The 121896-nt window shown below is 43.0% G+C and overlaps 1 pseudogene; it reads right to left on the reverse strand.

The window, feature by feature from the left end:
* Positions 1 to 33729: 33729 nt before the first annotated feature.
* On the reverse strand, positions 33730 to 104236 carry LOC132901033 (NLR family CARD domain-containing protein 3-like; annotated as a pseudogene).
* Positions 104237 to 121896: the final 17660 nt, after the last annotated feature.

A 121896-nucleotide genomic window follows, 5' to 3' on the forward strand; every position in this document is an offset into this window, starting at 1 on the left:
TGATCCACTGATTCGAAATAATGTAAACAGGGCCTTAGCGATTTTAACAAAAGGTCTGCAAACATGCTTTTTTTTTTCTCAAGACCACATTTACACCGTAATGTAATCATATGAAAAATACCATTACAGACTGGTGGAGCAGCGTGCCGAAAATAATATGTATAATCCAAGGTGTGTTTTTTTTTTCATACGTCGCTGACTCTTTTGCCAGTAGCACATCACTTGTGCAGGTCTGGGGTTACCCTGCAATTTTCAGGTTGTTCTATTATTATTAGGCTACCGCATAAAAGCGGTCACATTGTGTGCTCAATACCTGTATACAGCGCTGAAATAAACGGTTTGCAATGAATAAGAAGTGTTTTGAGTTAACAGCATATTTTTAACACTAGAAGGCCCAAAGTGCAGACTTTAGTCTGCAATGAAATCCCCCCCAAATTTGTGAATAAGTCATTGTTGTGTGAAGAAGCCTAATTATTGTGTTACCTGAGAAATAGCCTCTTTGTTTCTAACCCTAACCAGACTTCACAATGTCACAACCAAGGCAACCAAGAAGGATCAGTTCTAACCCTAACCCCAAATCCTGGATCTAACCCCAACCTGAGCTCACCCCTAACCCAACCCCTAGCCTTAGCCCCTTGCCCAAAACCTAGCCTCAAATAATAATGGAATAATAACCCAAATATAACATGGGAGTACTGACCAGGCACTTGTGGAGTATTGAGGATGGGGCTTGGGAAGGACAGTGCACAACACGGCCTTGGCCTAGGCCAGGACGTGGATCTTTCCGGAAACCCTAACCCAAGTATGTGATTGAGCAGGACAGTTCAGACACAGAGGCCACATCAGATGAGGAGGAAGACACAATGCACATCAACCCCCCTTGTAATAAAAAAACAAAAAAGTTGCAGATGTGGGCATAACACCTGGATCCACAGAGAAGGCGAAAGATGGCACTGTGTGGTTCCACCACAAAGTTGGAGACTTTTCTGCTCATGAAACTCCACAGACAGCATTCAATGGATCTGGAGGGCCAACAGAGTTTGCAACACGCAAAATCACGAGTCGCCTTCAAAGCTTCCAGTATAGAGGGCTACCGCGTGACGTCACCGTACCGCGAGATTTTGTTAGGGCGCCATATTGGAAGACCTCAAGTACATACATACGTACATACTCACAATATAAAACAAACTACGAGCGAGAGTTTTTACTACTTATCTGTTTTTATTTATATATCTTTGAATTATTTGGACATGGGGGAAAACTACATTTAAAATCCAAAGAGGGATGGAGGGAGGAAAATTAAAACAAAAGAAAGAAATGAAATATATAACATAAATGTGATAAAATTAAGGATGTTTTTATTCAGTAAACATTTAAAAAATGTTCTACAACACTCTAGCCTAGTGACTTACCAGTAACAAAATGGTCTGAACATATTCTGTACTGTTGTAGATTTGAAGTATTCAGATCAGCTCTGCATAAAGCAGCTAAATACTCTCTCTGTCTCCTGGCAGAAAGCTCCTTGGTTTGCTCCCCTTGTGTCTCAATCACAGCTGGTATTCTGTAGAAAGACTTCTTTTCACCTTTCCCATCAGCTTTGTTAGAACACCCTAACACAGCACAAAAGTTTACCATTGTAGGTTGTTTGATGAACCAAGTGCATGAAATTCTAACGAAAACACCCTAGTCATTAGACACACTAAATGTGTCAGTAGCTGGCTGTAATAAATGCAGCCAAGGGACAAAACCATCAATCAGAGTCAGTTTCTCAACATATTGCTTCCTTTTAGCAGGCTTCAGGGTTTTGAAATAATCTGCCATGTCCACAGATCATGCACAGGCTTATCCATTATATCCACAGTTTTTTGCCAAGTCTCACACAGGTTTCTTTCAAGTCTATTGGGCCAATAAATCATAAATAAAGCCACTCCACTTTATTCTCGTGGGTTCACATACCACTGCCGTTATTTCCCCCTAATCACGAGTTTGTTGGTCTTCCAATATGGCGCAGAGTTTGTTTACTTCCGGTTTCGGGTGACGTCAGTGCAAGGGGTCTATTTGTTGGATATCAGCATGCTGTTGGCCATCAGAGACTGCACAGTCCAGGAGGGCCGTAGAACAAATCCCAGCTGGCAGATGAGTGTCTTCGAGCTGATGGCGTTCCTCGCAATCCTTTTTCGAAGGGCTGCCAAGGGCTACATTGGTGCCATGTGACTCATGTGGGCCAATAGACTCGGCAACCCAGATATCAAAGCCATAATGCCCCATAACCGCTTTCTTGAAATAAAGCGGTACCTTCGCTTCAACAACAAGGACACCCGCAAGGAGCGCATACAAACGGACAAATTTGCAGCAATTTCAGACATCTGGCAGGAGTTTGTTCAGAATTGTGTGTCGTCCTACAGTCCAGGGCAACATGTTACCATACATGAGCAGTTATTTCCTTCAAAGGTTCGTTGTCCCTTTCTGCAGTACATCGCATCCAACCCTGACAAGTTTTGAATCAAGTTTTGGATTGCAGCAGATCTGGACACAAAATACATGTGTAATGCCATCCCTTACTTGGGAAAAGATCCCACTTGTCCAACGGGAGAGAGGCTATCAGAGAATGTTGTCTTGAAATTGATGGAACCATTTACCGTATGGACCAGGGAAGGACTGTAACTATGGATAATTTCTTCACCTCTCTGTCTTTGGCTAACAGGCTTCTTCAACGAAAAACAACTCTGCTTGGCTCAACTCTTTTTTTTATTTAACTTTTATTTCATTTTATTATTTTATTTCTACTATTGGGCAATTCCATATAAATGTCAACCTCACCATGCAAAAATAAAGCAACATGTAATACATCAAAACCACTCCCAGAGATATCACCTAGGCCTGTATTTTACAGATGTGAATAAGTTGAACCAATTTGTAACCAACCTAATATGTCACTGTCAGTCTTTCTTTCTTATAATGTAAAACCCAAGCTAAAATCAACTTTGATCGTGTACAATTCTATATTATTCCCACAAGCCACAGAAATGTATGCTAAAATCCACAAAACAGCAAAACAATAGCCATCCTAAATATTATTTAAGAACTTTGATAGTTTTAGCTGATATTTAGAGAGTTTTTCAAAGGGTTATGGTGGTTAAATTGCTGATTTTCTAAACATATGCCATGTCTATTTCAGACGCGTCACATCCATAACGGAATTTCGTCACATCCATAACGCTGACTTTTCCTTCCGAAACTCTGCATGAAATACAAAATATTTTAAACAAAGATTTTTTTAATATTCACCTTGGACCCCTCTATCAAATGGATATCTCCATTTCGACATTAGGTTTACAATTTCACAGAGTTTGATAAAAATGTACAGTCACCCAAGAAAAGTGATACTTTTTCTGTCACATCCATAACGCACCTTTTATTGGCATTTTCTGGCATGCCCTAGATGTACTATGGGAATTGTTCTTGTTCTATCACTTCTCCAGTATGGTACAGCCTTAAAATATGCAACACCTGTTTAAATACTGGGAGACAATAAAACATGCACTGGGTCATTTGTTGCCATTTTGAGTTCAAGTGTCATGTCCATAACGCTGGAATTGCTCTATTGTTTAATTCTTATTTTTATTCCCCATTTATTTTATGTAATTTTATTTTCTATTGCTTACTGTTTTGCTTTTACTTCTGTAAAGCACATTGAACTGCCACTGTGTATGAAATGTGCTATATAAATAAACTTGCCTTGCCTTGGCACCATCAACAAAAATCGTCAGGCACTACCAGCAACTGCAAAGGAAACCTCGGGACGCCAGTTGTACTCCACACAGGTGTCCACATCTGGAAGTGCCTTGCTGATGGTGTTTGCAACAAAAAAAAAGAAATCTGTTTGTCTTCTGAGCACCATGCATCAGAAAGTGGAAATTGTGGACACCCAAAAACCAAAACCAAACACTGTTGTTGATTACAACCATTTCAAATGCAGCGTTGATATCATGGACCAGAAATTACGCAACTACTCGGTGCATGCAGGAACACGGAGATGGCCCATGGCTGTGTTTTACAACCTGCTTGACATGGCTGTCACAAATGCACATGTCTTGTACACAGCATGTACAGGATCCAAAGAAAGTCGCCAATTGTTCATGCTGGAGCTTGCAGAGGAACTTCAAAACAGGCTTTTGCAGAAAAAGGTATAAGGGGAAGAACACAAACAGCAGTGTGAGATGAAAGTTTCTCAGAAGAAAAAGACACAGTGCTAGGTGCGCATAACCTGCAATAATAACAGAAGCACTGAACTTTGTGTACGCTTCCACAAATACACCTGTGGCAAATGTACTGTAGGAAAGAGTCACCATGGGAATGTGGAAACTACTAGATGGGACAACTGTATGCTACATTTCTGTGCTTTGTATAGCCTCCATATGTAGTGAGCCTGCTTTTCTTAGTGTGAAATAAATGTTTATTTTCTTCCTGAAGTTATACTGTCTGTAGTTTTTCCAAGCTGAAATTGTGTTTTTGGGGCACTAATTCCAGTCCTCTGACATTCAGTGCGTTTACATGCACATAGAGAGAATCGAATTTCTGCCGTTGCTCGACTGAAATCGAAGTTCAAAATGCCATGTATACACCTTAATTCGGCTGAAATTGAACCGAACTTGATTTCTCGGAATCGAGCTACACGACCTAGATTATGCGATTTCTGCTGAGCTACTTAGTGCATGTAAACCCTAATGAGCTACGTATTCGATCTACTTACTTCAGCACTGCCCCTTCCGGAAGTGACGAGTGACGAGACCACAAGGGAAACACAACAGCCTCGGTCGGCATGACAACGAAAAGAATCTTTTCTTTTTGTGGCATTGTTTGCACTGTTAAAATTGAGCTCACTTACTGTATCACCAAATACATCTGTACAGCTGTTGCATAGCTGTGAATTGTGTACATAAACAAGTCATTGTATTTGTGTGTGTGTATATATATATATATATATATATATATATATGTCCAACATCTGAAGAATGTCAATAAAAACAAAACAATTGAACTTTTTGTGTGTTTATTAAGACATAAGTTAAATTGTAAGCAAAAAAAAAATATTTTTTGTAAGCAAAAAATGGACTTTAGAAAAATATTATTGTGCAAAATAAGTTGTCTTACAAAACAGTGGTCTGCGCCGGACAGTTTGTAGCCATACAGTCTGTTAGAGCAAGCCGAACAGCTTGAGCAAGGAACTGCCAGTGTTGCCAGATTGGGGGTTTTAAGTGCATTTTAGCGGATTTGAACATGTTTTGGGCTGGAAAACGTCAGCAGTATCTGGCAACACTAGGCTCTTCTTCATGACGACAACCAGAAGTGTACCAACACGATGGGGCGTGTAGCGCCACGTGTGGCTCGGGTGCACAATGCACCTTGCACAATAGCCCGATTTCACTTGTGCATGTAGGATTGGATTTCTCTGGCACCCCTGCTGGGACCCTTTGCTCGATTACCGACAGCAGCTCGATTTGGACTAGTTTTGCCCAAAATGCCAGTCTTACTTCAATATCTTGCTTCTATGCAAGATTATGCAGAGATGTTCTGAAGAGACAGAGTTTCACAGAACTTGTGGAGGCTTCCGTGAAAGCGCAGAGAATTTCTTGGTCCTAACTTCAGCGTTCGTGAGGAAAAGTCTCTGATCAAACAATGTGCACAGCGATCAAATCAGAAGGAATCCGGTCGCTTCTAACTTTAATTAACTGCTTTGGGCTGCAGTCATAACGTTACTTATAATGAACACATAAAAAAACGGTTGTAACTCAATCTGAGTGAAATAGCGCGATTTAAATAGTTTTACCGTGGCCAGTGGTAAACTAAAACGCGCTGTCTCTTTTTCTTGCAAGAAAGACGTCTCTATCTCGGATGTTCTGATGAGCAGATGTCTCTTTGTGTCTGTGTGATGAGTTCACGCAGCGCCAAAAGAGGAAGACGGAAGTGTGGTTGAGTCACTTATGGGCTCATGGAGGAAGTGACGTAGGTGATCCCGCCCAGGCGTAACGTAGGTCATCGCGGAAGTTGGTTGATGGGATCTGTAGTTCTTAGGCGGGACTGTGGCGCTGTACCTACATGTGTAATAGTTGGTGAGGTCACAAAGGACCCCAGGGTAACTTCTAAGCAACTGAAGGCCTCTCTCACATTGGCGAATGTTAATGTTCATGAGTCCACCATCAGGAGAACACTGAACAACAATGGTGTGCATGGCAGGGTTGCAAGGAGAAAGCCACTGCTCTCCAAAAAGAACATTGCTACTCATCTGCAGTTTGCTAAAGATCACGTGGACAAGCCAGAAGGCTATTGGAAAAACGTTTTGTGGACGGATGAGACCAAAATAGAACTTTTTGGTTTAAATGAGAAGCATTATGTTTGGAGAAAGGAAAACACTGCATTCCAGCATAAGAACCTTATCCCATCTGTGAAACATGGTGGTGGTAGTATCATGGTTTGGGCCCGTTTTGCTACATCTGGGCCAGGACGGCTTGCCATCATTGATGGAACAATGAATTCTGAATTATACCAGCGAATTCTAAAGGAAAATGTCAAGACATCTGTCCATGAACTGAATCTCAAGAGCACACAAGTCGTTCTACCAAAGAATGGTTAAAGAAGAATAAAGTTAATGTTTTGGAATGGCCAAGTCAAAGTCCTGACCTTAATCCAATGGAAATGTTGTGGAAGGACCTGAAGCGAGCAGTTCATGTGAGGAAACCCACCAACATCCCAGAGTTGAAGCTGTTCTGTACGGAGGAATGGGCTAAAATTCTTCCAAGCCGGTGTGCAGGACTGATCAACAGTTACCGCAAACGTTTAGTTGCAGTTATTGCTGCACAAGGGGGTCACACCAGATACTGAAAGCAAAGGTTCACATACTTTTGCCACTCACAGATATGTAATACTGGATCATTTTCCTCAATAAATAAATGACCAAGTATAATATTTTTGTCTCATTTGTTTAACTGGGTTCTCTTTATCTACTTTTAGGACTTGTGTGAAAATCTGATGATGTTTTAGGTCATATTTATGCAGAAATATAGAAAATTCTAAAGGGTTCACAAACTTTTAAGCACCACTGTAATGTATGTATATATGAGTGTTTAGTCTACGTCTAGTTCTTATCTAGAGTGTTTATACTGTTTATATTGTTTGTTTTTTCAATGATTCTATTTTTATTTATTGCATTGCCTGTTTGCACCGTGGGTCAGAGAGGACTGAAATTTCATCTGTGCTGTATGTCAAGCATGTATAGCATATTTGACAAAGTTGACTTGACTTGTTTTCACGCGTTTTTTGGATCCACTCCTCCTCCTAGGGCTTTTGAGATAGAGACACCGTTCCAACGCTGAAACGTAGTGCCCGATCTAGAATGGTGTGCTTGTTCAAATGGTTGCGCTACCCCTTGTCGTTCGTCCGGTATTCCCATTTTTTGGTAAAATTCCGTGCCATTGAAATGAATGGGAGTGATGACGCCATAAGGAGCTCCCCCACTCTAGACGTTTAGAGCACGCGCAGCAGAAAAAAAAAATTTAAAACTGCGCTTTTACAGCCAAAATCCATGTTTTAAACCCTGTAAAACCTCTGAATTAAATTGAAAAACTTATAAAAGGGTGGAGAGGAGATTTCACTGCGCGAAGCGTCTCCCTTCAAAATGCTGTGAAAGAGTGTGACGGGCTGAGCCGCGACGCTGACAGAGCGCGCGCAGGCAGCCATTTGCTGGCATTTTTAAATCACTGCTGTCCTGTCACTACATTCTTCATCTGTATAATCTTTGTCTAGTTTCAAAAAGTAAAATAATCCACACTGGCTGTTAAAAACTTCATTTATTGGTTCAAACTTTTGTTACTACAACTCCGGTAGCAATTCACTCACCAGGCATTCAAAACGTTCTTCGGTGTCTCCGATGGACTGTTCCACTACGGGGGAAAATAGAGGGGTGTCCCAGGTTCTTTGTGGAGCAGCCCATTGTGACCATTCTGACGGGGGTGTTTTAGGGGTAATGACTTAAAAGCCATTTGGATGGTTCAATAAGGTATTTTTGTGTATGTCAGTTATTGTATGTATTTTATAGAATGTGACTTCAATTGCTTTTTTTTTCGTTTCCGGTTGAGAGTACGTCGTGCGCATTCTGGCTGCCGCTTCTCACCAGAGCTTTTTTAATTTTATTTTCTTTCTTTTTCAATTTTAATTTTTTTTCTGTGTGTTTGTGTAGTTTGATGTTTGTTTGAGTGTTTTGTCCACCGGTGGTGGTGTAGCTCCGGACCCAGTTTTGGGCGTTGGTTTCCCTCCAGGCCTTGGTTCGCTGTGGGTGATGCCTGCGCTCCCAGCTGTGGACCGCAGTGAGCTCATTGCTCATTTAACATCGTGGTTGTCCAGTGCTCTGTGCTTTAACGCTTGGCGTGATGTTCTGAGCGATGTTGCTCGGTGGTGTCGCGGCGGCTGTGCAGGCGGTTTGGGACACACCAGCGCTCTGCGTGGCTGAGTTTCTCTGCTCGCTTTGTGGATCCACGGCGTGGTGTCTGAGCGGTGTGGCTGACGGCGTCACGGCGGCGGTGCTGGAGATGTGGGACTCGTTTTCATGTGCCTTTTGGTGGGACTGTGGCTGCTACACCAAGGGAATTGCATCCTGACCCCTACTTGGTGGACTTTTTACTTTTTATTATTTATTCATTTATTTATTATTTTTATTTTTTTCCTTTATTTTATTTATTTTTTTCTTTGTTTATAATTGTAAAGCATCCTTGGGTTTCTTGAAAGGCACTATATAAATTCAACTTATTATTATTATTATTATTATTATTATTATTATTTGAGCAAGCACACTCCAGCAGTTTCTGCAGAGGAAATGCAATCTAGTTTTTTTTCTGCTCACATTCGAGTTAGCTCCTTCATGAAAGTGTCTGATTTTCTTCCAGGTGAATCCACTTCCTTATTCATCTCATCCTGGGCAAAATATATACATCTTTTTTTCCTCCATCATCCACCTCGAGGTTTACTTTAAACAAAACCCCGCTGTGTCATGAGGCATTGATTCAGTTACAGGTTGCCAGGTCTGTATAAAGCACCCACAACCAACACACTCAATTTTAAACTCAGTCATGACGCAGAGTAGTTTTTTTTTTTTTTAAACCGAGAGGTGGATGATATAACAACAAAAGATATCTTCTCAAACACCGTACTGTTCAAAAGTCTTGGCACCCTATTGTTTTCTTCATACAAACTTTGTGATAGATTTCTATTTTATGATTTCTACATTTTTGAGTAATGAACCTACAGAGTTCTACACAAACACACTGAACTTTACAACAGCTGCATGCATGTGAAATGGAAATAAATCGACTAAGGCAGGAAAAACTATTTTGGATAAAATTGTTATTGTCTCTTAGAAATAAAAGTAACCAATAATCAAACTTAATAATAAACTTAACCAAACTTCAATTCAATGTCTCATTCTCATCTCATTATCTCTAGCCGCTTTATCCTTCTACAGGGTCGCAGGCAAGCTGGAGCCTATCCCAGCTGACTACGGGCGAAAGGCGGGGTACACCCTGGACAAGTCGCCAGGTCATCACAGGGCTGACACATAGACACAGACAACCATTCACACTCACACCTACGGTCAAATTTAGAGTCACCAGTTAACCTAACCTGCATGTCTTTGGACTGTGGGGGAAACCGGAGCACCCGGAGGAAACCCACGCGGACACGGGGAGAACATGCAAACTCCGCACAGAAAGGCCCTCGCCGGCCCCGGGGCTCGAACCCAGGACCTTCTTGCTGTGAGGCGACAGCGCTAACCACTACACCACCGTGCCGCCTCAATTCAATGTGTGAGCATCATTTTATGTTTCAATTCACAACTATTCTATGGTTTTCCTTAAAAAAAAGGAAACTCTCAAAATTGGAGGGTGTGATATCAGGGGGCCAGTAGAAATTAACCCCCTGTTGCCCCCCAGTGTGTTTAACAGTTAATGTCGAGCCCTGCATCAGTATCTAAAATCAATACACTATAACACTAGCATACATTTGTACAGTATAGTACTGACTAACAGCACAGCTATTGTGACAGGAGCATTAAGCTTTATCTCACTCAAATATGATGAAACATGAGCAGCGTCCATGTTAGATTCCATGTTCCATACAGTGCGGCTCTGCTGATATTTGCAATGCTCACTGGTGAAAGTACATTTAATATTAACATCACAACTCGGGGTGCACACCGGTGTCGGCCCAACATTTATATCGCTCTCATTATTATTTTAAATACCGGTATCGATCAACCACTTCACAATCGATGTAACCCTAATAACACCACATATTTTCCACAGAAAAATGTTAAAACTGAGATTTGTTGACATTTTTCAAACATTTACATCCTCAAAATTAAAACAATAATAATAAACATTAATATCTCCCTCACATTTTGTACTATTAACTGTGACTATATCAGTGCATTAATATTCCTGCTTCAAGCCACCTCAGAAATCAGAACCTTTGTCTCTGGGCCAAACTCCGTTCCATGCGGGTCGGACAGAACCACACACACAATTAGCATCATATTGCTAGTTTACTGAGAGAGATGGAGAAGGAAAACGGCACTTTCCAAACTCCAGGTCACCTCGACACACCTCAGTTATCTGCTGTTTTGAGTCGTTAGCTTGTAAATACTTTTTTTTTTTCTCTTTACTTTCCTTTTAAATCCTTTAACTTTCTCTGCTCCGGTCGCCACAAGCTCGTCTCTCTGTCTCTCACACACATCTGACCACACAGGGGCCTCAGGACCTGCCAATCATCTTCAATTAAGGCGGGACCTGACCAACTCTGCGCTCTGATTGGCTGATCATCTCTCTGTTGGTTCAGATGAGAAAACAGTAAAACTATATGGCTGATCATCTCTCTTATTGTTCAACACAGAAAACACTAACATTATATTAATACATCATTCACATTTTTAACCCTTTATTGTCACTGGGTTACACAGTAATTTACAGTGATTGGCATAAATACTGTGATCAGATCAGGAAAAAAAACATCAATGTGGAATGAAATGTAATGATTTTCCTCCTCAGGATATTTGATGCTGAACCTAAAACCTCTGCTTCAGTCTCACTATTAGAGAATGTGTCTTACTGAGGATCAGGTCATGTGACTCTCAGAGAGATGATCTTACTCCAGTATCTCCAGTTTACAGTGAGGATTCTCCAGTACAGCAGAGAGATGCTTCACTCCTGAGTCTCTGAGTTTGAGTTGCAGTTTGAGGAGAATCCTGAGGGAAAGTGTTACAGGTAAACCTCACACACGTGTCATGAAAAGAAAATGGGAATGGTTGTGTTTTACCATCACCTGCTTTGTTTGAAAGAGCAAAGAGACGACATTATTGAAAAAAGCACCAACTAAACACGGCCAAAGCCACAGAGAGACACAAACACACCCTCACATCTATTTATCTGGCAACTTTTATACCTCATGCAAGAAGAAACGCATCTCAGTTATAAGTTGGATTTTGTAACTTTCCAGATAGTTCGGGGGCTGCATTATAGAAAAGACATTTTAAGCTCCAAGTTCAATACAGAATCCACAAACATCCCACAACTAATCTAAAATTACTCAATAAATCAATTGTAATATCCATTACCGAGAAAACACCAGCACACACAGCTCTTTGGTGTAAACTGGTCACTGTTTTGTAACAGCTACCTATAGAAATGGGGAGGGAAAAAAAACCCACAATCCAAAGGTACATAATTTTAAAAGAAAATAAACTTTATGAACACATTTTATTTGACAAGCTTCCATCAACATTAAGACAGTACAGAGAACACGTTCAGTTTCTTCTTATGACTGGCTGGTACAAACTGTTTGTACCACCTCATTGGTGGATCTGACGTTAGCTCCTTTGAGCAGTAAAGCTCCTGAAGAAGCGACTGACAAATCAAATGTTCACTCATAATGGTGCCAAGAAGTCCTCTGCATGCTTCACACCGTGTCCCATGGGAAGGCTAAGAGCAAGAACATGCCGCCCTCTTCCTGCTGCCAAAAGAGAAACGAGGAAATGGAGAGACGCAGGAGCTGAGCATTTGGGTTCGAGCATCGTTAATGTCAGAGAGGCAGACAGCTCTCTGGATCACAGAGATCCAAAGCTCGACTCATTGTGGGACAGAAGAAGATGAATAACACTATGTTGAGTTTGAAGAGAAGAGATCTTTTGGAGATGGAAAGACACCAACCTTTGGCTGAATGGTTTCCTTTTCAAATGGACAACAGTGTGATTTATCCAGAGCTTGGGATGTCTGTTGAGAAATTAGAAAAAAAAAAGACATCTACAAAAAGCCATGTGGACCAACAAGGGGTAGCCTGAGAAACAGAGAAGAACCAAGGGTTATGCTGGAGGTCAGAAATCCAAAATTTGACTTCCTCAACAAGTGTGTGGCTGAGAGCATGACAAAGAAAAAGTGAAGCTCTCTTCAGATAATGTAAACAAAAAGAGAAACAAAGGTCCAGCTTTTGAGAGAAAGATGACAGACCTTGGCTGTACTGTTTCATGCCAGCGTTGTGTTTCCAGAACTTGAGTGAAAAGAAAAAAAATAATGCACAAAAATCCATCTGGACTAACAGTAATGGGCTAAAGAGAGGATTAAGATTCATTAAACTGGATGAATCCAGGACTGTAGGGGCAATTTCCAAAAACGAAGTTCAAAATAAGGAGTCTTGTGTCTGACGCGTGTTCCAGGATCCAAAAAAGAAATCTTCCACTTCAATAACATTTTGCAGTTTTATTTTAACAAACTAAAGATATGAATTCCATTTACGTACAATTCAAAAGGTTCCAAATAAATTCTGACTTGTGCATACGCACGTCTAAACTATACAGAACAGGACATTTCACAACAGGACATGACACGGTCAGAAAACCGTGAGACTCCAGGCTTCTCAGGCCGTGTCAATCCACTACTGAATCAGCAAACGCCTCCCGCCACAACTGCACCTAAGTGCTTAAAGTGGCAGTGCCCAATTCTTCATCATTAAAGTGCAATTACACTAAATCCAAGTTTTTTAACCATGTACATTACTTATGAAATTTACTAATACTAAATCTCATCTCATCTCATTATCTGTAGCCGCTTTATCCTGTTCTACAGGGTCGCAGGCAAGCTGGAGCCTATCCCAGCTGACTACGGGCGAAAGGCGGGGTACACCCTGGACAAGTCGCCAGGTCATCACAGGGCTGACACATAGACACAGACAACCATTCACACTCACATTCACACCTACGGTCAATTTAGAGTCACCAGTTAACCTAACCTGCATGTCTTTGGACTGTGGGGGAAACCGGAGCACCCGGAGGAAACCCACGCGGACACGGGGAGAACATACAAACTCCGCACAGAAAGGCCCTCGCCGGCCATGGGGCTCGAACCCGGACCTTCTTGCTGTGAGGCGACAGCGCTAACCACTACACCACCGTGCCGCCCAATACTAAATCTTAAATTATGAATTATGCAAATCAAGAATCTAAATGAAATTTAACTTATTGTGTAAAATAGACATCTGGCGCCTACATTACCGGCCCCTAATTGTTCTAATAACAAAATACCTAGAACAATTACCATATTTCTCTTAACTAAGTATAGCATGAACAATATCCATGTTAAGAAATATCCTCAATTTCTCACACATGGAAAAAGATACTATTAATAAGCACACTAAATGTCCATTGCTTTCTCAATCAACCTTTCAAAGGATAAAGTCCATCATCAGTCCACCTCCAAAGAAGAATGAAGAGAAAGAAAGAGACAGAGAGGAGAGAGAAAGAAAGAAAGACAGAGAGAGTCAGAGGTTGCCAGCACATGACTCATCGTAGGGGCTCAGTCTTTACCACTGGCCCAGTCAGATTCCACAAGCAGACAAATATCTTTGTTATGGGTCTGTCCAAGACATTAGTTTTTGCCTTTATCCAAACTCTGCGGACAAGACCCTTCTTGTCTGGAACTGCTTTGATGAGCTTGCCCATAATCCAAGAATTTCTTGGTGCACAGTCATCCACTAGAAGCACAACATCACCTTCTGCTAAGTTTCTGGATGCTGTGGCCCAGCGCTGGTGCTCCTGGAGTTGAGGTAGGTACTCTTTAGTCCATCTCTTCCAGAATAAGTTGGACACATATTGCACCTGTTTCCATCTGCGCCATGAGTAGAGGTCGTCCTGGTCAAACAATCCTGGAGGCAACGATGGTGTTGTTTTCAGCAACAGCAGATGATTAGGTGTCAGAGCCTCCAAATCATTCGGGTCACTGGATGCCTTAGTGATTGGTCGGCTGTTGATGATTGACTCTGCCTCACACAAGACTGTATGAAGACCTTCCTCATCAAGAATTTGCTCTCTTGCAGTGGAATTTAGCACCTTTCTGATTGATCTTATCAGCCTCTCCCACGCTCCACCATGATGCAAAGCAGTGGGAGGGTTGAATGACCACTTGATTCCATTCTGGTGGAACAGATGCTGAAACTGTGAGGTGTTCCAGTCAGCAATGGCTGCCTTCAGCTCACGATTGGCAGCAACAAAATTTGTCCCGTTATCCGAGCGAATCTCCTTTACTTGTCCTCTCCGTGCTATGAAGTGCCGGATTGCGTTTATGCATGAATCTGTGTCTAATGACGAGGCCAGCTCGATGTGCACTGCACAAATGGCTAAACAAGTGAATATAACTCCGTATCTTTTCAAAAAAGTTCTTCCACGCTTCACCTCAAATGGTCCGAAATAATCCACACCAACTTGGGTGAAGGGTGGATCATCTGGCATCACTCGCTCTTGTGGAAGATCAGCCATTAGTTGTTTTCCAACCTTTCCATGCAAGCAGCGACACGTCACACACTTTGTAATGACCTTTCTGATGGCCTTGTTGGCGCTTGGAATCCAAAACTTCTGGCACAATTCAGAGAGCATGTGACTGCGCTCTCCGTGCCCAGTTTCTTTATGTATCTGTTGGAGGACTAAATCGGCTATGTGAAAGTCTCTTGACAAGATGACAGGCTGCTTGCTATTTTTTGGCATAGCTGCCCGACTCGGTCTCCCACCAATCTTCAGTCTGCACAATTCTTGCAGGATAGTCTTTGCTGGCAAGACTACAGGTGACAAGATGCCTAATGGATCATAGACTGAACCAATGACTGAAAGAAGACCTCTTCTTGTGAATGGGCGATCTCTCATGGTGATCTTGAATTTGAACATGTCTGACTCAACACACCAGTTGAGACCGAGAGCCCTCTCCAGAGGAAGTTCGTCATGATCCAGGTCTAAGGTTTTCATTTCTGTAGCCAGTTCAGACTTTGGGATTGAGTCAAGTATTTTACATCGGTTGCTCACCCATTTGTTGAGGTGGAAGCCACCATTGGCACAGATTTTCATAAGATCCTGACACATTGATATGGCTGCCTCCTCTGTAGCGACAGACTTGAGGCAGTCATCAACGTAAAAGTTCTGTAGGACAGTCTGAACCACTTCAGCTCTGAACTGCCCACTCTGATCTTCAGCACACTTCCTCAAAGCGAAACTGGTGCAACTAGGTGAGGATGTAGCCCCAAACAAGTGCACGGTCATCTTGTGCTCAGTCAAAGCTTGATTGCAGTCACCGCCCATCCACCAGAGGAACCTGAGTAAGTCAGAGTCTTCATCAGGCACCTTTACCTGGTGGAACATTGCTTCCATGTCCGCCATGATCGCAACAGGCTCTTGTCTGAATTGGATCACTACGCCAATCAGACTGCTGGTCAAGTCTGGACCCTGGAGAAGTTGATCGTTCAGGGATGTGCCCTGAAAGGTTGCTGCACAGTCGAACACAACTCTTAATTTCTGCTTGACAGGGTGGTATACAGCGTGGTGCAGTATATACCACATTTTCCCTTCCTTGTGTGTCAATTTATCATTCGACAATTGCACTGCGTAGCCCTTGTTAATCAGGTCTTCCATAAAGTCTGTATACTCCTGTCTGAAGCAGTCATTCCTGAGAAATTTCCGCTTTAAGTTGTGTGCTCATTGCTCAGCGATTGGGCGATTGTTTGGCATGTTGACCAATCTGTTCATAGGGAGTAATGCCCGTCAATCAGTTTTGCAGATTCCATGACCATGTCCATGAACTGCTGGTCCTCTCTAGACATTTCCACCTCATCATGTTTTCCTCCTTCTGGAAAATCCACCTTGAACTGTTGTAGTCACAGGTTCTCTAAACTGCTCACTGATATGCAGTTTGCCATTGTCTTTATTGGCTTTCTCTGGTCTGCAGGTTTCCCTCAAAGGTCCATTCACAGTCCAGCCTAGCTTAGTTCTTACAGCGTACGGCCCATTACCAACACTGCTCACCACCTCCCACGGCTCCATAGCTCTAGGTATATTTGCTCCGATAAGCAAGCCGATGTCAGCATCAATTTGAGGTAGGTGTATTTCTTTAAAGCAGGTCCACCTTTCAAGATCTTTCTGCTGTGGTATGTTTTCCTTTCCAACAGGTATTGACCTTTGCATGAAGACATCTGGAAGATCAATGAATTCCTTGCCAGACAAACTACTGACCTCCAGGCCTGACACCACATAAGTACTGGCAGGTTTCTCTTCATTCATGGTTCTCAGTAGTATGTTGGTCTTTCTTCCAGTGAGCTTCAATTCATCCATCAATGCCTCCGTACAGAACGTGGCAGAGCTTCCTGGGTCCAGGAAGGCATATGTCCACACCGCCACACTTCCCCTCTTGGCTTTAACCTGAACAGGAACAATTGCAAGTGTGCAGTCATCCTCCCCGGCCCCAGTCAGCTCACAACCTTGAGACTCTGCAGCAATAAAGGCACTGAAGATTGTTTGAGTTTCATTGCTCTTAGTCTTCTTCTCTGTTTTAGCAGCAGGGTCCTTTTTGTTAATATGCAGCAGTGTAGGACGAGTTAGAGAACACACCTGACAGCTGACCTTTCACTTGCAGAATTTGCTCATGTGACCTTGCTTTAAGCAGCCAAAACAAAGTCCTTTGCTCTTTAAGAAGTCTATCTTCTCATCATGTGGCTTGATTTTAAGCTTACTACACAAGTCTATGGTGTGCTCAGCATCACAGAAGAGACACATCCGTGTTGCTGTCTTCACAGAATTTGTGTTTTCCTTTGGCTTTGTGTCCATCTCCTGATTGTCCAACTGTTTGGCACTTGTAGTGAATGACTTCTTGATTATGCCTTTTTTCTGCTCCTTGTTATTGTTTTGCTTAGTTGTAGATGTTTTAGCAGTTGTGTTATCCTTTATGTCACTGAAGACTGGATAAAATGCAATTTTGGCTTGTTTATTAATAAACTCCATCAAATCCTTAAACTTGACTCTCCTGTCACATTGCTCCTGCACACCACACAACGTTTCTCCACCTTTCACATAGCTTGTATGGGAGCTTTGTTACAATGGCTTTCAAGTTTGCAACATTATCAAGCTCCACCATGTAACTCACTTCAGCCATCAGGGTTTTTTCTAGAAAAATTTAGTATGAGGGTGCTCACCATGGCGAGGGAGCGAAGCGACGGGGGGGGGGGGATGGTGCCGGTTATCCGTCCCCCCCACCCCCCGCCGTGCGAAGCCTTTGAAAAATTGAGGCTACAATGGGACATTCTGAGGCTATCTGAGAGGGAAATTGTAACAAATTGTCTGTCAACATTGAAAAAGAAAGAAGTAATCATCTTCTGCCCCAGACAGTCTTTGGCTTTCTTCCGTTTCGTGCCACAGGATGACATCTTTAAATGCCCAAGTGTCAACCAAAACAACTCGCGAACTACTTCTGTCAAAAGCTCCCGCGCCGGTGGGTGAAAGGTCATTCAGTCTCGAGAAATCTCGCTCTACAAGTCAGCTGACCTTGTATGTAACCCATGTCAAATCTCGCGAGAGCAGCTACGACAAGTAAACAACTAAACAACATGGCGCCTCAGTCTGGAAAACGCCAATTCGGATTGTTTTTGCACCGTCTGGCGGTGTATCTACTATGATTGGAATATTTTTGGAGTAATTATAACGTATTTGATGATCAGACACATTGTCACGCGGTGTTGCTGGGATGTTTTCATGGAGAAAAGATCGTTTTGAGAAAGATTGCATGTTGTGCAGTAGCATATAAGTGCATGGCCTAAGTGTGACTTGGGGTTCAATCGGCATTTCGGTAAGGGGGCGCACGCCGAGAGTAAGAGGGCGCAGCGCCCCTGTTCCCCGGTTTAGACGAAAGCCTGGCCATGGTGTTACAGCAAGCTGTCAGAAAGAGTGAGAATGCATTCAGAGCTTCTGCATCCTCTGGCTTGATAGGTGTCCAGTTCAAGACTTTGTTCATGTAGGCTACAGCAATTTTGTAATCATTTCCGAAATGCTCTTTAAGTAGCTGTCTGGCCTTGTGGTAGCCGTCTTCTGACTGCATATGGAGGCAGCTCTTTATCAGCTCCTTAGGCTGTCCACTAGTGAACTGCTCTAAAAAATAGAGACGGTCCTTAGGGTTTTCAGTGCGGGATTCTACCCCATGCTCAAAGGCTCTTACAAATCTATTGTAATCAAGAGGATCACTGCTGAAGGTAGGGATGTCTAAAGGTGGCAAAGTCATCATTTTCTGTTGTTTCACCATCAACTCTGTTATAGTATTCTGACGAGTCATAACACTGCAAAGTGTTTCAACTGCATGGTTGTCTGCTACAAAATTCGCTGTAGACTGCTGTGTGCCAGTAGGCTGAGGTTTAAGAGGCACGAATTTACCATGCCCATTTTCAGTGCTGGTCACTGGATTTCGACTTACAGGTAATGGAATAAATCCAGACTCAATCGTCATTGCATGTGCACGGCTCACTTGTGACGAGCGCTCATTTTCAAAATTTTCTAAAACTCTTAATTTTGCATCAGAAGCAGCAATAGCAGTTTGTAGATCTAATTCTTCCCTTTTTGCTTTTAATTCCGCTTCCTGACGTTCCAAGTTTTGTTTTTGTTTAAGAGCTGCTGCCTGAGCAAGCAATGTGGCTCTCTCCATTTCTGTTTTAAAGCACGCTGAGGAAGCATTGGACGCTTTGCTCCCAGTAACCGACCCATGTTTACTGCTCGTAGTGCTTAATGCAACTGATATGCTGTCAGAGGGATGGAGGTTTGCGTCACAGAATCTAGTTTGTTCTGCGCGCTCCTCAGCTGCTTTAATCCACAATTCCACATGTTGAATAAATCCACGCATATGACTTGCATTTGGCTCATACCAATAACTTTGGTGCTTCTGAAATTCTTTCACATCTGTAATGAGATGCATGAACATCCCCAATAATGCGTGCCCCTGAATATATTAGGGAGTGACGTAGTTCCGGTTATGCGAGTTGAACAAGTCATGCTACCTGAAGACACGAGTGAGCTGGCTCTGTAATGCAACCTGTTTAGTTTTAATAAAAACCCACGACTGAGAACACAGCTACGTGTGTATATCGTGACATAGTGTCAGAAGTCACGGACCGAACGCCAAAGGAACGAAGATGGCCAAGTTTGGACCACCAGAACAGTTTAACTTTACCCAGCTAGCGGAATGGCCAGTGTGGAGGCACTGATTCGACAGGTTTCGAGCGGCTTCCAAGCTCAACAAAGAGATCAGTGAGGTACAAGTTAACTCTCTTCTGTATTCGATGGGGAAAGAAGCAGAGCCGATTTATGAATCGTTTGCGTATACTGAGGACGACGAAAGTGACAACCCAGAACTTGACTACGAGATAGTTATAGCAAAGTTTGATGAGCACTTCGTACCTAAGCGCAACATAATTCATGACCGAGCATGCTTCCACACGCGTGTACAGAAGGCAGGAGAAACTGTGGAATCTTTTGTGAGGAGCCTTTATGAGTTAGCCCAATATTGTGAATTCGGCATAACAAAGGATGAACAGATAAGAGACTGACTCGTCATTGGCATCCTAGATAACGAGGTCTCGCAAAAGTTGCAGCTAGAGGCGGATCTCACGCTGAAGAAAGCTATCCAGCTAGCTCGACAGAGTGAACAGATCAGGAAGCAGAGCGAGGAGAGTGCTCAGTGAATGCTGTGGGGCAAAGAGAACAGCCAGGCTGGAAGCGCGGCAAGGGCAGGCGGCAGCGAGATGGACAAAACGGTCCAAAACGAGACGAGTCCAGTAAACAAAATGGATGTTCATGGTGCGGCAGAACACATGAGAAAAGAGCGTTGCCCTGCACGTGACAAGAAATGCCGATGATGCGGTAAGCTTGGACACTTTGAACTTTTGTGCAAAACCAAAATGACTAAACAGTTAATGGCAGTGACACATGAAATGGATGATGATGATGATCAAGCTTTCTTCATTGGAGCAGTGACAAATCAGGCCCATACAGTAGTTGACCAGCCAGATTTCAATTATGATTGCCGTGTCACACTTCCCATTAACAATAGTCTAGTTGACTTTAAAATTGACACGGGGGCAGACATTACTGTAATGACTGAGAAAACATACAACAAACTCCCACACAAGCCCCAATTAGCCAAGACTACAGTCAGTGCCACAAGCCCAGGAGGGGAAGTGGAGTGCATAGGCAGATTCCTGGCCACTAGCCTGCACAAGGGCCAAAAGTATGCCTTCTGGATAACAGTAATTAAAGGACAGTTCACACAGAACCTACTGGGGGGAGGAGTGGCCAAAAGAATGGGCCTAGTGAAAAGACTCAATGCAGTCAGCACTGTGGCGGACAGCAACATATTTGGGGAAATAGGGCTCTTACAGTGCGATCCAGTTAAAATTGAACTGAAACCTGATGCTGAGCCCTACGCCACCACAACACCCCGCCGAGTGCCGTTTCCCCTCCTGCCCAAGGTCGAAGCAGAGCTGGAGCGCATGTTAGTGCTAGGCATCATCGAGCATGTCACGGTGCCCACTGACTGGTGTGCACCCATGGTGCCAGCAGAGAAGAAGAACAAGGATCAGGTCAGAGTGTGCGTCGATCTCAAGCGTCTTAACAAGGCCGTCAAGCGGGAAAGATATGTACTGCCGACACTGGAGGACATCGCTCCCAAGTTAGCTGGAGCCAAGGTATTCTCCACGTTAGATGCCTCCAGTGGCTTCTGGCAAATTCCCCTGGACTCCGAGAGCCAAAAACTGACCACCTTCATCACACCCATGGGTAGGTTCTGCTACAGGTGGCTCCCATTCGGGATCTCTTCAGCCCCTGAAATCTTCCAAAGACTGATGACTGACCTGCTCAGGGGCCACGACGGAGTCATGGTCATGATGGACGACATACTCGTCTATGGTGCGGACGAGGAGGAGCACAACAGGCGGCTGAATGCAGTCTTCCAGACCATCAGGTGGTCTGGACTGAAATTGAACAAAGCAAAGTGTCATTTCAACAAGTCAGAGATCGACTACTTCGGACACATAATCAGCGTGGAGGGCATGAAACCAGACAAAAGTAAGGTGAGCGCAATCACTGAGATGCCCAGCCCAAACAATGTGGGAGAGCTGCGTCAAGTCCTGGGCATGATCAACTACCTGGGGAGGTTCCTGCCAGGCCTCTCAACTGTGCTACACCCAGTAACTGACCTGCTCAAGAAGGACAGTGTGGGGGCATGGGGTGACCACCAAGAGAGAGCGCTGCAGAAAGCCAAAGACATGCTCTCATCAGCCCCAGCACTGGCCTACTACGACTCCAGCCATCGCACTGTCGTCAGCGCGGATGCCAGCAGCTACGGCCTGGGTGCCACACTACTTCAGGAGCACAGCGGTGAGTTGAGACCAGTTGCTTTCTGCTCACGCACACTTAGTCAGAGAAACGTTACTCCCAAATAGAAAAGGAGTGCTTGGCAGCGGTGTGGTCGTGGGAACGATTTGTACGCTATGTACAGGGGCTAGACAGTTTTTGTCTCCAAACAGACCACAAGCCGCTAGTCCCACTGATTAATGCGTGTGACCTGGACAAAGCGCCGGTGCGGTGCCAGAGACTATTAATGCGCCTTATGCGGTTCAATGTGACAGCTGTCCATGTTCCAGGAAAACAGCTGATCGTGGCAGACGCACTGTCCAGGAGCCCCCTGACTCATGAGAAAGAGTCAGAGACAGAGCATCACGTCAAGGCATACGTCGGCGCAGTGGTGACAAACAAGCCCATGTCATCAGAGAAGTTGGAGGAGATAAGAGGAGCAACGCAGATGGATCCAGACCTTCAGGCGGTCATCTCCAGTGTGCGAAACAGCTGGCGTAAGACTCACAACTTTCCCTCCTTCTCTGCATTCTATTCTGCCAGGCATCATCTCTCTGAAGTGAAGGGACTAGTTCTGTATGATGACAGAATTGTGATTCCAAAACAGCTGAGAGCAGACATTCTGAAAAGAATCCATGCAGGTCACCAAGGACTGACAAAGTGCCGTGAGAGAGCCAGAATGTCCGTCTGGTGGCCTGGCATTGGTGGCGACATCAAAACATCTGTGATGCAGTGCAAGTTCTGCATAGAGCACAAGCCCAAGCAGAGGCGTGAGCCTCTCATCACAACGGCCCTACCAGAGGGGCCTTGGCAGAGGATCGCTGCTGACTTATGCGAGCTGGAAGGGAAACAGTATCTGATAGTAGTGGACTACTATTCCAGGTACATCAAAATGGCACACTTACCTTCTACATCAAGCCAGCAGGTCATCACACGCCTCAAAGGCATCTTCAGCAGATGGGGTGTACCTCTTGAACTAGTCAGCGATAACGGTCTGCAGTTCACGTCAGCAGAATTCACTGACTTTAGCAAAGAGTACAGGTTCACACACACAACCTCGAGCCCCCACTACCCCCAGGCCAACGGGGCGGCCGAGAGAGCAGTCCAGACTGCTAAAAGATTGCTGAAGCAGCCGGACCCGTACCTTGCCCTGATGAGTTACCTGGCAACACCCATCGCTGCAACAGGGGCCAGTCCGGCTCAACTGATGATGGGATGTCAGATTCGTACCACAGTCCCCACATTGGAGCAAAACTTGCAAATGACTCCAATAAGCCCTGAACAAGTCAGAATAAATGACTCTAAAGCCAAGAAATCATACGAGTACTTCTACAACCGCCAACACTCCACCCACCGTCTCCCAGAGCTGCCGGTAGGTCAGGCAGTGCGCGTCAAGCTGGACACAGAAAAGGGGTGGAAGACTCCTGCGCAGGTGGTGGGAAAAGCGGAACAACCCCGATCCTACATGGTCAAGATGGACAACGGCACAGTGTTGCGGCGCAACAGGAGACACCTCCAGGCTGTTCCTGAGACCACCGGGCCTGCAGATCCACAGCTACAGCCCGAGACCAGCCCAACACGTCCCGTCAGCAGTCCACCTCCTGTGATGATCACCAGGGGCCACGGAGCATCATTGGGGCCCTCTGAACCAAAGACTACACAGAGAACACCGGCATGGCCTACTCTGTCTGGTGGCACAGCCAGACTGACCTCCAGGGGCTGTGAAATCAGACCACCTCTCAGATTCAGACTCAATGATTGATTTATGTTTACTGCTTTATTGCTTATGTTTATTCTTTATTCAGGTTCAACTACTGATTTACAGTAAAATGATTTAGTTGGGGAAGAGAGGAGGAAAGAAAAAAAAGAGAAAAAAGTTTGTCTGCAGTTAACGTTCTAAATGCACTTAAGGGGAATGTTACATGTGAATGTGTTACAAATGCTACAGTACAGTAGTATGAATGGTTTCTGGAAAAAAAGAAAAGGAGCAAGAAAAGAAAATGCTTTTGGGAAAACCAGATTTTGTTTTGAATAGGACCTAGTTTACTTTATCCTGAATCTACAATTGGAGTAAATATTGTTTGTTTGAATGTATGTTTCAAGATGCTCAGAATGAAGTGAGTACTGGTAAATGTTATTTTTAGTTTATTGTCTCAAAAGGGGGAGATGTAATGAGATGCACGAACGTCCCCAATAATGCGTGCCTCTGAATGTATTGGGGAGTGACGTAGTTCCGGTTATGTGAGTTGAACAAGTCATGCTACCTGAAGACACGAGTGAGCTGGCTCTGTAATGCAACCTGTTTAGTTTTAATAAAAACCCACGACTGAGAACACAGCTACGTGTATATATTGTGACATCCATTAATTGTTCTAAACTATCATTTAGCTTGCACAATTCTCCAAATGAATCTTGATAATCCAAACGCAATTTCTGTTTGTGTTCACGTTAGCATCGTCTTCCATTAGCCTTTCAATCTGATTAGCTTGACTAGTTAGATGGCGTAGCTTTGGCTTTCTAGATTGAGTTAACCTGTGCAGCCTTTCTTCAATAGCCTTCTCTGTCATTTTAGATTCTCTTTTTCCACAAGCTAATTGTCCAGTAACTTCGTCCATTATGGCAAACTTGCAAAATTAGCAAAACTAGTTGCAGCTTACCAGAACTTTCTTTCCTCCACACGTGGCTAGTTACCTTCCATCCACCGTGCACGGCTAAACTTCAGTTCCTTGCTAACATTATCCAAGCAGTCCACGGTGTCCTTTCCAATATTCCTTTTCCACACGACGCAGGGAGGTTTTCTGACTAACGATGTAGGGGCAATTTCCAAAAACAAAGTTCAAAATAAGGAGTCTTGTGTCTGACGTGTGTTCCAGGATCCAAAAAAGAAATCTTCCACTTGAATAACGTTTTGCAGTTTTATTTTAACAAACTAAAGATATGAATTCCATTTACGTACAATTCAAAAGGTTCCAAATAAATTCTGACTTGTGCATACACACGTCTAAACTATACAGAACAGGACATTTCACAACAGGACACGACACGGTCAGAAAACCGTGAGACTCCAGGCTTCTCAGGCCGTGTTAATCCACTACTGAATCAGCAAACACCTCCCGCCGCAACTGCACCTAAGTGCTTAAAGTGGCAGTGCCTAATTCATCATCATTAAAGTGCAATTACACTAAATCCAAGTTTTATAACCATGTACATCTCATCTCATTATCTCTAGCTGCTTTATCCTTCTACAGGGTTGCAGGCGAGCTGGATCCTATCCCAGCTGACTACGGGCGAAAGGCGGGGTACACCCTGGACAAGTCGCCAGGTCATCACAGGGCTGACACATAGACACAGACAACCATTCACACTCACATTCACACCTACGGTCAAACCATGTACATTACTTATGCAATTTACTAATACTAAATCTTAAATTATGAATTATGCAAATCAAGAATCTAAATGAAATTTAACTTATTTTATATTCTAATGTGTAAAATAGACATCTGGCACCTACATGGACAATAAAAATAAAGCCAATTTCAGTTGATTTAAAGAGAATGATGGTGACTAACATTTATTTGGATGTTTGGTTTCATATGCAAAAGGACCTCAGTGTTCGCCATACAGAGTTTGGGATGTCCACAAAAAAACAACAACAACAAGACAAACAAAAAAGCCATGAGTGGTCTAATAAGAGAAAATGAAAGAGAGAAGTTGTTGAGAATGACGTCTCCAAAGCCCGACTGCACTTGCACAATCAAGCCAGTTAAAAACAATTAATTATCAAAAGTTCCTGTTTTGATAAAGATTTGAAAACAAATCTAAAAAGAGAACTCTTCTGTGCTCTGGTATGATATGATGCTATTACCAGTGATGTACTGTATTAAAGTCATGAGAAGAATTTTTCTTTTTTTTTTTGCATGGTTGCAAATTTAAAAAAAAATATTATTTTCAAGGCTGCCCCTAAAAAAAGCTCAAAACAAAAGTCCGATTGGCCATTTTTAATGGTTTCTATTCAGTTCAATGAAGAGAAATGTCCAGTGCATGCTTTACAGTCAGAGTGACTGCAGTAAAGATTAAGATGTGATTGTCGTTGTACTTCTGTATTTGTTGCAGATCAGCAGCAGTGTGGCCTGGAAACATAAAACCCCATTCCAAATAGAAAAATATTTTTTTTTAAATCCAGCATATTTTCCAGACTACATGTTGCGGTGTTTTTCACCTTGTTGTTGCTACAGTACATTATCATATTTGCATCAGGCTTATGCTGAGTCTTATTGTGATGATTTTTCTAAACAAATACAGAAACTGAAATCACACATTTCAACAATCATGCTTAAACAATAGCAGCTGTCCTGGTGGAGACAAATCAGCAACTTTTAGTCAAATGGGAATCTCCATGCTCAACATGTTAGTTTTTTTTCTTTTTTCTGTAAACTTATAGTCTTGAAAATACAGCAAACAGATAAGACCCTTAAAATTCATCATCAATCCAATGGATTATGGTTATTTCTCTCTCTCTATCCATTTATCTTCCTTCAGAGGCGGCCATGCTGATTTGTTTCCACTGGGAGGCACTGTGTTAGATGGCTATTGTCTTTCACCTTTCATTTCTCCACTCATTTGTCCAAAATCAGGCGTCAAAAAAGGTATTAAGACTCACTCCCCCTTCTGAGCATGTTTTACTAAAAGATTAATGAATGTGAGCGTTAGTGGTTAGTGCATGTGGACGTGAAGCTCAGCTCTCGGATCCTCAACTTTATCAAAGGCTCTTAAAGCTCATTTTGTTTTGCAGTTAATTTCTCCTTTAAAAACCAGGTGATTCCCAGTGAAATAAAGAAAACAAAACACTTTTTTTTTGCAAGGGAGGCTGGCCAAGTTGTTTAAATGAATATTAAACTTGTTTTATATTTAACAGAAATTGAATAGTAATGTTGCAAGTATATTTTATTTTAATACTGTAATAAAGAAAATAATAAAAAAAAAATACCCTATTATACAGTGCAGTACATCACAGACTGGTTTATGGAAAATTGCCACAATTTTTGTTTTCTTGTTTTGAGAAAAAAATAACTTAAAAAAGCAGTGTGTGAGATATTCTTTGTCTGTTATTTTTTTTCTTTCTTCATGGATTGAAACCTTGTTGTGCTGAATGATTTCAGTCGAGCCACATTATTGAACAGATCTAACTGGAGAGGTCAGACCAAGAGCTATTCTAATGACTCCACCCACCCAATCCTACAACCACACACAGTAGAACATCTGGTGACTGGGCCACAAACATAACCTGGTAGGGTTCAGGATCACCACCTGCAGAATGGAGGGTGGGTGTCAGGGCCAATGCCAGTCCTGCAGCAGACTTGTGTTGGGCTGATGGACTACACCCTTTAAATGGAAGCTGGATTGGGGAACATGAGATGGAAAGATAAGGAGATTGATATATTTGGTCTTACGTCCACACACGGTTAGGGCTCTTGTACCAAACCTCTTGATTAGGAGTCGTCTCTCCTACAACAAAGGAAATAAGCCTCAGGTGGATGTGGAGCTCCTCACCACGGGCGCAGATAGAGGGTGGGACGGGTGGGATTCATCCCACCCAGATTTAAGTTCACCTCGTTTGGTCCCCCCCACTTGTAGTGTTGCCACCTTTCCTGGTTTTTCCTGATTGTCCTGGATTTTCATGGTCTGTCCCGGAAAAAAAGAAAAAAAAAATCCGGGACACTGAATGTCCCGTTTTTTTGTACATGATGGGCAAAATGTGTATTTCAACTTGCGAGCCAGCTGAGAACCAGTTTACTTTTCCATAGCTCGCCATGCTAAGCGGAGCCACATCATTACGTCGCTGAATACGTCATTACGTCGCTGTATACGTCAGTTACGGCGCTACGTTTACATAAACCTTGGCGCGAATATCAAAGCAAAAACAACACGGAAGAAGCAGCAGCAACAACAACAATAATAATGGATGACTTCGCGTTTGTACAGCTGCTGCTTCTCGTCGCTTAAAAATGGCGATCTTTCGCGGTCTTGTTATTGTTGTTGGTCTTAACAACTCCGCCCCCCCACTGACATAAGCGGTTCTTTCCTCTGGCCCAGCAGAGAGTTGGTGCTAGCTTGGAACCAGTTTTTCTGGCCCCAGAGCCAGTTCTTTGTCAGTGGAAACAGAAAACCCGGTTCCAAACTAAGCACTGGCCCTGAACCAGCCCTGGAACTGCTTTGGTGGAAAAGGGGCAATGGAGGATGCTTGGACTGATAAAAGAAACAGACTGTCTGTTGCAATGGTGAAGGCTGAGCTTCAAGTCAGGCTAAACTTTCAGTTGTCCTGTACTGAGTTCAAGACATTCATTGAAAATCAGCCAGGACTCATAGCAGCAGCAAAGAAAAACACCAAATATAAATGGAAGATTAGGTAAGGTTTTGGTGAATTAAATGAAAGTGTAGTACATACTCCTGTATGTACTGTATGTGCCCAGTTATATCAGTTACATGTCCTCCTATGTATTTGTTTAGCCAAGAGCAGCAGAGGCACAGGCAAGCACAAGCAAAGCACACACCACACTCTAAGCAATCAGGTAAGCTGTTTGACACTACACCTTACATTGATACATTCAGGTATACAATGAAAAATTAGATTATTTATTTTTATTCCACATAAGCAAACAGAACTTAATTATGTATTCCCCTTTTTCCTGTGCCCACTACTGCCCCCAGGTGTCCACAACCAAAAACTGTTGGAAATAAACCAAAATAATGAAGACCTGCTATATTATGGAAAGCAATTAACTAAACAAATAACTAGCAAAAGCGTCATTTTTACTAATTAGAGCAATACAATTTCAGTGTAGAAGGGCGATTTTTGTCTTGGGTTAGATGTGCGAAGGGCGCCGTTGCTTACAAGCAAAAAGGTCGATTGGATGGTCGAAATGTCCAGGATTTTTGTCAGACACAGGTGGCAACCCTACTTATAGGGAGGAAAAAAACATCTATGCTGTCTTTCTTTGCATAAGGCAAACCTCACGGAAAAATCAAAAGACTAATTACCATTCGGTTTATTGAGGTGCACAGCAGTACATACATAGTTGCAACAACTCACATAAAACAAAACAAAGACTGATATTCGGTTGGTTGAGCTGCGCAGACTGCACAGGTTGCGAGCTCGAGCTTGGTTGCTATGGTTACCCACAACAAGTTTGACAGGCATATCGGGGACAGCTCCTAGTTCAGGACCCCAACACGGCATGATGAAGGGTGCCAAACCGAAAAGGCAGAAAACGATTGCATCGTTTTTTCAAAAAACAACGACTGTAAGTAAACTGTGCCTTACTTTATCATATCACCTTGCAATTTTTTGATAGTCTGTTCAAAGTAATGTCGTAGTGAAAGTAAAATCGTACGGAGTAGAGATGCCTTTCTGGTAGCCTCCTTCTTTCAGTGGTAGCCTGTAGATACAGTGCTCAGAAGGCAGTTTTAATGTTTAATCTGGCGTTCCCTGCCATAATTTCAGCGAGCATATTGTTTCATAAGGAAACTTTGCGAAGAGTTGTTGCTGAGTTGTTAGCTGAGTAATGTCGCCGCCCTGAGGGCATCAGAGTATATTCCTCACACAACACATGTTGGGGTGGGGGTGGGGTTGGTTTGCTGGCAGCTTTGTCCCCCCCAGTTCAAAAAACGTATCTGCACCCCTGCTCCTCACTACTCTCAGGCTGGGGCCTTAAAGTTGGAGTTTTTCCCAGTGGACAAGAGGGCTTCCTCCATATGGTTTCGATGCTCAGGAAAGAAACCTCTGACTGTTTTTTGTGCTTCTGCACCCAATCGCAGTTAGAAGTATTTAACGTTTGAGAGAGTAAAGGTTTGTCGCTTTTGGAAGAGTAAAATTTGACAGGTCTCAGTCAAAGGCCATCATAAATCAAATCAGTGTTGACAGGTTAATGATAATCGGATCCCACTGAAAATCTAAATGTGTTTTTAAACACAGATGTAAAAAATGTGTAAAGAACGTCACATTTTGTTACAACTTTATTTTTTCCCAAGGAATTGTTTCAATTAGCCATATGGGCGGCACGGTGGTGTAGTGGTTAGCATGGTCGACTCACAGCAAGAAGGTTCCAGGTTTGAACCCAGGGGCCGGCGAGGGCCTTTCTGTGTGGAGTTGGCATGTTCTCCCCATGTCTGCGTGGGTTTCCTCCGGGTGCTCCGGTTTCCCCCAAAGACATGCAGTTAGGTTGATGTGGGGCGGCCTTGGGCTGAGGTGCCCTTGAGCAAGGTACTGAACCCCTGACTGCTCCCCGGGCGCTCTGGTGTGGCTGCCCACTGCTCTGAGTGTGTGTGTGTGTGTTCACTGCTTCAGATGGGTTAAATGCAGAGGATGAATTTTACTGTGCTTGAAGTGTGCATGTGACGAATAAAGGTTTCTTCTTCTGCTTACACACACACACACCCCAATGGAATTTAAAATGTATGGCGTTGTGAATGAGGGGCTTCATGAACATTATTATTAGTTGATTGGCTGATAAGTGGTGGGTCTCTGATCCACTGTGTACACGTCTCTGCAAAATCACCAAAATGTTCTTCATTCTCCAATGTGAGAGAAAACTGTCCAGGAAATGCTGCTGTGAGTCGAGCACATTTCATTCAAAAATATCTTCACTGGAGTCGGTATCAGATGAAGATTCTTCTTCAGACACTAAACATGAACAAAAACAAAAGTTTTTTTTTTTTTTTTAATGAACCTGACAGGTTGAACATGAACATTAAACACCAAAGTAAAAAGGACAAAGTTTAAAAAATCCCCAGTAACTCACTGAATATGAACCTGTTTAAAATCAATAGCTCTTTATAGAAATAGGACCAGGTTACAGAAACTTTCTTCAATAAATAAACAGCATCAATGTTTATGACTCTAAATATTTGTGTATATATTTTTGTAAATGTTTCACTGAAACACGAACAAATCACCTCAAGTTCTGTAGATTAAGACTGAAGAGTTTCTTCGTTCCTGAGGCTCTGAGTTTATTCCCAGTCAGATCCAGTTCTCTCAGGTGTGAGGGGTTTGATCTCAGAGCTGAAGTCAGAGCAGCACAGCCTTCATCTGAGATTTCACAATAACTCAACCTGCAGAGAGACAATGACACACTGTTCACTCTCTCAGTTTAAATAATTTGCATGGATTACTGCACTTTTATATCTGGAATATACTGTGGAGTTTAAATTGCTTATTGTTATTATGTTTACAGCATTTAGCCGACGCCCTTATCCAGAGCGACTTATAGAAGTGTGTGTGGGCGTCACTACATGCAAATCAGTTGTGCCAGGAACACACTTCACACATTACGGGTGATCAACTTAAACACAAACTTACAAAGAAAATCAGCCTTTCTGTCAGAAATATTTAACTCAGTTTGTTTACACAAATATTTACACAAAATTTTATGAAAAGATTGATAAATGAGGCCCTGTGTGTGTGTGTGTGTGTGTGTGTGTGTGTGTGTAATCAAATTTAAAAGAACAATCAGGGCTGAGTTTCCAAAAATCATTGGGAAGTTGAGATCATTGTAACTGGGAGAGAGAGAGTTCAAAGTGATGCTCACTCTACCATTAAACAATGATGTTTGTGTTTTTGGGAAACTCGGCCCTGATCTGTTTATACTACTACAAACACTGAATACAGAAATACTGTGATCAGATCAGGAAAAAACATCAATGTGGAATTAAATGTAATGATTTTCCTCCTCAGGATATTTGATGTTGAACCTAAAACCTCTCAGGCCTTTCAGTGACATGAAACCTGCGACAGATAACGTCGTAAGCGCCCAAATTAAAAAGGCGCCCAAATTAAGGTCAAGCACCCAAAACATGCTTCCAAAAGTAAAAAAAAAAATCCCGAAATGTTGATGAAATAAACTTGGCTGCATAAAATCCAATGTCTTGACTTTCTTCTTTAAAAACACCAAAATTAGCGAGAATTAGCATGTATTTCTCATAATTGACGCAAAATCCACGCCATTCCCATGTTGTTCCGGGTTTGTCAAACTAGCCGTAAGCCTCGCGCAGAGCACGAATTCTCCATCAACGGTGATCGGCACGCCATGATTTCAATGACCAGAGCGGGATTTCCACATTAGGTAAATCTTCTTTCTTCTTCTTTTATATTGTTTTATGGCGGTTGTCAAACAGCTTTTAGGTGCATTACTGCCCCCTTTGGACTGGAGTATGAACCAGAATGCTTACTACCCTACTGTGCTAAATTCTCCTAATGATTCCTGTATCATTTAAAAACCTAAAACTAGCCCAATATCCCACATTATCTGACCTCAACTGCAACAGCTCTCTGATACCTAGTGTCATAGGATTTAAATCAGGTAAAAGACTGAATAAAAGAGAGCTATTCAGGACATGACTGTGTATTTAAGATACAGCTTGCATCTTAAATACACAGAGTTGTGTTAGTGTGGGTGGAATCAGTGACTTGGAACTTGGTCCTCTTGTTGATGATAGTCTTAGACACTGGCCTTTCATTTAAACGAAAGCCTCACTCACAACCTGCCGCAAGTGTTCTGGACACACACGGGTCGCAGGGTTTGGTAGCTCGCAGCTGTGCCGCAGGGTCATGGTGAACCCGGGGGAAAGTTTGGGGGAGGAGTACGGGCAAAGTACTTGTCAAGTACAGGTTGCACGTCTAACTTCCTCGAGGCGTGGGAGAAGTTGCGCTGTTAGCCCGTAGAAAGCGTATGTCTGACGCACGTGATCCGTGTGTATTCAGTGAGTGTGGAGTGCGTGACTTTGCATTTTACCAGTTTCCTGCGCTATGAGTTCGGGCCGCACTTGTGAAGCGTGTGACGCATGTGATGATTAGCACATTACAATCACTCATAACTTGTGTGTGATGCAAGCCAGGACTGGGAATAAAACCAGCTTGTCTGCAGCATTCTGCATCTGTCTTTCGACTGAAGAACATTGGATATTTTGTGGGAAAAATTAAAAAAATTTCAGTTTAAAGTTTAGAATATGGGACCCAAGAAGAAGCGAGCAAAAGTGAAGTAACCCAGCCTGAAACAGCAGAGGGGGAGGAGGAGGAAGAATTTGATGATGATGGTAGCAGCACCGGTGAGCCCTGCACAGACAGGGAGAAGTTTGCCTTCAAGCCGGCAGAAGGCGCAGCCGCCCGCCAGAGGGATTTTCACAGGTAAATACACACGCTTTAAACATTCATTTCAGGATCGATATGCTTATGTAATTAATATTATATATGCTGATTTTCATGCATGTTTCAGCTAACGATGCCCAGAAGTGAGAACACTGCAATCCCATCATCGCTGTCAGGCCATTGTGCCATGCTCAGTGATGAGGACAAGGACATCCCGACACCCCGTCCCACCACTCAGCAGGAGCAGGACAGCAGCTCGGAGTCAGAGTGTGTTTCAGTGCTCAAACTGTTGGGCTATTTAGTTGGGATTTTTTACAATGTAATAAAATGCATGTGGCAGCGGGGGCGTGGTCAAGCGTCGGTCTGTGACAGGAGGGCGGAGTCAGGGAAGGTAAGTGGCAGAATCACTGCACCTGATGTCTGTTAATCTGTGTTTGTGTGTCTTCCCCAGTGACCACGCCCTATATAAGGAGAGAGAGAGCAGAGGAAGGAAGCTCTTTCCCCAACCAGACGACTTGTGTGTGTGTGTGTGTGTGTGTGTGTGTGTGTGTGCGCGCGCGTATGGCTGGGAGAATCGTTTTGCACTGAAAAGTGGAAAATAAAGAGTTTTGTTGGAACTCAGTTCTGGCCTGCCGTACTTCTGTGCTCCACCCACCTGCTCTCATACTACAATGCGTTATTCCCTTAGACTCATGTTTTATTATTTGATGTTTGCATGGTAAATTAACATATACTCAAATAAAAACAGCAAATGAGGTGGTCTTCTTCCTTTCTACGATGCTACACGCTACATGATCAGTTCCTTGGTTCCTCCCCAATATATATACCCAGAGTCTTGCCAGTCGGGTCACGTGCTGGTCACGTGCACTGCATGCAGGTCGTATGCGCTGCGTGCACGCCACACATAGTGGCAGAAAGTGAGATGCACTTCTGTCTTGCGGGCCGCACAAATAGCAAGTGTGGAATACTTGTGTAGTACTTCTGAGGCACGTCACTTGTACAATGCCCGTGCGTCACTCATGCGTCTTACTGTCATTGCAAAAAGCCCCTATTAGCCGCACTGCTGACGTGGTTCAGGCGTACAAAAGGAGTGCGGGTCCCATACATAGTGTATGCATTCTTGATTTGTCGTAAGACCTGTAGAATTTGCATGTGCAGGACCAAAAGTCTCCACGGGCAGTCTGTGACCTTCTACGGTGCTGAACACATGCAAGTGTCGCACAAGTCTCAAGCACGGTTTTGGCAAAATTTTTTTACCGTAGACCGCCCATAGCAGCACGTACGGCGGGTTGTGAGTGAGGCTTAAGACCTTTTACCTGACTACATGCTGTGAATTCCACTGCCAATTCTTGTGATGTGACTGAAAAACCTTTTGTGTCACAGGTCTGCTACAGGTTTGTCTCTTTGAAGGCAACAGTGCAGAACTTGCTTTGTCATTCCCAGGCTCCTTTCCTCCAGGCTCTCCTCAGGCCCTAACACATATCTTTTAAATACTAACTAATTGTATCCTAATTATTTTTGTCATGTGCATCAAGAGGGATTAATGCTGTAGACATTTTGCAATAAAGGTAAAAAAAATAATAGATTTCTTAATTTATTCATAACTTTGTAGCAAAAAAAGCAGCAGCAGGTTTAAACACAGAGCCCTGGGAAAACAGCACTTTGCGCACGCAGAAAAGCCCAAATTACCCTGTATCACGACAGAAAAAGCCCAAATTCAGAAATGCAGGGTGTAGCACAAATTATGTAATTGAAAGGCCTGCCTCTGCTTCAGTCTCACTATTAGAGAATGTGTCTTACTGAGGATCAGGTCATGTGACTCTCAGAGAGATGATCTTACCCCAGTGTCTCCAGTTTACAGTGAGGATTCTCCAGTACAGCAGAGAGACGCTTCACTCCTGAGTCTCTGAGTTTATTCCCAGACAGATTCAGTTTTCTCAGGTGTGAGGGGTTTGATCTCAGAGCTGAAGTCAGAGCAGCACAGCCTTCATCTGAGATTTCACAATCACGCAACCTGCAGAGAGACAATGACACACTCTTCACTCTCTCAGTTCAGGACACACAGATCAGTTCAGCAGGAACTTTTTCATCAAAGAGGCACTGCAGTCTTTAATCACAATGAAATACAGAAACTTCATCATGAATTATACAAGAGCAATAACTAAATAAAAAAATATATATATTTAGTGTGTGTGTGTGTGTGTGTGTGTGTGTGTGTGTGTGTGTGAGCTCCATGAGAATGATTCCTCTTGACTGTAAAAACTCGGCGGTGGAACATGTCGTATCTTTTCACATGCAGGTTTTTATGTTTCTTAATAACTGAGATGAAACCCTCGATATAAGTTTTAAATGTAAACATGGTGATAGCAGCTACACTGTGTTCACCAGGACTGAAAGCCTGAGATGTTTCCAGTGTGGGGACATCGGGGATAAGAAGTTGAGTTGGTGGCACAGAGCTGTGCAGTCGGGGAGCTCAGGGGGCGACACGGCCGAGATACAGCACCAGCAGGGCGGAGACAGTCAGCAGGAGAGCAGAAGAGGTCAGTGCTGAGCCCAGCAGTAATGCTAACGATGCTTACACTGCAAACAATCCTGATGCTAATGTTAATGCTTGTACAGATGCCAATTCTAACACTGGTGCTGGCAATAGCATCGCTGCTAAACCTGAGGTGACTCCAGATGTGAGCAGTAGTGCTAGTGGTGATACCGGCCTTAATGCCGACACTGAGACTGTCACTAATCCCACAAAGCTGCAGCAGGAGAACACACAAGACTCCAACTCAAGAAACATGGAGTCAAGAAACTTGGCAAAGGTGGAGAAAACTTAGATAAAGAAGAAAAACATATGGAAAGAGTAAGAAGTTGAGAAAATGCCAATCATCCCAAAAGCCCCAGTGAATCAGTAAAGAGTGTAATGTGAGACAGTGAAAGAGCAGAGTGCAGTCGAGGTGCTACAGGAGAACAGCTCACACACATGGAGGAGGGTGAGATCTCCTCAGATGAGGTGAGTTACTCTGACTGCTCAGGTGTGTCAGAAACACAGCCAGATGACATGAACTCCATCACTCAGATCAACCGCTTTCTAGAACAGACTAAAGGAAAAAGGACTATTTCACTGTCGAGTTCCTTCCCTGATAAGTTCATGAAATCAGCACAACACGTCACCAAGAAAGAGAACCTGAAGGTGCTGTCACCGTGAAGAACATTTCAACTCAGGAAATGGACATCAGCGGGACGAGAGACTCTTCTCAGTTAGTCGTGGACACGATCTATCTGCTCCTCTTTCTTGTGTTCTGGACTTTTCACTGTCGTTTCTGTTTCCACACATGAGATTGGACTGAAAACTCTGTGTCATGGACATTGAGAGACTGGACATGTCAGTGTGGAGTCAGTACACTCCTGCATCCTGAGCAAACACTGGACAAACACTTGGATTTATAAACTCCATCTACTGCAACTTGGATATCTGATCTTGATTTCCAGGCTTTCAAAATGAGAACAGACTGCAATGGGTTCTGGGTTTTAGGGTGGGGGGTTGATTGGTGTTTATAAATATGTAAATTTGTCAGACTGATGAATGAAAGACATCAAAAAAGTCAGAGTCTCTCTCCCCTTCCTTTCCATAAACAAAAACATCTGGGTTCACAACAAAAATCATGTTTGTTTTCGGTCATGTACGATCCAAAATTATGTCGATAAATACATCTAACTGAGGATCAGGTCATGTGACTCTCAGAGAGATGATCTTACCCCAGTGTCTCCAGTTTACAATGAGGATTCTCCAGTACAGCAGAGGGACGCTTCACTCCTGAGTCTCTGAGTTTATTCCCAGTCAGATCCAGTTCTCTCAGGTGTGAGGGGTTTGATCTCAGAGCTGAAGTCAGAGCAGCACAGCCTTCATCTGAGATTTCACAATAACTCAACCTGCAGAGAGACAATGACACAGTCTTCACTCTCTCAGTTTATATAATTTGCATGGATTACTGCACTTTTATATCTGGAATATACTGTGGAGTTTAAATTATTTATGGTTATTATGTTTACAGCATTTAGCCGACGCCCTTATCCAGAGCGACTTATAGAAGTGTGTGTAGGCGTCACTACATGCAAATCAGTTGTACCAGGAACACACTTCACACATTACAGGTGATCAACTTAAGCAAAAAAGTAGGAAGAAAATCAGCCTTTCTGTCAGAAATGTTCAGTTCAATTTGGCTTCCACAGACATTTACACACAACTCTACAAAAAATATTCATAAATGAGGTGTGTGTGTGTGTGTATGTGAGAGAGAGAGATGAAATTTACAAGACCAATCAGGGCTGAGTTTCCAAAATCATTGCGAAGTTGAGATCATTGTAACTGGGACAGAGAGAGTTCAAAGTGATGCTCGCTCTACCATTAAACAATGATGTTTGTGTTTTTGGGAAACTCGGCCCTGATCTGTTTATACTACTACAAACACTGAATACAGAAATACTGTGATCAGATCAGGAAAAAACAGCAATGTGGAATGAAATGTAATGATTTTCCTCCTCAGGATATTTGATGCTGAACCTAAAACCTCTGCTTCAGTCTTACTATTAGAGAATGTGTCTTACTGAGGATCAGGTCATGTGACTCTCAGAGAGATGATCTTACCCCAGTGTCTCCAGTTTACAGTGAGGATTCTCCAGTACAGCAGAGAGACGCTTCACTCCTGAGTCTCTGAGTTCATTCCCAGTCAGATTCAGTTCTCTCAGGTGTGAGGGGTTTGATCTCAGAGCTGAAGTCAGAGCAGCACAGCCTTCACCTGAGATTTCACAATTACGCAACCTGCAGAGAGACAATGACACACTCTTCAATCTCTCAGTTTATATCATTTGCATGGATTACTGCACTTTTATATCTGGAATATACTGTGGAGTTTAAATTACTTATTGTTATTATGCTTACAGCATTTAGCCGACGCCCTTATCCAGAGCGACTTATAGAAGTGTGTGTGGGCGTCACTACATGCAAATCAGTTGCACCAGGAACACACTTCACACATTACGGGTGATCAACTTAAGTACAAACTTACAAAGAAAATCAGCCTTTCTCTCAGAAATTTTTAGTTCATTTTGGTTTACACAAATATTTACACACAATTTTACAAAAAGATTGATAAATGAGACCCTGTGTGTGTGTGTGTGTGTGTGTGTGTGTGTGTGTGTGTGTGTGTGTGCGCGCACGCGTGAGTGAAAGTGATCAAATTTACAGTGCCTTGAAAAAGTATTCATACCCCTTGAACTTTTTCACATTTTTCCACATTACAACCACGAACTTAAGTTTTTTTTATTGAGATTTTATGTGATCGACCAACACAGAGTAGCACATAATTGTGAAGTGAAATGAAAATGATAAATGGTTTTCACTGCTCATCACCCTGCACACACCATCCCCACTGTGAAACATGGTGGTGGCAGCATCATGCTATGGGGATGCTTTTCTTCAGCAGGGACAGGGAAGCTGGTCAGAGTTGATGGGAGGATGGATGGCGCTAAATACAGGGCAATCCTGGAAGAAAACCTGTTGGAGGCTGCAAAAGACTTGGGACTGGGAAGGAGATTCACCTTCCAGCAAGACAATGACCCTAAACATACAGCCAGAGCTACAATGGAATGGTTTAGATCAAAGAATATTAATGTGCTAGAATGGACCAATCAAAGTCCAGACCTAAATCCCATTGAGCATCTGTGGCAAGACTTGAAAATTGCTGTTCACAGACTCTCTCCATCCAATCTGACTGAGCTTGAGCTATTTTGCAAAGAAGAATGGGCAAAAATTTCAGTGTCTAGATGTGCAAAGCTGGTAGAGACATACCACAAAAGACTTGCAGCTGTAATTGCAGCAAAAGGTGGCACTACAAAGTATTGACGCAGGGGGGCTGAATACTAACGTACACCACATTTTTTCAGATTTTTATTTGTTTAATATTTTGAAGACCATTTTTCATTTTCATTTCACTTCACAATTATGTGCTAATCTGTGTTGGTCTATCACATAAAATCTCAATAAAAAACTTTTAAGTTGGTGGTTGTAAGGTGGAAAAATGTGAAAAAGTTCAAGGGGTATGAATACTTTTTCAAGGCACTGTAAAAGATGAATCAGGGCTGAGTTTACAGAAATCACTGTGAAGTTGAGGTCATTGTAACTGGGAGAGAGAGAGTTCAAAGTGATGCTCGCTCTACCATTATACAATGATGTTTGTGTTTTTGGGAAACTCGGCCCTGATCTGTTTATACTACTACAAACACTGAATACAGAAATACTGTGATCAGATCAGGAAAAAACATCAATGTGGAATTAAATGCAATGATTTTCCTCCTTAGGATATTTGATGCTGTACCTAAAACCTCTGCTTCAGTCTCACTGTTAGAGAATGTGTCTTACTGAGGATCAGGTCATGTGACTCTCAGAGAGAAGATCTTACCCCAGTGTCTCCAGTTTACAGTGAGGATTCTCCAGTACAGCAGAGAGACACTTCACTCCTGAGTCTCTGAGTTTATTCCCAGTCAGATCCAGTTCTCTCAGGTGTGAGGGGTTTGATCTCAGAGCTGAAGTCAGAGCAGCACAGCCTTCATCTGAGATTTCACAATCACTCAACCTGCAGAGAGACAATGACACACTCTTCACTCTCTCAGTTCAGGACACACAGATCAGTTCAGCAGGAACTTTTTCATCAAAGAGACACTGCAGTCTTTAATCACAATGAAATACAGAAACTTAGTCATGAATTATACAAGAGCAATAACTAATTAACAAATTCTGTGTGTGTGTGTGTGTCTGGCAGCTCCATGAGAATGATTCCTCTTGACTGTAAAAACTCGGCAGTGAAACATGTCGTATCTTTTCACATGCAGGTTTTTATGTTTCTTAATAACTGAGATGAAACCCTCGATATAAGTTTTAAATGTAAACATGGTGATAGCAGCTACACTGTGTTCACCAGGACTGAAAGCCTGAGATGTTTCCAGTGTGGTGACATCGGGGATAAAAAGTTGAGTTGGTGACACAGAGCTGTGCAGTCGGGGAGCTCAGGGGGCGACACGGCCGAGATACAGCACCAGCAGGGCGGAGACAGTCAGCAGGAGAGCAGAAGAGGTCAGTGCTGAGCCCAGCAGTAATGCTAACGATGCTAATGCTAATTCTAACACTGGTGCTGGTGATAGCATCGCTGCTAAATCTGAGGTAACTCTGTGGTGATTTTATGTGCACAAAAACATACACACCTGAAGTAATCACAAATGTATTGATTCATATAACCACACATGCACTAATTTCCTTTTATGATGATTATAGATTAATTCAAAAGTATGTTAATTTGAATAAATGAAGTTAATTCTATTAAAAGTCATAATAAATTGGGTTATGAATGATCATAATTACAGTAAAATACAGCAAAGACATTGTTTATACTGAAGGTTGTTTTGTGCTAAGTGTATTATTCTGACTCCAACACCTGGAGCATTATCATATGTGGGAATGAGAAAGCCAAGACCATGTGGAATTAACCAGCTGTTCATTCTGGAGTGTGTGCATACCGACGGAGTACTTTTATCAGGCCGTTCTAAATTGGGCAGTGTTAGAAGCTGCAGAGTGCATTTTCTTTTTTTAAAATTATATGGAGTAGCAGACTGATCAAGGCCACGAGTGGTTTATTCGCACCTGCAGCCTGTATTAGCCTTAAACTTGATCTGAACTCAGTCATTTTGAATCATGTACTGTACGCTCTGAATGCTGAGTTGTTTATACTATACCCCATCTTATTGTATGCTTTGACTCTTTCTGAATTAAACGTTCATACAAAATATGAGAAGCGTGAGATGTATTGCCCAATAGAAGATGTTGAAGTGGTACGACGTGACATGAAAACCAATGAAATTATTTGTATACACTGTTTTGTCCTTGAGACAGTATGAAATGAGAACTTTGTCATTTTTGAGTCGGTTCAATCTGCAGACGGAACTCAGCTTTTACTGGTTGAATAAAAGTCTAAACCTTTCTGCAACTTCTTGGACTTTGAATCATTTTTTGTTTGGAGACTTGGAGAGTTTCCACGACAACTCCAGATGTTAGCAGTAGTGCTAGTGGTGATACCAGCCTTAATGTCGACACTGAGACTGTCACTAATCCCACAAAGCTGCAGCAGGAGAACACACAAGACTCCAACTCAAGAAACATGGAGTCAGGGAACTTGGCAAAGGTGGAGAAAACTTAGTTAAAGAAGAAAAAATATGGAAAGAGTAAGAAGTTGAGAAAATGCCAATCATCCCAAAAGCCCCAGTGAATCAGTAATGTGAGACAGTGAAAGAGCAGAGTGCATTAGAGGTGCTACAGGAGAACAGCTCACACACATGGAGGAGGGTGAGATATCCTCAGATGAGGTGAGTTACTCTGACTGCTCAGGTGTGTCAGAAACACAGCCAGATGACATGAACTCCATCACTCAGATCAACCGCTTTCTCGAACAGACTAAAGGAAAAAGGACTATTTCACTGTCGAGTTCCTTCCCTGATAAGTCCAAGTTCATAAAATCAGCACAACATGTCACCAAGAAAGAGAACCTGAAGGTGCTGTCACCGTGAAGAACATTTCAACTCAGGAAATGGACATCAGTGGGACAAGAGTGTTAGGGATTTGCTGGGATTCGAACCTGGTTCGTTGGTGTGATAATCCAGCAAACCCCCACTAGGCCACCAGGGGGATGACTCAAATGCAGAGGCGTGAGGCAGAAGTAGAAAAAGTATCAAACAACAGTTTATTTACACTATGTACAATATTTACAATCCGATGAAAAAACAAAAAAAAAGAAAATCCAAAAGCTCAGAAGATAACAAAAATAAAAATATCCAAAGGTACAAAACAAAAGCCAAAAAACCAGAAAAGCAAAGTGCAAAACAAAGAACACAGTACAGAGGAAACTGGAGATAAACATAACAGCACAAAGACTCCGTGACAAGAGGACTGAACTCAGGGGGTATAAATACACAAACTAAATTGAACACAGGTGAAAAATAATCAGGACTAAACAGGCAATTAACACAGACACAAAACACAGGAACAGTGGTGGCCTCTAGAGGCCAAAACAAACATGACACACAAAGGAAATAACAGCAGCCTCTACAGGCCAAAACAGTCCCAGTCCTAACAGGACCCCCCCCCCCAGGAGCGTCTCCTGACGTTCCCAGGGTGATCCGGATGGGCCGAATGGAAGTCCCGACACAGTTCTTTATCTAGGGCATCCCGAGCAGGAACCCAGCAGCGCTCCTCAGGACCATAGCCCTCCCAGTCCACCAGATATTGCAACCCGCCGCGGACCCGGCGGGAGTCAAGCAGGCGATGCACAGTGAACACAGTCTGACCCTGGAAGATGTGGGGGGGTGGGGGGGTTCCTAGGGGCAGGGGCATACGTAGACGTCAGTATGGGCCGCAACAGGGAAACATGGAAAGTGGGGTTGATCCTTAGAGTCCGGGGCAACTGGAGCCGGTAGGAGACAGGGTTCACCCTGTGCTCCACCTTGAAGGGGCCAATGTAGCGAGGAGCAAGCTTGCGGTTCTCCACCCGCAGCGGAAGGTCCTTAGTGGACAGCCAAACCCACTGCCCAGGGCGGAAAGCATGTGCAGGTCTTCTATGGCGGTTGGCCTGAGTCTGGTTGGTTCTGGAGGTCTGTATGAGGGTCTTCCTGACCTTGCTCCAGGTCTTGCGACACCGTCTCACATATTGGTTGACCGAGGGCACCCCCGCGTCCTCCTCCTGGTCCGGGAACAGAGGTGGCTGGAACCCGAATTGGCACTGGAATGGCGACAGCTTGGTGGCCGATGACTGCAGGGTGTTGTGGGCGTACTCCGCCCATGGCAGCCAGGTGCTCCACGATGTCGGGTTATCCATAGCCAGGCCTCGCAGGGTGGTTTCCAGGTCCTGGTTGAGCCTCTCCGTCTGACCATTGGACTGTGGGTGAAACCCAGAGGAGAGGCTGGCAGTGGCTCCGATGACCTTGCAGAACCTGTGCCACACTCGGGAGGAGAACTGGGGCCCTCGGTCTGAGACGATGTCCTGTGGGAGACCAAAGACTCGGAAGACATGATTAAACATAAGTTTAGCTGTTTCAAGAGCAGAGGGGAGTTTGCACAGTGGTATGAAGCGGCAGGCCTTGGAGAATCTGTCAACTATGACCAAAATGACCGTGTTACCTTGTGACTCAGGGAGACCCGTGATGAAGTCGACTGCCACGTGGGACCAGGGATGCCGGGGAATGGTCAGAGGATGCAGAAGACCCTGGGGACGCTGTCGCGGGTTCTTGGTTCTGGTGCAAACCTCACAGGACAGGACAAATGACCTTACTTCCTTCTCCATGTTAGGCCACCAGAAGCGTCTTTTCAGGAAGTCCAGGGTCCTCCGAGCTCCCGGGTGGGCGGTGAGAGGGGAAGAGTGACCGCACTGGAGAACCTTGGCCCGGGCTTGATGTGGGACGTACAAGAGGCCCGGTGGCCCCGTCCCAGGACCGGGGTCCTGGCGTTGGGCTCGTCGGACAGCCTCCTCAATACCCCAGCAGACAGGGGCCACAATCCGGGACACAGGGATAATAGGCCCGACTTCACTCTCCCTGTTAGTGGCAGAGAACAGCCTGGACAGTGCATCAGGTTTGGTGTTCTTGGAGCCGGGGCGGTACGAGAGGGTGAAGTCAAACCGACTGAAAAACAGGGCCCACCTAGCCTGTCGAGGGTTCAGTCTCTTGGCTTGCTGGAGGTACTCCAGGTTCTTGTGGTCAGTCCAAACCAGGAATGGATGTTGCGCTCCCTCCAGCCAGTGCCTCCACTCCTCAAGGGCCAGTTTGACCGCTAGCAGTTCTCGATCCCCCACATCGTACCGGGACTCCGCAGGACTCAGGCGGTGGGAGAAGTAAGCGCAGGGGTGCAGCTTACCTTCCGAACGTTGAGAGAGCACCGCGCCGACACCACTGTCCGAGGCGTCCACCTCCACGATGAATGGTTGTGAGGTGTCCGGGAGGACCAGAATGGATGCCGTGCAGAAGCGGTCCTTAAGGTCTTTGAATGCCTTTTCCGCCTGAGGAGACCAGACATAAGATCCACCTGTCCCTTTGGTGAGGTCCGACATGGGTGCTGCTACAGAACTGAAGTTCCTGATGAACTTGCGGTAGAAGTTAGCGAATCCTAAGAACCGCTGAACCTCCTTAATGGACTTGGGAGTAGGCCAGTCCCGGACGGCCAGGGTCTTGGCAGGGTCCATTTGGAGTTGGCCTGTCCGTACAATAAATCCCAGAAAGGAGACCTCGGGAACATGAAATTCGCATTTCTGGGCCTTGGCGAACAGATTGTTCTGTAGCAGCCTCTGGAGAACCTGGCGGACATGGTGGCGGTGCTCCTGCATGGTCTTGGAAAAAATAAGGATGTCATCGAGGTAGACAAAAATGTACAGGTTAATCATGTCCCTTAAGACATTGTTGATTAGGGCCTGAAAAACAGCTGGTGCGTTGGTGAGTCCGAAGGGCATCACCTGGTATTCGTAGTGCCCAGACGGGGTGTTAAAGGCAGTCTTCCACTCGTCTCCCTGTCGGATACGGATGAGGTGTTATGCGTTCCGTAGGTCCAACTTGGTGAAGACGGTGGCACCTTGGAGCAGGTCGAAAGCTGTGGACATCAGCGGAAGGGGATATCGGTTGCGCACAGTGATCTTGTTCAGGCCCCTGTAGTCAATACATGGTCGGAGCCCCCCATCCTTCTTGCCGACAAAGAAGAAGCCGGCACCAGCAGGTGAGGTGGAGGGTCGAATGAACCCAGAGACCAGGGCATCTTTGAGGTATTCCTCCATGGCCTTGCGTTCTGGCTGAGAGAGGGAAAACAGTCTGCCATGAGGAGGGGTAGTCCCAGGGAGCAAGTCGATGGCACAGTCGTAGGTCCGGTGCGGAGGAAGAACAGCGGCCCTGCTCTTGCTGAATACCTCCTTGAGATCCCAGTACTCTGTGGGAACTTGAGATAACTCGGTGAGATCAGGGGGCTCGGAAGGAGACACAGGAGAGCTAGAGAGCAGACAAGAGGCATGGCATGCAGGGCCCCATTCCACAACCTGGCTAGTTACCCAGTCTATGTGAGGGTTGTGGCAAGTAAGCCAAGGAAGGCCTAGAATAACTGGGAACTCAGGTGAAGGAATCAGGTGCAGGGATATTTCTTCCTTGTGACCTTGAGACTGGAGGAAGACTGGAGAAGTAACTTGGGTGACTCTTCCATCACCTAACGCTTGGCCATCGAGGGCAGACACAGACAGTGGGACTTCAAGAGGTGCAGTCGGAATATTGATGCTTTGGGCGAAGTGAATATCCATAAAGTTCCCAGCCGCCCCTGAGTCTATCAAAGCTTGACAAGAGTGGACAGACTCACCCCAGGAGATGGAGACCGGGATGTAGATTCCTTGGCCAGGGAGTCCGGGAGAGAGGGTAGGCCCCGTCACAACCCTCCCTCGGCTGGACGGGGCAGTCCTTTTCCCAAGAGTTCGGGACATGATGCTCGGAAGTGACCAGGCTTGCCACAGTAGATGCAGCACTTATCCCTCCTTCTGCGCTCCCTCTCAGATGCGGAGAGGTGAGTACGACCCACTTGCATGGGTTCTGGACAGTCACTGAAGGAGGTAGATGGTTTCCAGGTAGAGGTAGGGAGGCTGGGGGGGCTCAAGGCTTGGTGGCGTTCTCTCATCCTGTTGTCCAGACGAATAGCATGTGAGATGAGGGTTTCGAGGTCACTTGGGCATCCAATAGAGGCCAGACCGTCCTTGATGGGGTCAGACAGACCATGGTGGAAGGCTGACACCAGGGCAGTCTCGTTCCATCCACTTACTGCTGCGAGCGTCCGGAACGAGATGGCGTAATCTGCGACGCTTCCTCCTTGCTGGATGGACATGAGCTTTCGGGCTGCGTCGGTACTGATGTCTGCCTGATCGAAGACCCGAAGCATCTCTTCAGAAAACAGCTGGAAATCAAAGCACTCAGGTCCCTGTCTCTGCCAGATAGCAGTAGCCCAGGCTCGCGCCTTACCAGCTAATAAGGTTATCACAAAGGCAATCTTGCGGCGATCCGTAGTGTAGGTGGTAGGCTGAAGCTCAAAGGTGAGTTGACACTGGGTAAGGAACTCTCGGCACTCACTGTGCTTGCCGTCATACCTCTGTGGTGCAGGAAGGCTGGGTTCGCGAGGTGAAGAAGGCAGCATGGCAGGAGGCACTGGAGCAGGAGCGGGATCAGGAGCAGGAGCTGGATCAGGATGAGGAGATGCAGGCAGAGATGTCAGCTGTGCCAGGGTTTTCCCAATTTGCTGAAGCAGTTCCTCGTGGCGAGCAAGGGCCTCACGTTGGCTGGTGAGCATACGTCCATGAGCGTCCATGGTCGCTCCGAAGCGTGTCGGAGCTGCCATAATTCCCTGAAGGTTGGCCGGGTAGACAGTTGAAGCAGCCTCTGCTGAGTCGGTCATGACGGAGTCTTTCTGTTAGGGATTTGCTGGGATTCGAACCAGGTTCGTTGGTGTGATAATCCAGCAAACCCCCACTAGGCCACCAGGGGGATGACTCAAATGCAGAGGCGTGAGGTGGAAGTAGAAAAAGTATCAAACAACAGTTTATTTACACTATGTACAATATTTACAATCCGATGAAAAAACAAAAAAAAAGAAAATCCAAAAGCTCAGAAGATAACAAAAATAAAAATATCCAAAAGGTACAAAACAAAAGCCAAAAAACCAGAAAAGCAAAGTGCAAAACAAAGAACACGGTACAGAGGAAACTGGAGATAAACATAACAGCACAAAGACTCCGTGACAAGAGGACTGAACTCAGGGGGTATAAATACACAAACTAAATTGAACACAGGTGAAAATAATCAGGACTAAACAGGCAATTAACACAGACACAAAACACAGGAACAGTGGTGGCCTCTAGAGGCCAAGACAAACATGACACGCAAAGGAAATAACAGCGGCCTCTACAGGCCAAAACAGTCCCAGTCCTAACAGAGAGACTCTTCTCATTTAGTTGTGGGCACGATCTATCTGCTCCTCTTTATGGTGTTCTGGACTTTTCACTGTCTTTTCTGTTTCCACACATGAGACTGGACTGAAAACTCTGTGTCATGGACATTGAGAGACTGGACATGTCAGTGTGGAGTCAGTACACTCCTGTATCCTGAGCAAACACTGGACGAACACTTGGATTTATAAACTCCATCTACTGCAACTTGGATATCTGATCTTGATTTCCAGCCTTTCTATTTGCATGGACTTGTAAAGGTGTTCTGAGTGTGGACTTTCTGCTGACATCGACTTCAAAATGAGAACAGAGTGCAGAGGGTTCTGGGTTTTAGGGTGGGGGGGATGAATGGTGTTGTTTATAAACATGTAATATGGGGCGGCACGGTGGTGTAGTGGTTAGCACGATCGCCTCGCAGCAAGAAGGTTCTGGGTTCGAACCCAGTGGCCGGCAAGGGCCTTTCTGTGTGGAGTTTGCATGTTCTCCCTGTGTCTGCGTGGGTTTCCTCCAGGTGCTCTGGTTTCCCCCACAGTCCAGAGACATGCAGTTAGGTTGACGTGGGGCGGCCTTGGGCTGAGGTGCCCTTGAGCAAGATACCGAACCCCTGACTGCTCCCCGGGCGCTCTGGTGTGGCTGCCCACTGCTCTGAGAGTGTGCGTGTGTTCACTGCTTCAGATGGGTTAAATGCAGTGGATGAATTTCACTGTACTTGAAGTGTGCATGCGACAAATAAAGGTTTCTTCTTCTTCTTAAATATGTTTCACATAAATATTTACATGTTAAATACGAATGTAAGACCTCATAAAAGTCAAAGTCTCTCTCTCTCACTTTTCCTTCCTAAAAAAAAAGAACTCTGGGCCCCAAAAAATCATGTTTATTTTCTTTTCATGTACAATCTAAAATTAGCAGCAAATGTTAAATATGTCTTAGATCAGGTCATGTGACTCTCAGAGAGATGATCTTACCCCAGTGTCTCCAGTTTACAGTGAGGATTCTCCAGTACAGCAGAGAGACGCTTCACTCCTGAGTCTCTGAGTTTATTCACAGACAACTCCAGTTTTCTCAGGTGTGAGGGGTTTGATCTCAGAGCTGAAGTCAGAGCAGCACAGCCTTCATCTGAGATTCCACAATAACGCAACCTGCAGAGAGACAATGACACACTCTTCACTCTCTCAGTTTATATAATTTGCATGGATGACTGCACTTTTATATCTGGAATATACTGTGGAGTTTAAATTACTTATTGTTATTATGTTTACAGCATTTAGCCGACGCCCTTATCCAGAGCGACTTATAGAAGTGTGTGTGGGCGTCACTACATGCAAATCAGTTGTGCCAGGAACACACTTCACACATTACGGGTGATCAACTTAAGCACAAAAGTAAGAAGAAAATCAGCCTTTCTGTCAGAAATGTTTAGTTCATTTTGGTTTACACAAATATTTACACACAATTTTATGAAAAGATTGATAAATGAGACCCTCTGTGTGTGTGTGTGTGTGTGTGTGTGTGTGTGTGTGTGTGTGTGTGTAAAATCAAATTTAAAAGATGAATCAGGGTTGAGTTTACAAAAATTACTGCGAAGTTGAGATGATTGTAACTGGGAGAGAGAGAGTTCAAAGTGATGCTCGCTCTACCATTAAACAATGATGTTTGTGTTTTTGGGAAACTCGGCCCTGATCTGTTTATACTACTACAAACACTGAATACAGAAATACTGTGATCAGATCAGGAAAAAACATCAATGTGGAATTAAATGTAATGATTTTCCTCCTCAGGATATTTGATGCTGAACCTAAAACCTCTGCTTCAGTCTCACTCTTAGAGAATGTGTCTTACTGAGGATCAGGTCATGTGACTCTCAGAGAGATGATCTTACCCCAGTGTCTCCAGTTTACAGTGAGGATTCTCCAGTACAGCAGAGAGACGCTTCACTCCTGAGTCTCTGAGTTCATTCCCAGTCAGATCCAGTTCTCTCAGGTGTGAGGGGTTTGATCTCAGAGCTGAAGTCAGAGCAGCACAGCCTTTATCTGAGATTTTACAATAACGCAACCTGCAGAGAGACAATGACACACTCTTCACTCTCTCAGTTTATATAATTTGCATGGATTACTGCACTTTTATATCTGGAATATACTGTGGAGTTTAAATTACTTATTGTTATTATGTTTACAGCATTTAGCCGACGCCCTTATCCAGAGCGACTTATAGAAGTGTGTGTGGGCGTCACTACATGCAAATCAGTTGCACCAGGAACACACTTCACACATTACGGGTGATCAACTTAAGTACAAACTTACAAAGAAAATCAGCCTTTCTGTCAGAAATATTTAGTTCATTTTGGTTTACACAAATATTTACACACAATTTTACGAAAAGATTGATAAATGAGGCCCTGTGTGTGTGTGTGTGTGTGTGTGTGTGTGTGTGTGTGTGTGTGTGTGTGTGAGCGCGCGTGAGTGAAAGTGATCAAATTTACAGTGCCTTGAAAAAGTATTCATACCCCTTGAACTTTTTCACATTTTTCCACATTACAACCACCAACTTAAAAGTTTTTTATTGAGATTTTATGTGATAGACCAACACAGAGTAGCACATAATTGTGAAGTGAAACGAAAATGATAAATGGTCTTCAAAATTTTCAACAAATAAAAATCTGAAAAATGTGATGTGCATTAGTATTCAGCCCCCCTGCGTCAATACTTTGTAGAGCCACCTTTTGCTGCAATTACAGCTGCAAGTCTTTTGTGGTATGTCTCTACCAGCTTTACACATCTAGACACTGAAATTTTTGCCCATTCTTCTTTGCAAAATAGCTCAAGCTCAGCCAGATTGGATGGAGAGCATCTGTGAACAGCAATTTTCAATTCTTGCCACAGATGCTCAATGGGATTTAGGTCTGGACTCTGACTGGGCCATTCTAACACATGAATATTCTTTGATCTAAACCATTCCATTGTAGCTCTGGCTGTATGTTTAGGGTCATTGTCTTGCTGGAAGGTGAATCTCCTTCCCAGTCCCAAGTCTTTTGTAGCCTCCAACAGGTTTTCTTCCAGGATTGCCCTGTATTTAGCGCCATCCATCTTCCCATCAACTCTGACCAGCTTCCCTGTCCCTGCTGAAGAAAAGCATCCCCATAGCATGATGCTGCCACCACCATGTTTCACAGTGGGGATGGTGTGTGCAGGGTGATGAGCAGTGTTAGTTTTCCGCCACACACAGCGCTTTGCATTTAGGCCAAAAAATTCAACTTTGGTCTCATCTGACCAAAGCACCTTCTTCCACATGTTTGCTGTGTCCCCTACATGGCTTCTTATGCCTGTCTTTCAACAATGGCTTTCTTCTTGCCACTCTTCCAAAAAGGCCAGATTTGTGGAGTGTACGACTTATAGTTGTCCTGTGCACAGATTCTCCCACCTGAGCTGTGGATTTCTGCAGCTCCTCCAGAGTGATCATGGGCCTCTTGGCTGCTTTCTGACCAGTGCTCTCCTTGCTCGCTCTGTCAGTTTAGGTGGACAGCCATGCCTTTGTAGGTTTGCAGTTGCGCCATACTTTTTCCATTTTTGAATGATGGATTGAACAGTGCTTCCTGAGATGTTAAGAGCTTGGGATATTTATTTTATAACCTAACCCTGCTTTAAACGTCTCCAGAACTTTATCCCTGACCTGTCTGGTGAGTTCTTTGGTCTTCATGATGCTGGTTGTTCTTCAGTGTTCTCTAACAAACCACTGAGGCCTTCACAGAACAAGTGTATTTATGCTGAGAGTAAATTACACATAGTAGGACTCTATTAACTAATTAGATGACTTCTGAAGGCAATTGATTGCACTGGATTGTATTTAGAGGTATCAGAGTACAGGGGGCTGAATACTAATGCACAGCACATTTTTCAGATTTTTATTTGTTTCAAATTTTGAAGACCATTTATCATTTTGGGGCGGCATGGTGGTGTAGTGGTTAGCGCTGTCATCTCACAGCAAGAAGGTCCGGGTTCGAGCCCCGTGGCCGGCGAGGGCCTTTCTGTGCGGAGTTTGCATGTTCTCCCCGTGTCCGCGTGGGTTTCCTCCGGGTGCTCCGGTTTCCCCCACAGTCCAAAGACATGCAGGTTAGGTTAACTGGTGACTCTAAATTGACCGTAGGTGTGAATGTGAGTGTGAATGGTTGTCTGTGTCTTTGTGTCAGCCCTGTGATGACCTGGCGACTTGTCCAGGGTGTACCCCGCCTTTCGCCTGTAGTCAGCTGGGATAGGCTCCAGCTTGCCTGCGACCCTGTGGAACAGGATGAAGCGGCTACAGATAATGAGATGAGATTTATCATTTTCGTTTCACTTCACAATTATGTGCTACTCTGTGTTGGTCTATCACATAAAATCTCAATAAAAAACTTTTAAGTTGGTGGTTGTAAGGTGGAAAAATGTGAAAAAGTTCAAGGGGTATGAATACTTTTTCAAGGCACTGTAAAAGATGAATCAGGGCTGAGTTTACAAAAATCATTGCAAAGTTGAGATCATTGTAACTGGGAGAGAGAGAGTTCAAAGTGATGCTCGCTCTACCATTATACAATGATGTTTGTGTTTTTGGGAAACTCGGCCCTGATCTGTTTTTACTACTACAAACACTGAATACAGAAATACTGTGATCAGATCAGGAAAAAACATCAATGTGGAATGAAATGTAATGATTTTCCTCCTCAGGATATTTGATGCTGAACCTAAAACCTCTGCTTCAGTCTCACTATTAGAGAATGTGTCTTACTGAGGATCAGGTCATGTGACTCTCAGAGAGAAGATCTTACCCCAGTGTCTCCAGTTTACAGTGAGGATTCTCCAGTACAGCAGAGAGACGCTTCGCTCCTGAGTCTCTGAGTATATTCACAGTCAGATCCAGTTCTCTCAGGTGTGAGGGGTTTGATCTCAGAGCTGAAGTCAGAGCAGCACAGCCTTCATCTGAGATTTCACAATAACCCAACCTGCAGAGAGACAATGACACACTCTTCACTCTCTCAGTTCAGGACACACAGATCAGTTCAGCAGGAACTTTTTCATCAAAGAGACACTGCAGTCTTTAATTACAATGAAATACAGAAACTTAGTCATGAATTATATGAGAGCAAAAACTAATTAACAAATTCTATTTCGTGTGTGTGTGTGTGTGTGTGTGTGTGTGCGTGTGTGTGTGTGTTTGCCAGCCCCATGAGAATGATTCCTCTTGACTGTAAAAACTCGGCAGTGAAACGTCATATCTTTTCACATGCAGGTTTTTATGTTTGAGATGAAACCCTCGATATAAGTTTTAAATTTAAACATGGTGATAGCAGCTACACTGTGTTCACCAGGACTGAAAGCCTGAGATGTTTCCAGTGTGGGGACATCGGGGATAAAAAGTTGAGTTGGTGACACAGAGCTGTGCAGTCGGAGAGCTCAGGGGGTGACACGGCCAAGATACAGCACCAGCAGGGCGGAGACAGTCAGCAGGAGAGCAGAAGAGGTCAGTGCTGAGACCAGCAGTAATGCTAATGATGCTAATGCTAATTCTAACACTGGTGCTGGTGATTGCATCGCTACTAAATCTGAGGTGACTCTGTGGTGATTTTATGTGCACAAAAACATACACACCTGAAGTAATCACAAATGTATTGATTCATATAACCACACATGCAGTAATTTCCTTTTATGATGATTATAGATTAATTCAAAAGTATGTTAATTTGAATAAATGAAGTTAATTCTATTAAAAGTCATAATAAATTGGGTTATGAATGATCATAATTACAGTAAAATACAGCAAAGACATTGTTTACATTGTTTATACTGAAGGTTGTTTTGTGCTAAGTGTATTATTCTGACTCCAACACCTGGAGCATTATCATATGTGGGAATGAGAAAGCCAAGACCATGTGGAATTAACCACCTGTTCATTCTGGAGTGTGTGCATACCGACGGAGTACTTTTATCAGGCCGTTCTAAATTGGGTAGTGTTAGAAGCTGCAGAGTGCATTTTCTTTTTTTAAAATTATATGGAGTAGCAGACTGATCAAGGCCACGAGTGGTTTATTCGCACCTGCAGCCTGTATTAGCCTTAAACTTGATCTGAACTCAGTCATTTTGAATCATGTACTGTACGCTCTGAATGCTGAGTTGTTTATACTATACCCCATCTTATTGTATGCTTTGACTCTTTCTGAATTAAACGTTCATACAAAATATGAGAAGCGTGAGGTGTATTGCCCAATAGGAGGAAAGGAGGAAGGTTGGGCGTGGGGTTAGCTACCCCACCCCATAAAAAAAAAACACTCTAGCTACAGAAGCATCGACGACCAGAAGCCAAGAAATATACCTGGGCAAGGAAGGGTCTCAACCATCGAGACTTATGACGCACTGCAGTGAAAGCCGCAAGGAAGCTGCGAGGCTGACCCCCCTTTTGACACTCAGGAAAACAACAAAAATAGCCACATGGAACATCAGGACAATGTACGAAGCAGGAAGAATAATCCAAGTAGCACGAGAGATGGAAAGATACAAGATTGGTGTGCTAGGACTGAGTGAGATAAGGTGGCTGCAGGCAGGACAGTTGAGACTTGCATCAGGAGAGCAGCTACTGTACTCGGGGAATACGGAGGATGGTGCCCCACACACTGAAGGCGTGGCCCTGTTGCTGGCACCGGAAGCACAGCGAGCACTCACTGGCTGGGAACATGTCAACTCCCGCATCATAACAGCACAGTTCACCACCAAGAAGAAAAACATCAGACTGAATATCATTCAATGCTACGCCCCCACAAACGATGCCGAGGAAGAGAAAAAGGGCGAGTTTTACCAGCAGCTCCAGTCAGTCATTGACAAAGGAAGAAGCAAAGACATGACAATACTAATGGGTGATTTCAATTCCAAGATTGGATCAGACAATACAGGATATGAGGACATCATGGGCACCCATGGACTTGGAGAAATGAATGAGAATGGAGAGCGGTTTGCAGACATTTGCGCCTTGAACCAGCTGGTGATAGGGGGGAGCATCTTCCCTCACAAGCGCATCCACAAGGCTACATGGAGATCCCCTGACCATGTCACAGAAAATCAGATTGATCATATCTGCATCAGTCGGAAATTCAGAAGATCGTGGCAGGATGTGCGAGTGATGAGGGGAGCAGACGTTTCTTCTGACCACCACCTCCTGGTAACATCAGTGAGACTTCGGCTCAAGAAGCACAACACCTCTAGTAATATGCGGACAAAATACAATGTAGGACTACTTAAATGTAGAGACATACAGGAGGCCTTCAATATTAGCTTGAACAACAGGTTTCAGCCTTTGCAAGAACTGATGAATGATGCTGAGACAGACATTGAGACACAATGGGAGTCCAGCAAGAAACTCTGGCTAGACACCTGTGAGGAAGTACTTGGAAAAAAGAAAAACCAGCACAAAGAGTGGATATCTGCTGACACCAACCAGAAACTAGAACTGAGGAAAGAGAAGAAAGCTATCTTGAACATGAGCCGAACTAGGTCAGAAAAGACAAAAGCACAAGAAGAGTACACAGTGGTGGACAGAGAGGTGAAGAACAGCATCAAGAAAGACAAACGTGACTATGTTGACGATCTGGCCAGGCATGCAGAGGACGCTGCAGGACAGGGAAACTTGAAAGAACTGTACTTTATAACCAGGAGGCTTGCCGGCAGGGCTCAGCAGTCAGACAAGCCTGTCAAGGACAAAAATGGTAACCCACTGACAACAACTGAGGAGCAGCTTAAGCGATGGGCAGAACATTTCAGTGAGCTTTTAAACCGCCCTGCCCCAGAAGAACCACCAGACATTCCACCGGCAGAGACAGAGCTTCCCATCAACTGTGACAAGCCATCGAAAGGGGAGATAAGAAAGGCCATCAAAGCACTGAAGAATGGAAAAGCAGCCGGTCTGGATGAGATCCCAGCAGAGGCCATCAAAGCTGACATGGAAAGTACTGTCAACATTCTTCACAGCCTCTTCAGTAAGATATAGGAGAAAGAAGAGGTGCCAGCCATATGGAAAGAAGGAAATATCATCAAGCTACCTAAAAAGGGTGATCTCAGTGTCTGCAGCAACTACCGGGGGATTATGCTCCTTTCAGTACCCGGCAAGGTTCTAAACAGAGTCATCCTTGAGAGGATGAAGGAGGCAGTTGACCCTAAGCTCCGAGACCAGCAGGCAGGCTTCCGTAAGAACAGGTCATGCGCTGATCAAATTGCCAGGCTATGCATCATTGTGGAACAGTCACTGGAGTGGAACTCCCCACTCTACATCAACTTTATAGATTATGAGAAGGCATTTGACAGTGTGGACAGAGAGACCCTGTGGAAACTGCTGAGACACTATGGAGTTCCTCAGAAAATTATTGCAATGATCCAATGCACGTACAACAACATGAGCTGCCGAATCATTCATGCTGGGCAGATGTCGGACAGTTTTCAGGTGAAGACAGGAGTACGTCAAGGATGCCTACTCTCACCATTCCTCTTCCTGCTGGCCATTGACTGGATCATGAAGTCCACCACGACAGGCAGGAAAAATGGGATTCAGTGGACACCCTGGACTCAGCTGGATGACCTTGACTTCGCTGATGACCTTGCACTCCTGTCACACAACCAAAGCCAAATGCAGGACAAGACCACCCGTCTTGAGACCATATCCGCGCAAACAGGACTTAAGATCAGTAGAAAAAAAACAGAACTTTTGAAGATAAACTCCACTTCCAACACCCCTATCACTGTTGGAGGAGACCCTATCAAGGAGGTAGAGACCTTTGTATACCTTGGAAGTGTGATTGACCATCTGGGAGGCACCGACCGAGATGTCACTGCTAGAATTGGAAAGGCGAGAGGAGCCTTTGTCATGTTGAAGAACATCTGGACTTCTAAGGAGATTACCATGAAGACCAAGCTAAGCATTTTCAACTCAAATGTAAAATCGGTTCTGCTTTATGCGTGTGAGACTTGGCGGACTACAAAAATTATGCTGCGGAAGAGCCGGACATTTTTGAACACCTGTCTGAGGTGCATATTCAAGATACGCTGGCCTGACAAAGTCAGAAATGAAGACCTGTGGCAAAGGGCGGGACAGGAATCAGTGGCCAAGCAGATTCTGTGAAGGAAGTGGGGCTGGATAGGGCACACACTCAGGAAGGAATCATCCAGCACCACACGCCAGGCCATGACTTGGAACCCGCAGGGGAAGAGAAAACGTGGCAGACCCAGAAACAGCTGGAGGCGAGACACTGAAGCAGAACTGAGACAGCATGGGATCACCTGGAGTGAAGCAGCAAAAGAAGCCCAGAACCGAGTTCATTGGCGGAGGGTTGTCGATGGCCTATGCTCATCTGTGGGCTAAGGGCCTAACTAACTAACTAACTAATATGGAGTAGCAGACTGATCAAGGCCATGAGTGGTTTGTTTACTCGCACCTGCAGCCTGTATTAGCCTTAAACTTGATCTGAACCCAGTCATTTTGAATCATGTACTGTATGCTCTGAATGCTGTGTTGTTTATACCATACCCCATCTTATCGTATGCTTTGACTCTTTCTGAATTAACCGTTCATACAAAATATGAGAAGCGTGAGATGTATTGGCCAATAGAAGATGTTGAAGTGGTACGACGTGACATGAAAACCAATGAAATTATTTGTATACACTGTTTTGTCCTTGAGACAGTATAAAATGAGAACTTTGTCATTTTTGAGTCGGTTCAATCTGCAGACGGAACTCGGCTTTTACTGGTTGAATAAAAGTCTAAACCTTTCTGCAACTTCTTGGACTTTTCATCATTTTTTGTTTGGAGACTTGGAGAGTTTCCATGACAACTCCAGATGTTAGCAGTAGTGCTAGTGGTGATACTGGCCTTAATGTCGACACTGAGACTGTCACTAATCCCACAAAGCTGCAGCAGGAGAACACACAAGACTCCAACTCAAGAAACATGGAGTCAGGGAACTTGGCAAAGGTGTAGAAAACTTTGTTAAAGAAGAAAAAATATGGAAAGAGTAAAAAGGTGAGAAAATGCCAATCATCCCAAAAGCCCCAGTGAATCAGTAAAGTGTAATGTGAGACAGTGAAAGAGCAGAGTGCAGTCGAGGTGCTACAGGAGAACAGCTCACACACATGGAGGAGGGTGAGATCTCCTCAGATGAGGTGAGTTACTCTGACTGCTCAGGTGTGTCAGAAACACAGCCAGATGACATGAACTCCATCACTCAGCTCAACCGCTTTCTCGAACAGACTAAAGGAAAAAGGACTATTTCACTGTCGAGTTCCTTCCCTGATAAGTTCATGAAATCAGCACAACACGTCACCAAGAAAGAGAACCTGAAGGTGCTGTCACTGTGAAGAACATTTCAACTCAGGAAATGGACATCAGCGGTGTTCTATTATTTATATTTGCCGTGCAGTAATATCTGGAGGCTTGACACAGGACATATGACAGACACTTCTTGTTGGTTTACTCCGTACTTTATTAAACTCCCGCGTGCAACACAATACAACTCCACAAGGTTCCTACCCAGGTATTTTCCCTAATACTATATTCCCCTTTCCAAATAAAGAACCTTCCCTGGGAAGATGCATGAGTAAGCCTTAGTAAACAGTATGAAAACTGTAAATAGAGAAATATTCACTTTCCTTCACAGATGTAACGTATAGGACAGTGTTTTAATTCATGTATTAACGGGATAAATATTAATAAGAACACATATGGCTTATCCTGCCTTTTATCATTATCTTTATCTGTGAAACACTTTTGCTACGCAAACAACAAAACATTTTTCAGCATGCGCCGATGTAAACATTTTAACTCCCTCCAGCATAAGTGCTTGGTAAACAATGAAACATTTTTCAGTGTAACTTCAGTAAACACATCTAGCATTGCAAAACAACAAAGCGTTTCTAACACATTGGAGCCTGATGACTGCCGTTTTGCTGGACCTCAGGTGTGACAGAAGTAGTCACTGCATCAGGAGCAGTATTTTCAGGTTTTGCCTCAGGTAAGTTAGTAGGTGTTTCAGGCCCTCCAGGGGTTGGTGAGAGGTGGTATCTGTTTCTACACAAGGTGCCCCTAGTTGTCTCAGTGATGTAGGACCTTGGCATGTCTGCTGTAGACAAAACTTTGCCTCTTTTGAGCACATCTTTGACCCACACCTGATCTCCAGGTTGCAGGTGTGGCAAGTCATGCGCTCAGTGTCTGCGGTCATAGTTTTGTTGCTGTTTTTGTCTGTATCTCTGTTCTGTTGTTTTCAGTTTTTCCATGTCTGCACATCTCAGTTTGACCTGGGATGGAATGACAGGAACAGTTGTTCTTATTCTCCTCCCCATGAGGAGTTCTGTGGGACTGTATCCATTCACCAGAGGTGCAGCGCAGTAGACCATGAGAGCTAGGTAAGGATCACTGGATTTCTTGAGAAGACTTTCAATTGTCCTTACAGCACACTCAGCCTCCCCATTGCTCTGTGGGAAATGGGGACTGGATGTCACATGTTTGAAGCTCCAATCCTGTGCAAACTTTCTGAAGGGCTCAGATGCAAACTGTGGCCTACTGTCCGAGCGCACTTCTTCTGGTATCCCGTGACATGCAAAGATAGACTTGAAGTGCTCGATCACTTCAAAATATCTTGAGCAATACTCCACAATGACCAAGTAATGATTGTTTCCTGTCTGAAACAAATCTGCTCCTACAGGGGACCATGGCCTTGATGGGAACTCTGTAGGTAGTATAGTTTCTCTGAGATTTGTTCTCTCATGGGCAAACGTGTCACAGTTCTCTATCATTTTTGTCAGCTCTCTGCTGAGGCCCAGCCACCACACCGACTGCTTAGCTCTCTCCCTGCATTTGATTATTCCCAGGTGGCCCTCATGCAGCTTGGACAGCACATCTGCTCTGAGTGATGTTGGGATTACTCTCCTGCTGCCATAGAGTAGCAGACCATTGTTGACCATGAGTTCACCTGAGAATGGCAGACAGGTTTGGAACACTCTTTCAGTAGAGAACTTACTGTATCTACCATCCCTCCACACAGAATTTCTTCAGTTGCTGGAGAATGGCATCACTGTCCTGACGTGTCTGTATTTCTCCGAGTCTCTTTTCTGTAGCTGGCAGGCTTGCAATGACAGGATCAACATACAGGTTGATTTCCTCCTCTTGCAGACCCTCTGCCATGTTGCTGACAGGAGCTCTGAACAGCACATCTGCGGTTGCAATGTTTTTGCCAGCCACATGTGAGATGGTAGAGGAGAACCTCATTAATCTCATGCGCAGATGCTGTATGCATGGTGGGAGTTCATCTAAGCTCTTGGAGCCCAGCAGGGGAACTAGAGGCTTGTGTTCAGTTTTAATATGGAAGCTTTTCCCAATGAGGAACTCAGCAAACCTCTCACAGGCCCATGTTGAAGTGAATGCCTCCTTCCCAATCCGGGCGTATCGCTGTTTGGTACTGCTGAGGGCTCTCGAAGCACATGCCACTGGTTTCCATCCTGTGTCTGCCTGCTGCTGGAGAAGTACGGCGCCCAACCTGAATGAGGTCGAATCGGCAGAGACAAGTGTTTCAGCATTCAGGTCATACAGTGCCAGCCCTGGCGGTGATGTCAGTTCTGCTTTGATGCTATCAAAAGCCTGCTGCTGCTGCTTCTGCTGTGGCCCCCAGGCCCACATGTTGGAGTTTTTCAGTAGGTCTCTGCGAGGACGCATTTTCTCTGCCAAGTGAGCCAGGAACTTCCCGAGATGGTTTGTCATCCCCAGAAAGCATCTCACCTTGTTGATGTTGTTTGGCTCTTTTATGGCTTTGACAGTATTCAACTTATCTGCGCTGACCCCTGATGCCTCAATAACCTGCCCCAGGAATTTTATCCTACTTTTTGAGAACTCACACTTGTCATTGAGTGTAACTCCCACCTCCTGTAGGCATGATCGTGCCCTCTGCAGTCTCTCATCGTGCTCACTCTGTGTGGCTCCCCAGATGAGCACATCATCCATCTGACACAGAACACCATCCAGGCCCTCCAGAATGTGTGATGTGTTTCTGGAAGTGTTCTGGTGCTGATGAGATTCCAAAGCACCGATGGCTGTAACAGTACTGCCCAGATGGGGTAATGAAGGCGGTTAGCAGGGAAGACTCCTTGGACAGTGGAATCTGCCAAAATCCAGCACTGGCATCCAACTTTGAAAACACTTTGGCTCCAGCAAGTTGTTCGAAGGTGTGTTCGACTGAGGGGAGTGGGTGTTTCTCTCTCATCACTGATTTATTCAGCTCGGTGAGGTCGGTGCATATTCTCACCCTGCCCGAGCCTGTACATTTAGGCACCACCACCATGGGTGCACACCACTCCGTCAGCTCCTCCACCTTAGAGATGACTCCTTGCTGCTCCAGATGATTCAGCTCCTCTTTAGCCTTTGGTAGGAGAGGGAGGGAGATGCGCCTGGGCATTAAGAGGGAGAAAGGCTACACCCCAGGCTTCAGTACAATGTTGTACTCACCCTCCATTTTCCCTAGACCACTAAAAAGCTTTGGAAACTTCATTTTTACAGTCTCTTTGGAGTTCAGGCTGATGTTCTCCACTCTAGTGACCAGCTGCAATGCTATGGCAGCCATTGGGCCTCGTAGTGACATGCTCAGCCCTTTCACAACATAGATGTCCTCTGTGGCGCTCTTACTGTTCTTACTGAGAGTTGCTGTGAACATGCCTTTTACCTTGAGATGTGTGCCTCCTGGCCCCTGCAGAATTTTCATAGGCTTCACCAGCCTGTTGAAATGGCCCTGGATGTACAGTGTTTCTGGAACTGTGGTGACATCCGCTTCAGTGTGGATATTAAACAGTGTTCTGGTTGTCCACCTTTACGTTTGTCATTCATGGACTGGCTTTTGCATCAGCTGACAGTGAGCCCAGGAATGCAACTTCATCATCATAATCCTCAGTAGCAACACTCACTTAATTCAGTTTTTGTCCTGCACACTCTCGTGTAATGTCACTTTTTTCTGCAGTGATTACACACTGATTCTCTTGCTGGACATTGTTGCCAGCTGTGCCCTTTTGCATCTCCACGTCTTTTGTATTGAATCTGTCTGTCTTGCGGTGCTTTCCTGCCTGCCTGTCTGTATTGTGACCCCCACACATCGCCACGTTCACGTGTGTGCACACTGTCAAGCTGTGTGTTGGAGATGTCTGCTTTAAAGTTAGTCTTTAACATTTCTTGTTGCTGTATCCACTTTGTCCATTCATCTGCCTTGAATGCAAACTTCTCTGGTGGGGAGACTTGAAACTGACTCATGTTGCTGCTTTGCGGGCTTACTGCTGTAGCCTGAACTGTATCGCTCCCTGAAGGAAAAGAAAACTTACGCACTAAACTCGACACTCTCATACCAGCTTTTAGTCTTTAACAGTCTAACTTTCTTCCAATGTCACTTCTGACACCATGTTCTGTTATTTATATTTGCAGTGGAGTAATATCTGGAGGCTTGACACAGGATGCATGACAAACGCTTCTTGACCGGTTTACGCCATAATTTATTAAATTCACCTGTGCAACACAATACAACTCCACAAGGTTCCTACCCAGGTATTTTACCTAATGCTACAAGCGGGACGAAAGACTCTTCTCAGTTAGTTGTGGACATGATCTATCTGCTCCTCTTTCTGGTGTTCTGGACTTTTCACTGTCTTTTCTGTTTCCACACATGAGACTGGACTGAAAACTCTGTGTCATGGACATTGAGAGACTGGACATGTCAGTGTGGAGTCAGTACACTCCTGCATCCTGAGCAAACACTGGACAAACACTTGGACCTATAAACTTTTAAAAGTCATAGTCTCTCTCTCAGGTGTGAGGGGTTTGATCTCAGAGCTGAAGTCAGAGCAGCACAGCCTTCATCTGAGATTTCACAGTAACTCAACCTGCAGAGAGACAATGACACACTCTTCACTCTCTCAGTTTATATAATTTGCATGGATTACTGCACTTTTATATCTGGAATATACTGTGGAGTTTAAATTACTTATTGTTATTATGTTTACAGCATTTAGCCGACGCCCTTATCCAGAGCGACTTATAGAAGTGTGTGTGGGCGTCACTACGTGCAAATCAGTTGTGCCAGGAACACACTTCACACATTACGGGTGATCAACTTAAAGTGCATATTCTGGACCAATTTCGTGTTTTTTTTTATATGAAAGTATGTCCCTTTACACACTCATCCAGAAGGGTAATTTTGCACAAGGCCATCTGTCTACAGCAGAAAAAAATAAAATAATAAAACACGTCTGGAAAAATCCCAAGGGAGTCTGGAGCCAGCAGGGCTCAACATTAGCACTTGCCCGATGGCCCGGCGGTGTTTTTTACGTCTTTCGGGCCAGTTCGGGCCACTAAATTTGGCCAAACAGTGGCCCGGGCGAGCCAGTACGTTTTCGATACAAATTAACACATTTTATTACTCATATTTTACACAGAATTGTGAAGAAATTGTTTGTAAAATGCACCTTTTCAATACGAGGTCCGCCATCTTTGTTTTCGTCACGCTCCGCTCCGTGGCAGGAGTGTGTCGTCTTCGTGCATCTTCGGAGATGTTCGGCGCTGTTCGGAAGCGTCATTTTGGCGGGAAAATAGCATCTTGTAGACGAAGACGGTTGCGGCAAGGAGACCATCAGAACGGTGAAATTCAAATAGAAATATGTTCAAACTCCACACTCCCCAACCTAGCCAAAGGCCAGGCCAACAGTTTAAATACGATCGTACATAAATTAACTATCGGGTGTTAACGAATGGCTTCATTTTGAACTTGGCAGCCAATTAGAGTGCACGACGTCACGCTTGGTTTACAACTCGCCAAATCGTAAAACAGCATTTCAACACACGCGCTTTAGCTTCAGATGGTGTAAAATCGTTCAGACTTTGTATATTAATATCAAAATTTCAGGATACACTGCCAAGAAATATGGCTACACATGTATCAACTTTTAGTGATTAAAGAATGAAGTATAAATGTTGGTTGCTATGACTGAAATAGAAGAACAGATAAAATAATGTGATAAATTAGATTTGATCCCATATATTATATTATTCAAATATCCAAAGATGATGAAATCTATCAAAATAGCCAAACTAGGTCTACATTAGTTCATTACAACAAAAATAATAACTATTCTGACCCTCTCTGGTACAACCAGACCATGCTAAACCCAGTATACCCCCAGTTGTTAGGGTATCTGCTGTTGCCATGGCAACGGTTTATGCAAATGAGCTGAATTTGCAAAGATTTACTACTAGTTCCCCCAAGGACATATCCTGAAAATTTGGTGTTTATATCTTGTCTTATTAAAAAAACCACAACATTTCACCCCTTTTTGGCTCACCTGAGCATACCTGTTAATGAGCTAATTAACAGGTAATTAGGGTTATAAATCACCCCCAGCGCCAGCAGGCTGCGAGAGCTTTGCATGGTTTCAGTGCACAGCCTGTGTAGACCAAGCGCTCCCATTTCTCTCTCATTGTCTGGTCTTTTGGGAAACAATGACTACTAATCCCATCATGATTGGTGTTGCTACACCCTCCTACGATACATCTGTTAACCATTTTAATAATTACGCGATAACGTTGAAGAAATTTGCAGAAAACCACCAGGTCGTTTTCTCATAAACAAACCAGCGCTGATGTAGCATTCAGAGGGAGGCGTCCCGCACAAGGCCAAATTAACTATATGGGCCTGCGGCACAGTGCCCAGGGGCACTAACCACTCACAGCCAGTGGGGGGGCATCACATGACAGAAACTCATCTCATCTCATTATCTCTAGCTGCTTTATCCTTCTACAGGGTCGCAGGCAAGCTGGAGCCTATCCCAGCTGACTACGGGAAAAAGGCGGGGTACACCCTGGACAAGTCGCCAGGTCATCACAGGGCTGACACATAGACACAGACAACCATTCACACTCACACCTACAGTCAATTTAGAGTCACCAGTTAACCTAACCTGCATGTCTTTGGACTGTGGGGGAAACCGGAGCACTCGGAGGAAACCCACGCGGACACGGGGAGAACATGCAAACTCCGCACAGAAAGGCCCTCGCCGGCCACGGGGCTCGAACCCGGACCTTCTTGCTGTGAGGCGACAGCGCTAACCACTACACCACCGTGCCGCCATGACAGAAACTTGAAAAATATTTTCCGTGAATGTTTGTACACTTAAAATGGTTATCCACTTGACATTGTTAAATAGTCATATATAATTCATTATGAACACTAATTTCATAAGAACAACAACAATAATCATAATTCTGAGCAAGAGTGGCCTTTGTGACCATTAACCCCCCTTTCAACCTGTCAGTTGAGCCAGTCCACCTCCGGTGAAATGTATCAATTTTTTAAAAACCGCGGTAGAAATGAAAAATGGACAGACATCAATTGAGTGGTTGTGCGAAGAGAAAATTAAAAAAAGAGAAAGACTCCAGGCGTGTAGCTGCAATTAAAAATGTTCCAGAGTTAAATCGTTTTTTTATAAAAACATCGACAACTGCTGTCACTACCAGCGCTGAAGCCGAAGCTAGTGAAATCAGCGATGCTAGTGAGGGAGATGGCCCTGCTAGCACTAGCCGGGGAGATGCTACAACCACAGCCAGTGTTAGCCGAGGGGTCGGCGACGACGAGGATCCCCTTGAGACATACAAATATATGCGGCTCAATTTTGAATAAGACATTTCATTATGCCTACCTGAATATCGTTGGTTGTTTTCAGTGAATTTGATGGGCTGATGTAGCCTACTTAATAAATTTTCAATGAGGAAGAATGACCTTGTTTATGTGTACTATTGTTTATGTATACGCTACTATTTTTGACAGCAAAGGGCAAGGTTTGTGAGTGTGCGCAGGAGGTTACTGAACGCATGCACGCAGGGTGGTGGTGGTGGTGGTGGGGGGCACTTGAGGTATAGTGCCCAGGGGCACCGCATTGGCTTAATACGGCACTGATCCCGCAGATGACATCACGAAAATCAATGTTTGCCGGGAAATCCAAATGCCAAGTTTTTTCAGAGGCGGACCAATTCGCCTCAAATGGCTTGATTTCAACTGAATTTTTCTGGTATTGCGCAAGGTAAAAAAATTGCAGAAAATGCAGAATGTTACAGATATTTGATCAAAGTTTAATATAAAATAGGAGAATTACATTGATCTTGCTCCTGAATTTACCCGTGATATGCACTTTAAAGCTCATCAACAACGGTTTTCAATTTATGCACATTTGAAACTTTTATATGTTAAAAAACCCTCTGTAATTTTCTTCTGGTCCCAAGAAGTATTGTTAATCAGTAATAATTAAAATAAGTTAGCGCAGATCACTGCGAATTTCTGTTCAGCTATTTTTGTGACCATTCGGCGCGTGACGTCATTTAAGCCAAACAAACCGCTTGAGTTGAGCCCACTTCTGTTTACTTACATTGCCGTTCGGCTTGATTACAGACGTGTGTTCAGGAATTTCCAAAGAAAACCCCATGCCTTATTGTTGTGCAGTGAACTGTAACAACGGGACCGGTTCAGGAAGAAGTTTTTACCGTTTTCCAAAAGAGGCGGAAAGAGTGGATTGTGCGTGTGAAGTGAGAGGGTTGGCAGCCGGGTAAATACGCCGCTCGGTGCTCCCATCACTTTGAGGAGGTTCATTGAATCATTTTTGAAGAATCCCCATCTGTTGGAGAGTTTAGGTGTCAGTGTTGGACAGAGAAGCTCAAACCTGACGCTGTTCCAACAAAATTCGAGCACAAAAGCAAGCAGTCAAAGAAGAAACGGACCAGCACTGCTCAAGCAAAAAGGAGAAGATTGGAGGTAAATATTTTTACCATTGCTTGCAATTTTTCGAGTAAAGAATCCTGAGGGATCCTGTACAATCATTGTGTAAATGAGACAAAAGGGATAGTTTGTCATGGCTACCTGCCAGCATGCTAACATGCGATTGACTAACATGATAAATGACTGTGTGTATCTATATCCGAACGCAAGTGTTCCTAATGAAGTGGCCACTAGGCTGAAGTTAATTTGTCACCGCTAAAATGATACCTGTGGGCATGCAAACATGCTAATGGTTCACATGCCATTTGCATGCTAAATGCATGTGCGTGTTTATACAGACACACGTGTTCCTAACAATGTGGCCATTAAGTTGAAGTTGATTAGTCACAGCTAACATGCTAACTGCTAGCCTGCTAACATGACAATGGCTGACTTGCTCAATGTACAACCCCGATTCCAAAAAAGTTGGGACAAAATAGAAATTGTAAATAAAAACGGAATGCAATGATGTGGAAGTTTCAAAATTCCATATTTTATTCAGAATAGAACATAGATGACATATCAAATGTTTAAACTGAGAAAATGTATCATTTAAACAGAAAAATTAGGTGATTTTAAATTTCATGACAACAACACATCTCAAAAAAGTTGGGACAAGGCCATGTTTACCACCGTGAGACATCCCCTTTTCTCTTTACAACAGTCTGTAAACATCTGGGGACTGAGGAGACAAGTTGCTCAAGTTTAGGGATAGGAATGTTAACCCATTCTTGTCTAATGTAGGATTCTAGTTGCTCAACTGTCTTAGGTCTTTTTTGTCGTATCTTCCGTTTTATGATGCGCCAAATGTTTTCTATGGGTGAAAGATCTGGACTGCAGGCTGGCCAGTTCAGTACCCGGACCCTTCTTCTACGCAGCCATGATGCTGTAATTGATGCAGTATGTGGTTTGGCATTGTCATGTTGGAAAATGCAAGGTCTTCCCTGAAAGAGACGTCGTCTGGATGGGAGCATATGTTGCCCTAGAACCTGGATATACCTTTCAGCATTGATGGTGTCTTTCCAGATGTGTAAGCTGCCCATGCCACACGCACTAATGCAACCCCATACCATCAGAGATGCAGGCTTCTGAACTGAGCGCTGATAACAACTCGGGTCATCCTTCTCCTCTTTAGTCCGAATGACACGGCGTCCCTGATTTCCATAAAGAACTTCAGATTTTGATTTGTCTGACCACAGAACAGTTTTCCACTTTGCCACAGTCCATTTTAAATGAGCCTTGGCCCAGAGAAGACGTCTGCGCTTCTGGATCATGTTTAGATACGGCTTCTTCTTTGAACTGTAGAGTTTTAGCTGGCAATAGCGGATGGCACGGTGAATTGTGTTCACAGATAATGTTCTCTGGAAATATTCCTGAGCCCATTTTGTGATTTCCAATACAGAAGCATGCCTGTATGTGATGCAGTGCCGTCTAAGGGCCCGAAGATCACGGGCACCCAGTATGGTTTTCCGGCCTTGACCCTTACGCACAGAGATTCTTCCAGATTCTCTGAATCTTTTGATGATATTATGCACTGTAGATGATGATATGTTCAAACTCTTTGCAATTTTACACTGTCGAACTCCTTTCTGATATTGCTCCACTATTTGTCGGCACAGAATTAGGGGGATTGGTGATCCTCTTCCCATCTTTACTTCTGAGAGCCGCTGCCACTCCAAGATGCTCTTTTTATACCCAGTCATGTTAATGACCTATTGCCAATTGACCTAATGAGTTGCAATTTGGTCTTCCAGCTTTTCCTTTTTTGTACCTTTAACTTTTCCAGCCTCTTATTGCCCCTGTCCCAACTTTTTTGAGATGTGTTGCTGTCATGAAATTTCAAATGAGCCAATATTTGGCATGAAATTTCAAAATGTCTCACTTTCGACATTTGATATGTTGTCTATGTTCTATTGTGAATACAATATCAGTTTTTGAGATTTGTAAATTATTGAATCCCGTTTTTATTTACAATTTGTACTTTGTCCCAACTTTTTTGGAATTGGGGTTGTAAATGTCTGTGCATGTTTTTACACAAGTGTTCCTAATAAAGTGGCCACTAAGTTGAAGTTGATTTGCAATGGCTACCTGCTAGCATGCTAACATGCTATTGACTAACATGATTAATGTTAGTGTGTATGTTTAGAGGAGGCTATAAATGGTAAAATGCTTGTATTAATATTAGCAATAAATTATATTAGCAATATAAACGAATCCATGTTCTATTATAGGGATTGTGTGTGTGTGCGCCCCTGTGCACATCAGTGGGGAACCCCATTAAATGTCCTGGTATATGTTATTATTGAATTGTTGAAAATTAGCCTTGTATGTTTCTCTCCAGCAAAAAAAAAAAAAGTATATTTAGAAAGTGGTTAAATAAATGAACCTCCTAAACGTGTGCTCGGTTCGCAGGTAAACACAGAGCTGCTCCCGGTCTGTTTGGCTTAAATGACGTCACGACGACGGGCCCCTGGCGGTGAAAGGGCGCTTAAGTGAGATGTAAAGAAACCTTCAGAAATTGGGCAAAAGAGTATATTTTAAGCATTTTATTCAATTTTAGGGTGCAAATTAGACACCAGGAAGATTGAATTCACTTTTTGGGTCGTTCTTCTAGACAATAAAGTTGATATTCTACATTTCACCTCCGACCGTTGCCTATGACCTTTAAACAGAAAAAAAGTATGAAGAAAATCAGCCTTTCTGTTGGAAATGTTCAGTTCAATTTGACTTTGACGAGTATTTACACAACACTTGACTAAAAGATTGATAAATGAAGCCGTGTGTGTGTGTGTGTGTGTGTGTGTGTGTGTGTGTGTGTATAAGAACAAACAGGGCTGAGTTTCTGAAAATCATTCAAAAAAGTTAAGATCATTTTAACTGGGAGAGAAAGAGAGTTCAAAGTGATGCTCGCTCTACCATTAACCCCTTTGGACATAATGTGTACACATGAAGTTCCATAGCATTTTTCCTTGTGTCCGAAGGGGTTATACAATGATGTTTGTGTTTTTGGGAAACTCGGCCCTGATCTGTTTATACTACTACAAACACTGAATACAGAAATACTGTGATCAGATCAGGACAATAACAGCAATGTGGAATGAAATGTAATGATTTTCCTCCTCAGGATATTTGATGTTGAACCTAAAACCTCTGCTTCAGTCTCACTATTAGAGAATGTGTCTTACTGAGGATCAGGTCATGTGACTCTCAGAGAGATGATCTTACCCCAGTGTCTCCAGTTTACAGTGAGGATTCTCCAGTACAGCAGAGAGACGCTTCACTTCTGAGTCTCTGAGTTTATTCCCAGACAGATCCAGTTCTCTCAGGTGTGAGGGGTTTGATCTCAGAGCTGAAGTCAGAGCAGCACAGCCTTCATCTGAGATTTCACAATAACTCAACCTGCAGAGAGACAATGACACACTCTTCACTCTCTCAGTTCAGGACACACAGATCAGTTCAGCAGGAACTTTTTCATCAAAGAGACACTGCAGTCTTTAATCACAGTGAAATACAGAAACTTCATCATGAATTATACAAGAGCAATAACCAAAAAAATACAAACAATTTCTATTTATTGTGTGAGAGAGAGCACGAGTCTTCATAAGAAAATGGAACTTCATGATGAAAGACAATTCCCCTATAAAGGAGTAAATGTCCCCAGTCTCTCCATCCCTCACTTATTTAAGACTGCTTCCTGCATTCTTTATGATGGAGACTGTAATTATTGTACCGATCCGAATACGTGACTGATGTAAACACAGCAACAGTGCAGCGGCCATTTTGGATGTAAAACAAACAATGGCGAGTAGTGTGTGTCCGGTGTTTAATTTTCACGAACATTTGAAGAAAATTAGATGATAAAAGCAAATTGAAATGCATCGTATATTAATAAATAAGTACATCAGTCAATAAATGTCCAAATGTCAGCCTTAGAAAAACAGACCCATATTCCATCACATCAGCGACGTCAAAAGCCCTAAACACAAAAAGTCTTGTAGAAATGGCCAACAGAACACTGGGTTCAAAAGCAAAAGTCCCCGAGGTCACAGATATTGACATTGTTGGTTATTTGGTTCTGACAATATCTTATACACTAACAGCCAGTTTAAAGCTTCCAAAAGCTTTGACACTTACAAATATTTTGTTTCTGGCTGGGTTCATGATGCCAGATTGTGGAAGATTTATGACACAACAATCTTCCTTTCTGCTCAAAATTACATTTAAAAATAAAATTTGCCAACACTGATTAATGACGAATGCACTGGAAAATATCAATTAATTCAATACATTTTCTTTTACAATTGTTTTAATTTACTTTGTAATTTAATTTCTAAATGAATTAAAGTATTCAGATAACTAAAATGCACACTGATGGTTGCTGGTGGGTTTGTTGAAACTGCTGAGAGACATGCATGTCTTCTTATTTATTTACTACAGATAACTAACTCATTATTGAAAATGTGTTTATTTATTTTGTCATTTTTATAATTTGAAGTGCAGGAACTAGATAACTAGATTTCGACCTTAGTTTTTACAATAAGACCGTTACTTTATATGATATAAACCCTTGTGTTCTTAAATAGACCAGTAGCCCTTTAATTGTCAAGCCATCTGGATTTCTGTAGATTTTAATAGTTTCAGGCCACATGTTAAAATATATTGCAAATTGTAGTTGCTTTTATAAAAATTTACTTTCCATGCAGTCTGATTTACATTGTATCCCTGTTATCGCTCAGTAATTGGATGTTTCTAGGGACCTATCGTAAATTTGCCATTGTGAATATATATATATATATATATATATATATATATATATATATATATATATATAATCTCCTTCTCACCCCCGGCGGGGGGGTGGTATCCATGTCATCCTCAAGCTCGGGTCCTCTACCAGAGGCCTGGGAGTTTGAGGGTTCTGCGCAGTATCTTCGATGTTCCTAGGACTGCGCTCTTCTGGACTGAGGCTTCAGATGTTGTTCCTGGGATTTGCTGGAGCCACTCTCCCAGTTTGGGGGTTACTGCCCCAAGTGCCCCCACTACCACGGGGACCATGCAACCCTTGACCTTCCACATCTGTTCCAGCTGCTCTTTCAACCCTTGATACTTCTCAAGTTTCTCATGTTCCTTCTTCCTGATGTTGGCGTCAGCTGGGATCGCCACATCTATCACCACCACCCTCTTCTGCTCTTTGTCCACCACCACTATGTCCGGTTGGTTAGCCAGGATCTGTTTGTCAGTCTGGAAGCTGAAGTCCCACAGAATCTTGGCCCTGTTGTTCTCAGCCACCTTCTGTGGTATGGCCCATTGGGACTTGGGTATTTCTATTCCATACTGGTTGCAGATGTTCCTGTATACTATCCCAGCCACTTGGTTGTGCCTCTCCATGTACGCTGATCCAGCTAGCATCTTACACCCTGCTACTATGTGCTGGACTGTTTCAGGGGCTTCTTTGCACAGCCTGCATCTTGGGTCTGATCTACTCTGGTAGATCCTGGCCTCTATGGCTCTTGTGCTTATGGCCTGTTCTTGTGCTGCCATGATTAGTGCCTCTGTGCTGTCTGTCAGTCCTGCATTATCCAGCCACTGGTAGGATTTCTTGATATCAGCCACTTCCTCTATCTGACGGTGGTACATGCCATGTAGGGGTTTGTCTCTCCAGGTTGTCTGTTCCTCCTCCTCCTCTGCACTCTCATCAGGGTTCTGCTGCCTGAGACATTCACTTAGCAGTTCATCCTTTGGGGCCATCTTTCTGATGTATTCTCGGATTTTCGATGTTTCATCCTGGACCGTGGTCTTGACGCTCACTAGCCCTCGGCCTCCCTCTTTCCGCTTAGTGTATAGTCTCAGGGTGCTGGACTTGGGGTGGAACCCTCCATGCATGGTGAGGAGCTTTCTAGTCTTGATATCTGTGGCTTCTATCTCCTCCTTTGGCCAGTTTATGATACCAGCGGGGTATCTGATGACTGGTAGTGCGTACATGTTGATGGCTCGGACCTTGTTTTTACCATTCAGCTGACTTTTCAGGACCTGCCTTACTCTCTGGAGGTATTTGGCTGTGGTTGACTTCCTTGTGGCCTCTTCATGGTTTCCATTAGCCTGTGGGATGCCAAGGTACTTGTAGCTGTCTTGGATATCACCTATGTTGCCCTCTGGTAGGTCAATCCCTTCAGTCCGGATCATCTTGCCTCTCTTTGAGACCATCCGGCCACACTTGTCCAATCCGAATGACATCCCTATGTCATCACTGTAGATCCGGGTGGTGTGGATCAGCGAGTCTATTTCTCGCTCATTCCTGGCATACAGCTTGATGTCATCCATGTAGAGCAGGTGGCTGATTGTTGCCCCACTACGGAATCGGTACCCGTAGCCGCTCTTCGTGATGATCTGACTGAGGGGGTTCAGGCCTATGCAGAACAGCAGTGGTGATAGCGCATCTCCTTGGTATATGCCGCACTTGATGTTGACTTGGGCAATGGGTTTTGAGTTGGCCTCTAGGGTTGTCTTCCACATTTCCATTGAGTTCTGTATGAAGGTCCTTAGGTTCCTGTTGATCTTATACAGTTCCAGACATTCCAGTATCCATGTGTGTGGCATTGAGTCGTAGGCTTTCTTGTAGTCAATCCAGGCAGTACACAGGTTGGTCTGTCTCTTCTTACAGTCTCGGGCGACTGTTCTATCGGCCAGTAGCTGGTGCTTGGCTCCTCTGGTGTTACTGCCAATTCCTTTCTGTGCCTCGCTCATGTATTGAGCCACATGCTTACTCATTTTTGCCGCAATGATGCCTGACAGGGCCTTCCATGTTGTGCAGAGACAGGTAATTGGCTGGTAGTTGGATGGGATGGGGACCTTCTGGGGGTCCTTCATGATTAGGACTGTCCTGCCTTGGGTTAGCCATTCTGGGTGGGTTCCATCCCTCAGCAGCTGGTTCATCTGTGCTGCTAGGCGTTCATGGAGTGCAGTTAGCTTCTTCAGCCAGTACGTATGGATCATATCGGGGCCTGGTGCTGTCCAGCTCTTCATCTTTGACACTCTTTCTTGGACGTCTGCCATTGAGATGGTTACTGGTTCTTGTTCTGGGAGGTTGCTGTGGTCAGCTCTTAGGTCCACTAACCATTGGGCATCGGTGTTGTGTGATGCCTTTCTTTCCCATATGTCTTTCCAGTATTTTTCCACCTCAGCTCTTGGTGGGTCTGACCGGTTGTTGTTCCCCTGTCATTGAGAGTACACCTTGGCTGGTTCAGTGGAGAACAGCTTGTTTATTCTCCTGGCCTCTCCTTCCTTGGTGTATCTCCTCAACCGGGTGGCCAGAGCTGTTAGTCGCTGTTTGGCAGTTTCGAGTGCCTCTGGTATGGAGAGTGAGTTGTACTTCCTGGGCGCCCCTTTATTCACCATGTTCCCTTTCTGTAGTTCAGCTAGCTGGCTAACTTCTCTCCTTGCTGCCTTTATCTTGGCCTCTAATCGTCTCTTCCATGGTGGATACTGTTTGTTATGTCCCGAGCCCACCTTGTGTCCAAGCATCTCCATGATTACTGTTGCTGTACTGTGTATCAGCTTGTTGGTCTCAGTGATGGTTCTTGTGGAGATTGTCTTCAGAGCAGCATTCACATCTACTAGTAGTACTATACATATATGTGTGTGTGTGTGTGTGTGTGTGTGTGTGTGTGTGTGTGTCTTGCACAACTAACAGAACTGATAATAAATTTCAACATGTAACCCTGTTAAAATCCCCACACATTAAAATAGATGTTAAAATAGAAAGCATATTTGTAAATATGTTACTTCCTTTGGTTAAAACTATAATGAAAATGGTTTAAAGGGTATTTCATAAAGGTTAAAATAGATGTAGGTTAAAACAGATTAAAAGTATAACAAGTTTAAAAAGGTTTAAAAGATACAAATGTACATTGTTAAATATTTACTTTTATTTTGGAAAGTTCATGTGAAAAGAGGAAGTACTGATTGGGAATATGGATAATACTGGTCATTCATTGGTTGAAGGTTCATGATTTAAGGTACAGACAGGACGAGAGTGAGTGTGGGAAGGGAAGCTCGAGGAGAGGACAAGAGGTTTTTGGACAGTTTTGTCTGATGAAGGTGACGGGCGATCGTCAGCAAAGAAACAGCTCTTGGCTAAACAAGAGAGCTTTGGATTTCTGGAGAGCGGTAGGGTTAGAGCAACAGGGTGGGGGAAGAGGGATTTCCGCCTTCTTCTTTTGTTGCATGTTTTCTGACCAGCTGTAGGGGGGTTGAGGTGTGATCCGGGAGGAAGCAGGATGGCAGGCGAGGATGAGGGAGAATAAATAGATGGTATGGAGCAAGGCATTGACCTGATACAGGCTAATGAAAGACGCACTGAAGCAGGTGAATTTCAGACGGTCAATCACAACAAGAGAAGGAAGGGACAATCATCTGAATCTGACGAGAGCGGTAGGGAGGAAAGTAAACCAACTAAATTAAAAGTAATATTTCGATTTCAATCCCCGTGTACTGTCAATCCCATAAAGGCCAGTGAAGAATTTCACAAACTGGTCGGAAATGTTCTTGCAGTCTTGCCTTTGAGAGATGGTAATCTAATGATTGTTTGTTGAGATAGAGACCAGCAACAAGGTTTAATGAAGTGTAAGATGTTCTTGGGGAAAGCGATTAAACCACAGGTGTGGGAAGAGAGAGGAAAAGTTTTGGGGGTGATTTCAGGAGTATCGACCGGCATGTCTGAAGAAGAGATTAAAACTAGTGTGAGGGGTGCACGAGTTATTAAAGTGAAACGTCTACCTATCACAAGAAATTGAATTAAAAGTGCAAGTCTGTCTGTTATGCTGGTGATGGATGAGGATAAATTGCCAGACAGGATTAAAATTGGGTATGTCAGTTACAGCGTTAGACCATATATCCCCCCCCCCCCCATGAGGTGTTACAAATGCCAAAGATTCAGACACATTGCCGCGGTATGCAGGGCTAAACCCCGCTGCGCCAAATGTGGGGGCGAACATGATTATGGCAAATGCGCTGAAGGTACAAAAATAAAGTGCTGTAATTGTGGGGGCGAACATAGTGCGGCATATAAAGGGTGCGAGGAACACAAAAAAGCAGTGCAAGTACAGAATGTGCGAGCAAAGGAGAAATTGTCTTACGCTGAAGCTATTAAGAAAGTGAATAGCAAAGCAAAGCCCATTGCCCGAGTACTTTCTGCCTCCCAGCCTCTACCGCATAAAGAGATGCTTTGTAATTATAATTATGAAATTCGTAAAGCAAGACAGTCTTTCTTCTCCAACATCATCAGCAGGAATATGAACAATGCCCGTGTGCTATTTTCAACAGTAGAGAAGCTAACTAATGCCCCACCACAATTAGCACCTGAACTTCTATCAGTTAATAAATGCAATGAGTTTGCATCTTTTTTCAAAGGTAAAATTGATAAAATAAGGCAGAATATTTCTCATAATATATCTCAGTTGCAAAAAATTGAAAAACTGCAATCACCAATGACACAGATAGATTACTTTAACACAATGTCAGAATTTTGTTTAATTGATTATGAGACTCTTGAAAAAACTGTACAAAATCTCAGTTCTTCAACATCTGAACTGGACATTCTGCCCACCAACTTTTTTAAGTCTGTTCTTCATCTTATAATTACAGATGTGCTTCAAATTATAAATACATCCTTGGAGACTGGCGTTGTTCCTGTGTCCCTAAAAAAAGCTGTTGTAAAGCCCCTTCTTAAAAAAAATAATCTGGATCCTTCAGTGTTAAATAACTACAGGCCAATATCAAATCTACCATTCATCGGGAAAATCCTGGAAAAAATTGTCTTCAATCAATTAACTGCCTTCTTGATTTCAAACAGCCGTTTTGATAATTTTCAGTCAGGATTTCGTGCCAATCATAGCACTGAAACAGCGCTGATTAAAGTTATAAATGACATACGTCTTAATACTGATGCAGGCAAAACATCGGTCCTGGTATTACTGGACCTCAGTGCAGCTTTTGATACTGTTGATCACAACATACTGCTATATCGACTTGAACACTGGGTTGGATTGACTGGTAAAGTTATCAATTGGTTAAAATCATACTTAAAAGATAGAAGCTTCTTTGTTACCCTGGGAAATTGTTCTTCAACGTCAATGCCCTTGACCTGTGGTGTCCCCCAGGGGTCGATTCTTGGACCATTACTTTTCAACCTTTATATGCTCCCACTTGGGCAAATTATCAATAAAAATTCAATTTTGTATCACTGCTATGCAGATGATACCCAAATTTATTTTGCTCTATCACCTAATGACTATGCCCCCCTTGAATGTCTCTACCAGTGCATCGATCAAATCAATAGCTGGATGTCACAAAATTTTCTTCAGTTGAACACAGATAAAACAGAAGTATTCTATTTGGAAAAAAAGATGAAAGACTCAGGATTACCACTATTCTTGACACAAAAGGGATTAAAACTAAAGAAATGGTTAAAAATCTTGGTGTTTTCATTGACAGCGAGCTAAACTTTGACAGTCACATGAAAGCAATCACTAAAACGGCATTTTATCACCTAAAAAACATTTCCAAACTAAGAGGACTTATGTCAAAAAATGATCTGGAAAAACTAATACATGCCTTCATCTCTAGTAGGGTTGATTACTGCAATGGCCTTTTCACAGGCCTGCCAAAAAAGACCATCAAACGACTTCAGCTGGTTCAAAATGCAGCAGCGAGGGTTCTCACACGAACAAAAAGAACAGAGCACATTACTCCAATTCTAAGGTCCCTTCACTGGCTTCCAGTAAGCTACAGAATTGACTTTAAAGTATTGCTGCTGGTGTATAAATCTCTAAATGGTACAGGGCCCAATTACCTCTCTGATATGTTGCAGCGGCCTAACCCAATCAGATCTACCAGATCGCAACAGAAAAATTTACTATTAAAACCAGTTGTTAAAACAAAGTGTGGTGAAGCAGCTTTTAGCTACTATGCAGTACATCTATGGAACCAACTGCCAGAGGACATTAAAAATGCTCCTGCTGTTGGCAGCTTCAAATCTAGGTTAAAGACCAAGCTGTTTTCAGATGCTTTCTGTTAAATAATTAATATTTTTACATTTTTTATAATCTTTACTTTCTCTGCATGTTTTAAATTTACTTTAATTTTATTCTATTTTATTCCGCTGGTTTCTTTCTCTTTTTCTCCTTTTTTTTTCTTTTTGGCATTTTATTATTTTATTATTTTATTTCTACTATTGTTTAATTCTTTTGATTCTTTTAATTAATTGTTTTAGATTAAAAATAAAATTATTTTATGTAATTTTATTTCTCTATTGTTTACTGTTTTTGTTTTTGCTTCTGTAAAGCACATTGAACTGCCATTGTGTATGAAATGTGCTATATAAATAAACTTGCCTTGCCTTGCCTTACCGCAAACATTTGTTCAAACTCCGAGACACAATGTCAACGACAACACCCTCATTGTAGACAAATGGAAATTTGTTGCATTTGTGGTGGAATGTATTAATTGTTCAGCAACAGTAGAAAGTAGGACACAAAAAACCTATATCATCATACGAGCAGCTAAGAAGTATCTTGGAATGGAAGATCTATCCTTTGAAGCAATCAATGAAATACTGACAGCAAAGGTAAATGAAAGTCAGCAGTCATGTGGTGGTGGATTGTGATGGTACTGTCCATACTGCAGTGGAACGCCAGAAGCTTAATAGCAAATGGCCAAGAATTTAAGTATTTTATTGAAAAGCAACATGATAAACCAAACATCATATGCGTACAGGAAACCTGGTTGAAATCATCACTGGACTTCAGAATATTTGGATACACAGCTATACGGAAGGATAGAGGTATAGTCTGTGAAGATTCTCAATCATCCAGGTCATAGTAAACTATGGGTGGTAGAAATGGGCAACTGGACTTGCTTGAAGATTCTTGAAAACGTTTCACCTCTCGTCCAAAAGGCTTCCTCAGTTCTGTCTGACTAATAGGGAGTATCCCTATTACTCCCTATTAGTCAGACAGAACTGAGGAAGCCTTTTGGACGAGAGGTGAAACGTTTTCAAGAATCTTCAAGCAAGTCCAGTTGCCCATTTCTACCACCCACAGATAGAGGTATAGGACCAGGAGGAGGAGTAGCTATGTTCATCCAACAGGGTCTTAGTTATAAGCCTTTAAAATTAAATATAGAAGCGGAAGTTATTGGGACTGAAGTGTGGGCTGGGGATACAAAGTTTGAAGTGGTTAATTTTTACAATCCATGTCTAAAGATTACAAGATAGCTACTTGACAGAATCTGTGGGCAAGTAAGTAGCAAATTGATTTTTTGTTGGGATTTTAATGCTCACAACACACTATGGGGAAGTAATAGAACAGATGACAATGGGCGGGTAGTCGAAGAGTTTATGGATGATTGTAAGTTAGTGTGCATGAATGACGGAAGGGGGACAAGATTTGATGTGTTGCGTGGGGTGGACTCAGCTATAGATCTCACTATAGTATCAGAACAGGTAGCAGGAACCACTCAGTGAGAAGTGCTTAAAAACTCCTTAGGAAGTGATCACTTCCCTATTTTGGTCAAGATAAGAGAGCACTATGTTCATTTGGAGGACAATTTGCATCCTAGGTGGAATATGAGAGAGGCCAATTGGGGACTATATAGCATGAACGCGGATGTTAAACTTATGGGGGTTCTGTCACATGTTGGTGATGATGTCGAGGAATTGAACTCCGTGATCACGGCAATAATATGTGACACTGCAGAGGAAACCATAGGTAAATCCACTGGCGTCAGGCAAAGGAAAATGGTCCCTTGGTGGACAAATGATTGCAAAGCAGCTGTTAAGGCTAGGAACAAAGCATTTAAGAAGATGAAATTAAATCACTCCTTTGATAATCTAATAGCATATAAACAAGCTCAGTCTAAAGCTCGAAGGATTATTAAAGACACTAAAAAGAAATACTGGAGGGAATTTTGCGGCACCCTTGGGTCAGATACTAAAATTGAGGATGTGTGGGGCATGATTAGAAAGATGGGAGGAATAAGGAGGGATTTTTCTTTGCCAGTACTTAAAGATAATGATTCTGAAGCAGTAACGAATACTGAAAAAGCAGAGATGCTTGCTGCAGCCTTTGTGAAAGTTCATAGCTCCCACAATCTGTCTACTGATGAACTAGTATGGAGGAAACAGGTGATACAGGATAATGCAGAACTATTGGGCAGGAAGGAAGTCAGTGATAACGCACTTGATAAAGATTTTACATTATTTGAGCTGAAGAGAGCTCTCATTGGGGCAAAAAATACTTCTCCAGGCAAAGATGGAGTATGTTATAAACTAATTGAACAGCTATCTGATATGTCTAAGAGTGTAATATTAAAACTGTATAATAAGGTGTGGGAACAGGGACGGCTACCTTCCTGTTGGAAGCATTCTATAATTGTCCCTATACCAAAGCCAGGCAAGGACAAACTGGAGGTCAGGAGCTATAGGCCAATAGCTCTAACGTCAAACTTGTGCAAATTAATGGAAAGAATGTTGACTAAGAGATTGGTGTATGAGATTGAAAGGAGAGGTCTATTCTCTCCGCATCAGAGCGGTTTTAGGACTGGGCACACCACCATGGATCCAATTGTCATTTTAGAGAACGAAATTAGGAAGGCCCAGGTGAACAAGGAGATGGTTTTGGCAACCTTTTTCGACATAGAAAAAGCCTACGATATGTTATGGAAAGAGGACCTTTTAATTAAACTGAACAAAATGGGAATTGGTGGGAAAATGTATAACTGGATTAAGGACTTTCTGAATAATAGGACTATAGAAGTGAGAGTTGGAGCAAGTTTTTCTGGTACATATAATATTGAAAATGGAACTCCACAAGGGAGTGTGTGCAGCCCTATTTTGTTCAATATTATGATTAATGATGTGTTTAATGATGTAGACCTTAGAATTGATAGGGCCCTCTATGCTGATGATGGGGCCCTATGGATGAGGGGTAAAAATATCTGTAGCCTAAAGAGTAGGATGCAAGCTGCTATAAGTCAAGTGGAGAAATGGTCTCATGAGTGGGGTTTTCATTTGTCTGTAGAAAAGACGCAGGTCATTTGTTTCTCCAAAAAAAGGGTCAATCCTAAGATGGATCTTAGATTGTATGGGCAGCTGCTTAAGCAGGTAGAAAGTATAAGGTACGTAGGTGTATGGTTTGATGTGAAACTTTCCTTTAAAGTACTGTACATTTACAGAAAACAGTAGAAAAATGTAAGAAGAGTATTAACATATTGAAATGTTTAGCAGGAAGTGACTGGGGGGCAACAAGTACATCCCTAAAAAGAATATACACTGCACTGATCAGACCGGCCCTTGATTATGGGAGTATAGTGTATAATTCAGCAACTAAGACTTCTCTTCTAGAACTGGACAGAGCTAAAAGCTAAAGCCTTACGCATATGCTGTGGTGCCTTCAGGACCTCATCCATCCCAGCGCTTCAGGTGGAATCAGGGGAGATGCCACTGGATCTCAGAAGGCTTCAGTTATCAAGTATGTACTGGTTAACCCTTCAGGGACACAATGACAGTCACCCTACCAAAAGAGTACTTATAAATTGTTGGGAATATGGACATTCTGCTGGGCAGCACGGTGGTGTAGTGGTTAGCGCTGTCGCCTCACAGCAAGAAGGTCCTGGGTTCGAGCCCCGGGGCCGGCGAGGGCCTTTCTGTGTGGAGTTTGCATGTTCTCCCCGTGTCCGCGTGGGTTTCCTCCGGGTGCTCCGGTTTCCCCCACAGTCCAAAGACATGCAGGTTAGGTTAACTGGTGACTCTAAATTGACCGTAGGTGTGAATGTGAGTGTGAATGGTTGTCTGTGTCTATGTGTCAGCCCTGTGATGACCTGGCGACTTGTCCAGGGTGTACCCCGCCTTTCGCCCGTAGTCAGCTGGGATAGGCTCCAGCTTGCCTGCGACCCTGTAGAACAGGATAAAGCGGCTAGAGATAATGAGATGAGATGAGATGAGATGGACATTCTGCACGTAGCTTTAGGTGGGAGGGAAACCAGCAGGCAAATCAGGTGGGGTTAGGTGGTATCCCTGTACGTAAAACTTCTGCCAGACCTACTGTATCATTCCCCCTTGGTTTTTTTTGTTTTCCCCAAGTCAACATGGAAGCAAAGGAGATTGTTAAACCTGGAGGTGTTTATCAGACTGTACAACATTATATCGATATAATGTTTGCTGACACAGTCCAAATTTATACCGATGCTTCAAAGGACCAAGATGGCAAAACAGGTGCGGCAGTATACATCCCGCAATTTAATGTTCAAATTACAAAAAGGACATCAGATTTTCTTTCAATTTTTTCAGCTGAAATGATAACGATAATATTGGCCCTGCAATGGGTAGAGGAGACAAAACCCAGTAAAGCGGTAGTTTGTTCAGACTCAATGTCTTCATTAACTAGTATTCTTAGCGGAAGGTCTTCAAGCCATCAGGATCTTTTGGAAGAAATTCATCAGATAATATACAAGATAACACAGCAAAAAACATTTCTGCAGTTTTTTTTGGGTTCCTGCCCATAGAGGAATTCAGGGTAATGAGGCAGCAGATAAGTTGGCAAAAGAAGCAACTGGGGCTGAGCACGCAGAACTTGAAGTTCCTTTAAGTAGATCAGAAATGAAAATTATACTTAAGGAAAACATTAACAAATTGTGGCAGGATCGATGGGACCAAGAGGAAAGGGGAAGACATCTGTACAGCTTACAGAAGAAGGTTGGCATTAGATGGAGTGGGGAACTGAAACGTAGAGAGGAGGTGTGGATTACAAGGCTGAGGATCGGACATACAGGTCTGAATAGTGGGTTACACATTGTGGGAAAGCACCAGACAGGAGCCTGTATGCATTGTGGAGAAAGGGAGGGAGTGGGACATGTTTTAGTTCACTGTTCAGCGTACTCTAATGAGAGGGAGAAGATGCAAAGGGCAATTAAGACACCCATATCACTGAGTACCTTGCTTAATGCACCCAACAGACAGACAGCAGCTATAGTCAGGTACCTGATGGAAACAGGATTAGCCAATAGAGTCTGAAGTTTTCACTGCTCTCCATCTTTTTTTTTTTATATATATCAGTTTGATAAAGCAGTAGTATAACTCCCTCAAGGATCACACCTCAGCCCTGTAGATGGCAGTAGTGCACGTCGTATGCAAGCTGCCAATAAAAAACACAGAAGAAGAAGAAGCGAGTGAGTGTGTGTTGATTTTGGGTAACTTGACAGTCGACATGGACGAGAGACGGTGGAGTCACATCACGGTGAGTGTGTAAATTGCATTGAGAGTGTGTAGTTTTCAGTGTCTAAAAGACTGTCTGCTCGACATTCTGAAACTGAGTACTTGATCGACACCTGGTTTGTGAGCAACGAGAGACATTTCTACTCGAAGTTTCTTTTGTAGTTGTGCACGTGTTTAGCTAGCTTGTAAGCTAGTTCAGAGTGTGTTACTCGCATTTGTTCGTAAAAGGGAATGGACTTAGCCGCTGTATACAGTAGCTAACCTAGCTAACGCTACTAGGTGTGACTCCACGTTTCAACGTGGAACCCTGAGGCTTTATTTGAAACACTGCTAGTGTGTGCAACAAGTCATCATTTGGACATTGCCGCTTGCTGCCTGGGACAGACTACACAGGCCTACAGCATCGCCCTTCACCAGAGACTCGGACTGGGTAGACTGTTACTGTTTGGACTTAATTTTCACTCTGAGGTAATATCTTTTTATTTATTTATTTTTTACACTGCTCTGTGGACCGAGAGGATAAATACTGTGGATTTCCTTGCGCTCAAGCATCATAGCATCAGGCCTGCAACAAAGGGTTTCTTTTGTTTTGCTGGCTGCGTGTGCTTGAGTGTGGGCCCACGGAGTTAGAATTTGAATTTGTTAGAGAGAATAACACTGAATTTAACTATTTTAGCTGTTATAGTTAAAGTAATTTTGTGGAACTAAAAGGGGTAAATATTCGGTATAATTTCAATAATTGAAGGTGAACCTAATTGACCTAAGGTGAAAGGAAATTCTTCTGTGACCTAATTTGTTTGTAAGAACAAGGGGAAAGAAAAGGGCTTTTTATTTTATTTTTGTAACAAAACTTATTAGTTTTGGTTTGGTTTACATCTAAGTAAATAATTGATTTCTGATTTTCTAGAACTGTGTCTGGTATATTTACCTCAGTTTCATCACACAAGTTAAAGATGAACTTCATGAAATTCTATCATTAATGCTGCTTATTAGAAAAATATTAAAGTAACCCAAGACAATTATTAGCATTATAAATTAGGAGAGATTAAGAAATACTATTTGGAGTATTTTATTACAAGTGAAATTAGTTGTTATATGAACTCGGGGGGGTCTCTCTGACTTAATGGGAAGAAGTGGGCTCCAAACATTTTTAATAAATCTATCTGCAATATCCTGATAAATAACACTAACTAGATATAAAATGGGCACTGCATAATTGGTGATCTGATGGTTGCCATGACTTGTCAGATTTGTCTGGTTAGCACATTTTACTATAGCATCCTTTGCTTGGCTGTTTGTCCAGCTGAATGCTGCACAACCAATTGTCATTTTAAGACCAGTAATAATAAGTAACAGCAATGTGTCAAACCCTTTAACAGGCTTTCTTCATTCATCCAAGATGCCGGTATTTACATGTTGGCAAGGCTGATAATTTATGTGCAACATCACACACATCGGTACCATAAGCTGCAGTAACCATGTCCTAGTTAAAAATCTGCATGAGAAAGTTTCCCTGATTATTTATTGGAATGTTTCTCATTGTGTTAAAAATAAACTGGTTTGAAGAAGAAACTTGTTTTGGCCAAAAACAAATGTTTATTGCAAAGTCTAATTAAGAGATTAAGACACAATCAGGAAAAATATTTTACTGAGTACTCAGTCGGTCAGTTTTACTGACCAACTTAATTGTATTTTGTAAATATAAACAAATCCAGCCACTGCAGTGCAGAAGTCAGTGCATACTTGGTGCCAGTCCCAAGTCGAGATAAATGGGGAGGGTTGCGTCAGGAAGGGCACCCGGTGTAAAACTCCTGCCAAATCAATTATGCAGATGATGAAGAGCACTTTCATACTGGATCAGTCAAGGCCCAGGTTAACAACGACCACCACTGGAACTGTTTCCCAGTAGGGTACCAGTGGAAACTATGCTACTGGTGGGAAAAGGAGGAGAAAGAGAGGTGGAAGCTGAATATGGAAGAAACATGAGGGTAGAAAAGGCAGGAGAGTGGAATTGAAAGTTGGAATTTTAAATGTTGGCACTATGACTGATAAAGGCAGAGAACTGGCTGATATGATGGAGAGTAGAAAGATTGACATCCTGTGTGTACAAGAAACAAAGTGGAAGGGAAGTAAGGCAAGGAACATCGGAAGTGGTTTCAAGCTTTTCTATCACAGTGTGAATGGGAGGAGAAACGGTGTAGGGGTAATCCTGAATGAATAGTATGTTAAGCGGGGCGGAACCAGGAAAATGAGGGCGCCAACCCAGTAAGGCTATGGGTCTGGAGGCTGCCAGAGGCCCCCAGAAGCTCTGCAGTTTTTAAATGCCCAGAGATGCATTTTGAGCTATCAGAGACCTGTTGTTGTAAATGATATTTCTTAAAGAAAATTACAATATCAAAAATGTTTTAAAAGTAGGAACTTTCAAAACCATTTTATTAGTCACTGAAAATGATATTGTCAGAGTTGCAGGTATGTGTAGAACAGAATTACAACTGATTGATGGTAATATTTATGAAAGTTGCACTGTCATATAATGCATTACCACATGACACTACAGTGTTGTACACTGACCACAAAACACCCATCAATAAATTATTACTGTTTTAGCAACTGCAATCTGAGCTCCTGCTCAGGACTTTCAATATACGTATAAGACAGTGAATATACCCAGGTACACTGAGGGAATGTAAATGGCCACTTAAGACCGAGCTTAATACTGAGAGAACTATAAATAAATACTGCAGGAGCTGCATGTCTGTAATACAAAGTCAGTAACTGCAATCTGAGCTCCCGAGTCTAAGGGTGTTTTCACACCTGGTCCCCTTTAAAGGAACCAGACTCAGTCCTCTTTAAGTGGACCAACAGAAAAAGAACTCAGTTCGTTTTGTGTTCACACTGTGAATTTATTACAAAGAGGACTGGGTTCTCTTTCTGGTCCAGTTAAGCTTTGATGGGGCCTCAGTCCTCTTTCTGTTCACACCAGGTCCTCTAGAGCCCTCAGACCCCCAGTGCATGGAATTCTGGGTAATATTCTCTTGAATCAAAATGTCTGCTGCCATGCTTGCCCTGCTGTATTCTTTGATCAAAATACTGTGGATTAAGGAGAATTAATTATATATATATATATATATATATATATATATATATATATATATATATATATATATATATATATATATATACACACACACACACATATACACATATATATACACACACAGTGTCTCAAAAAAAATGTACTCTCACTTTGAATGACGAGAAAACGTTTATTTATGAACATAGAGTAAAATGGAATAGCTTCGAATACAGAAGACAAATGTAATTGAAGAATCATGTTCGCAAATGTTCAAATTGATGACCATTATTGTCCAGACAACGCTGATAACGCGCACCAAGGGATTCGCAAACGTTAGTGTGAGTACATTTTTTGAGACACCCTGTGTGTGTGAAAAAAAAAAATTTATATATATATATATATATATATATATATATATATATATATATATATATATATATATATATATATTAAAAAAAAAAAAAATCTCCTTCTCACCCCCGGCGGGGGGGTGGTATCCATGTCATCCTCAAGCTCGGGTCCTCTACCAGAGGCCTGGGAGTTTGAGGGTTCTGCGCAGTATCTTCGATGTTCCTAGGACTGCGCTCTTCTGGACTGAGGCTTCAGATGTTGTTCCTGGGATTTGCTGGAGCCACTCTCCCAGTTTGGGGGTTACTGCCCCAAGTGCCCCCACTACCACGGGGGCCACGCAACCCTTGACCTTCCACATCCGTTCCAGCTGCTCTTTCAACCCTTGATACTTCTCAAGTTTCTCATGTTCCTTCTTCCTGATGTTGGCGTCAGCTGGGATCGCCACATCTATCACCACCACCCTCTTCTGCTCTTTGTCCACCACCACTATGTCCGGTTGGTTAGCCAGGATCTGTTTGTCAGTCTGGAAGCTGAAGTCCCACAGAACCTTGGCCCTGTTGTTCTCAGCCACCTTCTGTGGTATGGCCCATTGGGACTTGGGTATTTCTATTCCATACTGGTTGCAGATGTTCCTGTATACTATCCCAGCCACTTGGTTGTGCCTCTCCATGTACGCTGATCCAGCTAGCATCTTACACCCTGCTACTATGTGCTGGACTGTTTCAGGGGCTTCTTTGCACAGTCTGCATCTTGGGTCTGATCTACTCTGGTAGATCCTGGCCTCTATGGCTCTTGTGCTTATGGCCTGTTCTTGTGCTTATGGCCTGTTCTTGTGCTGCCATGATTAGTGCCTCTGTGCTGTCTGTCAGTCCTGCATTATCCAGCCACTGGTAGGATTTCTTGATATCAGCCACTTCCTCTATCTGACGGTGGTACATGCCATGTAGGGGTTTGTCTCTCCAGGTTGTCTGTTCCTCCTCCTCCTCTGCACTCTCATCAGGGTTCTGCTGCCTGAGACATTCACTTAGCAGTTCATCCTTTGGGGCCATCTTTCTGATGTATTCTCGGATTTTCGATGTTTCATCCTGGACCGTGGTCTTGACGCTCACTAGCCCTCGGCCTCCCTCTTTCCGCTTAGTGTATAGTCTCAGGGTGCTGGACTTGGGGTGGAACCCTCCATGCATGGTGAGGAGCTTTCTAGTCTTGATATCTGTGGCTTCTATCTCCTCCTTTGGCCAGTTTATGATACCAGCGGGGTATCTGATGACTGGTAGTGCGTACATGTTGATGGCTCGGACCTTGTTTTTACCATTCAGCTGACTTTTCAGGACCTGCCTTACTCTCTGGAGGTATTTGGCTGTGGTTGACTTCCTTGTGGCCTCTTCATGGTTTCCATTAGCCTGTGGGATGCCAAGGTACTTGTAGCTGTCTTGGATATCACCTATGTTGCCCTCTGGTAGGTCAATCCCTTCAGTCCGGATCATCTTGCCTCTCTTTGAGACCATCCGGCCACACTTGTCCAATCCGAATGACATCCCTATGTCATCGCTGTAGATCCGGGTGGTGTGGATCAGCGAGTCTATTTCTCGCTCATTCCTGGCATACAGCTTGATGTCATCCATGTAGAGCAGGTGGCTGATTGTTGCCCCACTACGGAATCGGTACCCGTAGCCGCTCTTCGTGATGATCTGACTGAGGGGGTTCAGGCCTATGCAGAACAGCAGTGGTGATAGCGCATCTCCTTGGTATCTTGGTATAAAGTTCAGAGAACTGTAAACCGGCTGTGGTAAGTTCCAAAAGGAAGTTGTTTCCCTGCTAGTCACGTGACCAACTACAGCAAACGAAGAAGGTTAAACTACAGTGAAAAAGGCGAGGTGAACCCAGTGCGCTTTTTGTTCACAATGCGCAGATTAGGCGAACCGTACCGTTGATTTTTAGCGAACCGTACTGAGACCACCTCCTGAGGTGGTCTCAGTTCGGTTCTCTTTAAAGGGGTCTGGGTACGGTTGGAGTGTTCACATATGCGCAAAAAATGCTGAGTCCTCGATCTGAGTTCGGTTAGATGGCTGAAAGGGACCAAGTGTGAAAACACCCTAACAGACTGAGACAACGATACAATTATTATTATTTTTTTTCCCTCCTCGTTTCCGGTTGAGAGTATGTCGTGCACATTCTGGCTGCTGCTTCTCACCGGAGCTTTTATTTTATTTTTTTAAATTTATTTTATTTTGTTTGTGTAGTTTGAGTGTTTTTGTCCGCCAGGTGTGGTGTAGCTCTGGACCCAGTTTTGGGCGTTGGTTCCCTCCAGGCCTTGGTTCGCTGTGGGTGATGTCTGTGCTCCCAGCTATGGACTGCAGTGAGCTTGTTGCTCATTTTAACATCGTGGTTGCCCAGCGCTCTGTGCTTTAGTGCTTGGCGTGACGTTCCGAGCGATGTTGCTCGGTGGCGTTGTGGCGGCTGTGCAGGCGGTTTGGGACATACCAGCACTCTGCATGGCGGTGCTTCTGTGTTTGCTTTGTGGATCCATGGTGTGGTGTTCTGAGCGATGTTGCTGGCGGCGTCACAGCGGCTGTGCTGGAGGTGTGGGACTTGTTTTCGTGCGCCTTTTGGTGGACTGTGGCTGCTACACCACTGGAATGACATCCTGACCTCTATTTGGTGGACATTTATTATTATTTTTTTTTCTCTGCCTATAATTGTAAAGTGACCTTGGGTTTTGAGAAAGGTGCTGTATAAATTAAACACTATTTTGTGAGTTACATGTGATCAAGTCCAATAATAAGTCTCAGTTCCCAAGACTGGGGGGATTTCAAGTAGATTTTCTTTAGAGCCATTGCAAAATCAACATCTCTCTCAGATCAATCCAGCTGCTGTCATAAAAATCAAAGTGAGACTCACCCCCAAAAAGGCACGTATCCCATGTGCATACCCTATTAATAAATACGAGCAGAAGCCAGACAGCCAACGTGTGTGTGTGTGTGTGTGTGTGTGTGTGTGTGTGTGTGTGTGTGTGTGTGTGTGTGTGTGTGTGTGTGTGTGTGTGCGCAGTAAACCTGCTGCAGCATCTTATCATTTTGGCTTGTGAACATGCATGCTAACAATACCATAAACATAAAAGGATGGCACACACCAGGGCAGGAATTTCACGAGGGCCAATTTGGCTTTGTGCCCTTGGGGGAAAAAAAAATATCTGCCATAAGGCCACAGTGGCCTTGATGCCCTGCAGTTTTGTAGTCTGCCTCGTGACTGCCAATAGGCTTTAACATCACCTGCGTCTATTGAGAACAAAATACATCTTTTGATGACATTCTGGATTCTTATTGGGCAACTCATCAGTGGTCAATCGGACTTGAGCCTGGCATGAACCGCTCCGATGTGCAATAATGACACCAATCTATCACCAGCCAACCAGGAGACTTAATCAAACGCATCCCCAGCCCACTTGTGTCCGCATCTGAGACGTTGAATTTTCACAGGAGGAGGGAAGAAGTTGACTGAGGTAAGACTGTGTGATAAATTAACGAACGAATAAGATAGGAATTTCAACATATAGGGCTTAAGTTTGTTACCGTTAAATAAGCATTGCTTGTACAGCAACGTTGTCATTACAACGTTGACCCACTTTTAACGTGCCGAGTACCGACTGTAGCCGCTAACAAATGCTAATTAGCTTGCTGTCAAGTTTTTCCTTTGTCACGCTTTAAGCGTAAGGTCATGGATGTTCCTACTGCTTGTTCCTGATGTAATATGATATGTGATATGTGCTGTTGTCTGTTCATAGCCACTTTTTTCAATCTATGCAGTTAGCATTGTTTTGTTACTAGTCTTGTAAGTTTCTTTTTGCTGTTTAACCGAAGTGTAACTGCTGCCATCTTAACGAGATCGCCATCGCAAGAGATTTTCTCATTGTTTTTAACGTCATTACAACATATTTTACTTTTATTCATTTACCCCCTCTGTGTAAATTAGAAAATGGCGCAACTTCCTCTGTAGCCGTCAACAGACAAGCACAGACTTGTTTTGAGCCAATCACAACAGGGCAGCACTGTGGCCTGAGGTAAAACATGATAGTTAAGTTTGTTTAAATTACAAAAATGAGTACACCCAATGACTGTCTCATATACTCTTTAAAAGTGGTATTTACTCAAACTGTTTGCATAGAATGAACTTTGGGGTTAACAGTGTAATAGTGTTGCAGTGTTCTGCAAATTTGCAATTTAATATTTCAGATCTTGAGACATGAAAGTGCTATTTTAAAAAATAAAAGGTCAAATGTTTTCTTTGTCTATTTAGTTCACTTTATTTCCTCAATAATTTTCCTTGATTGAGAAATCGGTCTGGGCTCTTATGGGTTAATCAGTAGCCTGCATGCTAGTATATGTTCCATTTACAGTCAAACATTTTTGATGTACTCCAGGCTCAATTTTGATTAATCAAAAATCTGCGTAGTAGTCCAGTCTGAAGATGCTCTTGCACATTCGGTGTCAAATGAACAAAAATTATGGGAGGATATAGGTTTAATAAGGTTTACAATTTTTGAAGTGAGTGATGGATTGATAAGTTTAGATGTGTTCAATATTTTCTTATCTTCAGACATAATAGTGTAGGAGATGTTTCTATACCTGCTTGATAGTTTAGACTGAGACTCCAGTCTTCCTCAGAAGAGTCATTAGTCCTTAAATTAAATTCATTATAGACGTGAACTTAAAATCAGTGTTTTATTTTATGGCCTTGGTGCCCTGGCTTTTGGCCTTCGTGCCCTCAAAAAATTGACCACACAAAAGGCCAAGTGGCCTTGCCCCTAAAATGACGAAATTCCAGGCCTGGTACAAAGTAATGGTGAGTGCAGAAGAGAAGTAAAGCAGAGAGTGCAAGCAGGTTGAAATGGATGGAGGGGAGTGTCAGGAGTGATTTGAGACAGAAGGTTGCCAGCAAGAATGAAGGGGAACATGTACACAGTGTCATGGTGGTGTAGTGGTTAGCGCTGTCACCTCACAGAAAGAAGGTTGTGGGTTCAAGCCAAGTGGCCTACAGGGGCCTTTCTGTGTGGAGTTTGAATCTCCTTCCTGTGTCTGTGTGGGTTTCCTCTGGGTGCTCTGGTTTCCCCCACAGTCCAAAGACATGCAGTGAGGTTAACTGGCTATTATAAATTGCCCATAGGTAAATGTCAATATATTTTTGATACATTTAATCAAAATATATTGATATTCATTTAAAAAAAAAAAGACTCCTTCCATATGAATTTCGAGCCCCATGGTCTGAGTTTATTCCTGGTCAGATCCAGTTCTCTCAGACTGGAGAATTCAAAGCTGAGCACTGAGGCCAAAGCTGCACACCCTTTCTCATTCAGACCACGATTATTAAATTCTGGGAAATGCACCACTTGTTTTTCATACAAGGTACATCCAGGACATGGGCAACTAAAAGCGTGACACAAATCTGTCACTCATGAGGAAATCCATGAATGTTTGTCTGTTTGTTTGCTTGTGTGTGTGAGAAAGAAATAATTCTACAAACAATTCACAAAGCTGAAATTCTCATCCATCCTGAACAATGATTGCAGTACAAAGGAGTAAATATTCTGTCTTTCGAATCCTCACTGGTTTCAAAGCGTATTTTTAGCTCCTTTGATTAATTAAATTATAAGCTGCAGGAACCATATCATATTTAAAAAGGTGCTGAACAACTTCACCTGAATAATTTGTAATGCCAAAACTATATAATCATAAAAGCTCTTTGCAGTGTCAAGACAAGCAAAGATCCGTAACATCAAATACATATACAAAACGCAACTAGTTCATTTATCACATAGTGACAGGAAGAATACAGAGCAAAGCCCCAATTGATTTTCAACCCCTTTAGCAATTTTTTTTTTTTTTTTTTTTAATAAACTACACTGGATGCCCTTCCTGATGCAACCTTCCCTAATCTTTCCGGCCTTGGGACCAGCACGAAGTATGCACTGGCTTGTGTAAATCCAGGTTTTTTTTTTTGTTTTTTTTTACCAACCTGCATGTCTTTCAATCATAGGGGAAACTGGAGCGCCCAGAGGAAACCCATGCAGACATGGCAAGAACATACAAATTCCACACAGAAAGGCTCCCACTGGCTGTGGGGCTTGAACCCAGAACCTTCTTGCTGTGAGGCAACAGTTCTAACCACTACACCACTGTTCTACCCCAATCAAACATTGTGATCAGAAAATTACAACTCAAACGATGCAGTGAAATGAAATTTTCACCCTCAGGACATTGATGATGAACCTCCATCCTCGCCTTCAGTCTTAATAAAGAATGCCTTATTGAGGAGCAGGTCATGTGACTCTCAGAGAGATGATCTTACCCCAGTGTCTCCAGTTTGCAGTGAGGATTCTCCAGTCCAGCAGAGAGACGCTTCACTCCTGAGTCTCTGAGTTTATTCCAAGACAGATCCAGTTCTCTCAGATTGGAGGATTCAGAGCTAAGCACTGAAGCCAAAGCTGCACACCCTTTCTCATTTAGACCGCAATTCTTCAACCTGAAGGAAAGAACAAAATACATGATGAAATAACAGTGTACAATATTAAAGAAGTTCTCTTTAAAATGTGAAATGTACAATCCTGGTATACAAGGGGTGCAACATGCTGCAACATTTATGTAATGTGTGTTTACTGAATGTAGATTACAGACATTTATACAACAGCACTCTTGAGTCTGGATTCTGATTGGTCAGAAGGTGCTGATTAATTTTCGATAAGAGCAGCTCCGACAGTAGTACAGCTGAATATCACAGGTTTATATTAATGCACTGGAATACACTTGGTGTGTGTGTTGTGTTGTGTGTTTTTTTTTTTTTTTTTTAAAAGCTCATTCACAGGGACTTTCATGGAAGAGTGACTAAAGCTAAAAACATAAACCCAGGTTATTATAAAAGAACTCTATCATGGTGATCTGGTATAGATTTCTGTATGATGGCATTGATGTCAGATTTATGGAAGGAGTCTTCAGTGTCAGCACTTTGTAATATTCAGTGAGTTTTTCCTCCTTCACAATGGAGAATGTTGCACCTTCTGGTTTCTTATTAATGTAATTAGTGTTTTGGGTTTTTTTTTTAAAAATAAAATTCAAGTGAGCAACTTTGGAGGTGGCGGCACGGTGGTGTAGTGGTTAGCGCTGTCGCCTCACAGCAAGAAGGTCCTGGGTTCGAGCCCCGGGGCCGGCGAGGGCCCTTCTGTGCGGAGTTTGCATGTTCTCCCCGTGTCCGCGTGGGTTTCCTCCGGGTGCTCCGGTTTCCCCCACAGTCCAAAGACATGCAGGTTAGGTTAACTGGTGACTCTAAATTGACTGTAGGTGTGAATGTGAGTGTGAATGGTTGTCTGTGTCTATGTGTCAGCCCTGTGATGACCTGGCGACTTGTCCAGGGTGTACCCCGCCTTTCGCCCATAGTCAGCTGGGATAGGCTCCTGCTTGCCTGCGACCCTGTAGAAGGATAAAGCGGCTAGAGATAATGTGATGTGATGTGATGTGAACTTTGGAGGTGTAAAGGCCAAATATGAAAGTCGTCTCTTAAATTCTGGTTTCAAGAGAGTGAGATGTTGTATGGGAGTGATGGTCAGGGGTCCACAATCTTTTTGACACATATTGTACATGCAACTCTTATTTGAGTGCTTATCTTATGAGGACTAAAAATCCAGCCACTGGGGGTGTATAAGTGTACTCTTGGCACCGGTCCCCGGATAAATGGAGAGGGTTGCGTCAGGAAGGGCATCCGGTGTAAAAAACAGGGTTTTCATTAGTAACTGATTGCTGATCGAAATCATCAGTTGTAATGACGTCTGAATCGGTTGTTTTTCGGCCAAAAAAACCCCCCATTCATCAGTATACACCAAATAAATCATAAAGTATTCACTTTATTATAATTTTGTAACTATTTAACACACAGAAGACCATTAAACAATTGCATACGGGGCTACCTGAAGTGGCCAAAATAACTAGCCAGCAGCTAAATAACCTTGCGGTGCACACGCAGGTTGTTGTAGCGTTATTGTGCAACAGTTATGCTTATCTATCGTCTTTTGTTAATTTTTTTCATTTATTCAATATAAAAATGATCATGTACATGATATATATAAAATACAAGTACAAAAAACATTAAAATATTGGGATGACAAAGTGTAAACACTTTCTGACCATACACAGTTACAGTAATCATATAACAGCGCGCACACACAAGTTAAGTTCAGGTCTTTTATTTAACGTATCTGTGATCGTGTAGGCGAGAGCTGCATTTTCCCGCTGCTTCAGTGTTTGTTTACTGCAGGACTTCCGGGTTCTTGGGTCAAAGGACCCGAACTACGGAGGCCGGGGTGGCTTTGTAGTGCCAGTCTCCTGAATGTGCACCAGCTCGTGCATGGATTGGAGTGGTTTCACCCAATTAATATTGTGTATTGTAAAAAAATGTATGCATTTATTGTAATTGGGTATTTTGTTTATGCATGGAAGTTCATTTATTTTTCACACACAGAAAAAAATATAATTAATTCAGGGATGCACAACAGGTGCATCAGTCTCAACTGAAATGTCAAATGAGTCTCACATTGACAGATGATATGTACAGTGTGTTAATTTTTTGTAAAATGATTTTAACAATGATTTAGCATTTCCTATCCATTTATTGGCCAGTTTCACTGTCAAAAAAGCCCAAAGTCTGTCAGCTTCAGGGGGACAGACTGCCACCTTACATTTTTGAAAAGTGGAGAACCCTGCCCAGTTTGCATTTTAAGTTATTGCTATTTTGCATGTTTGTCGTTCTGCAAGCGTTTGTGTTATGTTCCGATTTCCCAAATCTTGATTGGGCTTTGTGGCATACAAACTGTAATTGCTGTGAGACCCAGGAATGACTGTTGAATTTTGATTTCAGATGGACCATGGACAGCTAACGATTGGCTGTTAGAAATTGCAAAATTTGTTTCTGGTCCCCCCACCAGGGCATTGCCCTGAACCCACATGGGGGCCTAAGCGGCCCCCATGACCCCCCGCATAATCTGTTACTTTTCACATTTCATCTGTTTTTCATATTAATGAAAACCCTGAAAACTGTGCCAAATCTAACATGCGGATTGAAAAGAGAAATACCATACTGGATCGGTTGGGGCCTGGGTTAACAATGGCCACCTTCGGTACTGTTGGTCAACAGGGTGACGGTGGAAAGTATGCTACTGTTGCACCAAAATGGAGAAGGAGAAAGAGAGGGGGAGGTGTGTTAGGAGAAAGCATGAAAGATGGAAGGGATAGAGCTTAGAACTGAGGGTAGGAACACTGAATGTGGGAACATTGGCAGAGCGAGAGAGTTAGCAGGTATGATGGAAAGAAGGAAGTTGGACATTTTGTGTGTGCAGGAGACGAGGTGGAAGGGAAGCAAGGCCAAGAACATTGGAGGTGGATGCAAGTTGTTTTATTATGGAGTTGATGGAAAGAGAAATGGTGTTGGCAGCGCTCAAAACTAACGGTGTCCCGACGTCCCGGGGACCATAAAAAATGTCATCGGGACACAAAATTATCATATCTGGGACAATCCCGGGACAATAGAAAAAAATAGATCTAGAAAAAAAGTTCTACATTAATATTATTTACAAAGCCGTAAACCATACGTAGACATTCACCTAATTTTGTCAATTTTAATTTTAAAACGTTAACAGCGAAAAATACATAGTAGCTACACTTTCGATGCACCTGCATCCGTAGGCTACAGAGCAGCGCATTCTGTTCTAGAATCTTCGGCCGGAGTCCGCATTATATGGACTTGGAATGGAATTGCTACCGCACACGCTGCGCCGACTCTTGCCAGAACAAAAATGCTTAAGTGGTTGAAGCGGACCGACCGCGGGGAAGAAACTGAAAGCCCAGACATAACGTCTCCGGGACCTTCAGGATCCAAAGTGTCATCGCCTGGTCTGCAGGCAACGCTAGCAACTTAATGAACACTGTTAGACACGTTATAAAATACAACAGGAATGATGTGGATGATATTGACGGAAGATACCGTTCAACAGAATAAGTGAGTTTTCTTGGTGTCTTTTTAGTTCAGAAAGTTTAGTCAGTCAGCAGCACAACTAGGCTAGGACCTGCTGGCACTATGCTGATGTTGCTAACATTTGCACCCATGTTTCGGCAGCGAAAGTTCATAAAAATGGATAACGGTAATGGTGAAAATTATAAGTTGGCCTTATAAATGCCAACAGATATTCAAGGTATAAGTAGATGAAATGAACATAAAAGGGGTCTTATTTTCAACTAAAGTGTACTGCAGATGTAGGGAGTTTAAACATTTTCTGAATGAGCTAGTTGGCCCCTTTAAATAAACAGGTATCTATTCATACAGTGAGATCGCCAAAGTTTAATAAACTGAAAATGCAATAACTGTAATTTTGAAGTAGATGATGTATAGGACATGTGTCACTTGTGTCTTGTGACTTATTGTAAAAATGATATAAAGGGTTCAAAATCGCATAGTGACAAATATAATAGTAACTTCATATGATAATATTAACCACTGGTTATTTCAGAAAGAAAAAAAAAATGGGGACACTATTGCTTCCATTCGGGACAATACAACACAGAATTCGGGACCACTGGGGGACACAAAGAAAAAAAGTTAATTTCGAGCCCTGGGTGTTGGTATTGTTTTGAGGGGAAAGTTGGTCAGTAGTGTGATTGATGTGAAGAGGGTGTCAGAGAGAGTGATAGGCATGAAGCTGGAGATTCAAGGAGTGGTAATCAATATTGTGTGTGTGCATATGCCCCACAGGTTGGATGTGAGCATGAAGAGTTTTTCTGGGAAAAGATGGATGAAGTGGTAGAGAGTATACTGAGGGAGGAGTGTGTGCTGATAGGAGCAGATTTCAACAGACATGTTGGCGAGGGAAACAGAAATGAGGACATGATGGGCAGATATGGTGTAAGAGAAATGTGGAAGGGCAAATGGTGGTTGGGTTTTTTTTTCAAGAGGATGAATTTGGCAATAGTCAATACATACTTCGAGAAGAAAGGGCAGCACAGGGTAATGTTTAAGAGCAGAGGAAGAGCTACACAGGTGGACTACATACTCTGCAGAAAGGGTAACTTGAAGGAGATTGGAGACTGTAAAGTGATGGCAGGGGAGAGTGTAGCTCGACAACATCGAGTGGCCGTGTGCAGGATGAGCTTGAAAGTGAAAAAGGGGAAGCGTGAAATAGTGGAGCCGAAGATTAAGTGGGGGGAAACTAAAAGGTTGAACATCAGAAGGAGTTTAGGGAAGAAATGAGACAAGCATTGAGTGGTCATGGAAGTCTGCCAGAAGATTGGGATACTGTTGCTATACTAGTAAAAGAGGCAGCAAGGAAGGTGCTAGGGTGGTCATCGGGAAGGAGGAAGGAAGACAAGGAGACATGGTGGTGGAACAAAGAAGTGCAGGAAATTATAAAAGAGAAGAGGCTAGCACAGAAGAATTGGGATGATCAGAGAGATGAGACAGAAGGCAAAAAGAGCAGTAGTGAAGGCGAAAGCAGATGCATATCAGGAGTTGTATGAAAGACTGGAGACCAAAGAAGGAGAGAAAGACCTGTACAGACTAGCTAGGCAGAGAAACAGGGAAGGGAGGGATGTACAGCAAGTAAGAGTGATGAAAGATGGAAATGGAAATGTGCTGACAGAGTGTATTAAGAAGGTGGGAAGAGTACGTTGAGGATTTATTAAATGAGGAGAATCCAAGAGAGAAAAGGTCAGATTCATTGGAGACAGCAAATTAGGAAGTAGAGTTGGTTAGTAAGGATGAGGTGAGGGCAATCATGAAAAGAATGAAGACTGAGAAAGCAGTCGGACCAGATGGTATCCCGATTGAGGCTTGGAGATGTTTGGGTGAGACGGCTGTGGAGTTCTGAAATGAGATTGTTTAATAAGATCTTAGAGAATGAGAAAATGCTAAAAGAATGGAGAGTGTGCTCGTCCCAATATAAAAGAATAAGGGAGATGTACAGAGCTGCAGTAATTACAGAGGGATAAAATTGATGAGCCACACCATGAAATTATGGGAAAGGGTATTGGAGGCGAGATTGAGAAGAGAGGTAGCAATCTGTGAACAGCAGTATGGGTTTATGCCAAGGAAGAGCACATCAGATGCAATTTTTGCTTTAAGAATGTTAATGGAGAAGTACAGGGAAGGCCAGAGAAAGCTACATTGTGTGTTTGTAGACTTGGAGAAGGGCATACAATAGATTGCTGAGAGAGGAGTTATGGTATTGTATGAAAGTGTGTGGAGTGAATGAGAAGTATATTAGAGTGGTGCAAGACATGTATGAGAACAGTGAAACAGCAGTGAGGTGTGCAGTTGGAATTACTGAATGGTTCCAAGTGAAGGTGGGACTTCATCAAGGATCTGCTTTGAGTGCTTTCTTGTTTGCCATAGTGATGGATAGCTTGACGGATGAAGTGAGGCAAGAGTCACCATGGAACATGTTTGCAGATGATATTGTGATATATGTGGTGAAAGTAGAAAGGAGGTTGAGCTGGGTTTGGAGAGATGGAGGTATGCATTGGAATGAAGAGGAATGAAGGTGAGCAGTAGCAAAAGAGAATACATGTGCATCAGTGAGAATGGGAATGAGGGTGTAGTGAAGATGCAAGGAGTAGATGGAAAGAAAGTTGGTGAATTCAAGTACTTGGGATCAACTGTGCAGGAAAATGGGGGCTGTGAAAGTGAAGTGAGAGAGAGTGCAGGCAGGGTGGAGCAACTGGGGAAGGATTTCGGGAGTCATTTGTGAGAGGAAAGGTAAAATGTATAAGACAGTAGTGAGACCAGCTGTGATGAATGGATTGGAGACCGTACCATTAACGAAGAGACAGGAGGCAAAGTTGGAGGTGGCAGAGTTGAGGATGTTAAGGTTTGTGATGGGAGTGACAAGGTTGGACAGGATAAGGAATGAGCACATCAGAGGGACAGCACATGTGGAGAGCTTGGGAATTAAGCTAAGAGAGATGAGAAGAGATGCAGAGCATGTTGGAAGGAGAATGTTGAGGATGGAGCTGCCAGGCACACAAAAACGAGGAAGGCCAAAGAGGAGATACATGGATGTGGTGAGAGAGGACATGAAAGTGGCAGGTGTGGTAGAGAAGGATGCGGAAGACAGGGAGCAAAGGAGACGAGATCTGCTGTGGCAACCCTGAATCAGGAGCAGCCAAAAGAAGAAGAAGAATCTTATGAAGTCTAACCATGTTCTTCCATTTTGAATATTGTAAGAGTTTTTCAATTCTTGTCAGCATTACTTACTGAGCTTTTCTGGATGCTGCAACCACAGGCAGGAGCTTCAGAAGAACCTCATTTGATTTACTCTGATCTTTGGTATATTTCTGAAGAACAAACAAATCCTGTTCCTGCATAGATGTCAATAACACAAACACCACAGCTGACCACTGAGAAGAAGAATGATCAAGTTGGTGTAAATTTCCAGATTGCAGGTAGTGTTGGATTTCCTCAACAAGAGAATGATCCTCCAGTTCATTCAGACAGTGGAACAGATTGATGGATTTCTCTGTTGAGGGATTCTCTCTGATCATCTTCTTGATGTAATGAACTGTTTTCTGGTTACTGTGGGAACCTGTCTGTGTCACTATGGACTGTAAGAGGATCTGATTGGACTCCACTGAGAGACCCAGAAGAAAGCGAAGGAAAAGATCCAGATGTCCATTTTTACTCTGTAAAGCCTCATCTACAGCACTCTTGTGGACATCTGTGATTGTAATTTCTCTGAGCAGTGTTGACATTTTAGAAAACAGACTCTGCTGAAGAACATTGCTCTTTTCATTCATAAACACCAGGTGCACATGCAGAGCTGCGAGGTGTTCCTGAATGCTGAGATGAACAAAGCAGTACACTTTACTCTGGTGAAGCCCACACTCCTCTCTGAAGATCTGTGTACACACACCTGAATAAACTGATGCTTCTGTCACATCAATGCCACACTCCTTCAGGTCTTCCTCATAGAAGATCAGATTCCTTTTCATCAGCTGCTGAAAAGCCAGTTTACCCAGGTTCAGAACCATTTCTTTATCTGCCTCTCTGCTCTTTGTGTACTTTTTCTTTACAATGGTTGTCTGAATGATGAGGAAGTGTGTGTACATTTGAGTCAGAGTCTTGGGGATCTCTCCACTCTCTGCTTCACCCAATATTCTCTCTAGAACAGTGGCTGAAATCCAGCAGAAGACTGGGATGTGACACATGATGTAGAGGCTTCTTAATGACTTCAGGTGTGTGATGATTCTGTTGCTCAGGCTCTGATCACTGATCCTCTTCCTGAAATATTCCTCCTTCTGTGGGTTATCGAACCCTCGTACCTCTGTGACTCGATGGACACACTCAGAGGGGATTTGATCAGCTGCTGCTGGTCGGGAGGTGATCCAGATGAGAGCAGAGGGAAGCAGATTCCCTTTGATCAGGTTTATCAGCAGCACATGCACTGAGGATGATTCAGTTACGTCACACAATCTCACTGTGTTCTGGAAATCCAGAGGAAAACGACACTCATCCAAACCATCAAAAATGAACAGAACTTTGCGCAGATTGGAAATGTTCATTTCTTTTATCTCCTTAAAAAAGAAATGAAGGAGCTCCATCAGATTCAGGTTTTGATCCTTCATCAAATTGAGCTCTCTGAAAGGAAGTGGAAATATGAGATGAACATCCTGGTTTGTTTTTCCTTCAGCCCAGTCTAGAATGAATTTCTGCACAGAGATGGTTTTTCCAATGCCAGCAACTCCCTTTGTCAGAACACTCCTGATGGGTTTGTCTTCTTCAGATAAGAGCTTAAAGAGGTCATTGCATTTGATGGGTGTTTCCTCTGTTGCTGCTCTCCTGGATGCTGCCTCGATCTGTCTCACCTCATGTTCATTATTGACTTTTCCACTGTCTCCTTCTGTGATGTAGAGCTCTGTGTAGATCTCATTGAGAAGTGTTGGGTTTCCCTGGTTTGTTATCACCTCATTTACATGCTGAAACTTCTTTATCAGATTTAATTTGCATCTCTCCTGAAGATGAGGTTCAGTAGTTAGAGACTTGCACCTGTAAAATGGAAACAGACCTGTGGTGAGATCAAGCACACTTAAATCTACTGAATATGTTCACTTAAATGTTCACTTAAATCTAGTGAATATGTACTTAACTGAATCAAACTGGAGAAATTCTCAGTAGGAAATGATGAGAAAAAAAATACCACTGTTCTGGTCTCACTTATGACCCTTCTCACTTCTTACCCTGTATCTGTGATTATGATCTTCTGTTCTGTTTTGCTTCTTGCTTGCTGTAGGACACTGTGAAAACAAAATATTTTATTTATGCTCTGTGGTCAAAATTATGGACACACCTGACCATCCCACCTATACGAGTTTGTTTGACATCACATTCCAAAACCATGGACATAAATACAGAGTTGACCCCCACCCTTGCAGATTTAACATCCTCCCCATTTTTGGGAAGATTTTCTACAAGACTTTGGAGTGTCTGTGGGAATTTGTGCCCATTCAGTCAAAAGAGCATTTGTGAGGTCACGAACAGATTTTGGATGAGAAGGCCTGGCTCATGATCAATGTTCCAGTTCATCCCAAATGTGTTGAATGGGGTTAAAGTCAGGGCTCTGTACAGGACACTGGAGTTCCTCCTCCACCAAGGTCATCAAACAATGTCTTTATGGACCGTGCATAGTGCACAGGGGCACAGTCATGCTCAAACAGGAGAAGGATTTCCCTAAACTGTTGCCACAAAGTTTACAAAGCATACAATTGTCTAAAATGTCTCCTCCATCCCACTTTACTGTTGGCATTATGCATTCTGGTAGGTCTCATTCTCCTGGTATCCACCAAACCTACTAGATTCATCCATCAGACGGCCAGGTAGTGAAGCGTGATTCATCACTCCAGAGAACACGTTTCTACTGCTCCAGAGTCCAGTGATGGTGGAAACCCATTTCATGAAGCTCCTGACACTCAGTTCTTGTGCTGATGTTGCTTCCAGAAGCAGTTTGGAACTCTATTGCTAGTGATGCAATCAAGGATACTGTCAGTGATTTTTTTTTTTTTTTTTTTTTTTAAATACATTCTGCATGCTTCAGCACTTGATGGCCATGTTCTGTGAGTTTGCATGCTCTACTGCATTGTGACTGAACTGTTGTTGCTTCTAGATGCTTCCATTTCACAATAATAGCACTTACAGTTGACCAGAACTGATCCAACAAGGCAGAAATTTCAGTTACTGACTTGTGGCAAAGGTGGCATCTCATAACAGTGCTGCATTTACTGAGTTCTTCAGTGTGATTCAGTCTACTGTCAGTGTTTGTCTGTGGCGATTACATGGCTATGAGCTTGATTTTATGCACCTGTTGGAAACTGATGTGGCTGAAACACCTGAACTCAATCATTAAGAGGGGTGTCCACATACTTTTAGAAATATAGTGTGTCATACACGTCTAAGTCTTTCTTACATCATTATCTACAAACTTAAAATTACAGTTTGAAAATGGTGAGTCTGAAATCTACAAGATTTCTACATTTTCACAAATGTGACTAAACCTGATGGAGATGCCTCAGTATACAGTATCTTGAAATAATGTGTTTATAGATTTGTTTGAATAAAATTGATAAACAGCTGTTATCTTAATCTAATGTTTATTTCCAGTGTATCAGTGAGGATTCTCCCTTCCGTTTAAATGTTAATTCCATAAACTCATTACTCTCCATAATCACACAGCTGGGTCCTGATGAGTCTGATCCTTTTATCTGGGTTTCACTACACAACAGAACACATCATATATTGTACTGCACTTGAAACCACAATAAACATATTTACTAATAAGGACAAATTATTCAGCCTCAGATTGTAACAAATACAGGCACACACATTTACACACACATACTTGAGCCATAAACTAAAACATTATGTGACTTTTTATGATGCATTTCTGCAGGAATAAGCTGCAGTGCAACACACTGAATTAGATATAAGGAGATACCTGTATCCAGCTGTGGATTCTCCATCTTTAAACATTAGTGGGAAATTCATAGAGTTATCACTCTTCATAGACACACAGCTGGGCCCTGGTGAGTCTGATCTCTTCATCTGGGTTTCACTGCACAGCAAGACACATATTATAATTTGTTGTATTGCAATAAAAACCAGAATAAACACATTTTCTCATAAGGACACATCCATTATTCATATTAAGATTATTATAACTATAAACACACACACAGACGCACACACACACACACACACACACACACACACACACACACACACACACACAAGCCATAAAATATATCATGTGTGTATTTATTTTGCACTTATGCAGAAATAAGCTGCAGTGCAACACACTGAATTAGTTATAAGGAGATACCTGTATCCAGCTGTGGATTCTCCATCTTTAAAATATAGTGGGACATTCATTGAGTTATCACTCTTCATAGACACACAGCTGGGCCCTGGTGAGTCTGATCTCTTCATCTTAGGCACACTGCTTACACACAGAACACCAGATGTGTAATTTTCAGTGTCCATTTGTGTTTTACTAAATTTTGCAAAGTTCTTCTTGTAAATGTGAAGAATTTTTTTTTTAAATCTATGGGGAGGCATTATATTTTCAGGTTGTCTGTGCGTCTCTCAGAGATTCTTATTAGTAAGAAATCTCAAGAACAAGGGGTTGACAGATCAGCAGATCAACTGATTAGATTTTGAAACTGATCCACACAGAGTCAAGGTTCAACCAGTCAAATTCAGGTCACAAAATTCAATACAAATAACTAACTCACTAACCCGGGCTACTCAGCGGTAGGCAAAGGGAATCAATCCTGGAGGGTGTTGTGCCATTTTTACATCTCCTGTATGTCCCTATATCACTATATCAACAGAACACTGCAAAGGCGATCATAGATTTGAATCAGATTAATAAAGGAACTCTATCTTTTAACTCTCATGTGTTCTTTACAGAAGTCTGCAGTGAGAGTCTGAGTGAATTATAACATAGTATGCGTTTGTGAGGTTTTTTTTCTTTTCTTTCTGTGTCAAATCAAGCTGAAAGACAATATACACGCTAAAAATAATTCCGCAGTTTATTATTTATAATGAGTACATTATCAGGACTCAACATAACGACTTTACAGAGTGGCTGAGAAATGCAATCAGGGGACAGACTCAGAAAATATTACTGAAACACTGAATATTACAAAACATTTCATAACCCCCCCCCCCGGCTTTACACAAAACAAGAAATGCTGGAAACAAAATTAAATAATTTTAAAATTTCTTACACCTATATGCAAAATGAGTACAAAAATAGCCGCCCCTCACTTTAGTTTGGCCCGGACTGGTGGAGGATCTATAGACACATCACTGTACATGGAGACACAGCTGGGTCCTGCACGTTTTGATCTCCTTTTCCCAGGTTTCAATAGAAAAAAAAAATACACATTCTACTCTTAAAATATTACTTAAGGTTAATCATTTATGTTCAGCCTTTAGATCATCATTAACACAGTGTCAGTAGAGAGCACAGTCAAAGTCTCATTATAAAGGTTTTGAAAAGAAATGAAAGTGTATTTTAGTAGTTTACCCCTTTTTTAATTGTGGAAATCCATCAGGTTGGTCAGGATTACACTGATCCATCTTTCACCATTCGGAAAGAAAAGTTATTGTTCACGGAAAGACAGCTGTGTACAACCAGGCCTGATCTCTTCTGCTGTAATGTTCAGAGTTCACAGAAGAGTTTCACTACTTTTTTTCCCCCCATTCTCCATACCTGAAATTAAAATAGAAAAATCTTTCACTTTTCACCAAAAGTCCTTGTTCCCTTGGAATTAATCTCATTTTTCAAAAACAAAAGAAGTTTTCTGTTTGTTCAGCTGCACTTCTAAAAAGGTGTCGAAGCTCCAGAAACTCTTTCACTGTTGGAAAGGTAGAAGATGTTCAGGCGGATTCCCAGAAGATTCTGCGAGTAAAGTCATAAATAATAATAATGAATAATACATGATACATGGATTAAAATCAGTGTGTTTTTGTTTATTTGCTTTTGTAGCAGGGTTCTCTCTGGTTCCTCTACACCTCTGTTGTTTAACTGCAGTCACACCGTCTGCACCCGGGAGAAGCTCCATCATACAATCTACTCTTAGGAATATTTCTGCGTGTGCATTATGTTTCATGGTAGCTCATTAGGAATTGTGCTTTGGTCTTTCAGGTTCATTAAATGCATGCACACAGACAGACAGATAGACAGACAGATTCAATCTCACTATAAGAAAGTGTGAAGACCTCCGTATTTATGCTTATTACACAAAAATCTTTAATAACGAAATGTTGAAGAGGTTAAAAGAATTAAAAGTAATGAAGGGGCTTCTTAGAAACTAAGACTCAGCCCATATAAAGTTTATTGCAAAGAAAAAGTCCATAACATTCTGAGAAATTAAAATTAATTCAGAGTGAATTTTTATTAAATTACATTAAACTCCAGAGGATTCATGAGGAGGATTTCATCATGACCTGACTTCCATATTTCACTACTGATTAATTCCGTTCTGTATGTTCAGAAACATACATTTATTTTAACTTAGTTATTCGATTTATTTAAAAAATGTAACAGATTCATCAAAAGCAGATTCTACAGTACTCATCACATGACTTTCATGCATTTCTACTATAACATTTTACAATAATGCCATTTTAACATCTCCAAAAAGATCAGATTCTGTTGCATTTGTGCCACATTTTAAAATCACATAAAATTATGTCCAATTATTTTCTGAAAATTGTGCTATATTTTTATTTCAAAAGCAGATTCTCCAGTTCTCACCACGTGACTTTCTTACTTTTCTATTGAGTGGAGACTTTATAGACCCAAAGCATAATGATCACGTTCACAATTATAAGAGCAGAGAGTGTGACGGAGCTTCTCCCAGGTGCAGATGCTGTGACTGCAGTCAAACAGCAGAGGTGTCGAGGAACCAGAGAGAACCCATCTCATCTCATCTCATTGTCTCTAGCCGCTTTATCCTTCTACAGGGTCGCAGGCAAGCTGGAGCCTATCCCAGCTGACTACGGGCGAAAGGCGGGGTACACCCTGGACAAGTCGCCAGGTCATCACAGGGCTGACACATAGACACAGACAACCATTCACACTCACATTCACACCTACGGTCAATTTAGAGTCACCAGTTAACCTAACCTGCATGTCTTTGGACTGTGGGGGAAACCGGAGCACCCGGAGGAAACCCACGCGGACACGGGGAGAACATGCAAACTCCACACCGAAAGGCCCTCGCCGGCCCCGGGGCTCGAACCCAGGACCTTCTTGCTGTGAGGCGACAGCGCTAACCACTACACCACCGTGCCGCCCCCAGAGAGAACCCTGCTACAGAATTCATTATTCATGACTTTACATAATTCATTATTCATGACTTTTATAGAGGAATCTTCTGGAAAGTTGAGAAAATGCTACATGCAGGAGAAGAAGAAAGCAGTGTCACTGTAGCATGTAGAGATCCTGAGGCTTACTGAGGGGAAAAACAGCTTTCACATCCTAGCAGTATTACTAATAATAACGTTCTCTCACAAAACAAAGTGAATCTAATATTTTCGTTAGTGGAGCTGTCTGTGTCCTGTACAATATACATTAAAATAATAAAGCTTTAAATCCTTTTAAGTCACAGTATATTGGTTTACTGCAGAGGCTAATCACAGTACAGTTAGCAAACTATGTTAATCTAACTGCTACATGTCTCAGCAAGTTCAGCTGCCCAATAATAGACATCCAAATGACAAATAAAATCAATTTATATGAAAAAAAGTGTTTACAGCTGTCCTACAGAAGCAGTAATTTTCTGTCCGTGGATGTATACGACCACATCAAATTTGTAGTGTGATGCTTTAAAAGCAGACCTGAGAGCAGCTACTTTTCATAGTTTCAGTCGTCTTCTAATTTCTTATTTAAAGTTTCTTCAGCAGATCACATGATTAAAACATTTGAAACAGCCCATACAGATACATGAGAGAGGATTTGCAGGACATTTCTGCCTGAAAATAAATGCAGAGGGTTTGTCAATAAATGCGTGAGAAAATTATTGAAGCATTTTAAAAATGATGTTTCTCAAAGAAAGATAGGAAGGGATTTGGATATTTCATCCTTTACGGTGCATAATATCATGAAAGGATTCAAAGGATCTGGAGGAATTCCATACCTGTCAACCCATTTCAGAGTCCAGCCTTATACGCCCTCTCAAAAACCCTGACTGAAGACAAAAAAATCCTCACAAACTAAAATTGAGACAATTATATTTTGTTTTTGAGGAATACTATATTGAAAAACAAACAAGGAAAAAATTCACTCGCACTTCTTCCACATCATAATTTGCTTTCTGAAGTTCATGATCATGTTCATCCCATAATTCAGAAATCGGCCAGGATTGCACTGATCCATCTTTCACCATTAGGAAAGAAAAGTTATTGTTTATAGAAAGACAGCTGTGTACAACCAGGCCTGATCTCTTCTGCTTGAATGTTACACACACACACACACACACACACACACATGTTGAAGTTTACTTACTGTAACAATTTTAGCAGAAAGAGAGGGGTTTTTTTTGTTCCCAAATACAACATTTAATAAATTAATAAACTATTTGATACAAATTAAAATATATTGTATTCATTCAAGTAATTTAATTTTTATTTAAACATTAATTAGGGCCCAAGCACCGAAAGGTGTGAAGACCCTATTGTTTTTTGAAGTATTTATTATTATTATTATTATTATTATTATTATGCCTTTTTTCGGCCCTATTTGAGGCATTTCCCATGCACAAAAACTCATGAAATTTGATACACACATCAGTCCTTGTCCTCGCTACTCAGCCACAGACTTCTGGCCCCGGGCATGGCCCAGGGACTTCATAGCGCCCCTTTTTCCATTTCCCATTGAAATGAATGGGTAGAACTCCATTTGCAATGAAATTACACATGGTCATTTTTAACGTACTTCTCCTAGACGGTTCATCAAATTCATGTCAAATTTGGCAGACATGATGCCAAGATATTGCTGAAGTTACAGTAAATTGCTAAGGGATTTTTGATATGTTGTAATATGTTGAAATACTATAACATATAATATGCCAAGATATTGCTGAATGTTGAACTTGATATCTTGTAATATGATTCTGATTCTGATACTCTTTAGCCGTTATGGGCCTGTCTGGTATATTGCCACCAACTGGCCAAGGAAAGAATAGGGTTTTGAATATGTGTGTTTTGACACATGATGAATTTTAACATGCTCCTCCTAGACGGTTCATGAGATTCATGTGAAATTTGTTATACGTGATGCCAAGATGTTGCTGATATTAAATTGCGAAGGGATTTTTGATATCTTGTAATATGTTGAAATTGCCTTATGATTTTAATATCTTGCCACATAAACAGGAAACGTGTCAGAAAGCCACAGTGCATATGGTCGGACACTTCTTACTTCAATAGATATTATGATTATTATGATAACCTGACGCCCAATGGGCCTGCCTGTTATAGCGCCACCACCTGGCCAAGCAGGAAATGGGGGAAAAAATGTTCAATTCATTGATGGATTGATCTGAAACTTTACAAAATATTGGATATCATGAGTTTGATGATACAATTCTGTGCACACTTGTACACACAGTCATATGCATATTTATGCATACACACATACACTCTCTCACAAGTATGCACTCACATGCGCACACATCTATGAGCATACTCTCTCTCACACACACACACTTTCTCTCTCTCTCTCTCTCCCTCTGACAAACAGACACACACACAAACACACACAATAATAGCAGCACTCCAGCAGAGCACCATACCTAAGAAAACATGGTAAACCCATCGAGTCGATTTTTTGTGGTTTGTCCGTGTACGTGTACCACCAGTCATACACACCGCCTAGTGGCCAGTGTTAGTAATTACCAGTCACACACACCGCCTAATGGCCAGTGTTAGTAATTACCAGTCACACACACCGCCTAGTGGCCAGTGTTAGTAATTACCAGTCTCACACACCACCTAGTGGCCAGTGTTAGTAATTACCAGTCTCACACACCGCCTAGTGGCCAGTGTTAGTAATTACCAGTCATACACACTGCCTAGTGGTCAGTGTTAGTAATTACCAGTCACACACACCGCCTAGTGGCCAGTGTTAGTAATTACCAGTCATACACACTGCCTAGTGGCCAGTGTTAGTAATTACCAGTCATACACACCACCTAGGGGTCAGTGTTAGTAATTACCAGTCTCACACACACCGCCTAGTGGTCAGTGTTAGTAATTACCAGTCTCTCACACACACCGCCTAGTGGTCAGTGTTAGTAATTACCAGTCTCTCACACACACTGCCAATTGGCCAGTGTTAGTAATTACCAGTCATACACACCACCTAGGGGTCAGTGTTAGTAATTACCAGTCTCACACACACCGCCTAGTGGTCAGTGTTAGTAATTACCAGTCTCTCACACACACCGCCTAGTGGTCAGTGTTAGTAATTACCAGTCACACACACTGCCAATTGGCCAGTGTTAGTAATTACCAGTCATACACACCACCTAGTAGTCAGTGTTAGTAGTTACCATTCATACACACCGCCTAGTGGCCAGTGTTAGTAATTACCAGTCATACACACCGCCTAGTGGCCAGTGTTAATAATTACCAGTCATACACACCGCCTAGTGGCCAGTGTTAGTAATTACCAGTCATACACACCGCCTAGTGGCCTGAGTTAGTAATTACCTGTCATGCACACCGCCTAGTGGCCAGTGCTAGTAATTTCCAAGATGGCAGCATGCGTGGTTGCAGTGGCTCACAGCTCTCCTTTTCAGTACTCTTTTTTTTTTTTTGTCTCATCTCATTATTTCTAGCCGCTTTATCCTGTTCTACAGGGTCACAGGCAAGCTGGAGCCTATCCCAGCTGACTACGGGCGAAAGGCGAGGTACACCCTGACGGTGTTGACATAATTGCAGGAGACTTTAATAAGGCCAACTTGAAGACTGTACTGTCGAAGTTTTACCAACATGTTAAGTGTTCTACTAGAGGGGAGAACACTCTGGATCATGTTTATTCTAACATCAAGCACGCGTACAGAGCCATACCCCTCCCCCACCTTGGCCAGTCAGACCATCTTTCCCTCCTGCTCTCCCCAGCCTACACCTCCCTCAGACGCAGAGCCAGGCCCACCACAAGGACTATCACATCCTGGGCTGACAATGGACTCTCCAAATTACAGGACTGCTTTAAATGGACAGATTGGGACTTATTCGAACACCAGGAGCTGGAGGCATTCACAGGAACGGTACTGGACTTTATCAAGTTCTGTATCGGAAATGTGACGGGGGATAAAAACATCCTGGTTTTCCCAAATCAGAAACCCTGGATGACCAGCCAGGTCCGCTCACTCCTCAGGGCTCGCGACGCTGCCTTCAGGTCAGGTGACAGAGCTCTGTACAGTGCCACTCAAGCTGATCTAAAAAGAGAAATTAAAAAAGCCAAGGCAGATCATAGGCTGTGCATAGAGTCCCACCTGTCCAGCAACAACATACGGGAGGTGTGGCGGGGCATACAAGACATCATGAACTTCAGAGACTGTGATGCGTCAACAGGAGACTGGAGTGCGCCGCTGGCAGAGGAGCTAAATTGCTTCTTTGCTCGCTTTGAAACATCTCAGCAGCACTCATCTGCTCCAGCCCTGCCCCCACCACCACACAGTTCGTACATCACCCCATTCACTGTACAGGAGCACGATGTCAGATGGGTGCTCCTGGCAGTGAACCCCAAGAAAGCTGCCGGCCCAGACGGAGTACCTGGTAAGGTGCTCAGAGCGTGTGCCCACCAGCTCGCCCCTACCTTCACCAGGATCTTTAACCTCTCCCTGGCTCAGGCAGTCATCCCGCCCTGCCTAAAATCAGCCACAATAATCCCGGTGCTGAAGAAGTCTCCCGTCACCAGCCTGAATGATTACCGTCCTGTGGCCCTCACTCCGGTAACTAGTCGAGAGACTAGTTCTTCAGCACATCAAGGACCACCTCCCCCCAGACTTCGACCCCTACCAGTTCGCATATCGCGCAAACAGATCCACAGAGGACGCCATCGCCGTAGCTCTACACTCTGTACTGAACCACCTGGAGCAGCAGCAGAGCTACGTCTGCATACTCTTTGTGGATTACAGTTCTGCTTTCAACACAATAATCCCGGACATCCTTATCAGTATACTGGACACTCTCAGCCTCCTCCCTCTCACATGTGCATAGATAAAGGACTTTCTTACCAACCAGCCCCAGACTGTGAGACTTGGCCCCCACTTCTCCTCCACCCGCACATTGAGCACCGGCTCTCCACAGGGCTGTGTGCTGAGCCCCCTTCTGTACTGCCTCTATGCCCACGACTGTAGTCTGACCCACAACAACAACAACCTTATCGTCAAGTTTGCTGACGACACCACAGTGGTCGGACTCATCACAAAGGGAGACGAGGCAGCCTACAGAGAGGAGGTCCTGAAGTTGGCAGCCTGGTGTTCAGAAAATAACCTCGCTCTGAACACCAAGAAAACCAAAGAGCTCATTGTTGACTTCAGGAAGCACAGCACCGGCCTAGCCCCCCTCTACATCAACAACGAGTATGTGGAGAGGGTCCACACCTTCCGGTTTCTCGGGCGTCCTCATCTCTGCCGACATCTCCTGGTCAGTAAACATTTCAGCAGTCATTAAGAAGGCTCAGCAGCGGCTACACTTCCTGAGAGTCCTCAGGAAGTACAACCTAAACTCCAACCTGCTGCTGACCTTCTACCGCTCATCCATCGAGAGCCTGCTGACGTATTGTATTACAGTATGGTACAGCAGCTGCACTGCTGTAGACAGGGAGAGGCTCCAGAGGGTAGTTAAGGCAGCACAGAAGATCATTGGCTGCCCTCTCCCCTCCCTGATGGACATTTACACCTCCTGCTGCCTTAGCAGAGCTAAGAACATTATCAAGGACAGCTCCCATCCTGGCTTTGATCTGTTCAACCTGTTGCCCTCAGGGAGGCACTACAGGTGCATCAGGACAAAGACAAATCGATTCAAAAACAGCTTCTTTCCAAAAGCCATAACTGCCCTGAACTCAGATATGCTCTGACTTTACAGTCTATTTATTTTACTATGTGACTCTCTTAGTGCAATAATTTATAATGTGCAGTACTTTATAAGGTGACTCTCTTGTGCAATACTTTTATAATGTGCAATACCTCACTCCATAATGTGAAACGCAACACTCACCTCAGGACTGTGCACCTTACACACAACACATACACCTCAGGACTGTGCACCTTACACACAGCACATACACCTCAAGTCTGTGCACCTTACCTTACCTTGCAATACTTTATAATGTTTAATATTTTATTTTATAATGTGACTCTCTCGTGCAATACTTTATAATGTGACTCTCTCTGTGCAATACTTTAAATGTGCAATGAGCAATGCCTCACTCCATAATGTATAACACAACACATACACCTCAGGACTGTGCACCTTACCCCCCTTACACCCCCCCCCCCCATTTTTTTCTTCCTCTCTCTCTCTACACACTGTTTTGCACTGTTATTGGAGATGCTTAATCTCATTGTACATGTGTATAGTGACAATAAAGGCATTCTATTCTATTACCAGTCTCTCTCTCTCACTCACACACACACACACACACACACACACACACACACACACACACACACACACACCAGTGAGTGCATATTTGCCATCACTGTGCATTTTGTTGCAGACATATGAAAACTCCATGTACACACACACACACACACACACACACACACACACAGGAAAGCTAAGATGACTTAAGATTACAGCGTGAGATAGAGATAAGGAGGAGACACGTATAGTTTTGTACATATATAAATGTACATTTTCACAACACACACACACACACACACACACACACAGTCTTTGTCTATCTCTCATCCATCAAGCAGTCATGGCATTTGCAACATGCACATCACCTTTGAACATTTGATGAATACAGTGGGGCAAAAAAGTTGTCAGTCACCAATTGTGCAAGTTCTCCCACTTAAAAAGATGAGAGAGGCCTGTAATTTTCATCATAGGTACACTTCAATTATGAGAGACAGAATGAGAAAAAAAATCCAGAAAATCACATTGTCTGATTTTTAAAGAATTTATTTGCAAATTATGGTGGAAAATAAGTATTTGGGGCGGCATGGTGGTGTAGTGGTTAGCGCTGTCGCCTCACAGCAAGAAGGTCCTGGGTTCGAGCCCCGGGGCCGGCGAGGGCCTTTCTGTGTGGAGTTTGCATGTTCTCCCCGTGTCCGCGTGGGTTTCCTCCGGGTGCTCCGGTTTCCCCCACAGTCCAAAGACATGCAGGTTAGGTTAACTGGTAACTCTAAATTGACCGTAGGTGTGAATGGGAGTGTGAATGGTTGTCTGTGTCTATGTGTCAGCCCTGTGATGACCTGGCGACTTGTCCAGGGTGTACCCCGCCTTTCGCCCGTAGTCAGCTGGGATAGGCTCCAGCTTGCCTGCGACCCTGTAGAAGGATAAAGCGGCTAGAGATAATGAGATGAGATAAGTATTTGGTCAATAACAAAAGTTCATCTCAATACTTTGTTATATACCCTTTGTTGGCAATGACAGAGGTCAAACATTTTCTGTAAGTCTTCACAAGGTTTTCACACACTGTTGCTGGTATTTTGGCCCATTCCTCCATGCAGATCTACTCTAGAGCAGTGATGTTTTGGGGCTGTCGCTGGGCAACACGGACTTTCAACTCCCTCCAAAGATTTTCTATGGGGTTGAGATCTGGAGACTGGCTAGGCCACTCCAGGACCTTGAAATGCTTCTTACGAAGCCACTCCTTCGTTGCCCGGGCCGTGTGTTTGGGATCATTGTCATGCTGAAAGACCCAGCCATGTTTCATCTTCAATGCCCTTGCTGATGTTAGGAGGTTTTCACTCAAAATCTCACGATACATGGCCCCATTCATTCTTTCCTTTACACGGATCAGTCGTCCTGGTCCCTTTGCAGAAAAACAGCCCCAAAGCATGTTTCCACCCCCATGCTTCACAGTAGGTATGGTGTTCTTTGGATGCAACTCAGCATTCTTTCTCCTCCAAACACGACAAGTTGAGTTTTTACGAAAAAGTTCTATTTTGGTTTCATCTGACCATATGACATTCTCCCAATCCTCTTCTGGATCATTCAAATGCTCTATAGCAAACTTCAGATGGGCCTGGACATGTACTGGCTTAAGCAAGAGGACACGTCTGGCACTGCAGAATTTGAGTCCCTGGCAGCGTAGTGTGTTACTGATGGTAGCCTTTGTTACTTTGGTCCCAGCTCTCTGCAGGTCATTCACTAGGGCCCCCCGTGTGGTTGTGGGATTTTTGCTCACCGTTCTTGTGATCATTTTGACCCCATGGGGTGAGATCTTGCGTGGAGCCCCAGATCGAGGGAGATTATCAGTGGTCTTGTATGTCTTCCATTTTCTAATAATTGCTCCCACAGTTGATTTCTTCACACCAAGCTGCTTACCTATTGCAGATTCAGTCTTCCCAGCCTGGTGCAGGTCTACAATTTTGTTTCTGGTGTCCTTTGACACCTCTTTGGTCTTGGCCATAGTGGAGTTTGGAGTGTGACTGTTTGAGGTTGTGGACAGGTGACTTTTATACTGAGAACGAGTTCAAACAGGTGCCATTAATACAGGTAATGAGTGGAGGACAGAGGAGCCTCTTAAAGAAGTTGTTACAGGTCTGTGAGAGCCAGAAATCTTGCTTGTTTGTAGGTGACCAAATACTTATTTTACCGAGGAATTTACTAATTAATTCATTAAAAATCCTACAATGTGATTTCCTGGCTTCTTTCCCCCCATTCTGTCTCTCATAGTTGAAGTGTACCTATGACGAAAATTACAGGCCTCTCTCATCTTTTAAAGTGGGAGAACTTGCACAATTGGTGGCTGACTAAATACTTTTTTGCCCCACTGTATATGACATGTGACTGTTTTGTTGGGTGGTGGAATGTCCTGGGTTGCGGAACCACACACGTGAGGGCCTGTCAAGGCCGCTTGCGGCTTTAATTCTTCTTCTCCTCTTCTTCTTCTTATTATTATTCTGCCTTTCTCAGCTTTATTTGAGGCATTTCCCATGCATGAAAACTCATGAAATTTGATACACACATCAGTGATTGTCCTCGCTATTCAGCCACAGACTTTTGGCCCCGGGCATGGCCCAGGGACTTCATAGCGCCCCTTTTTCCATTTCCCATTGAAATGAATGGGTAGAACTTCGGAATGATGATGTCATAAGGCCATTTGGAGTGAAATTACACATGGTCATTTTTAACGTACTCCTCCTAGATGGTTCATCAAATTCATGTCAAATTTGGCAGACATGATGCCAAGATACTGCTGAAGTTAAATTGCTAAGGGATTTTTGATATGTTGTAATATGTTGAAATAATATAACATATAATATGCCAAGATATTGCTGAATGTTGAACTTGATATCTTGTAATTTGATTCTGATTCTGATTCTCTTTAGCCGTTATGGGCCTGTCTGGTATAGCACCACCAACCGGCCAAGGAAAGAGTATGGTTTTAAATATGTGTGTTTTGACACATGATGAATTTTAAGTCAATTGCGAGTAATTTTTTTTGTGGTTTGTCTGTGTACATGTACCATCAGTCATACGCACCGCCTAGTGGCCAGTGTTAGTAATTACCAGTCATACACACCACCAAGTGGCCAGTGCTAGTAATTACCAGTCATACACACTGCCTAGGCAGCACGGTGGTGTAGTGGTTAGCGCTGTCGCCTCACAGCAAGAAGGTCCACGTTCGAGCCCCGTAGCCGGCGAGGGCCTTTCTGTGTGGAGTTTGCATGTTCTCCCCATGTCCGCGTGGGTTTCCTCCGGGTGCTCCGGTTTCCCCCACAGTCCAAAGACATGCAGGTTAGGTTAACTGGTGACTCTAAATTGACCGTAGGTGTGAATGTGAGTGTGAATGATTCTGTGTCTATGTGTCAGCCCTGTGATGACCTGGCGACTTGTCCAGGGTGTACCCTGCCTTTTGCCCATAATCAGCTGGGATAGGCTCCAGCTTGCCTGCCACCCTGTAGAACAGGATAAAGCGGCTAGTGATGATATGAGATGAGATGAGACACACCGCCTAGTGGCCAGTGTTAGTAATTACCAGTCATACACACCGCCTAGTGGCCAGTGTTAGTAATTACCAGTCATACACACCGCCTCGTGGTCAGTGTTAGTAATTACCAGTCTCTCACACACCGCCTAGTGGTCAGTGTTAGTAATTACCAGTCATACACACCGCCTAGTGGCCAGTGTTAGTAATTACCAGTCTCTCACACACCGCCTAGTGGTCATTGTTAGTAATTACCAGTCATACACACCGCCTAGTGGCCAGTGCTAGTAATTACCAGTCTCTCACACACCAGTGAGTGCATACCTGCCATCATTGTGCATTTTGTTGCATACATATGAAAACTCTCCATGTACATACACACACACACACACACACACACACTGCAGACACAGGAAAGCTAAGATGACTTATAGTAAGATTACAGTGTGAGATAGAGATAAGGAGGAGACATGTATAGTTTTGGACATATATAAATGTACTTTTCACACCACAGAAAAACACACACACACACACACACACACACTTACAGTCTTTGTCTGTCTATCTCTCATCCATCAAGCAGTCATGGCATTTGCAACATGCACATCACCTTTGAACATTTGATGAATATATGACATGTGACTGTTTTGTTGGGTGGTGGAATGTCCTGGGTTGCGAAACCACACGTGCGAGGGCCCGTCAAGGCCGCTTGCGGCTTTAATGATGGCTGTATTTTGTTTTTATCCTGAACCCCTTGGAGCCAAATTGTCCTGTGATTTCTTAACTAAACACCTGAGCTTGGGCTGAAAATCCACCACTGAGCAAAGTCTAAAGAAACACATTTTGAGAAATAGGTGACACAATCAGTCTGTTTGTCCTAAATTCTGTAGCTGAAAAGAAATCGAAGAGAGGAACTCGAACCAAAACAATACCTCAGCTTTTGCTGAAATTCCCAGAATTTAAGAACCAGGGAAGGTTGATTATAGGTTAACTATATTTTACACAGTTTAATAAATTGTATAATCATTCTCCATATCTGAAAATAAAATAGAAAAAAGTTCCACCTTTAGACAGCAGTCCTTGTTCCCTTGGAATTAATCTCTTTTCTTTTTTAAAACAACAAAAAAGGTTGGTTGGTTGGTTGGTTGGTTGGTTTGTTCAGATGCACTTCGAAAAAGGTGTTGAAGCTCCATAAACTCCTTCACTTGAGGAAAGTGTCAGGAATGCAGGCAACAGACATGTGTAAAAGTAGAACAAAATTTAATAAGGCTCACTGGCAGACAGATCCAAAGCACTAAGCAAAAAGCAGAGTTAAAAACAGGCAAAGGCTGGGGCGAGGCACAATCAAAGGCAATATCAAAAAGGCAAAGTCCAAGGTACAAAGTCAAAACCAGAATCAGCAGTGCAATAATGAAAGGCTCGGCAAAGTCAGACACAAGGAATTGAGCAGATACTTCATAATAAACTGTGAGAATGGAAGTCCTTATGTAGTGAGTTGTGGTGATTGTGAGCAGGTACATGTGATTTAGAACTCAGGAGATTATGAGTGGTGAGGTGCAGGATGTGTGTTTTAGTCTGTGGCTGTCAGATTTCAAGGCTGCTGTGAATTCTGGGAAGTGGAGTCTTGAGTGCGAGCGACTGAAAGGTAGAACAGGTTCAGGCAGATTCACAGCCACATGGGAATGTAAACAGGTTTTTACAGGTGAGGAGACTCTACTTCCCAGAAGATTCCTCTATAAAAGTCATGAGTACTGACTGACACACGGATTAAAATCAGTGGGTTTTTTTTGTTTATTTGCTGTTGTAGCAGGTTTCTCCCTGGTTCCTCTCCACTTCCGTTGTTTGACTGCAGTTACAGTATCTGTACCTGGGAGAAGCTCCGTCACTCTCTACTCTTAGGAATATTTGTGTGTGTGTGTGTGTGTGTGCGCTCGTGTGCACATTCCATTTTATGGTAGCCCATAAGGAATTGTAGTTTGGTGTTTCAGCTGTATTAAATATATTAAAAAGAAAAAAAGGACAGTCTAAATATAAGAAGGTGTTCAAAGAATTTAGAAGAGGTTAAAAGAATGAAAAGTAATACAGTTGCCTCAGAAACTATCAAAGACTATTATTTCCTATTTAAAACTTATTGCACAGAAAGTCCATAACTTTTTGATAAATTAAAACAAATTCAGAGTAATTTTTTTTATTAAATCACATTAAACTCCAAAGGATTCATGAAGAGAACTTCATCATGACCTGACTTTCATATTCCACTCCTGATTAATTCTGTTATGTATGTTCAAGTGCAGAAATTTATTTTCCATACACATTTTCTTCTGACATCCCAATCCATATAAAGTAAAGTGAACATGCACGAGCACCACACTCTGCCCTCTCTCCTCTCTCAATTACACCAATTTTAATATGCTAATCAGAGCTACACCTCTTTTCATAGTCAGGAAAAATGGCAAAAGCAAGCAGGAAGTCATTAAAAAAAAACCCTCAATGTCAGTGAGGTAGAGGTGCTACTTTCAGAGGTAGAGTCCAGAAATACATTTTATTTGGCACTCTGTCCTCTGGCATTGAGAAAAGAAAAAAAAAGAAAGTGGGAGAGTGTGGCGGAGGCTGTTAATTTTTTTTCCCCATGTAAAGCGACCTTGGGTTTGTGAAAGGTGCTATATCAATGTAACATGTTTTATTATTATTATTATTATTATTATTATTATTATTATTATTATGTAGTGGGGTCAAAGAACTGCCTGGAAAATGAAATAAAAAAAGTAGTACTCCAACATTAAGGTTGACATCGAGTGGAGGACTGCTGCCCACTGCTAAAGTGTGGCAAGAATGGGCAGCGGGGCAGGAGTCAAGGAACTCGTTCCATTTGAACAGAGAATTTCCTCTGCTGTGGGTGACACTGTTCTTCCCAGAGTACTGGTGGCATGTGAGGGAGACTCTGATTGTGTACAAGATCACAGTGAAGGTAAAGAAATCTCCATTTATTTGGGAAACCTACTAGATTTACCTTTACAATGGTCTTTATGCAAGAGCTTTCCCATACCATACCAGAGAAACATTGCATGTGCAAAGATGCAATGCTATAGGCCTTCTTTTGTCAATTCAAACCGAGTAAACACGGGTTCTTCCCTGGTCATGACAATTCAGATAGGACCTGGGTCACAACTTGGGAGAGATACATAACAGTGAACACACAGGCTGGAAATGGGCAGATATCTCACATCTCACACATTCTTTCTTTCCTCTTGGTGTGTGTACACATGGAATGGTGTGAGCAGGTGCTCATGTGTGCTTTAATTTCATAGACATGGTACTACTTGGGGACAAACAGAGCACAGCAGCTCATTGCATGAAGAGTAGTGCCCAGGGGGCAGCCATGACCTGAAGCAGCCTTGGGCCCAAAGGGCCACTGGTTCAATTCCCAGGACAGGCAGGAAAAATAAGAAGGGAGTTGAGTGAATGAACAGCACTTACCCCTCCCACTGTATCATGGGTGAAGTCCCCTTGAGCAAGGCACCTAACCTCCAAGTGCTCCTGGAGTGCCGTAGCACAGCTGCCCACTGCTCTGGGTATGTGTGTGTGTGTGCTCATTGCTCACTTGTGTGTGCATGCGTATGTTCACTGCTTCAGATGGGTTAAATGCAGGGAAGGAATTTCACTGTGCTTGAATGTACATGTGACCAAATAAAGGCTTCTTCTTCTTCTACTATTAATAATAAAGGAGATGGGTGAGAAAAAGTGTGTGCTTTATTTCAGCTGCAGTGTTTTCATCCAGAACTCATGCACATCCTGAATAATTTTAGTGGACAAAAATCAGCATGTGCAGCTTTTTTAGTCTTGTTTCACCTACTCAAAAATAAACTGCAGTAAAGTCTGGAAGTTTGCACTTGAGTTGTTCATTTGTTCTCCTATGTGAGTGTGCTTGCAGAACAATGCACTGAAATCACTGTGCATCCTCATTTACAAATAGATCTGGGTGGTGCCATTCACATTTATATTGACCCTGGTCAGACTCCAGTCCAACAACCTCGAGAGGTGGGTTGCAAAGTCAAGTCTGACAACACAGACTGACCTTTTCAAACACAAATCAGTGTGGGTGTAACCCTGGTTGGTCACTTGGTTTTGAAAGGGGTACATGTGTACTTGGACCCAGAGAACGTTTTGCCAACATTCAGCGATCAACCTTGTGATTGTATGATCAGATTTATGTTCTGGACACTTGGGTAAGGGGAGGGATAGAGCTGGTGGCAGTTACTGTGCAGAACATCCACTACATTAATGTAGTAAATCTGGGAGAGCTTCATGTGTTACCTGGGAGCAATTTTATCGAGATCAGTTTCGCTAGTGTTCCAGGGGTTTATGCCATCACTTTATTCACTCATGTTGGTTTTCTGGTTACATTATTAGTACAAGAGCTAGCTTAGACCTCAACATTATCAACACATTGGGAAAACAGCAAAGAAATCCATCTCTGTGCTGAGGGTCTGTTGGAAAAGTTTATAGCACAACAAGACATGGAAAATGAAGTGGAGAGGCTATCACACTTAACTTGTGCTGGAGAACACTATCCTGTGAATTTCTACAGTAACTCCATAAAACACAGCTGAGATTCAACAATTTACAGTCATCAAGCATACAGTCTAGCAGCTTGTTACAAATGGGTTTCGACTTTACCTTCAACTGTATCATATGATTTACCAGGTTTTACAGGTTTCAGCAAAATTTCCATTCCAACCACATCTCAAAAAACACACAAAGACCTTAAACTGGTCCAGAAAATCTGGACATGGTGAAGTTTCTTCTTTTTCTCTGCTTTGGAGTGGGAAACAAGAATTTCACATGTATTTCTGATGGAAAGATATTCACTCCCGTATGCCCTTTTCACCCCCTCAATTGCAGGAAAGTATCTTACAAAAGAAATGCTTCTGTACACACACACTATATGTGCTTACACTTTGTGGCAAATGGATTATATTTAATGCAGATTATGTTCCAGTGTGAGAGAAAAATGTCCAGGAAATGCGTTTTCATTCCAAAAATGTCTCTCTGGAGTCTGTATCAGATGAAAATTCTTCACACCCTAAAAGTAAGAAACCAAAAGTTTTATATTTAAACTGATATCCTCAACATGAACAATAAACATCAAAGTAAATGTTTAATGTTGATATAATTTGCATGGATTACTGCACTTTTATATCTGGAATATACTGTGGAGTTGAAATTACTTATTTTTATTATGTTTACAGCATTTAGCCGACGCCCTTATCCAGAGCCACTTACAGAATTGTGTGTGGGCGTCACTACATGCAAATCAGCTGTGCCAAGAACACACTTCACACAATACAGGTGATCAACTTAATCTCAAAAGTACAAAGAAAATCAGGCTTTCTGTCAGAAATATTTAGCTCAGTTTAGCTGACACAAATATATTTAACACAACTTTATGTATAATTGCAAATCAGTTGTGCCAGTAATTTACAGTGATTGGCATTCATCAATATATGCACTGAGTACTGTGATCAAATCAGGGAAAAAAATCTTTGTGGAACTAAATATAATGATTTTCTTCCTCAGGATATTTGATGCTGAACCTAAAACCTCTGCTTCAGTCTCAATATTAGAGAATGTGTCTTACTGAGGAGCAGGTCATGTGACTCTCGGAGAGATGATCTTACCCCAGTGTCTCCAGTTTACAGTGAGGATTCTCCAGTACAGCAGAGAGACGCTTCACTCCTGAGTCTCTGAGTTTGAGTTGCAGTTTGAGGAGAATCCTGAGGGAAAGTGTTACAGGTTAACCTCACACACGTGTCATTTAAAGAAAATGGGAATGGTTGTGTTTTACCATCACCTGCTTCGTTTGAAAGAGCAAAGAGATGACATTATTGAAAAAAGCACCAACTGAACACGGCCAAAGCCACAGAGAGACACAAACACACCCTCACATCTATTTATCTGGCAACTTTTATACCTCATGCAAGAAGAAACACATCTCAGTTATAAGTTGGATTTTGTAACATTCCAGATATTTCAGTTCGGGGGCTGCATTATAGAAAAGACATTTTAAGCTCCAAGTTCAATACAGAATCCACAAACGTCCAAAAACTAATCTAAAATTACTCAATAAAAAAACAGGTGATTCCCAGTGAAATAAAGAAAAAAAAACTTTTTGCAAGGGATGCTGACCAAGTTGTTCAAATGAATATTAAACTTTTTTATATTTAACAGAAATTGACAAA

The sequence above is a fragment of the Neoarius graeffei genome, chromosome 16 (genome assembly GCF_027579695.1).
Source record: "Neoarius graeffei isolate fNeoGra1 chromosome 16, fNeoGra1.pri, whole genome shotgun sequence".
Taxonomy (NCBI): Eukaryota; Metazoa; Chordata; class Actinopteri; order Siluriformes; family Ariidae; genus Neoarius; species Neoarius graeffei.